Source organism: Lutjanus erythropterus, chromosome 19 (genome assembly GCF_056507025.1).
Source record: "Lutjanus erythropterus isolate fLutEry1 chromosome 19, fLutEry1.hap2, whole genome shotgun sequence".
Lineage (NCBI taxonomy): Eukaryota > Metazoa > Chordata > Actinopteri > Lutjaniformes > Lutjanidae > Lutjanus > Lutjanus erythropterus.
Window position 1 is genome coordinate 17,892,193 of NC_139335.1, and position 144,179 is coordinate 18,036,371.

The 144,179-nt window shown below is 38.9% G+C and overlaps 7 protein-coding genes across 7 annotated transcripts in view; 6 read left to right on the forward strand and 1 right to left on the reverse strand.

Moving 5' to 3' along the window:
- cacng1b (calcium channel, voltage-dependent, gamma subunit 1b) overlaps positions 1 to 4,522 on the forward strand; it is a 17,777-nt gene extending 13,255 nt beyond the window's left edge. Inside the window, exons 2-4 of the mRNA XM_084744460.1 lie at positions 1,109 to 1,183; positions 2,655 to 2,792; positions 4,058 to 4,522. Of these exons, the coding sequence (XP_084600586.1) occupies positions 1,109 to 1,183; positions 2,655 to 2,792; positions 4,058 to 4,290 (446 nt within the window). The 3' untranslated portion in view covers positions 4,291 to 4,522. The remainder of the gene's footprint in view (positions 1 to 1,108; positions 1,184 to 2,654; positions 2,793 to 4,057) is intronic.
- A 34,654-nt stretch (positions 4,523 to 39,176) lies between these two features.
- pitpnc1a (phosphatidylinositol transfer protein cytoplasmic 1a) lies at positions 39,177 to 91,894 on the forward strand. The gene is made up of 9 exons (XM_084744747.1): positions 39,177 to 39,373; positions 69,663 to 69,811; positions 75,023 to 75,111; positions 77,806 to 77,813; positions 82,181 to 82,252; positions 85,996 to 86,091; positions 89,257 to 89,412; positions 90,065 to 90,128; positions 90,878 to 91,894. The coding sequence occupies exons 1-9, from the start codon at positions 39,326 to 39,328 to the stop codon at positions 91,186 to 91,188; spliced, it is 993 nt and encodes a 330-aa protein (XP_084600873.1). The 5' UTR covers positions 39,177 to 39,325; the 3' UTR covers positions 91,189 to 91,894.
- On the forward strand, positions 55,078 to 56,475 carry LOC146309615 (rano class II histocompatibility antigen, A beta chain-like). The gene is made up of 4 exons (XM_084744049.1): positions 55,078 to 55,123; positions 55,822 to 56,100; positions 56,188 to 56,323; positions 56,415 to 56,475. The coding sequence occupies exons 1-4, from the start codon at positions 55,078 to 55,080 to the stop codon at positions 56,473 to 56,475; spliced, it is 522 nt and encodes a 173-aa protein (XP_084600175.1).
- A 2,388-nt stretch (positions 91,895 to 94,282) lies between the features above and the next one.
- Positions 94,283 to 96,666, forward strand: rpain (RPA interacting protein). The gene is made up of 7 exons (XM_084744039.1): positions 94,283 to 94,461; positions 94,574 to 94,765; positions 95,222 to 95,294; positions 95,509 to 95,620; positions 95,741 to 95,804; positions 96,187 to 96,327; positions 96,548 to 96,666. The coding sequence occupies exons 1-7, from the start codon at positions 94,390 to 94,392 to the stop codon at positions 96,575 to 96,577; spliced, it is 684 nt and encodes a 227-aa protein (XP_084600165.1). The 5' UTR covers positions 94,283 to 94,389; the 3' UTR covers positions 96,578 to 96,666.
- A 1,966-nt stretch (positions 96,667 to 98,632) lies between these two features.
- LOC146309617 (26S proteasome non-ATPase regulatory subunit 11A) lies at positions 98,633 to 107,850 on the forward strand. The gene is made up of 13 exons (XM_084744325.1): positions 98,633 to 98,792; positions 99,497 to 99,598; positions 100,920 to 101,116; positions 102,329 to 102,386; positions 102,611 to 102,805; positions 102,959 to 103,103; positions 103,265 to 103,325; positions 104,270 to 104,332; positions 104,504 to 104,629; positions 104,766 to 104,801; positions 104,930 to 104,981; positions 105,156 to 105,299; positions 106,600 to 107,850. Exons 1-12 carry the CDS (start codon positions 98,702 to 98,704, stop codon positions 105,296 to 105,298), a joined length of 1,269 nt encoding a protein of 422 aa, XP_084600451.1. The 5' UTR covers positions 98,633 to 98,701; the 3' UTR covers position 105,299; positions 106,600 to 107,850.
- A 1,683-nt stretch (positions 107,851 to 109,533) lies between these two features.
- On the forward strand, positions 109,534 to 118,174 carry LOC146309618 (homeobox protein Dlx3b-like). The gene is made up of 3 exons (XM_084744876.1): positions 109,534 to 110,535; positions 114,558 to 114,742; positions 117,550 to 118,174. Exons 1-3 carry the CDS (start codon positions 110,181 to 110,183, stop codon positions 117,991 to 117,993), a joined length of 984 nt encoding a protein of 327 aa, XP_084601002.1. The 5' UTR covers positions 109,534 to 110,180; the 3' UTR covers positions 117,994 to 118,174.
- Positions 118,175 to 139,800: 21,626 nt separating this feature from the next.
- Positions 139,801 to 144,179, reverse strand: part of LOC146309619 (homeobox protein Dlx4a-like) — a 16,536-nt gene continuing 12,157 nt past the window's right edge. The window contains exon 3 of the mRNA XM_084743973.1: positions 139,801 to 140,432. Coding sequence (XP_084600099.1) covers positions 140,190 to 140,432 — 243 coding nt within the window. The 3' untranslated portion in view covers positions 139,801 to 140,189. The remainder of the gene's footprint in view (positions 140,433 to 144,179) is intronic.

The following is a 144,179-nucleotide window of genomic DNA, read 5'->3' on the forward strand; positions in this document are numbered from 1 at the left end:
CTGAGTGGGTTTGTTTCCTTTGAATATCTTTGTAATGAAAACAAGTTTTTTTTTTTTTTAATTTATGGACTAGTACAGATTACAGAAGAGGAATGTACAGTTTCTAGAGATGTAAGACATAAGATTTATAAACATCTGCCTGGTTGAATAACACCACTTATCCTAAAAATTCCCTTAAATATTCATCTAAGGATGCCTTAGAAAAAATTAGTTACATAAAATCAACATAAGGATTTCCTGAGCTTCTCTAGGCTACTTAAATACACCCTTATGCGTTGCTAGGTTCTTGGTGATCATTTCCCTCTGAGGATTTTAAGGGATCCATAACATAAAACTCTAAAAGTTGCATAATTTGTGGAACATGATACAAAAAAAATGAGAGATACCAAGACATTTTTTGGGACAGGGAAAACCTGCTGCACAGTATGACCTAACAACTTGTTAGAGAGTATAAATCTGACATTAGGACTAACAAGTTAGCCAAATGTTAACATAACTCTGTCTCATACAGCCTGTTTACATTGGCTATATCGTTTCATTGACCAGTTTTTCTTGACTGTTGATGTCTGGCAGAATCTCCTATCTTGCAGTCACAGTAATATGTTCATCATTCTTCATTACTTCATCTACGGTTCATTTCACAGAGGATTTCTCTCATTGATCTTGTCAGTTAACTTCCTTCTTGCAACATCATCTGCTTGTGTGCATTTGTTATGGCTTTGTTAAATTTATATGTTTTATATGCTTGTGCTTTCTATGTTCTCCAAAAGAAAAAAAAACTCTTCACTGTCCATTTTGGAGAAGCTAACCAACACAGGCTAAATAAGTACCTTGTACCTTGTAAGTACCTCTACAAGGTATAATAATCAAATATCTAAGATACAAAATTATAAAGTATAATGATCAAATAACTGTGACACTAAATGAATGCAGTTCATAGCATTAATTTACAGTATGTGTATTTGTTAGCTACATTTAGAGATTTAACATTTACATCATTTGGTAGTGCAGACACAGTTTACAGATACAACCTGAGCCGCCTGCTGTCTCCCCTGCCGTGAATCACTCTCTCACCCCCTCTTCTTACTCTTCCTGTTTTCTTCTGCAGCAAAAAACTGTTCTTACTTCAAACACTTTACCTCGGGGGAAGAAGCTGAGGTTTTTGAAGTGAAGACCCAGAAAGGTGGGTGCGTCCTCACTGCCACCCCGACTTCATGTTACAACAGAACCTGTTTTTTTCAGACCCAACTGTTTGTCTGCCATGAGGAAGATGTACAATATATATATTCAGACATCACATACCTATAACATGTCAAGAAATACCTGTATGACACCTGTAAGACCCCTACAGCACATAAACACTATACATCCTTTACTTACACAATGAGAGCAAGCCTAGTATACTTTTTTCTTAATATTCAAGAAAAGGCTGGGACACAAATTCAGTAACAAGCACACTGTCCCTCATATCAGATAAGAAAGAAATCTGCTCCAATATCCTCTGATTTCCATCTTCTCATCTTCTCCTGCTTTAGCAAGACTGCAATTTTCAAAATAAACATATTTCCAGGAAACAGCTCCTTTGTTAGCGAGTTCACCCTTTCAGCTTCTGACCAGACACAGAGGTAAACACACAGTTAGATACTGCAAGCAGACAATTACAGATCATTGTCGGAGTTTTAGATAAACTGCAGTAGAAGTACAGTGCATAGGTATGTCTTGGTGAAATTGGCAAAGGCACGTATTAAAAATTATATGACACATGCACAGGCACACATCACACACACCTAGTTCAGATGGTGTGCACACACATGTAAACAAGACTACTAGTGTTGGGGTTTTGGGAGACTTGGATTATGCCATAAAAGGAGTATGAAGGCATTTTATGTTTTTACCATTTGAAAACTGATGTTCAATCAGCATGAGGGTGAGTAGGTGATGACTGAATTTTCATTTTTGGGTGAACTATCCCTTTAAGTAAAAGATCTAAGAATTTCTTCCACTGCTGACCTTCTGACCAGCATAAAGCACTACATAGAATAAAATACTAGAACATAACACACAGTGCAAAAGTGAACAGGGTAGAGTAAAAACATTCACACTCACACAGATCAACAGCCCTCAGACAGACACAGAATGAAGTCGACCTGCGGTGGGTGTATGGTTATTTTACACCTGGTGTTAGTCCATAGTCAGGATGCTGAGATGGAATAGGATGCTCCGAGGATCATTTCTATCACAGTTGGAGCGTTAGATACAGGGAAAGACTAGATTATCTGACAAACAGACAGCAGGGGAGGCAGGGAGGAAGAGAGGGAGATGTTCGAATCATCTTACAGCATCTTATCTGTCATGCAAACAGCGTTATTGCCAGCTAGGATAAATGAGTGTTGTTTTTAAAGTGAGGCTAATTTAAAGGCTAATTATCTGTGTCATAACTCGCCTGAGTGCAATATTGAAACAATTATTATGTAAATGATATTGCAACCTCCTCTTCTGTTCCTACCCACTCTCTCTTTCTTTTTAATCACTACCACTTTGCCAACTCTCCTCCTTCCATCACGTTCTCTCTCCCTCTTTGTCTCCTTTTGTCTCTTTCATATCCTATCTCATTTCTTTCCTCTTGTTTTTTTTAATCTCTCCTCTCTCCTCAGAGTACAATATCTCAGCAGCAGCCATTGCCATCTTCAGTTTATTCTTCATGATCCTGGGCACCCTCTGTGTCATCTTCTCTTTCGGGAAGGGGCGGGACTACCTGCTTCGGCCTGCTGGGATGTTCTTCGCCTTTGCAGGTCAGATATGGCAGATAATCACAGACCAGGCTTTGTACTGGTGTTACTCTTGTCGCTGCGTTACAGCCCAGCTTAAAATGAGGTGTGTGTCAGTGTCATCATCACACACGACTTTCTTTTTGTGATGAATGTTACTTATGTAGCTAATTTAACAGAGATGGCAAAGCTGATTTTTCACTAGTGTTTTTTGGAGGTGGCAAATGCTGAATGGGGCTCTGTTGGGTGACAACTCAATATCTCAAAATATTAGATTAACTTTAACAGGAGCAAACTCCTGTCTGTCATCACATTTACAGGTTAAAGGTCAAATAAAATACGGAAGCCCATTTCCACCAAAGAACAAAGATCTTCTAAGTCATGAGAAACTCTCTCAAAATAATGACTTACTTATCTTGAAATAATGACATAGTTTCTTGAAATAAAGACTCATACGGTGACCTTGATAAAGCCACACTGAAGCGTCTGTTTATGTCGGCTCCATATTGCCCGTACACTTGAAAGCATTTCTGTGCAGTTTGCAGATTTCCTTCAATATGTGTGAATATTCTTGATCTATTTTTTCATCAGTACAATGAATATGATTGTGGCATCAACACAACAGTGTGTATGTGGGTGTTGATGAGCAAAAGAGAGAAAAGAAAAAAGAGAGGGCAGATGGCTGCTCTCAAAGCTGACAGGTCCTGACGATCAGTTTAGCATTAACATTCAGCAGATAAGTTGTCTAGTGGCAGTAAATGTACAGTTTGCACACAAATAAACACTGCAGAAAAGTTAAAGTAGTCCTCTCGTGTTGCTTCTCAGCTGCTGGGCAGTGAAGCGAGTGTTAAATTAAAAACCAGAGCAAAGTGGGCTGCTCTCTGGCTCAGCAGCACACTCTGCCTCCAGGTTTCAAAACACAAATAAAATATGTTTTCAGTGCCTTTTTACTGGGCACCAGCCTTACTATTACACATGTATTGTTGAAAAAATAAAATTGAAGTCTAAAGAAAGACTTCAAGAAGCATTTACGCATGTCAGAGGCAGCTGAGACACGAGACGCACAGAGCTGATGCAGGCAGCTGCATGGATTAAAATGAGAACATCTCTGTTACTTGCGAGTGAAAATCGTGTTTGATTTTCTTGGGGCCGAGATAAGGGGTAAATCATTATTTTGAGAAAGTTTCTCTCTTCACATTGGCAGAGCTGGGCTTCCATATAAAACTGCAGTGCGAATGTGAAACATGTTTTTTTTTCCAGCAACCTGCTTTTTCTGTTTTGGCACGCAGGCCTTTGCATCATCATTTCTGTTGAGGTAATGCGCCAGTCTGTCAAACGTATGATCGACAGCGATGAGACCATCTGGATTGAATACCACTACTCCTGGTCCTTTACCTGCGCCTGTGCCTCCTTCACACTGCTGATCCTCAGTGGAGTCGCCCTGCTCCTCATCTCCATGCCCCACATGCCACGTAACCCCTGGGAGACCTGCATGGACGCTGAGCCCGACACCTTAGATTAGCCACAGGTGACGCAACAGACATGTCTTAAAGCTTGGTTAACATGACAAGAAATTATAAGTGGTTTTGCATCTTTTAGCCCTTTAACTACCTATCCTGTCCCACATATTTATCATTACTGCAAGCTATTTTCCAAAGCATTAAACAGTTTTTAGCCTGACTTCCCTCCTTCCATGTCCACTGATTTCAGTTCATGTTAGTAAAATATTAAAGTCAAATTTGAGTAACTTAGATAACCAGCCACAGCAAACATAATGGTCCCACACTCCTTAGTTAGAATCACACCTATATTGTTATTGTGTAATGGGTTTGATTTTCTCATAAGGGGTTTTCCACGAGCACTTGAACACTACAACACATCAAGTGCGCCCTGCATGTAACTGCATCACCAAATGACCAGAAAAAAAGAAAAGACAACAAAAATGTCCACTGTGATGGATCACGTTTGAAGCAAATTTTTGAAAACTTTTCATACTTTACTAAAATTAACTGGAACCAGTGAATGCCTGGAAGTCAAGACAGGATCAATCTATAGATGTATGGTATACTTTGGAAAATATTTTGTGTAACCACAGTAAATGAGGGCAAACTTGCACATATGCCTGAATCATGGACAAAGTATTACGGTGCAACAAATGCATGTTGAACTATTACCTTTGAACAGGGTTGATAATGGATAATCTCACATCTGAACTGTCCCAGTACAGTTAATCTTAGTATATCTGCCACTCTAATGAAAGTAAAATTACTTTTTAGAAGCTGTTTTATGGGGTACTGACTACAGTAGACTACAGTATGATACCAACAGGCAAGACATTATCAAACCTTTAGATTTAGACGAGACAGGAAAACAAAAGATCAGACAAGATTTAAAAAAAAGAAAAAAGACTGTCCTAAAACTGTAACGTACTGCACCAAACCAGATAAATACCACGAGCAATTGCACTGTAATGCTTTGTTTAAAGTGAAGCAGTGAATCATTATAATGGGGTACTGTCACAGCAGTCTTCTCTTTTCTTCAAGGACCTTCTACAATCAATTTGTGCCATTGATTGTCTAGAGAGAGGCCACTTGCCTGATACTCCCTTGTCGACATCTTTCATTTATTTCAGGTCAATGTTCAAGACCCCAGGTCACGTAAATCCAAGAATTCTGATCCATAATGTCCATAGTATTTGCTGGGCCTCAGGATTATATGTTAGCAAAGGCAATTTGCTTTTAGCGGGCATTTAAAAATAGAACTATAGAGAGAATTTAGAGAAGAACTGACTGTTTGCTAAATCCCTGTCTGTCAAGAAAAAGATTTCTCTGTTTAGGTGGCGTATAGGGTAGGGTGATATTATCCTTAAGTGTAATGTGCGCACATATATGTGCTTATACATGCCCCGCAGCTGTTTTCATCAGGACAGGGGACAACTGTTTCAGTGCACACACCTTTCAGCACCATGGATGCAGCATTTTCATTGCCAGATACTTTATGAAGTAAGGAGTAAACCTCCTGGAGCTCTTTACAGATATTTGTTTGGACTCTGGACACCGAGCTTGAAAACAGCGGTCCTAGACAAAGTGTGTATTAGCAGTGTTGTGCAGGTTCACACTTCATAAGAGCAGGCTGAAAGTTCGGTTCACAGAGATTAAAATGAAATTTCATTATGGTATGATCCTATACTAAAAAGGATGGGTGACACCTCCATTTTCTCTGTATTACTAACCAGCTTCACACTGCACTTCAAGAGTATTACTATTTCTTTATGTTCATGTCTCCTGCATTATGTTAGATTCTACATTAGCTTAATTTGCCAGCCAATTACAGATGCTAAAATCAGTGGAAGTTTTTCTTTGTCTTGGAAACCAAGAAGCGAACCATTGTTGCGACAGTGACTTTGCATTTCAGGTAAATCTGGTAAATCTGAATGTTTTCATTGTAAAGTATTTGCTGTGTGAAAATGGAGAGCTTGACAGACGCATCAACAACAACTAAAGGTGGACTTAGCAAATGGTCAAATGAAGTTTTGCCTCATAGTGTGAGTTATGAAGCACACCTTCACAGAAAATACATTTTAAACATCCAGAGAATTTAGGCTAGAAAAAAATAGATGTTTGTCGCACTTTCATTAGAAATATTTTCAGTTTGTAATGCTTTATTAAATTACTTTTCTTTTGGGGCTAAAGTATTAGGATAAGTATGACACAGATTACTTTTCATGTAAGTATTGGCTATGATTGTAAATGGTATCTTTAAGCTTAAAGATTTTTTCTTTTCTGTAGACAACTATATTGTTGCTTTCAGATGAAAACCTCATTCAGGTGGACAGACTTTCTTTTAAGTGGCTTATTTTCATGTTCAAAATATAGATGACCTTTTTAATTCTAGCACAGTCAATAAAGACACAAAAACTGGGTTTTACCTGACAGCAGTCATTTTTATCTGGCTCTTTTTCCTGTAGAGTTGACACAAGGGTCGTATATTGTTAGAAAAACAGCCATCTACGTCTAACATGTTATTTTTCAGTGAGTCACCCTGGCCCCGAAGTCATTCAGCTGGTGCAGGTGCAGCGAAATTAAAGTTCCATAAATGACGCTGTTTCACAGGGGAACACAAGAAGAAATGATTACATTTAGCTCGGAGGTCCTTCTGAGAGAACATTTCCATTTTTCTTACTGCAATCACAGAAGTTACTTGGTCATTGTACAGGATTGTATTTTAGAAAGTTTCAATACATATATGTTTTGTTTTGTTTTTCATTTTACTGACAATTTTATATATATCTGCAATGATTACATGCATCTTGCCATCCTATTCAGCTGGACAGGAACCAGCTGCAACCTGTAATTTAAATTTACAGCTGAAAAATAAAAGATCTGTAATATATATACATGTCCATGTACAACAAAGGAGGAGGAGTTTCATATACAAACTGCCCGCATTTTTGTGAAAAAGACCTGGTATTTCTTGTAACAATATACCTGATCTGTTTTTTTTATTTTAGAAATATAAATGCTCAAGTATAAGTAAATGTCCATGATTGTCTTTTTTTCAAGGGAACTATAATAAAAAAAATATCGCTAAAAAGGTCAGTAATGCTGTTTGATGTTGGTATGACTTCTTGTGCACAGTGCAAAGCAATATTTCATTTTGGTATGGCATCTGTTTTTTGTTTGTTTATTTTTGGTACAGGTATTTATACTTATCATGAAACATAAGACATCAGTCTTCTACCATTTTATACTGGTCAGGGACAGATTTTATCATTTTGGGGCCTAAGGCAAACAGAGGTATGGGGCCCTAAACATCCACTTTTCTCTCCCTTTTCAATAATCTGAATAAATAATAAATAAATGAATAAATAATAAGTCATAAAAATAAAATGGAGTGCAGTGGACGAGTTGAGGAGTCTCACTGGTACATCAGTGGATTCTTCTGTATCTCTTGCCAGACGGCAAGTGGGTGGATATTGTCCTTAAGTACCCTCCCACTTTTTTTTTTTACCACCTCTGGGGTAGCTTCACTTAATTTTTCAGCAGTCTGCACACTGAGCTGTTTGTTTACACGAGTTGGCTACTGTCCTCCTAAATCATTTCCAAAAATGCACAGTAAGATCATTCAGTAGTCAAAGTTAGCGGTGAGGTCCTTTAAGCATTCTGATGCCATTTTAGCATCTGGATTTTTAGATAGACGTAATTAATAAGAGAAAAGTAAAAAACAAACTTTCTTAACCATACGTTTGTGTGGCGTTTTATCTGGCCCTTGGCAGCTGGGGCCCTAAGGCAATCGCTGACCTTTATCTAATGGTAGTCTCCCCTGACACTGATGCATAATCATGTTAGTTTCCCTCTGCTTCTACTACTGTGTAATCCTATGAACACATAAAATAAAGCAGGGTTAGAGCCTTATTATGTTTTTTTATCTTTACATATAGGAAGAGGAGGTGTCCATGGATGGATATTTATTCAGGGAATAAAAATGACATTTCAACAATCCGGGCCATCGCTCACAGATTCACAGTGTTGCTTTGGTCCATGAATCTCTCAGCTAGAAAATGCGGCTGAATTGAGCGACAAACCTATTGGAAATGCTCCACGGACCTTATAACACTGCAGGTCAGGGCTTTTCAGGAGTGGATGTAATAGATGCACAACGCTCCCTAAATCATTCATGAGACCTTTACCTTAGAGGAATTTGGATGGGCAGACTGTATATGACACACAGCCGTTTGTATTCTCTGCCGCCTACGTTGGTTTTGATCCCTGGGAAGCCCTCATGGATTTGTTTCATGTTGTCTGCTGAAGCGCTGTTTTTTTTCCATACAATGTGTTTAATGTTATGCTAATTAAAATACCACACACACAAATGTGTTGAGCCTATGGCCTTTTGTTAACTTGTGCTCAGTCCAAAGCTGGAGCACAAAATAGTTGGTATGGAAATGTGCAGTGGAGTCATGTATTAATGCTGGAGGCTTGCACGTAATTTTAGTGAATGCTGACTATACACACCAACCTGGAAAGTCGTGATTTAAATTTTTTCCACAGACAAATGTGGGTCCATAAATTATTTAAACTTGCTTAACAGACCAAGAAACAGACAAAAAATTACCAATTTTCGGTTTAATTAACTTCAATTCAATGTGACTATTGTTTCAGATTTTATGCTGTTAGATTTGCAATTGTTTTTCTTGTGGAAAAGGTCAAGAAATGCTTGTAATATTGCTTTCATATGCAAAACAGCCATGTAGCGCACGCCTGCTACATTTTCATCTCTTATTCACAGGTTATACTATTTCATTATTAACTGAAAGTATTATTTTAAATATTACATTCCCACTTCATATTTATTAGGTTATTAGATTAAATAACAATAGATTGCATTATACATCACATATTGATCTCAAACAATATAAGACTTATTAGTTATGAAAAAGGTATAAAATTAAGATTATGCAACATGTTTATAATGAGTAGAATATAAGGTTGTACCTTATTTTCATTTATTCATTTACTACTTATTTCTAGCACCACTTATAAAATATGCATTAAAATGAGTGCTGAATACAACTGAAGCAGAAGAAGATGTTTTATAGTTCTAAACCAAGAAATCTGATTGGTAAACTGGACATTTACAATATGCTCAAAACAGCATGACAGGACAGTGTCCTCATCATTAAAAATATTACTCCACCCGGAGAGAGGAAGTTTTGAAACATTTCCATTCATGAAAATGGTGTTACACTATTGGCTTAAAAATAAATGCTAAGTTTATGGACGTAGTAGCTAAATCTGTCCATGGAAAAAAAAAAATATCTTAGTTACAACAAGACTGAGTTAGCAAAGCAGTTTTGTGTTTATATGTGTGTTATTTCCAATCCCACGTTCTCTAGAAAGCATCAATGTTTGCTCAAGCTGGCAAAACGTCTGTTGCTGGGTCATTACTAAGGGTCGGCCTACTTGCTGGACTAGAAAACTAGTTTTCATTTGATAGGAGTTCTAATGATGTGACTGACTGTTTTCCAGTTATCAGCAGGCTTGGAACAGGATTATGTAAGGTGGATTCCACAGTTACAGATAAAAAGATGTATCAGACTACAGATACATTTAGTAAAAATGGGTATTATTAGTAGGTTTACACTTCTTTGGTCTTTAAATCAATCAATAAATTACTCACAACAAAAGAAGGAACAGCTGGTCACGCTACACCAAACAAGTAACATAAAACACTTACAACTGGAGTGATTAATTTATTTTTAATCAACTGCTAAATTAAACTGCATCTCTTTTGATAATCAATTAACTGTTTTGAGTCAAATTTTCAAGAAAAAAAAAGTCTCTGATTTCAACTTATTAATTGTGAATACTGTCTGATTTCTTCAAACTCCTCTCTGACAGTAAACTGAATATATTTGAGTTGTGAACTAACCAAGACATTTGAGGGCATCATCTTGGGCTTTATGAAACAATGATCAGCATTTCTATGTGATTTTGTGTAATATTGCTTAATTAAAATCTTAAAATCAGAAAAGCATCTGAACATATGACCACAGCTAGGTGTCGTCTCAGTAATGCCGCTGGTTTGTCTCACCTTTGTGTCACTGTCCATGAGGAAAGCTGACGTTTGCAGGAGTCATCCGGTCCTTTGAGTCACTGCCATGAATGTAAAGCTGTCAGTCGTTTTCCTGACCTCTGACTGAGTGCTGTCAAAGCTGTTACTATTCTCCACACACAGCAGTACAGTACTAGCATTTTCCATTCAGCGGTGTCCCTTGGAGGGTGTATGAGCTGGCAAAAATGTTTAAAATCACAGGGTTAGATTTCTGTTTAGAAGTCTGGTGGACAGGGAAGAAAAAGAACATGAAATGAAATTGACATGATCGGGCACGGTGTGGAGCGGGAGTGATGTCAGCAACAGACAGACGCAGAGGAGCACTACAGTACATTTCACTTTGCAGAAGTACAGATGGACACAAGCTGGCCACGGAGACAGAAGACAGAAGAGGACTTGATCCTCTGAAGAGCTGTGAAGCTCTGCAGCAGCACCAAGGGAACAATGACAGGAAAGCACAGAGACTGAACCCAAACACTTTTAGACAAAGTGAAATATTTTAACAAATCAAGAATGAAAAAACTAAAATTGCAGCTAAAATTGAAACTGATGCTGCTGTTTTCTTCGGACCCATTCCAATACTCACACTTGCAGTACTTGTAGTGAAACGCTAACTTGTGTGTACCTTGTTGTAAGATGTAAACACAATCTGTGTGTTTACTTAGATCTAAGGTCTATTTTTTCGAAAACACCTACACAAACACAAAGCTGATGTCCAGTAAAGAGGCACAGAATTTTAGTGTAGTTTGTTTATTGCTTAACATTAGCTTTTTATTTCTAGTGATTGCATTTGTACTTCAAAAATCATAAAAATGGTGTTATCTTGCTGAGTAAAATGCCTAAGTTGTTATGCCGAGTTCACTGAAGATGTCCACAGAGTAACAGCTTTTTAAACAAATGGGTAATTTATGAAAGATAACTCAACATAAGGAAATGGTTAAGTAGCCAATCAGTGGTGTGCTGAGGGTGTCTGCTAACATAAACCATGTGTAAAAGGGAACCGAGGCTAAACGAAACAAAATCAAACCGAGTAAAACCAGGATGGGTGCCTGAAAGTACCAGGCTTCAAAAAGGGGAAAGGGAGAGGGGGCCATCTTGGATTCCCCAACCTCTGGGAGAGGATCTGGAGCTGGAAGAGACAGCAGAGGTAGGAACACAGGAAAACTGATACTGACCTAAGACCTGTGGCCGTCACACAGTATCAAACTTTTGTTTGCCTCAGAGCTTATTTTCTGCACTAATGCAAAACCCAATGGAAACATCCCCTTGGCTTTTTGGACCAGAGCAATGCTCACTTTCAGGTTTTTAGCCGACAAAAATGCATCATCCCTGCAGCACTCTACCAGCAGAATTTTCTTTACACAACACACGTTTGTTCTCACTTATTGTAAATGACAAGTTGCTGTTGAGTATTCTTTGGGGATGCAACAATAGATTGAATATTGTGACTACTCTGACATTAAATTGTTAATTAATGGTTAATGGTTAATTATTTTATTTGATTATTTTTATTTTATTTTATAAAATGACTACTACTGATGGCTGCATTACACACATGCATAATTCAAACATTTGCAGCCAAAACAACTCCTGACAAATTTTTTCCACATGTTTAGGTCATGGCTGGCAGCTTTTATTTTATTATTATTTTTTTTTTTATTAAAGAGGGTGAGCAGAAACACTTTATTACTTTAATAAAGACCATTTTTCAAGTTGTCATATTTTGTATTGTTGACTTTATCATTGTATTATTGTACCTCAAGTTTCTGGTATTTTTACATCCCTATTATTTGTGAAAATATTAGTTTACTGATTATTTTGTCTTATATCTTTTTGGGTCAAAAAGGTGTCACTGAAGTCAATCTTAAAAGAGAGTTTGCCAAGACAGCTGATAAACTACTGAACTAAGCTCTTCACCTCAGGGAGACAGCGGCACCAACACTCAAGCTAGCCTGAAGTACTTCTTCCACCCAAAGTCTGCTAATGTATGACTGTATTTCTTTTTCCTTGTGTCACTCTGCCAGTTTCTATCTTTTTGTCTTCATATCACTCTTTACTCTGCATCCCCAATTCTCTCTTCAGCCAGATTTTTCTTTTCTACCCCTTTCTTTCTCTGTCACACATCTTTGTTTTCTGATCTTTTTCTCTGTTTTCTTCATCTTTATCTCTTTTTGTCTCTTTATTGCCTGGCAGAAGAATATGCCCCCACTCTTTTTCTCCTCTGTGTTTTCTTCATTAATCACTGTTTCTTTGTTTTCCCTCTTTGGAGTTGGCTTCAATCTTCTCCTCTTTTTTTTTATCCCTCTCTCCTTTTCCTCTATTTCTTTTCCCCTCTTTGATACTTCCCTCTGCAGGCAGTGACAGTGAGCCATTGGTTCATCTCCACCTTCTTTTTATCAGCCTTTTCTCTCCCTCCCTCCCCCCTCCCTCCCTCTTTCTATCTTTCTGCTCCAGTGCTCTCTCAAGCAGGCACTCTGCTGCCTAATGACTTGGATCGGTAGTGACTGTTGAGAGGAGATAGACCTGTAATAAGGCAATACAACCCAGTGCAAGAGTGCAGTGTTCATCTGTACATACTATACGCTGCATACTGCACTCTGGCCTGGAAGCAGAGGAGCTGACGGAGCATAGATGTGGAAATGAAATGTCCTCTGGGTTGAGAGTTCTTGACTTAATTGCATATACGTTTAAACTGCTTAGGTATCAGGAATAAAAGAGGACAAGTGGTATGATTTTAGCAAAGAACGGGGGATTTCAACAAATCGGTGTTTTGAAGAGGGTGGATATAGAAGTGTCTCTACATGTGATGTAAAATATGGCTGTAAACTTGGACAGAAGTCTCCAGCAATGTGGTTTTAAGGTACATGTATGTGCAGGTTGTCACTTTATCCAAATCTTGCAGCAGCACGTCCTACTAATGTAACTGGAGAGCCTTTTATGTGTTTGTGCATTTGTGTGTCCCACCATTCCTCCAATCCACATTCCTCCTGTCGCCCCCAAACTTGCACAAAAAACGTTCAGATTTTGCAAATGATGTTTGTTATTGGTGTGTTTTCATCATTTCATTTGATTTCTAATGTTAAATAAATACTATACAGTTTTATCTTTTACTTTCAGATCCATTATTTTAAAATCCAGAATCCCTGGAAATACACAGTACCGCACACAGCATTGAATCCTCCGGAAATGTAACAGAAGAAGAAGAGGAACAGTTATGCTAATGTTTTTTTCATGTCAAAAAAAGATGCATAAATCTCTGTCGGCAAGTTGTGATGCTGCCAAAATGCAAGAGACTGGTGCACAGTAGTGAAGTATATTACTGCTGATAGATATATGATTTTAGCATGCTATTTAAATTCCTAGCTAGCTGTCGACTGGCATGGCCTACATTGTGCAGACTGAGACGAATTTTTTTTCACAGTGAGTTAGATGTAGTAATCGGAGGAACGATTGAACCCTTGAGCAAATTTTAAAAAGAAATCTACTTTCATGCCTCCTGGCGCCCCCCAAACCCACATTTGCTACATTTAGTAAACTAGTGGAAAAAGATATTGAAGAGGTTTTTCAATGTAAAAACAGAGTGAAGAACTACAATATCAGTGTGTTAGAAAGAAAAGCTCTGAACAAACTGCGAGATAATCCTAAAATTGTGATCAAACCCGCTGACAGAGGAGGGGCTGTGGTAATATAAAACACAAAGGATGATGTGGCTGAGGCCTTAAGACAGTTCAGTAATAACACATTTTACACACCATTGCTACAAGACCCTGTGGACACATATATGGAAGAGAGAGATAAAATTCTTAATACAGCTTTGGAGAATAAGTGGGTGACTAAGAGTCAGTATGAATTTTTGAAAACAGAACATCCTGTTACTCCTGTTTTCTACTTATTGTCCAAGATAGATAAAAGTCTGGAATCCTCTTGGTAGACTGACTGTGGCAAGTAACAATTCACTGTCAGAGCCTTTAAGCCTATTTGTGGACCATTTCATTAGAGACATTGTAAAGACATTACCATCATATGTGACGGACACGAGAGATGTTTTGAAATTGGTGGCGGACATCACTATGCCTGAAAACTCCTTTTTTTGGGTATCTTTTGATGTGGAGAGTTTGTATAATAATATTCCACATGAAGGAGGATTAGAAGCTATGAATTTTTATCTTGAACCCTGGGAAGCTTATGTCGCTTATTAAGTTCATTCTAAAATCTAATTATTTCATGCTTGATAATAAGTATTACCTGTAATCTCAAGGAACAAGTATGGGGTCACAATTTGCTCCTAACTATGCAAATTTATTCATGGGTTTACGGAAAGACAGATATATATTTAACAACAACCCCTTCGCTAAGAAGATTTTGTTTTTCAGAAGATACATTGATGACATCCTTGTGGGCTTTACAGGCTCCAAGAATGAACTTAAAATGTTTTTGAAACATGTTATAGAAAAAAATGTTGAAAAAGAAAAGTGAAATAAATGTGATAATTAGTCATGTGACCCATGTATATTTAGCACACCTGTGGGTGCTCATGTGATTTTGTTGAGCGAACATGAGGAAGCCACAGGCGAAACGCGTTGTTCACTCCTAATGAAATCACAGTAACTCAATTCAGTGTGTGGTGGTTTATCTTGATTTTACAAATAATTTTTTGCTCCTGTTTGCACTGAAATACACATCAATACACATATATGATGTCTGTCGATTTCACAGATAATTTTACAAGTCAAAAAAGTGCTCAGTGAACTTTATGTCTTGTTTCATCAATTAACGTCTGGTCTAAGGTAAATTAAGCAGTTAAATCAACAGCTTTAGTCTCTGATTTCAATTCTTAATTGAACACTGAGACATTTCTGCGAATCATCAGCTTCGTCATATATACTTTGATCAAAAGGCTTGCATAACTTTGATTGGATTTTTTTGTTTGTTTATTTTTTTTCTTCAGACCCGTGCAGGAAGCTATAAGTAGGCGGAGTGTAGAGAAAAAAAAAAACAATGGGAGAATTGCTGACTCTGCCATTGATTTTGATTATTGAAACTGAAAGCTCATTTCAATCGATTTTCAATTTAATATTAAAATAGTCACACCCCTAGTATCTATAGAACTGTAGGAGCTGAGGATGAGTCAGTGCATCTGATGACTTTTTATATGTATAGTTTAAAAACAGTATTTTGACTAATGCTTCTGTACACTGATGACTGACTGTACAGGAATCTGACACTACTCTAAATCCACTCTAAGCTGGCCGTATCTGAAAACTTTTCCTCTTTAAAAACACTAAACCTGTGTTCTTCACACTCCAAAAAATGAGAACCCTCATGCTTTAGTGTGGCTGGAAAAAAACTGAGCCTTTGGAAAGCTATGAGGTGAGTATGCTCTGACTGTAAGATACATTTCTGCTGCCTCTCGGTATGCTTGACTCAACTTATTTGTGCAAAGTGACATTCCAACATGACTAAAGGCAAAGTGTTTATAATGGCCACACTTAGTCACAGATGAGATGAATCATACAAATGGGGATAATGGTGCACAATATTTGGACAGTTGCTCCTCAAAGGCCTTGTTTATACTAAGTGAAATAATGGAAGTCCTTGTTTAAAGAATGCAAAAAGAGAGCTTGAGAAAAAAGTTCAAATCTGTCACGCGCTGGTGACCCTGTGGCTCAGGGGCTACAAGCCACGAGGCTGCAGTTCAAAGTCCTGAACTGGTCCAGTTTTGCAAACCTGCGCACCTAAATCAAATCCACACCCAACCAGAACTGTTAATCTAAGTCCCTCTAGGCCAAGTAACTTGTGCAAAATACAAAATGTAAAAGACCCTATCCAGAGCCAGTGTTTGGTTTGTCCATTTTAGGCTACTGTAGACACATGATAGTTCGACATGGCAGCCTCTGTGGAAGAGGACCCGGCCCCCTGTAGATACAAACGACTCATTTCAAACTAACACAGACACAATTCTTATATTTAGGTGATTGTACACTAATGAAAATATACTTATGAATATTAGATTCCATTTCTCCCAACAAGTCCCAATAAATCCTACACAAGATTGATAATTTGCCATTTGATGGGTTAGGTAATCTTCTGGAGTGTTCACTGGTTACCTGGCATTTGGTCCTGGCCAAGAAATAGATATAGATCCTGGCAACAGATAGCAATGACTGCTCACACTGGCTCATATTATAATGTCCATTTGCTCTCGCAGTATTCAAAGGGAAAACTGGACAAACAGCAATGGAGAGAATGGAAGTCAGTCTTATCAGCAGCCTTAATTCCAAAGCTTTGATTTTTGCATGCATTATTAATTTCTCCTTGCTATATGGGATTAGTAGGACCTGATAAGTATAAAACCTAAACATTGTCTTTGAAAAAAAAAATGATGTCCTGATATGGGGACAATGGGTTTATTGTATAGTGTAACACAATCAGGTCAGTGATGTGCAACACAGTATGAAACATGTTCTTTCAATGAATGAATGTGGCTTTGCCAAAACAAAATGGTAAACAATGCTTTGCAAACAAAGCAATGATTTCTGATGATTTCTTGACAAATCTATATTTCCTTTCTTTGACACCTCCACTTTTCTACAAGGAAGTTATTTTCTAGTTCCAATATCCTCAAACAAGAAACAAGTTCTCCTCTCTTTCTCAATATTGGGTGTGCAGATATGTCTTTTTTCTTCTCTTAAGTAACTTTACAACTTTATAACTTTATTAAACAAAGGGAACAGCAGCTTTTTCGAAGGTTAATTATTTATTTACAAAACTGTGTCGCACTTGATGTGAATAGTGGGGCAAAAGGCCTTTGGAGTTAAGGGAGTCTGAGTTGGTGTAAAATATACATTTCAAGAATGGCTGCAGGTACACAGTAATGCTCACAACACAAACACTAGCAAACAAATAGACATACACACTCTCACACGCACACACAAACATGCGAACACGTGCTCTGGTCTTGCTGCCATGGGCAACAGGAGTAGTCAAAACTCCCACTGTTTTTTGTGAATTATTAATCCAAGTATGTTTTCACAATCAATAGGGAGGAAAGGTGGACAAAAAGGTCAGGCAATAATTGCCCAAAACACACAGCCAAACACACATACACACACGCACAGGAAACAATTGTTACGAATGATGAGCATGGAGGCGTTATTCAGCCCGGCCCTTGTGGAATAATAGATTTGAGCACTGCCATAATGTGTTTTCTATTATGTAAGAGAGGAGCAGAGACAGGAAGAGAAGAAATGAATAGTACTCACACTGACACAGCCAGCAATGGGTAATCACGGAGACGACAACCTATTTTGGAAAAGTGTTTTTTAGGAGCTTTTGGCAAACAGCAATATTGTGACAGTAATTTCTTTGTTTCCCCATGTCTAAGTTTTTAGTTTTTCATTTTTGTTGTTGTACCTGTCGTCGTTTACTTTATGCCGGGCTCAGACTACACAATATTTTTGTCTGTTAGGATGGTCATTATGTCAGATAAGGTGATTGTAGAGCCGCAAATTCTTGCAGTGTCTACGAGACTGTGCCTTGCTCCCTGACCAATCATTGCTTGCTATCTTTCATGTCACTGGGAAGGAGTCGCTATGGACAGACTTCCAGGAACAACAATGTAAACTGTGATATAAACTGTGTCATATTCTGAAAAGGACTAAAAAAGACATTAAAAGCATCAGTGACCATTACTCTGTGTTTACAGCTGTGCATGATTGTTCTTTGCTCTTTTTGATCAGCGTTGAATTCACTGTGGAAGTAAAAAATTCTAACATACAGTCTTTTTGTCAGGACATCATGAGGCGGCCCAGATGCAGCATGGGTCGTCATCCTCTATGACACACTACACAGGATTGAACAATCAGTTAACCCTTCTTAAAACACACTCCTTTTTGCGCTGTTCTCCATCAGCAGGAGAACAAGCGCGGTACCCGGCAGAACCTCGGTCAGTTTTCTGGTTTCTTGTACTTAGATATGCTTTGTGCTTGGGTCATCTCTATATTGAAAAGAAAGCCAGTATAGTTACATCATAAATTAGATAATGTTACCAAAATACTTGATAACAAACCAGCTAATAATTGATATAGATTAGCTAGCCAGTTATCTTACATTTTGCTAACATTAGCTAACAGGTGTAATAAGCCAGCTAAGGATCGATGTATGAATGTAATAAAACACAAATTGTTGGTATTTATGAGGGAACTAGCATTGCAAGTATATAAAAAAGAAAACAGCAAAGAACTTATTTAATTTATTTATTTTCTGTTCTTTTTAGGTTTGATTTTTGTTTTCTTTGTGTGGTCCCTTTTGTCCTGTAAGGAGTCTGGTACTGATTGCCACAAACTTTATTACAAATCTTCTTCAATTAAAAAACAATAAAAGAAAAAGTTAGCAAGTGCTTTTTTTTTTTTTTTTTTTTTTTTTAACATTTGCTAACTAAAGATGTGACCGTATGTATATGTTACCTTCCCCAGCAACATATTCTGACCATCTGCAGAAAAAGTGGGTACGTGGGTCAGTTGTCATGCCTGGTGCCTGTTGTCATTCCTGACCAGAGCCGACACCCTTCGTCTGCTGGATCAGGCTGACATATTGAGTCTGAACCCAGCATTACTTTTACCTCTGAAGAAAATGAAACAGTATCAGTTAATGTCTTGGAAGAAGTGGACAATAACAGGAGCAAGAACAGGAAATTAAAATGAATTGTGTAATCAGAGAAAAAACAAAACTACCCAGGCTTATTCTGTTCACCCTTTAAATTTGGAGATTGCTATTTGTGTCACTGCCATTATCTAACATCAGTTACACTAGGTGGTACTGGAAGAGGAAATAATATAAAGTGAGTGAGGGCTTAACATTGCGTGACAAAATTCTTGAGAATAAACCAGGGTTTATTTTAACTTTGAGCAAAGGCCAGCGCTGAAGTGAAGAGAAATCTGTACTTGAGTTCTCAATGGGAAAATCTCACAGAGAAATTTCCCTGTGAGCTCCTTCATCTGCAGTCAAGTTTAATTTGGTTTTGATAACCGAAGGGGGCTCAACTTATGAGTAACTGTCATTTGTGCTCTTGAATTTTGTCACAGAGGTAAGAATGAGACATAATCAAGCATACTACAATTGTGCCATCCATTCAGGTTAGAAAAAAAAAAAAGAAAAAATGCATCGCCTCACTGCTCGTGTGCTAATTGTACCTTTGAATGACGCTTGCAGAACGACCGTTTTTCTCACTTGCTCAGTAAAAGCTCTCATTTCCATCATGCAGGCCGGTGACTCACTCATGGGCGACGTGGGAGGAAAGCACATAAGTATGACCAAAGTTTTCTCAATCTTAATTTCAATTTTTCTCATTATACAGTATATGCTTGCTTTCTAGTCTGAGCTTCGTAGTCGCCATGGTGACCGTGAAAGAAGGAGACTGAAAGACAGAAAGGGAGAGGAAGATGGAGGGGGAGAGATCACACTGGTGCGTTGGGTGGACAAAAGGGCACGACGGTTTGTTTCCCTTAAGAGGGTGTCGGAAGCGTTAAAGTCGTTGGCGCCTGTGGAATTTTTAAAATAAAATACTGAGTGTCATTCATTTATATGTTTGTGTGCCAGTGAACAGAAGGAGAGAGTAGGAGAGATACTCCCCCAACACACAGATGTTCACCTGAAGACTCCCACAGATCTAAACTCTCTTCAGGGTCAAACACAACACACCGGTTTCTCTGCGTGCTACTGCACTCTTAGAAATAAAGGTGCTGACTAGAGCCATAAAGGGTTCTTTAGCTTGTCCCCATAGAAGAACGCTGTTTGGTTCCTGGTTGAACCCTTTCAGTGTTCTACTTATATCCCAACATAAAGGGTTACACCCAGAATCATTTATGGGAAGTTTCACCCAGAACCCCCTCAAAGGCTCTACAGAGAACCCTTCTATGCTGTAATGGTTTCACTCAGAACACTAAGTGGGGGTTTTATCCAGAATGGTTCCATCTTCTAAGGAGCTAACAAGAACCCACCCAGGGGTCTCGACTGACAAACTTTTTATATTCTAAGGGTTTTATCTAGAACCCACCCAGGGAGTTCTACTGAGAACCCTTTTATAGGCCAAAGGTTTTATATAGAATGCACCCAGGGGGTTCTACCAAGAACCCTTTAATATTATGGTACAAAGAACCTTTGATGAAAAAGGTTAAGAATTCTTTCTTCCAAGGGTTCTTTGGATGAAAAAAAGTTCTTCATGCAGCCCTTAGTCTTAAAGAACCCTTGACAAACCCTTTCTTCAGTAAGTTAATGGTTCTAAGTAGAACCTCAGCCCTTCAGGAAGAACCCTTACTTCTAAGAGTGCGGCGCTGACACAGCCAGTCTCTCAGTGCTCTGGCATGATTCAGCTTGACGTGCTCCCCTCATGTCCATCAGCTGGTCCACAGTCTCTGCTGGTTCCGGACCGTAGCAACCATGGCTAAAGGGCATTTCCTTGGTAACATGCGTAGCTGTTTCAGGGTTGACAAAAGTTGTTAAATATCCAATAGAGAAAATGTGAATGGGATTAATGCTGGCTCATTTTTCCATCACGTTGCTTTATCCAGCTTGGTTGTCCACCCACGTATGATTGGTCCTGTTTTGGCACTGGTTTTTATTTTTACTTTCTCCTGATTTGCATCAAGTTTGTGCGTCACAGTTATGAGTACTGTATGTGTCCAGCTGTACTCGATTCCATCTGTCTGCCTGCCTCATCAAGGTGTTTATTTTTTGGTATGTCATTCTGTTTTTTGTCAACGCACTTACTCTATTTTCTACTTACATTCATTCTCCCACAGTCCTAACTCTAACACTGAACAGAGACAACCGTGACATATTGTGATTGAAAATGTTGGCTTTTAAAGAATAGTTATTCTAAACCGTGGCTGTTGCATGGTCTTTCTATTTACAGAGCTTTGACATTTACACAAAATGTACCAAGCTGAAAGATGCATTTTTAAAGCAACATTATATAACTACCTTAAAATAACAGCTTCAAAATTTTTTTGATGTTACACTGACTTGTAATAAGGGATGTTGTTGCACTGTGTAACTTAGGTTGAGTGGGTGCAACCTCCTGTGAGATGTGTATTAAAGCAAAATCACACAAGCAGGAGTGCTGTTGTACTGAATATCAGCACAGCTATGATTCGGTTGTAGGCGTGAGGCTGCAGACCAAGTGCCGTAGATAATTCAGAACAACAGCATAGCCTTGAGTGTGATATTTCTTTTATACAACAGTTCTTGTTTATATAGCACCATTCAGACACAAGGCAATACAGCACTTTACATCTAAACAGAATGTTAAAATAACATTAAAATTGCATTTGTGATCATAAAAGCAAAAACTAAAAGCAGGTGAACAGATTATTAAAACATGACAGAAATTACATTTAAAAGACATAAAGACAAAAGTGAAAGCAAACAAATAGAAAAAAATATCCAGAGATGATCTTAATGAGAAGTTATGTATCTACTTTACTGGAAACCTGCAGTAAACAGTAATATTTTAAGCTCTGATTTAAATGAGCTGACAGTTTCAGCCAACCTCAGGTATTCAGGAAGTTTGTTCCACAAGTGGGGAGCATAGAAACTAAACGCTACTTCACCTTTAGTTGCTTTTGATCTTGGGAGCACTGAGTAAACCTGTTCTAGATGATCTGAGGGGTCTGGCTGCTTCATAACGTGCAAGCAAATCAGAGATGTATTTGGGCTCTAGACCATTTAGTGCTTTATAAACAAGTAATATGATTTTAATCCTTTGACACACAGGAAGCCAGTGCAGTGATTTAAGCACTGGTGTAATGTGCTCCACTTTTTTTGGTGTTGGTGAGGACAGAATTTTGGATGAGCTGCAGCTGTCTCATTGATTTTTTTATTCAGACCTGTGAAGACACTAACTACAAGTGCCATTTAGTCAACAATGGGCAACTGGGACTGGACTGTTTCAGAGCAACAAATAAACATTTCCTGCAGACTAACTGATTTTTGTAGGTCGCAGTAAAACTCACCTTTAGTTGTCCAGATGGATCCATAAAACCGCAGTATACCACCGTATTCAAGTCAGTCTTCTTAATGGACTGAATGTCCATGTTTACATTTTTGAGAGTAGCCAAGTCTGAAAGCAGTGAGTCACAGGCAAAACAAGATGGTGGGCTTTTTTGTTTTGGGATTGTGTCTTCAGTTTTTGGACCCTATACAGCACTGTGAAACTTATTCAGAAAGTTTGTGTAATATGGGTAAGTAACCATCTACATCCTATAGCCATGTAATGTTATGAAACAACTACCAGGTGGTTCTGGCAAAATTAATGACAGTCAGAATGATCACCAGGGAGTTAATGTTAGGTCAGCGCTGACCACGCTTTTTAAAAATTTACTGTTATCATTTTCCTGTCATTCAGACAGCTATTACAATATGTCTTGTCAGATATTATCAAAGAAAACAGGTATACCTGTTTCACTGTATGAAATACACCAGGCTTTTCACATAGTATGAAGACAGACAAGTCTGTGTCTGCAGAAGGTGGATGGATGGCCCAAACAAACAAGCAGAGCAGGCTGTTGCGACTAGTCTAAATTAACATTTGCATTGACAGGGAGAGTAGTTGCCAGGAGCAACCCTAGTTAAAAGTGGTTTTCTGGCAGCATCTCATACAGTCATTAAAGGGTACCGTGTGCTTTAGTATGAGAAGCAGAGGGGCGGTGACAAAACATTGGTATGTGGTATGTATCCATTGGTATATGGATGTGATAAGGATAGGTTGTTATCACATCTCGATAACAACTTGATTCTGATTGGTCAGTTATAGCATTCTAGGGTCTTAGCCGAACCAATAATTTTTAAATAGATAAAATTATTTTGAAATCTATTTAATCTAACAAGTATGCATGTAAGTATATTTATTATTGGTGGAAATTTCTGTAGAATGATCATGAGAAGGGTGATGAATGGGGACATGTGGAACAAAGACCATTATTTACTGTCTGGATTTAGACAAATCATGAGCATATCAATGAAGAAACAGTCACATTTGCATGTGTCTGAGTGTCATGTGTGCTAAGTCCATGTTTCCAAATTTGACATGCATGTAAGTTCATCTGTCTATGTGTGTGTGTGTGTGTGTGTGTGTGTGTGTGTGTTTGGTTAATTGGAGCAACACAGGAGAGGCGTAGCACATCAAGCGACAGCCAGACTTCCTTCCAATCATTGGTGATCCTCAGAGGAGCAAGGCGCCTACATTATTAATGCGCTGCATTCAGGGCTGATGCAGGTGAGTGAGCCTGGCTATCAAAGACAACAAACTGTTTACAATCAGGTGATGCTTGCAGTGAACCCCACCTCTGCCATCATCGTCTCCGCTGCCCGCCCGCCACCTCAGCTCCATCCGTGCAAATGTAATTTCAGAGCCAATTTGGAAAGCGCAGGGTAAATAAATAGTGTCTATTATTAAAAAAAGAATTTCCTAATTTGAAAATCCTTTGTTTGAAACACTTGAGAATATGTCATTCTCTCAGGGTTTCTTTGTAAATCAATTTCAGAGTGGAAAATTAATACAAGGTGAAGCAACTGAGATTCGGGTAAAATGTAAAGAAATTGAGGTGCACTGGTCTACCGCTCAAAAACACAGAAGCAAGATAACAGAGGTGGAACAAAGCATACAAGGGGTCAAAGCTGTATTTTTTTTTACAATTATTTTTAAACGTTTATTTACCTCGAAAGACCACTGAAGAGGTATCATCATTTACAATGGTGCTGAGATGTCAAACAGCACATGTAACAGCTGACAATAAAATGATAGCTAAGAGTTAAAATACAGTGACAGTGATAATTTTCTAGGACTTTTCTGGGACATTTTCAGTAATGATCTAGCAGCTGGTATGATTAACAGGCATTGCGCTACACATGTTCCTCTCTGTGGAATCTAATTTAAAAAGATGTACAGTCTAACTTATCTATGAAATCATCTATTACAAGCTTAGAAATGTTGACAAATTGATCATAGAATGCAAACACTATCTAATAATAATCTCCTCTGTTGTAATTCTCGCCTTGTTTTAATATTATTATATTTTTATAGAAACTGCAGCCAATATCTGAATAGCTGGAACAATAACACAAATAGTTGCCTGCTGCTGAATTTTATATTTCAAACTTAGAATCAAGTTTTCTAGGATTATTAAAGGTGGGATGTGCTATTCAAATCCAGTACACTTTTTATCAAATTCAGTCAGTATCTCCTTATGGTCCTCTAGCTCCCCATTCTGTGTGTGTGCTGAAAAAAGATGTTTCTACACAGCCTTGGCTCTGTAAATAGGATATAATTCACTGGAGTAGTGTTGCGTCTATTCCAGGCTATCAGCAACAGGTGATGTAGGACAGGAGGAGGATGAGAGGCGATGAGGGAAGCGAGACAGACTGTAAATTGACTGGCATGTTCCTTCACACCAAAAACAAAGCAAATATTTGCCTCGCGTTACTCACACAAGTTCGATCGCTGCATCATTTAGGGAACATATGTCGTTATTCGTGTTACTTTGCGCGAGTGTGTTTGTTCACCCCAAACAGCCAGCTGTAAGTTAATAGCAAACAGTTAATTAGCACTGGCTGGCAGGCACCAGCTGTGTGCGCTTGTTTGTGTGTGAGCCTTTCACAGCACTCACCAGAGAAGCCGGAACTTCCTGTTTTGTCCTTGCTGTCAGTGCGACTCCAGCCATTCTTTCTCCAAAAGTTTCAGTCGGTCTCCAGCTCTCTCCACCAGAGCTCTCTGGCTCTCAACAGCTGTCTGTCGGCTCTGTGCCTCAGCTCCGCCCTTTTCATAGTGTTAAAAATATTACTCTCCCTCATTGAGATCACCGGTAACTTACCTTTTAGGTGTGGATGTGTTGGTATTGCTCAGGTGTTACTGTTGTTTCCTTGGTAATGTGCATTCAAGAATTTGTGGGGCACAGCCTCAGAAAGAGCACTAAAAGGAAGGGGTGTGCTTGTTTGGCTTTTGTGTTCAAATATCAACTGTCTTTCTCCAGCATGACTCATCCCACCTTTAACTGCTCCATCTTGGCCCCCATCTTGAAGTTTGTGGGAGCATAAAACCCAATGCCTCCGTTTAGATAGCACCTATGATCATCATAGAATACATTTATTTTCTCATACTGACATTAAACAGTGACAAAGGGGTTCTTGTCACACCTGAGTTTTAACCTTTGACCTTTTATTCTGTTAATAAGAAGCAGTAGTTATCTGTGCCCAAGCTTGAACAGCAGGAGATGAGCTGCTAACATCAGTAATACTGGAGGAAGGAACTCATCAATTCATGGTGTGCTTTGTTCACACTCCACAGGTGAGACAGAAGAGGAGGGGTGTGGGGAGCCATGTGTGTGTATGTGTGAGTGTGTCTAACTTTCATCCCAGTCTAGACAGCACCTTAGAGCCCCTCAGATGAACTCATTAGCCTCCATCTGAAGGATCATTAACTCACCTTTCCCATCCCTTTCTCTCTCACACCTTCATACTTTTTTTTTTAACTCTTCCACGTCCTCCTTTTTCACCCTGTTTCTCTTCCCCCAGAAATCCCCACCGAAATCCTCCTAATGGTCAGTTTAAGATAAAGTCTGTTTCTGGGTGCTCTTATTTTTGCATTTTTGCTTATCCATCTGTTTCATTACAATAACAGTTTACTAAGTTATCCGCTGAGATCCAGTGAACTAGATCCAGAGGCTCCAGAGCAGGCTGGCAGGGCACACCGGGTCACACTAGTGTTTTGTTTATTTTCTATTACTACTTTTTAAGATTGTTGCTATGAATATAATTACTGTGCTGCTTTGTTTTTATTTATTGCATTCTATGCTGTCCCACTTAGAGGTGTAGGCCGGCCCATTTGGGTGTGATCCCTTCCTAAACTGCAGCCCAAAATGGCTAATTCTGTGCCTGAACATGAAACAAACTCAGGAACAATGGAAGATATCGGAGGGATGGCTGTTTGTCACATCAAGGAGACAAACTTAGTTTCATAAAAGGCTGAAGGCAGAAAGACAAAAGACTGCTAAAAACAGGGTTTGGGAAATCCCATATCGGAAAGTAGACAAGACAGTGATGATTCAAGAGACAATTCTCTCTGACCAATGATGGTCTGCAGTGTTTTAACTCTGCCTTTTAGTATCAGTTCCCCAGTGAGCACCAATCTACATTTCAGTGTCGATTTTTAATTGAAAACTGGCTGATATTTGGTCTGAATATGTAAAACCTCTTTGAGATCGTTCAGGATGTTCTTTCCTCGTGTGATCTGAGTTCAGAGTTCAAATAATTTGAACTTTGAGGACAGACCGGTCAGCGGCAGATCCGAGCGGTGCACCATGCCGCTTGGTCGGGCGACACCGCTCTCTCCATAGGAAAACAATGGGACAACCACCGCTGATCATGTGTTGGGGCCTTAAGAGGTGCAGAATCATGATGCAGGAGCAAAGGGTGGCTCTCATCCACTGAGCAGGGCTCATTATGTCAGCTGCTCTGGTGGAGCTGCTCAATGACCGGCAGATCAAACACTGGTTGTACTGGGCAGCTTCCAAATTTGAATGTGCAACCCCTTGATTCAACTGTGCACATCACATCTTTGCCACAGTTTTGATCCATCCTTCAAACAGTGTCATGTTCCACCAGCAGTGTTTTGCCCACATGATTATGTTGATTTTGCTCAGATTTTGTTGATCAGGTCATCTTTTTCTTGCTTTTTTGTGCTTCTACTATTGATAAGTAGACTTACCCATGGTAGATACTAAATAGTTTTTCTAATTTTTAACTTTTTTTTATCATTGCAAGTCTGCACAGGTCTGGTGGAATCATAAGCACCGTGTTGAATAGGTGTGATCAGCTCCAGAGGCCGTGACTCAGCTGTAACACGGTTGTCAGTGAAATCAAGCCATAGCTGTGTAAATGTGATCAGGGTGTTCCTGAAAAAGAGAGCATTGCTCCCAGTCAAACTTCCCTGAGTAACAAAAGGTGGAAAGAAAGAGATGGAGATAGAAAGAGAAGCTATCATCCAACCATCAGGTGAATATTAACTTCTAACAAAACTCTGCAAAGCCAGTCATTATTTATTCAACAGAATGTGGCATACTGCACTTTTTCAAAAAGATTCCTTCATCAATAAAACAACTTCAAAACTTTTTCACAACAATGAGACTATTGTGTTGAATTTTGCCATGTCCATTCTGCTTTTCTGTGTCTATACATCACCATATTACAAGAGAATAACATAGACCCATCAATTGACACTAAAAGACAGAGATATGCAGAGACTGAGCATATGCCAAACAAGATAGAGAATATTTACACTGACAACTTTTTAATATCTCCTACTCTGCCCTGATTGGCTGATGTATAGCAACCAGTGTCTCCATAGTGACATGAAGGCAGCAGCTTGGCTGTGAGCAGGGGATGATCAGCAGCCCTAAAATGCGCCGTGGCCACTGTGACAAAGCAAAACCATTACATTTGAAATTCTAGCACACACAGTCATGTGCACAAACACATATAGCATGTGCACATACATGCAAGGATCCACGCGTGCACTGGAGACAAACACATTTGCACATACATATACACTTCTCCCCTCTAACATCACACTCTAATAGCTGTGATATTGAGCGGTTGTCGTTTAATCTTGGAGGAGAAATGCAAGCTGAGCCCCAAGATGAGAAAAGATGCCACATCTCTCACAGCAATATCTCTCCACTGGCAATAAGTTCAGATTTCATTATACATTATGCAAGAGACAATCTTCTGCTCTAAATGAAATGTGCATGACACCTTGATGGCTGTCTGACCCACTAGATTGGGAAATGGGAAGTTTGAAATTACCTGTATAAAAAGACACATTATGGGTGCCTCGTTTATAGAATTGGTGCGTTTTTTTTCTTGGTAATACTGTTCCTGAAGCATTACCACTCCCTACTGTACATGTTTGGGTTTTAGACCAACATTAAGGAAGTGGATTGGATCTCAGTGTATCCATGGAAACAGTCTTGACATGGAAGCGTCAATCTCCGCTCTAAAAGGTTGCATGTGCATGATTGATAAGGTTGCGTGCAGATGTGGCAAAAGAAGAAGAGCGTTTGTGAATGATGTGTTAAGTCTCCTCTTCTTCATTGTGTAAATTTTACAGTTTTAAAAGCAAGGAAAATGCAACTTGATGTTGGAGTAAAACAGCCATATAAATACTGACTTCCATCAGTAGGAGTTTCCTCTGTCCTGTCTGTTTATAACTACAGATTTTAGTTTTTCTGCTTAATTACAAACATTTGCCACAGTGGCATTATGTGCACACAGAAATGAAACTGAAGCCTGTTTCTGAATGATGTCATTGTGATTTCTTTACTGTGTGTTGTATTGTCTAACAATTTACTCAATCAGAGAGGCTACCTTCGGTAATTAAGCTACTGTAGTAATGTATCCATGTGCCCTATAATAATCACAGCAGTCAGCCTTATGTGCCTCAGATCGTGCACAATGCCCACACACACAGTTAGGACGGGGGGACATGCTCCATCCTATTGTAATTTTAATGACATCACTCCCAGTGGGTCATTTCAGCATCTCTGGTTGCTTATCTAACTTGCTTAATCCGTCATTTAAATAACAATGCACCACAGACGGGTGCAACCTGACTCTTAAAGGAAATGGGAGATGATCTGATTGGTTTCATGAATGTTACGCCCAAAAAACACTTCTGATTAATTAGGAGACTAAATACAACCTCTTTGTGCCTTACTTTGTGCCCAGCGCTGTTTCAAAACCAAAGTAGAGTTGGACATGCCCTAAATGCCCGTGCTCATGTCATTGATCAGGTGACAAACAGGCGGTTGAAGTTGGTCGAGAGCAGCTGCGGCGCCTGGCTCTAAAGACTGTAGCCGCTTTGATCTCATGAGGTTGTTGTTGCCCATGTGTGCATGACATCAGAGGGATCAGGTCGGCCACAAATCTAACCAGCATGCATTCTGTGCCAATCACCGGTGATCGATTCTGTGCAGGCCTGGCTCATCTCAAACAAGTCTTGCTTCCATAAATAGCCATAAGTACCACATGCCCCTTTAGGTGAAAACAAACATCTTTAGTTTTAATTTATTCACAGTTCATTGGTGCATAAAGGTATGCAGCATCAATTCTGTCCAACTAAACTCTACCCATTTCTCAGCAGAAAGAGCACAGACAAAAACAGAGATACAGAAATCTGTTCTGTGAAATTACTGCACTGAAACTGTTCTTACTTTGGCACTCTTACTCTTACTTTTTTTTTCTTAACTTGTTCTTGTTCAACCCCCACACTCATAATAAGTGAAGAAAACATATTTTTCGGGGCCTCTAAATGTGTGTTCCCGCAGCTGGTCAGGTTTTTCAGGCTCCTTTAATGTCTTCTCAGCAAGAGCAGAGTAAGATGAAAAGCAGAACAACCCACTGACAAATTTTCCACCGAGCAAAAGGAGGATCAAAGAAGTCATAGTTTTGAGCAAAAGATGTGCACGCTGAATAGCCCAATTTTGAAAAGCAACTGCTCCATACTGAACTTTGGCTTAAATCATGCCCTTAAAGAGTGGCAAGAAATTCACTGTTAGCACAAATTAAGCCCAAAAAGACGCTAATCCCCAACCTCCCAGTCTGTTCACCTGAATGCCTGCGACACTCATCTAACACCAGTGTTTTTATCCTGCCGACCAATGGCTTCAATAAACCCCTGATTAATTTTGGCTCCGACCCAGCACCCCCGATTGAACAAGCTGAGAAACAAGCTCCTTTCTCCACAGTAACAGTGGACTGACTGGGATGAGAGGTTAGAAAAGTGACAGTAAAGGCCAACTAATGATGCTGAGCGGCAAGAGGCGAGGGAGCCAGGTCTCTTAGCAACAGTTTCTCTTCTCTGCCGACACTCTGATACCGGCTGGAATAAACAGAGTTCTGTGTGTGTGTGTGTGTGTGTGTCTGTGTGTGTGTGTGTGTGTGTGTGTGCGTGAACAGATATATGTGTCTACTGTAGCAGGTGTCTTCAGTTTGACACTACAAACAGCTTAGCATAATGTCTCGTGGCAAGTTGGACCAAAAATTGCTTTTGTTTTCTTGTGTGAGTGTGTGTGTTTTAGTGTTTGCCTTGTGTAGGGGTTTATAATGAATTCAGTCGGAGAATAGTATGTTGAAGTGAATTCAGACTGTAACTTTAACACTGGTGAAAACAAACGTATGTGCTGAAGTTGAGCTGAAATAATCCAACATGTATATTTAATTTTGTAGATATATTAAAGATAATATAAGGAGTTTTTAACTGGTTATGAAGCAGTCTCAATTTAATACTGATGTCTCATATGACCTACTTAAGATAACAAGACCATCCGTGAGAAAATCTGTATTGTTATTCTTAACGCCTGCCTCCGGGTGGGATTCTTCTTGAAATCAGATGAAGCGAGGATGTAGTTGTAGAGAGGACTTGTACCTTAGCCAGTTAAAAGGCAGAAGGAAGAGATTTTTATTTAGATAATCTTTATTTTTGACATTATATTTTGTGGAGGACCTCCAAAATCAACAAAATATCAAAGTTCCATGTAGTAGCTTTAATTACTAGGGATGGTATGATCCAATACTCAACATTGGTATTGGTCTAATTATGGCCAAAATAACTAGATAGGATATCAGGCTTTTCAAACACTGCTGTGGCACACTAAACACCAAAAAACAAGCCAAAATCTCAAGGCACACCTGTATTCCTGTTTGTGCAAAATAACCTTATAACGTATTGTCACTCTGAAAATGTTTATTTTTATTTAGAAATAATAAAATTAGACAAATAAAAATACTACTCTTTAAACATTTGTTTAGCAAAATAATTCAAGAACCCAATTTGAAACGTTTGAAAAGGAAGCAACATGCCGAAGAGCATTAATTTAGGTAGGGACGGTAAGGACATACCTACCAATGTCCAGGGACTACTGAATTGTCCCCAGCAATAATTTTGATCAACAAAATTAAAAAATATAACACTGTTGTTAAATTGTTGACACTGTTATGTCCAGTTAATTTTAGTTAGTGAGATTCAGTATTGTGACAAAGCACCTGCAAGAGAATTTATGCTCCCCCTCATTATGTCTCACATTGGTTTAGTCCATTACCTACCTATAGCCATTGGTTTCTTTTTACTGCTAAAATATTAAATATTCTATATGCGTACAATAAATGTACATCATATAATTTATTCCCATGTGTGCTGTAATCTCAGTCAGCAGTCCTCTGGCAGCAGACTCATTTAGTTGCTCACTACCGCCTCCCCTCTCCCTCCTCTCTGTTATCATAGCTCCAGGTGGGACATGATGATTGTCCCAAACAACCGTGGCATGAAATATCTGCCCTTGAACAAACCCATTTAAACCAGACAGGTCACAAAATCAAAAATGAGGTACATGAAGAGACGCTAATAATTTCCACCATCTGGCAAATGCATGAATGGCAAACACTGGGGGATTTTTTGGGTAGAGAATTTGGCTCTTTACTGGGAAATGAGTGCGTACAAAGTCCTGATGTAGGAAATTAAAAAATCAGTTATAACTTTTTGTGTAGTTGTATATTACAATAATAATTTTGTCACAATTTCCCACAGTACATCAGCATGCCAGAAACCCTTTGGTCTAACCTATCACAAACTTTGAAGGACATGCTATCAAGAGAGATGTGTCTCAAGTATCACAGAGAACTCAAAGGAGCAGCATGTGTCACGAGAACAGGAGCTAGAACATGAGTGAGGCCTGTCAGCAGAGCTGTCATCATGTCAGCTATGTGGCGTTATTTTAAGCACAATACAGAAAAGAAAAAAGCATAACAGCCGAGTGCAGTTTATGCATGTATACAGTTAATTTAAATTTAATTTTGAATGTTTGAACGGTGCTGTCCAATCAAAAATGCTGCTAAAAGTTCTCTGTGTAAGTTTGTTTAAAAAGAAGCAGCAGTATTGATAACTGAGTCATGTTGTGAGTTGTACATTTTTTTCACCATGGGAAGACAATATTTGTTCCACAGTTTGAGCATGCTGTTTTTTTTTTGTTGTTGTTTTTTTAAAGGCTAGGTTAAGCAATGTAGCTGTAACTGTAATGGAATGCAGTTACTTTTTTTGTATCCAGATTAGAGAATCCTGTTACATGTAATCTGTTACTCCCCATGACAAATCATTAGCTGTTTTCAGATGCTTCGCCCAATTTTGACTTGTGAATTATTTTTACTTCAAACCTAAAAATGCTCCTCTAACTAACCTCTCAGGATCTCTGAGCTGCTGCATGTGTAAAAGGTTCTGCAGTGTGTGCATGCTGTTAATAATAGTGATAGAGTTTATATTCTGGCACATTCAGACATTCATATTTGTGGGAGTGTGTATGCTCAGATATTTGTGATGTACATAAATCTGATTCTACACTGTCCTGTGACACTGACAGTGTAAGAAATGTCTTTCAGATGCACAACATCTGTGAGTGTATTGCGCCCCCTTGAGTTGAGACATAAGAACTTTTCTCTGTACAGCACAGAAGGGACAATTTATCATTTCACCTCCAGCTGCAACGCTGACAGTCCACTGCTGCTTGACTTCTAGCTAATGAAGGGTGGTTTGAACAATTCTTAATCCAGCTGTTATGACTTGAAATGAAGAACAGGAAGCCGTTCAAACAACTGCTAATAATTTGATTCATTAATTTCATTATGTGATTTAATGTTTCATTGTCTTGGCAAATAACACTGTATAAATGTATACACTACCATAAGATTAATGTGCATAATACCAGAAAACAACAAAGATTTTTCTAGGTTTTTGGTAAACACACTAAATATTAGTATACATAATCACAGTCCAATTTATTAGTTATACTTGTGCCCTTTTTAATATATAAATATTATATAAAGAGATTTTCTTTAGCACACAGAAAGAGAAAAAATGATTTTAGTGGTCCATGCAGGATAGTCATTTTTTTTTTCAAGAAATAACATGTGGATGCAGGATGAAAGAAAATGTTTCTCGCTAAATAATTTCACTCCAGTTTTATGAAGGTATAATCATATAGCCTATACGCCCTCTTCAAATTCACCACATGGTGTTATACTTATTTGTATTGTAGAATGTATGTTCAAATCTTCAGGATTAAAAAAAAAAATCATTATTTAGTCAATTTTCTCACAGGCTCAGCAGCTGTCCTTCAGTGTACCTAATGAAATTCAGCAGAATATGAAAGCAGAGCAAAATCAAACATAGAACCAGGCAGCTTTAGACACTTAGTGCAGTAAATGACACATTTTAAGTTTCTAAAGTTACTGTTGGCTGTAATGTGTTCTCAGTTACCAAAGAACCACAAAGCCTTATATTAATGTGTGTAAAAGAAAAACTAAAGTACTCATTTCTTATATTAAAAGGGGCTCAAATATTTAAAATTGCCCCTTCCACCCCTGACAAGTGTGATGCAAGTGCTTTTCCTCCCTAAACTCTGATCTCTGAAGATCTCTGGTGACATCTGTCGTTTGAAAATAGGACTGCATGTTATATTTGTCTGCTCCGTTTATGATGCTGAAGAAGTCTTTGAATTTACCTCACAAAAACAATGTTCAATATGAAAGTTTTAAACTAGTCTTCATTCACTTAAATTACTTGGGAGATTCTTCAACAGTTTCCCGTGAAACTCCAGCAGTGTTTTGTGGCCTAAAACTGACCTTCAGTTGGCATGAGGCTGAGTAGATTATGACTGAATTCTCTTTTTTTAACTACTTACAGAACAGAAAACACTCTACTAAAACAACAATTAATATATATTTAAAGACAAAATGGAAAACGAAACATAGGCCAGATATATATTTGCTTTTAACTATGTGCATCTCCATGCATCTTGGCTGTCTTGCATACCCTGCATCCATTTGGAGTGATGGTTGTGCAAGTCTTAAGAAATTAACACTACGCATACATGAAGGAAAACATGCACCATTTCTTCCCTCTGCCTTAAAAATTAAGAAAAAAAATAAAGGGACAACTCAAATAACAAAAATAATACATTTTTATCTGACTTGGTCAGCTGCAGCAAGTCTTAACATTATGCCAAATTAAAGTGCACCACTTATCTAAAGCATTTAGTGACCAACAACAAATGCATTTGTTACAACTTATATATCCGATATATCGATGATTGATTAAAAAGTGGCACTGAAATATATTTAAGACATAAGTTGGAAAAGTATCTTTAGTTTTGTCTTTTTTTTCTTGCTGGCTATGGCTATTTCAACAACTTTTATCCAAGCAGCAAGCTTTTAATTGTGGCCAAATTTCAGGACCATGGTCAGCTCCAGTTCAGAACCAAGGTCAGCTCCCAGATCAGAATCAGAGACTGTATATAGTCCATGATCAGAACCAGTGACATATAAGAAGTGGACAACATGGAAGTCAAGTCAAAGCATCTTAATTGCCCTCTGGTGGCTGGCTGCAGTGTAGGTCGTAAACACTCCCTGCCCACTGTTATGTAATAGATTGGATATGGGCCAAACAAAAACAGTGAAGTAATAATAATATATAAACATTTCCAAAAGATGGATTCTGTTATTTAAGGTAGGTCTTATTCCACTGATGTTTGTTGCAGTGTTCCGTTTTCTGATCAGTTTGATTTTCATTAGTTGTTTGATGACATGATTGACAGCTGACCTCAGTGGCTTTATGGAAAGGTAATCAAGGCTCCGATGCTGATCATGACTGCGCAGACTCTGACTCCAAAAGATGTCACCAGTGCAAGATGGCAGTGCTCGTATCCAGGATATTTTGGGTTCAGTTTTGTACAGTGGGGGTAAGAGGAGATGCATCATCCATCTTTATTGACAGTCAGTGGTCAGAACCATGGAACTGAGGAGAGGATCATGGGCAAAAGACCTAATTATGTATTATAAAATACCCTTTATCTGATGTTGATTATATTATAGACCGGGGTGGGCAATCATTTTTCATGCAGGCCCAAACAATGTCTAAATAAGTGTGATATAAGGTCCAAATAGTGGCTAAATCTTTAATAATGAAATAGTCAAAAACAAACATTATAAAACAGAAGCAAAAAATCAGCACATAAACCTTAAAATCGATAAGTCGTTCATATAATAATTTAAGAGCACGAGTAAGTTATAAGGTCATGTTTTTGGTTCAACTCATGGGTACTCATGTTGTGATCACATCATAAGCATAACTGTAAAATCAGAAGCATAAACTCTAAAAATAAATAAAAGAGATTTCATGTCATTTAGTGGTCAAAACTGCCATGTGAGGGAATGTTGGGTTAATTAATTTTGTAGGCAGGGTCTAAAACTTAAAACTAGTTTTATAATACATGCTGGATACAGGGTGCACTGAGACAGCTGACTGTTTAATATAAAAGACAGAGTTCACTGTCATTACCAATTAACACAGCACTTTGTTAGATTTTAATTGCAATATTTACATGTACTTGTAATGGCCTTGCGGGGCTGTGTGGTTTTCATAATCCAAATAAAGGGATTCTGTTTAATTACTAATATGAAAAAGAGAGAAACAAAATAATGACAAATAATTCAGATGTGCAAACACAGTTATGTAATGCTACATTTCATTACTTCTAGGTTCTACAGTATCACTGGTTAAAATGCAGGTTATCGTCCTGCTCTTATGAATTTAAATCCTTGAAGTCTTTGCCTTTGCTGCCTATGGAGAGGACAAACTTGTGCTCAACTAGCCAGAAAACACACAGGACTTCCGATTACATAAAAATAAGATGTCATTGAAGGTTTGATGCAAATCAAATACCAATGTTGAATTGAATCAATCTGTGGCAATCGGACTAATGAGATATAATACTGCCCCACAAAGACAGACTGCAGTAACTACAGAGGCAGTGAGACTGAAGAAGTTGTAAAATAGATAAAACGATCGAAATCCTTTTATTTTGTTTTTGTAAGCTGACTATTTTACCCTCCATAGACTCAAAAAATACATAATAACTGCAGATACTCTGGTTACTCTGCAGTACCCTCTAAGAAAGTTTGCTCTCTCAGCTTTCTGATCCAACTGTGTAGTTTGTTTAAGAATTTGATTATTTTCCATAATTTATAGAAAATTAGTTTTTCTGTCCTTCTAGTCTCTTAATATTTATACTGAAATCAATATAATAGCTTACAGTCATGTGCACTTAAATACATTTAGGTATATGATTTAAAGGGAGCCCAACCACTGAATCATCTGAAATTTTCTTGAGTCAAAAAATGAGAAAAATATTTGAGACAAATATTTTTCCTTGTTCTTTACATCCAACCAAGGGCTAACATGGATAAAACATCAGAGTCTATTCTGCATGTAACCCAAAGACTGCAATCAATATCTCCAGACGCTCCAGTTTTAATCTTTGGTGATTTTAACCACTGTTGTCTGAAAAAGACTCTGAGAGACTTTCATCAGTATGCCACATACTGGACCTGTGTCCTGTCGTACCGCAGGAGGGAAAAGCCCCTCATCAAATGGACTAAATACTGGACTTATCCTGAGACTTCAGGGCTGTAATGACTGTACAGACAGAGATGTGTTTAAGGAGTCTTGTTCTGACACTGATGATTTTACTGATGTCAGCTGTTATTTTTCCTACTGTGAGGACAATACAATCCCTGTTAAGGTTGTGAAAGTGTACCCAAATATTAATCCATGGGTGTCAAATCACTTTAGGTGTTGTTAAATAGAAAGAGGAGCGCCTTTAGAGAGGGCAACCTCTCAGAACTGACTGGCTGAACAGACTGAAAAGGGAAGTGAAATGTGAAATTAGGAGAGCAAAACACAGTTATAAATTTAAGATAGAGAGGGAGCTTGGGAACAACAATTCAGGTTCTGCCTGGGACTGAATAAAAAACCATTGTTGGCACAAGGAGCAAGAGAAACAGCTGGCTGAAGATTTTATGTTTGGCCTTAGGTTTGAAACCCCTGATTTCAGGAATGTCATTCTAGACCAGAAAAAACTATCTAACTGACAGTGTTTTCATCCCCCTTGCAGAACATGCTGTGGTAAATATGTTTAAACTCTCCAGAGCTAAAAAAAACCCACTGGCCTGACAGTATAGTCAGCCATGTGTTCATCTCCTGTGCAGTGCAACTAGCTCACATTTTTCACTACATTTTCCAGCTGTAACTCAGTCAGCACAAAGTGGCAAAAATTTGGAAACAGCCCACAGTCAATCCAGTGACCAAACATAATGACCCCAAGGTGTTTAATGACTTCAGGCCTGTTGCCCTGACCTCTTCGGTCATGAAGTGTTTTGAAAAGTTGCTAAAGAAAGAGCTCCTTACAAAAACTGAGCATCTTCTTGAACTGCTACAGTTCGCCTGCAGGGCTCAGCGAGGTGTAGAGGATGCTGCTGCCACTCTGCTTAACCTGCAGGGCAGCAAGACACATGCTAGGATTTTATTTGTTGATTTTTCATCTGCATTTTATGCAATCAACCCGCACATTGTAGTTGACAAGCTCTTTACATTTTAACCTTGATTTTAACAGTGGGCTGGATTCTTGATTTTTTTTTTTTAACTGACAGAACTCAGGGAGTAAGGGGGAACGGTTGCGTGTCTTAGGAGATGTGATCATCTGCAGGTGCATTCTGATTTGATAACAGACACATTTTAAAATTTGCAGATGTTTCAGCTATTGTCAGTCTCCCACACACTGACCACAGTGATCGTGGTCCTGATGTAGATGATTTTGTACTCTGGTGTGACTGAGCATTCCTGCAACTGAATGTGACAAAAACTAAGGACATGGTCATTGATTTTAAGTGCAAGCTCTCTGCTCCCCAGTGCACCACCACCAAGGGTCAGGTGGTAGAGATTGTGGAGACTTACAGCTACCTCGGTACCATGATTGATGAAAGTTCCACTCTGAGAAGCATTTTTTCACTAGAAACCATGATAATGAATTGGCAGCTGTGTGCACTGTGCATGGTAGTATATCGTTCTTCATTTTAAAACAGTAATAATAATCACCATTTTTTTCTAAAGGTCTCTGTAATCTGACTACACCTTTCTTTAACTGTACCTGTAATGGAATTCAGTTACCTTTTTTGCATTCATATTACGTAATCCCATTACACGTAATGTGTTAAACCCTAAGGTGTCTAATTATGGTATAGTTTGTTTAATGTCTAATAAAAACAGATTAGTCTCAGAGTATCGGTGTAATGTAAAACAAAGTGTGACAGAGTTAAAGCTTTAAGATAATGTTTGCATGTTTTTTTATGTTACGCTTTTACAGTGGGGGTTAAATCCTCTACACTGCTGCCGTCTCTCTCTCTCTCTGTCTCTCTCTGTCTCTCTCTCTCTCTCTCTCTCTCTGGCTCACTTTACGCACGCTGCTCCACACGGCTGCGCATCCCTGCACGGAGAAACTCACTCCCAGGAGCAGGAGGAGGCACGCTGACAGATTTGGCGAACTGCTTTCAGGTTCAACCGAGAGCTGAAGAGCTGGGAGACGAAAGAAGGAAGGTTCAGTCTCTTGTCCGGGACCCGAGCCGCTACAGTACAAGAAGCGCTTGGAGCTGCGGTTGTTTGTGTTTAAAGAGACTTGTTTTGGAGTTTGGTGTGATTCCATTTACACTTTGCACACTGCACGCGTTAAACAGGGACAAATCTAATGCTGGTGGAGTTGTTCACTTTATAAAACTGGCTGCGGGTTTTTTGCAGCCCTTGGAAGACTCTCTTGTACTCCGGATCCGGTGTGTGAAGAGACTGACGTAGACATAGCGGGACCGCTGCAGGAGGTGTTACTGATGAGGACGGATTTGGTGAATTTGCGGATCTCAGTGGCCTCTTTTCTCTGGACAAATTATTTTCAAGTAAAGAACTGATTTTGCAAGATCATCATCTTTCTCCGCGCTGCCATCAACATCCTGCAGGGACTATGTTGATGAAGGAGTACCGCATCTGCATGCCTCTCACAGTGGAGGAGGTGGGTGAAGTTCAGCTCTGTTTCGGTGATGTTGTACATCCTGTTCTTGTCTTCTCTTCCGCCACAGATCCGCGGCTGACAGCCGAAGAGCCGCACGTCAGCGCGTTTTGTTTTGTTCACTGTAGTTTTACTGTGCAGCAGATTATTGCAAAGTTAGCAGTGATGCAGCAAAGGACATGATGAGCTCCTACAACCGCGGGGTGGAGCTGCTGCTGCTGTTGTCGTTTCTCTTCAGCCTGCTGGTTTGTGTTTCGTGCAATGAGAGAGATTGTGTCCAGCAGCAGCAGCAGCAGAGGGAATCCTGTGATTATTATAGGTAGCGAAGGACAAATCGTGCATATTTTACTTTGAAAGCTCGGGTTGTGATTGTGTGCTTTGTGAGTGGTTAAGAGTAATGTGTGTAGATAAAAAAAAAGGCTTTTACTTCTGCTTCCTCTACTGCTACTTCTATTCTGTTTATTCTCTTCCAAACACCACTTTGCATTTTTATTATCATTTCATGGTCATACACTATAAAGACTCAAGAACTGTTACCCTATTATTTTTGCTCTCAGGAACTGATGCTTTTACAGTCACTGCATGCACCATCACTCTGTCTCAGTGCTAAATGACTAAAAATGCAATTTTAATGCACATTTCTGATCATCTGTATGGACACACTCACAGGCAGTGTTTGTGTTTGTGTTTGGAGATGCGCAGGGTGAAAGAGGGGATGAGGGAGAGAAGCATCTGCTGGCTGTGGTTCCCCTCAGGTCACAGTGACACAGAAACAGCCTCACGATTGAGCACTACTGCTGCTGTGTGTTGACAGTTTATGATGCAAATAAGACACAATATTTCTTGAACATTCAGTGCTCTGCTCAGTTGTGACTGTGTTTATTAGATTTTTTTTCTTGGTCCTGCTCTTGTCTCTAGTTTTGCCTTTCTGTGGAGTGCAAGTTAACAAGACCATAATACCTGCCACCGGTCTTATTCTTCTTAAAATCAGTGGAAAGGTACATGTGTTTATATTTTTCCACCAAAGTTACAGTGAGTACTATGTTTGCCAGAGATTTTTATTGTTGGCATATTTTGTGGTTATTAGTGGAAATGCTTTTGTCCACCGGGACTCCAAAATCAACAAAATCTGAAAGTTCCTTGTAGTGCCTCTAACAGGGACAGTGCACATTAATAAACATTACTGTAAATGTGCCAGAATTAGTTAGCCAAGAGGCTATTATTCATCTGGGGTCCCTGGACAGATCAGTCACCATTAAAACAGAAAATTAGTTATTCATCATTTATCATTTATAAGCACGCAAAACAATAATAAAAAGAAAAGAGAATATTAATGTGAATAGAAAAAAACATTCAGGACACCCTTATATTACAGACTCCTAAAACAACACATGCAAAACAATTAAATGAGAGGTATTAATGCTAATAGAAACATGGACTAAAGACAACATTTTTGGACACTAACTAAAACATGTAAAACAAATTTGATGCTGATGCACATCCAGTCAGTGTTTTCACCATCTGGAAAGCTTGTGTAGTTAGTAATGTAAGTAGTAATGTAACTTGTGTAACGGTGTCCTTCAACCGTTGTGGTGCACTGTAGGATTGTGGCCTGTTGCATCCTCATGTGCTGCAGATCAGAATAGAGACAGCCCTCACTTCCCATGATGCATTGCTGAAATCTAAGTCAGCTATTTTAGGTTCCAAAATACAAATACAACGCATACAATACACATTTTCCTTGTATTATATGCTGATGTGAAGCTGATGTGAAAAGCAACGTTTATTTCTCATTTTGCACAGTTTAGTGTAGTAATTACAAATTGATGATTGGTCATGTGAGTCTGATATCAAACAAATTATTTCTGTCAATATTTGGTCCCGATACCAGCACTGGATCAGATCAGTCCCATCTCTATAACACTTTATTATTTTTTTTAACTGTGTGTGTTTACCTGCACACACTCTGGTGTAAAGGCAGATCATTCCAGTGTTACCTGAACCTAAAGAACAGGTGTTCCAGCTGACGTGTTTTATTGAATTTAACTGTCATAAAGGTTTTACACACAGTGTAACCCAGTTTATGGTGTGACATAAGTTGCCACTTACAGGGAGTCCGTGTGCTTCTAAATAAGTGTGTTACCATAGTGGTTCATGGAGTCACTACCATTAAAGGGATAGTATGGATTATTTGATGTAGGGTTGTATGAGGTAGTTCCTGATTGTCAGTGTTATTACCTACAGTAGATACTGTTCAAGTTACGAGAAACAGAGCAGAGTACCATCACAGAAGCTAAGCAATGAACTGCTGTGGACGGGGTCTACAACAAAAGGTGTTTCACCAACTTGAAAAAGGTCTCTCAAAACTCTACAGGAGTCGCTGGTCTACCGCCGCCTCATTGTGTTAGTTTTTGTCATTGTGTGACTTTGATGAATCTAAACTATCCTTTTAAAACACACACGTGACAAAATAATGTGAACACACTAACAGATCGAGGCAGCCACATACCGCCAACTTCTGTGTTTTGCGAGGTAAGATTACTGATTTCACCTGCGGAATATGTTGGTTTGGAACGAGTAATGTTTGGCTCATGTAATGGTAGTTTCCCATCAGAAAACGCTCTCTGACACCAAGGTAAAGTGGTGAAAATATTCTAAATATAGTACGCACTTAAACTGATGTTGATTTTTTTAGGCAGAGTTTTTATTAAGTGGCTAAAATACCATTTGTTGCTGACCCGGTCCACAGCAGTTCATCCCTTACACTGTATTCCATGCTGGTGCTGCTTCCACTTACTCAGGGCAGGTTGATGGGCATTTACCCTAAGTAATACACTGACTATCAATAAATATCTCATGTAACCCCGTTCCAAATAATCTGTACTATCCCTTTAGATTTTATCATAGTCATTTATGCTGTTTGTGACAATAGAATTCTTAACTACAGTCAAGTGTATTGCTGTGTTTTAGGGTGGGTCACGGAAACTAAAAAAGAAGGAAGGGACATTTCAAACATAAAAATATAATAAAACATTCTGTGCTCCAGACTCTGGTGCCAGCTCTATTCAAGCTTATGGGGGATGCAATGTTAATGTGCATCTCCCATGAGCTGCACCAAAGTCTGACTGAGTCTGAGTGTTGCAACGTTGCAACCCTTCTTTTTAGTTTCCTTGCATTGGGTGAAGATGAAATTGGAGTCATCTTTACACTTTTAATCAGAGAGCCAACTTGAACAGCCTCTCATGAAGTCAGTTGATACCTATCTTGCTCGATTGTCCCTGCTTTGGACCCTAAAGCAGCTTCTGTGAGCTTCATGTTTATAATTACCAGGATGCTGCTTTATCACCTCTTGTCCTTAGGCTGAGTGGCTCTTGCTTCGCTCCAGTGGTGATGGAAGACACTGTTTTCCTCTGTGGCCAGCTAAAGGCTATTACATCTGTTGTTGTAAATAATGATGATAATGGGGTCCAACATAATCTATTAACCTGTCATTTACCTGACAAATAAGCATTTGCAATCTATTAATTTTTGTAGCATGCGAATACACCCACCCAACACACATACAAGACTCATAAATCTTCAGTACAACTCTTCCTCCCTCCCCTCGCCCCTCCTCCAAAAAGCAACTGTCCAATCATTGATTAGGAACCGGAACACTGCAAGCCTGCCAAGCTTTTTCTGTATTTATGTGGTGCTGGCATAATTTGAAAATTTTGTTCCTGACTGGGAAAATTCACATGAATGCCCCTTGAAGTCAGAACAACTCGGAAAGTTGGGGAAGATTTTGTTACAAGACTTGCCGAGTTGTTGCCGTAAACACAGAAACGTAGCACACGAAAACAAATATTTGGTTGATAACTTTTTATTGATAGCAGATTTTTGCTCACGTAATTTGCAATATGATAGAAAGTTGTAATTGTTGCTGTCCACACAGAGTGACATAGATTAGCTAGAAGAGTTATTTATTAGCATTAACTCTGATAACAGGTAAAGGAACATTTAATTAATTTATGCCTTTCCTATCATATTGTGTAACACTATCAAATGGTACTGTTAGCTAGAAGTGGCTCATTGTTGATGTTAGCTGTCCTGTATCGGGCTATTAAATATTTCATTGTGAAATATGGTTGGATGTCACTCCAGATTTTCGCTGTCCATTGTCTTTTCAGTGGATGATGAAACAACATCTTCATCTCACAGAGTCAGTATATTGTATTTTCCCTTGGATTCACGATGAGTAATGATTCATCTTGTGCTTTGGTGTCCTCCTGGTTATACTGTACGCATCGCTTACACAACCCTATCATAAGAGTCACGAATCAGAATCTCCTCAAATGGCACTGCAGCATGAGGGCAACATGCTCCTCCTGAGTCTGTCAGTGAAGTGGACTGCTTTGTTGCACAAAGACATGACTCGACAGTTCAACTCAAAAGTTAAATTTTATCACCAGCAATCTTCAATAGATTGAAGTGCTGAATGATGCTTAGAAAACTTGGAAACACTGACACACAATCTCCTCATGGTAGAAGAGGATTTTTTTTTCTAACAAAAATGGCTTCAATATTTGCTTTTATGCAAATTATATATGATGATGAGTACTCTGTTGCCCAGATGCTTTTGTTCATATCGTGTATGTTTGCATGATTTATGATGCATGTTGGAATGACATGTTGTATTTGTTGCATTTTAATATGTTTTGATTTTGTATATTTAAAGGATCCCCATCAACTGATGCCAAGTCAGCTAATCTTCCTGAGGTCCACATCTCACACATACACATTACATGAGTAAATATTTATGGAATTAATTTACATACAAATTACATCAATATAGTCATTACATTAGCCAGTCGATACTGTACATATGTTTAGGTAAAAATTGTATTACAAGGTATTTATGGGCATCTGCATGCCCATAAATCTCTGCATATTCTTTTTAAAGGTTATTAGGTGCATAATAATAGGTAAATTATTCCAATTTATTATGGCTCTGTAAATAATAGTTTTTCTCAATATATTAGTCCTTGTACAGCTCCTACCTTGGTCAAGTCTCTCTTGTAAAAGAAAATTTGAATGGCTGTGGGATTTCCTGGTAAAATAAAGGTAAAATAAAATAAAAGATCTACTCAACATTCGTACTAAATATGAATGCTATCTTTTTAACAGACGTATGACTTCATATGTTCAGGTAATTAGGCTTTCACTTTAGCATCTTTAAAAAATTGAATAAGGTTATTGATGTCGATGTTTCTCCTGTAATTATAGTCTAGTGTGTGTGTGTGTGTGTGTGTGTGTGTGTGTGTGTGTGTGTGTGTGTGTGTACACTGCACTGCATAGCAGACCATTCATTGGACTGATATAAGGTTTTAATAGTCAGGGCAGGTACTGTATGTTCTCACAGTTACATTATCTATCACAGTTAAAATAAAACATATTTTGTCAGTGTCTCTGTACAGTTAATACACTGTGCAAACATTTAAGTCTTTCTAATAAGATGAGAGAAAGGCCAGAGAATTTATCTGTCACTATGTAAACATACAATCTAATACTAGAGTTCTACTGCAACATGAAAGACAAACACCTGTTCTGATGAAGGTGATATCAGGCAGTCAGCGTAAGCTCAGTCTCTGGGGGTTTCCATATGTTTGTTTGTGTCCCTGCACGCTGAGATGCCCCACAGCACATCTCGGCCCAGACCCAAGATCTTGTTTACGTCCCCAGAGTGGAGACTCTGCGCCCTGACTAACGAGAAGCGTGTTCCTTCGTTGTTCCCTGAGGAGCTCGTAGCTCAGCCAGACAGTGACCCGGCTCACACACACCAGATGGAGAGAAACATGCTTACTCAGATGATCTGCCAGACGGACGCAGGGAGAGATTGAGCAAGAGAAAGAGAATGCATGTGTGTTGAAAAGGTGATTGATTGCTTTGGTAATCAGTTACATGAGTCAGCATGATTTTGTTTTGGTCACTGTCATTGTTTTGCAGGTCGATGATTCTCTGAAGCATCTATATACAGGTTTTAATACACTGAGCATAAAACAATCATTATGTGCTTGCACTTATCTTAGCTTAGCATAAAGACAGGAAACAAGGGAAAACAGCTAATCTGGCTCTAACATGAACAAAATTGTCCTACCAGCATCATTGTACACTAGCTCACTAATAAATACCTTATATCTCACTTTTTTTTTATCTGTATAAAAAACAATATGCAAAACTGACAATTCACAGTTTTATGGAGGTTACATGTGTGAAAAATATATTACTATAAAACCTCAAGGTTTATCATTTTTGTATTAGTTATATACCACTGTATGCTTTGTAACTACTGATCCAAATGCCACATGAGTATCACATGCTGTTAGGAGAACATGAAGAACACAAAGGCAGTCTGTCTTTGAGACTAAGCTTGTGACCAGCTCATGGCTTTGTGTTTACCATAAAGTTTAATATTGAGGAGGAACTTGGCACTTATAGTAAAAAATAGAAAATTCTGCAGAAAATCTGCAAAAAGCCACCCAGGTATTGTTTCTGTAGTTTGGAATGCTATAGAAAATGACTGTACTTCCTATTTTGTTCAGAACGTCTGACTTCTGGCCATGATAAGGTTTGTATGTCTCCTATTACAGGTTACAGGTAGATTCCACTACATATGAAGGACTATTTTGTGGCTGAGTCATAGCAAAAAATCTGTCTGGTACTTATCCCACTAGTTAAAACTAGTTTTCCTATTGGGACACCATATAGTACTATGCCAGATTACTCACACAGACTACACTGAGCTTTTCTGCCTCTTCAATCACCATGCAGTTTCCTTTGCAATTAATTAACCAGTCACTGGTTAAAGAACAGAGAGTATCTTTTCTTCACCTGAACTACTGCATCTGAATTACTCTTGAACACTTGCTTGATTAGCTCCTGAGTAATGAGCTCTGGATCATGGGTTCAGGGAACAAGACCATCATCTTTGCTCTCATAAAGGACAGGAAGTGTCTGTTTGCCCTCACCACTTACCAAAGGCACTAGTCTAAATTAGCTCCCATGGTCATTAAAACAGAGCTCGGTTCCACTTTCTGTCAGTGCTGGCTCTTAAACTTCTTATCAGACTGACCTTGGATCTTCATTAAAGAAACTCTTGAAGACCTCTGATGCTGCCACTTAATAGAGGAAGTTCACAGCTAAACTATCAAATCAATAGACCCATCAGTCCAGACCAAGTGTGAAACTGACATGTCACCCATTTTAAACCCTCAAGTTTGGCATTATGGGAGTCACCATCTTGGTTATGTACAACCACAGCATGTGCAGTACTGACAAGAGTGTGAATCTGGTGGGTGATGTACTGCTACTTGGGCAGTGCTTGGTTTTGCTCATCTGTTCAGCAGGAAATATCCCTCTTGTCTTTCTTGTATTACAGCTAAACAGTACACTAAAATATGTGTCTAAAAACATTTTAAGTGAGAAATAGGACATGTAGTAACAGAATCTTGATCCATATTTATCAGCTCTGCCTAGTTTGAATGATCTGATCTGAGTTTTAATTACCCCAGTGTGTTCAGTGGTCAGTGGTCTGTAGATCAGTTTACATACAGTCCATTCAACATTCACGACAACAGTCCATTCTATATGGCTTTGGTTCATTACACTACTGGTTGTAAAGGATGACTTCTCTACCTGCAGTCTTTATTTGAGTTGCATCCTTTTCCCTGAGTTCTATGGTTTTCCAGCTGCCAGCCTGCTGGCTCATAGGACGGCACCAACTGTGCGAATAATTGAAACCCTGGTGGTATTTTCAAGGTTGCACTCAAGCTTTGTTTCAATTTATGGTTCCTCCATTAAAGCTAATTTTCCATGACTCTCCAGCTGAGAAACTTTCCCTCTGCATCTGGCTGTAGCTGTTTTTTCTGTTATACTTTATTCTGGGATCTTGCACCATTGGCATTGCATTCACCAGTGTATTAAATTGTGTTTGTCTTTTGGAGAACAATAGACAGTTGAAGGTAATGTATGCAGAATTTGTCTTCAAGCTAAATAATGATTTTAATGTGTTGGCATTGTTTTATGACCCTTCTGTAGTAGCTAACTCTGTCCATGGAAAAATCACTTTAATATTTGTGTGGTTTTTATTCAGTTTGAGAAATTTCACAATCTCAAGAAAGCATTAACATTCAACAAAAAGTTTTTTGAGATTGAATCGAACCAAATTTTGATTATATCTTTTATTTTGAAGATAACTATTGTATAATACTTTAACATCATCATTGGCACTTAAGTGATGCTTCTTTTTGTCTGCTTGCAAGAAATGACAAAAGATAAAGCAAGTCACAGAAAGCTTACCAGACTCACCCACCTCCATGAAGATGCTCCCAGTTAAAGAAATACTTGCCTCAAGGACTTAATACCTCTTTTTCACATGTAGACAAGGCAGACAGAGTTTTTTTAGGCATTTTACTGCAAAGGTATGGCAAGGTTATATACAGGAATAGATGCTGACAGAAATGGCTGCAATGGCCACATATAGCAGCATTAATGAGCTGATAAACATCTAGGGTCAACAGTTTTCTATTTATAGTTAAACGCTAAGGACAAAAATTAGATCAGTTGTGTAGGAACAGTTGGTCAGATGACTGCAGGTTGTGGGGACCAGGGTGACGCAGTGAGAAATAATAGTGTCCTAAGGGGGAGAGAGAGAGTCCCGTGTCAGTGCCACCATGACACAAGTTGTTGGCTTGGAGTAATCTTAGCAGCTAGTAACAGAAGCATCATTCTGAGTTGAAAACAGTCCAATTTTGGCAATGTTCCTTAAATTTAAAAATAATATATTTGCAACCTTGTTAAAATGGCTGATAAAATTAAGATTCAAGCCTACAACCACAGCCAGGTCTTTCACATATGGTTTGATCTGCCTGGACAGGCCAACAAACACAAACTCTAGTCTCTGCCTCCCTGCCTTTGGCATAAAGAAAAAAGGACCCAGAATACTTCCTTGGGGAACACCATATTCAGTGTCAAATGTCTGTGACACAGAATCATCTAAATTACCAAGAAAAATCTTCTTTCAGACAGGCATGAGCAAAACCTGTCACAGTACGTGTGTCAGAGAGATGAACCAATTACTCAGGTCGATTGATTTACACATTATTACACATTATTTGAATCAAGTCAGTTACTGCCTTTAATGAAATAGTTTCGGTGCTATTATCCATTATGCCCAGTGCTAAAGGAGGAATATATGTTTAAGGCATTGTATTAATCTTATTATTTCTAAATCTTTGCATCGCTTAGATCTCAGGTCGACAGTTTAGAGAGGAAGACCCAGATAGAGACAAAGGGGATGATAACATAAAAGGATGCTGATCCATCTGTTAGCTTCAGGTTGCTTATCCTTTAACAGAGAACTAAGGACGAGATGATGATACGTTGAGAAATAGACGAAACAAAAACTGTTTGATTTCTACATTGCAAACTATGCAGTCACTTGTTTAATGAATTAACCCTTCTGTTGGTGTTCTCGTAAGACAGCAACCACATTACTCAGCAAACCTAGTGCTGTGGCTGTACAGTTGTTGCACGTTATGCCAGCAATGTTAACATGAGTTAAAGCTGGGATCTTTTTGATCTAGTAAAAATAAAGGTCATAAAAGATAGGAGAAATTGTCAATAAGCCTGCAGCAGTTGGTCTAAACAATAAAACATTTGTTTCAGAGTCATCAATAGCAATTAGAGTTTCACAATTAATTTAAATATTATCGAAAATGCAATATGGCCAAGTGCACGATCCAAATCGCAGAAGCTGCAGCTTTTTGATAAAGGAAAACTGTGTGATAAAACAGCATTATAATAAAGTACTGTGGTGCTGCAGAGATGTCCTGGCATACAAATATTTTGAAAATAAAGATATTTTTTAATTTTTTCCACCATATCATTCAGCCCTAATGTTGGCCTCTAGCACACTCTTGTAAGCCACAGCAAAGTGCAATTTATGCAGCCAATAAAAGACAGCCCTTTCTTATCTCATGTCAATGAATCAATGATACATTTACTTGAAAATGAACTTGAATCTCAGCTAGTAACTCTTCCCACAGCCCATGTCATATCAAAGCTTGACATCTGTTGTGCCCTGTTGCTCCTGCCTCTGGCACTGTCTTTGAAACGCCACACATTGCAGCATGGAGCTTCAAACAGAGGCCTCATGGGGTTAGAGGAGGCAGTGACACATTTTTAACAGTCCCTTGCGCGCACACTCACACACACTACAGATGCACATACAGCACACATTGTACTGACACTTCAGAAGAACCCAGGTACATTGCTTTAATTCCAGGGAAATGCAGGCTGAGTAATATATTATTTATTTTGCAGCATCTAGTGGAATGTGCACCAGCAGAATGCTGCTGAAACAGAGGCAACATCAGATCAGAGCAGAGCAGTTCTGCTCGCCTTGCTTTTACCTTGATAAGCTCAACACATTTTTTTCACTAATATTTCACTCATAAACAAGAGTGTCAAGTCCTGCTGCACACTTATACTAACACATTTCTAAAGCCTCTTTTACACTGGACAAAAAAACCCATTTGTCAAGGTTTTGGTATTGGCTCCAACTCTGACTGACAGTGATGGAAACATGACAACTGGATAGATGTGCTATTTTTTTTACTTTTCTGGTGGAGGCGATGAAAGCTCAATGCCTCTATTGCTAACTATTGTGACTCTTTTGCTCCTTTTCCACACACGTGCTGTTTGGCTTGAGTTGGTTTGACCAGGCACATCTGCCCAGCACAGCAGAGTTTGCTCCCACTTGAGGGTGTGTATTGAACAGATGCTGAGTTTGTCTTAAGTGGAGCGCTGTAAAATGTTGAAAAAACATTTTATTTCCCTGTAAATTCTTCACAATAAAAGTCCCCAGTTATTTTGTTATCTAAAGGTGTTTTATTATGAAGCTGCAAAATCAGGAAATGTTGGGTTTCCACCAGCAGTAACTTAACACCGATCTTCTATAGCTGAAACTAAACATGACACAGTAAAATATGGCAGATGAAAGTAAAAACAGTGACTGACTCTAAACCACAGAGATTCAGTTAGAAGCTACAAAACAAGTGAGCGCTGACGGCTTAGGCATGATTAAAAATCTGCATATATTGGTCCTACTTTTGGTGTACAACTTACACATCACCCCATTGTACAAACAATAGTAAAACCACCACAAAATTCGATTAAACAGCAGAATATATTGTTTGTGTGTGCCCTCTAGAACAACACACAGAAGTGTTTTCTCATCTCATGTGATTTCCCAAAGGGCAGCATCATTAGCCTGCAAGCACTCACTGTGGCTCTAGTCCTAGTGACCTGCACAGACGTGATCCAAGGTCCATAGCTCTTCAGCGTGCTTCAGCACCCGGACAGTGAGACATGTTGAGTACAGTGTTGAGATTAGTGATGATGCCCACATGTTCTGAGAGGAATCTTTTTTGATAGATTTAGTTACGTCTGTGAAGTAATCTGTTTGACAGGATTGGGATCACCGGTGTTTTAATCTGTCAAAATGACAGATGGCCTTTAGATTTTTCTGTCATTGATGGAAAATATGTGGTTAAGGTAGTCTCTGGTGAGAAATGCATGCACGTGTTTGTGCGAGCAGACCAGTTTAATGGGCAGCTACCATCATTCACCTTATCAGAACCGGAAACTCTTAATCGCCTGTCCCTCTGTTTCTACCCGTACCCCACCTCCTCTCTTCCTGTCTCCCTAAACCTTACTTACTGTCAACATCCTGTCTAAACAAGGAGAAACAATAGCTACTGAGAATAGAAGCTGTGCTGACACATTGTGAATGTGTCAGCAGAGTTATGGGACAGGTGTTAGGAAAGATGCAGCTTGAGAAGGGGAGCAGCTGGGCATGCAACACTATAATGTGATCACAATCTATCAGGAAGCATTGTGCCATCTGATTGGTGATGGATTGTATATGTGATCAGACTAATTTTATGATAATGGAGAGTGACATGGATCAGTCATTTGCTGTTTAAAATTATACTGATTCCCCCGAGGTGGTTTCTATAGGACTAAAAAAAAATGCAAGTTCTAACTGATCACTCCTAGAAAACACAATCTTAAGAAAGTATTTCAGCCTCATATTCAGCCTTTGACTTTAAGATAAAACAGGGATCAAATCTTCCAAGTGTTTGTGTCTAATCCCTTGTCTTGACCACAGGAAAGTCAGGTTTTTCACTTTCACGTCTCATGCAGGAGAAAGGCACCTGTGTTAGTCTGTGCACCTCTGTGCATCTCAGCTGCATCTCATGGGTGCAAACATAACCTGAAGCATTTATTTAGGCTTCAAGTCCATGAAACATAAAGTCCCAATTAAAAAGGCACTGAATACATATATTTATGTACACTTTGCAAGCTAGGTGGCCCTCTTCTCTTCTCCAGACTCTCCTTCACTTAACTCACACCATAGATTTAAAATTAGGCCACTGATATTTCAGAGCCATGGTCAGGGCCAAAGATTCTAACTTACATACAAATGATGAATGAGTCAAGGAAACTAGACTGAGTGTATTCAATTAAGCAACATCATCTACTGCTACAAGGGGATGCAGAGTTGCAGGTTAAAAAGAAGGTTTAATTTTCAGCATTTTGCAAACATCACCCCTCAACATTATGAGATGCATAAAGTTTGGAAAAGCTTGAGGTTGAAATGTTTACTTTGTCCTTGACCAAGCCCTAGTTACTGGTTCTGCCCCCAATCTGCACAAGAAACAGACATACAAAGGTGTCCTACACTTGTAATACGCTTACATGCAGCCTGAAGAAGCATAATTTCAATGTGAAATCTCAGATCTGCATTTGCACATTGTTCTTTCCCTCCACATACATTCACACAGATACAGACGTTAATCATTGTCACACTCTTATCCTGGTCCGGGTGGGTAACAAGTGCTTGTGCCACCAATTAAAATGTTTCCTTCAGCAAATCAAAGCAAGAGATTCAACAGTTTCAGCCAATGAGCTGCATAATTATCTACTGATCCTCTGAAAGGGTTCACTTTAAAAGGGTAATTAAGATGTTCGCTTCACACTTCACTGGCATAAAGCCAATCAGCTCCAGTCCTGGTCATCACCAAGACACAGTTATAGTAACATGTGTAACATATGGCTGCCTCTGCATGTGCCATTTACCTTCTCGGCATGTCAAAGGACTGCTTCTCTGTAAAATGGCCAAGTGCAATTTGTGAAGCCTGCATGGTAGATGCAGCACATCTGGACTTTTACGTATTGACCGTGACACACATACACACTCAAATGTACAGTATGTCCCTAACCTTTCACAGTATGTGGGTGTAAGTACAGACACACCATGTGCATACAGGAACAACTGGTACAAGTGTCCCTGGTTGCCATAGAAACATCAGCAGCTCCTGACTAATTAGAAATCCCTTTGATGATGAAGTGGCTTTCTGTACTGTATGTGCGTCACCCTTTGTGTGTGTATAGATTTGAACTCAATTGACCCAGGCAGACATTTGGTTTCCCTGAGAAAGAGCGGAGGGGGGAGAGTTTACCAGAGGCCACACAATTAATAGCATTAATTGTCATCTCACATGAAGATGTTTTAATTAAAATGTCCACACAACTTAAATATTTTTTAATTTGTTTTGAAAGACCTGAAAACTGAGTTGTGATTATATAGATATATAATTGAAGGAGAAATATTTTATAAACATTTTATAAATCATAAAATGACCATGATAAGTCATCAAAGATTAAGGAAACATGGTTAGTTGAAATGCCAGCTTTATGTTAATGGAGTCTGACAGGCAGTAAGGCAGGCAGTCACTGAGCTCCAACTCCAGAGTCAGTATTTTCAGAGCAGTGGACTTTTTCTCAGGATAACAGGCTTAGCTTTACATCGACAGACATGCCTGAGCTTTGAGTCTGGGGAGGAGTGGATAAGGGAAACAACTTGCTCCAGCCATATATTAAATAGGGCTTCAACCTATTTAGCATACTGTCTGTGGCTCCAGCTCACTGTATGGACGGCAGTACTCGTTTCTAAATACCAGGATCTTACATACTGCTCATTTCAACACTTCAGCGTCGTAGTGACACCTGATCCAATACACTGGTCACACACTTGTTGACTCTGATTACAGTGACTTTCTAAGTCCTGGTGTGTGTGTTTGTGTGGTATCTGTCATGGTTTTGCACTGAAGCAACAGAAAACAATAATAGACTACCACTGAAGTTATTGTACAAAAAGCAACCCTTCTGTTAATCTCCATAAACTAGTAAATGTCACCTATTCAAAGACGGTTCCTGTGGCAATGATGCATCACTCATCACACAATTGTCAGAGAGTGCTTGTGAATAACAAACACTCTTGCTTTTGTATTGCCACAAACACTTGTCACAATATTTTCCTCTTGTATATTTGTTCCTGCCTGGTTTCTCTGACTCAGTGTTCCTGCACAGATAGTTAGTGCCATGAATGCAGGTGGCCAGCAGCATGGATCCTCTCCCCTCTCTGGCGTCTGTTGCTTTTGTCAGCACACACTGGAGTTTTTCTCTGCTGTTCAGTTTGCTGTTTAACTGCAGTGATGTGGTTTCTCCATCAGCGCTATTTTGTTGTTATATTTTTTCCCTCATCTCAAAATGATCTCTGCCACAATGTTCATGTATGAATATAATTTCTTACTAGACAAACATTAGAGATGGTGACCTTGTGTCCAAAAACATTCTGTGCTTACAAGGTGAAATTAAATGTGTAATGTTATTTGTATTCACACACACATGCACATTTTTATTGATGTACAACGTTCTTGTTTGACACCTACTGTTGGCACAGAGGCCATGGACGCTGCTCTCATTGTAAATTATCATTTCCTTGGCTGCCTGTGAAAGTCATGAGTCTGGTTTTATGTATGTGTGTCAGGCGGCTGTAAAACTTTCCACAGCTGTTGTGATGTCAAACCATCCACAAGGTTGCTTTGCTGCTGTTTATTTTAATAATTTTCTAAAGTCGAGATGAAATGAAGAATGCCTTTAAACCCCTTTAGATCACATCCCCAGTCTCGTTGTGCACTTATTTAACAATATATGCCAAAAAATCCCCTGAAAAATCTTTGTATTTCTATATCAAAATCATCATATCAAATCTGTTGATTTTTTTCTTCCTGTAATCAAAATGTGATGTGCACTCAACCAGTGATGTGGCATCCATCTGTCAGTCAATGTTCTAGCCTCCTAGCAACAATATGTCACTGTGTTCCAAGATGTTTGCCACTTCAAACTTTGTTCTGCTTCAGCAAAATACTCTTTACGGCCTGCTGGCTAGAGTTTATTCACTTTGAGAAACATGGTATCTGTGATAGCTGATTACACACAAGGCATTTTACAGTGAACTGCTTCAGCAGCAAGCTAACTTTACATGGAGCATATGATGGGCTGTTTGATAGGCCTCACTGAACATTACTGTACAAAAGCACAACTTTAACCACAAAAACACAACGCAAAGACTTTATTTACTGATTTTGGTGAATCGTATTTTATTGAGAAAATGCTTTCTGGTTTTCTCTTCAACTTGGGGTCAGAGTTTCTGATAAGCCTCGTTCTGTTGCCAGAACAAGGCTTAGCAGCCTCCCAGTGGACAGTGACTGGGACCAAACACAACCTCTGACACAGATATAGGATACAGTACCAATGTTATGACCCAGTTTCCTATTGGAGATGAGCAGTGCAATGCCTTCACAGGTACGCACAGCCCCGTGTGTTTCAGCCATAAATACTGTACATAAAGTGTATCCATCCCATGTTTCTCTCATGTACTTTACAGTTGACAGACAGAAATGTCTGTCTGTCGATCAAAGTGACTTTTCAAAAGCAGATTCTCACTGTTATTTTTTCTAAACACCCCTGCTTACTTGCAGTGTTTGATGTGTATCAGGAAAGAAATTACACTTCAAAGATGATACGCCGTAGCTTACCAGCCATTATATCAAACACCTTGTAGGCTATTTTTAAAAAAATATGTTTAAATTGAAAAATTTAATCGATTCAACTCAAATCGTGACCTTAAAATTGGAGGTCAGATTGAATCATGGATTTGGAGAATACTTAAAATACTGGTGCGCTGTGTTTGTCTGTTGGTAGACTGGAAGAATCAGTTGTACTAAATAGATTTTGAGGTGCTGTGGACCCCTTCTGTAGACATTTTGATTTGTTGAAGGAAGAAAAGCACAGATGAATTAACAACGATTAGTAACACTGATGATGGCTGCATACTCATTCACTAACATACAGTAACCTACTGGGACACTTAATGTAATTAATCCCTCACTTTATCTTATTTAAATATATATTAATATATTAAATTTACCATCTGCTTCTGTATGAGCCGCTGGGAAGTAACTGAGTTGTGAAAATCCAAAACGATTAACTTGTTTTTTTAGGTAATCTTACAGCTGTACCCACCATCAAGCTGAATTCAGTGAATCACCCACCCATGCTTGTGTGCAGTGCCTATAACTTCTATCCAAAACAAATCAAAGTGACGTGGTTGCGGAATGGCCAGGAAGTGACCTCAGCTGTCAGTTTTACTGAAGTGATGCCTGATGGGGACTGGTACTACCAGGTACATTCCTACCTGGAGCACACCCCGACTTCAAGAGAAACAATTACCTGCATGGTCGAACACTTCAGCCTGTCTGAACCAGTGCTTCATGTCTGGGGTAACTATCCTTCTGCAATGCAAATTGTATTTTAGATACGAATATGTAAGATATGTGAAGTAATTTTTTTTCTTCTAAATTTTGTAGATTCCTCTCTTCCAGAGTCGGAGCGGAATAAAGTTATTATGGGGACAGTTTTACTGGTACTTGGTTTTATCTCAATGAGCACTGGATTAATCTACTACAAGAAAAAGTCTGGTGCACACATCATGTCCTGCCAAGGTGAAGACATTGGATAAAAGATTAGTTTTAATATTACTTGTTGTCACTATTTTATGTATTTGCAACTGCAATAAGTAACTGCTCTTATGCAAATTTTTGACAGGGAGAGTTTTGGTTCCTGTGGATGACCTCCCTGCAGCTGGAACAACTTAGCAGTCAGAACAAGCAGGAGTATTGTTGGCACATGCCATCCAAGATGGCCTGAATACAAAATATATTCTTGACTTTTGCAATTCTGTGCATCTTAGGTCATAATCACTGGTTGGGGTATGGTGCTTATCATCTTCTACATGATCTCTGCTGGCTATTTAATCTTCAGTGTTTTTGTTTTTCATGAATATACACTCATTTTGAATTTAATGCTTCTAAAAAAAGCTTGACATGAGCATGTTTACTGCTGTTACATTGCTGTGTCTTTTAACAACACTCAGTGAGCATAACTAAACAACACTAATAACTGAAGTTTTGAAAGTAAAATTCTTTCACATTCCTGTTTGATATACGACTTCTGGCGCTCAGCAGTCCAGCTGGACTCATCAGCACACTTTCCCACTTTGCATCAGTCCACCTCGGATGAGTTTGGGCCCCAGAGAAGTTGGCAGCATTTTCTGGATGTCGCTGATACACGACTTCCTGTTTGCATGGTACAGCCTTATTTGCATTTGTAGATGCAGCAATGAACTGCGGTTTTCCGAAGTGTTACCAAGCCCATGTAATAATATCGTTTGTACAGTCATGTCAGTTTTTAATCCAGTGCTGTCTTTGGGATCATAATAGGAGCATAATAGGTTAATTGGTGACTCTAAATTGCCCATAGGTGTAAATGTGAGAGTGAGTGGTTGTCCGTCTTTATGTGTCAGCCCTGCAACGAACTGGCGATTTGTCCAGGGTGTACCCCACCTCTTGCCCAGTGTCAGCTATGACAGGCTCCAGTCCCTTGCAACCCATTATGGATAAGCAGTTACAGGCAATGAATGAATTCAAGTCTTAGTCTTAGACTCTTAAATGATCCATCAACTCTCCTCTGCTTTTTTGTTTACCAGCCACTGTTGGTATGGTGTCAGACATGAGCAAAGTATCGCAAAAACCAAAGCCACTTCCTGACATGTGAGCTAACTGATCTTTATTTATGATTATTGTCATGCCAACTAAACAGGCTTCCTTTTTATGCAGTTGGTTCCTCGTCTATGTCGAACAGTTGCCACCAAGGCAGAGAAATATGAGGTACTAGAGGAGGTAGACAGAGAGGCTGATACTGTATGCAAGGCCATACCAAGATAACATTTGTGGTCAATCCTTTTCTCTCTCGTTTTTTCCTCCCCTTCTCTCCTTTTCGTGTTTCCTTTTTCTCATATCTCAGCAGGGCTGTAAGAAGCACACTGTGCTCTCTCTCTATGCATAATAAATGAGATGGTTTTCCCCAAGCAACCAGAAATTCAAGTTATACCAAAACCACTCCAGAGTGAAACACAGAGGGGACAAAAGGCTTATGTAAGATGGAGGGGAAACTTGTTTATCATCACCGACTGAATGAGCCCTGTGAAAAACAGCACCTGAATCTCAGGTTGTTGCTCTAGGCTTGGTTCTGTGAAAAAGTAGAGGTGAAGAATTGACTGAGAATATTGTGCTGGTAGAGTAAATGATTCTTGGGCTGCAGTCTGCTGCACATCAGTACAGCTCTGAAATGAGTTGAAACACAGCGCTAGTGTACATGCATATTATGTTTGGGACACAAATGACATCAATCAAAAATCAGCATTGCTGCTAATGTATATCACACCTGAGCATCCACCTGCGGGCTCTGCGTCTTCTTTGTCCTCCACAGGGTATTTGATTGATCTTGCCCTGCTCCTGTTTTTCACTGACTTTAAATTAAGATTTGCTGGGTGTGATATTAAGCAGAGCCTTTCCATATGAAAATTGACTTACAGCATGTTTATCATGTTGCAGTCACCTGAATATCTCAACAGTTCTAAAATGTGTGCTCATGTGTTTACTGTACCTGAATGACTTGTATGAGGAAATGGATCTGATCCAGCATTGTCATCTGACAGTAAACCAAAAGCTTTTGGCAGCATTCGTTTATTCGTGTTATAACTCACTTTTATTTAGCTCTGCTCGTGTCTTTCTCTGACTGCTCTCCCTCTTGCAAGATCACAGTGAGCAGCCTCAGAGGCTTCAGAGTTTCTGGGATGTGGAAATCTCAGCCTCTTCTCGCATTGGACAAAAATCGATGCCATCTAACAGGCCCGTCTCATCAGTAGAACACTCCCTGCACTTCAGGATAGTGTATTAAGTGAATCAGCATCGTGGGGTGTTCAGTTCAAAAGTTAAATGCTAAAAAATGTACTTGCATTTGCACTTGCACACTAAAGGAATAAGTAATCTTTAAGCTTTAGAGGACACAAAAAGAGTCAGTAATCATACAGTAATGAGGGACTATAGTAACTACTCAGTATCATGTATTATTTCACATTAGGGGACAAGGACTAATGTTTAAGTAATCAGTAATTAATGAGTAGTTACTAGTTTTGTGCCATTCCCGGGCCAATAATGTAGAATCTCCCAGTCATAATTATCTACTATTAAGATTTATTAGACAAGTATTTATTAACGATTCATCAATTTTCAAGTCATTCCTGATTCGTTCCTCACTCATTTCTTCATTGACTAACCATCAACAAATTAACAACTTTACAAAAAATGAATAGGAGTTACCATTAACTAATGGTTCACTAGAAGTTTGTTCCTCATTTTGACATATTTCTATCCTTACAGCCAAACCACCAGCACGGCTAAAAGAAAACACAGCCATAATATTGCTTTATAACAAAAACTGTGTTTACACTCAACAGCAAATTCCTTTAATAAATGACATCTGACAGATATAAATATACACACAACAACATGCACAACACTCACAGCAGGGAGTATTACCAAAAAAAGGAAGCAGGTATGAAAGTAGATCAGATCAGCAGACGTGACTTCAATTGTAATATAAACATACACATAATCCATTATTCAATAATATAGCATTGTCTAATTTTACAGGCATTTGTCCTTACGTCCTTAAAAGCAATTGTATACTGCTGTCACTGCCAGCTCTGTCAAGGTCTAACGTGTTGTCAGTTGTGACATATTGTCAACGGTATTATTGTAGGGTTTGAAATAAAGAGTTGTGTTGTGGTAAAAGAGGCGCAGTGCTTTCAGTCACAGACATAATGGTGCTCTCAAACCTGGCTTATAGATACAAGACAGAGAATGGAGGAAATGAGAAAAATAGCAAAAGAGTAAAATAATCTGTTAAGAGAAAAAGCTGTAGGAGAAAGTGACAGGCATCATATAAATGGGAAGAGGGACAGGAGCAGTGGGAAGGGCAAGAGAGAGACAGCTGTCCTCAATCAAAATCCTCTTATGTAATTGCTCAACAGTCTGTCAGTTTCCTGAACATCTTTCCTCTGCAGCGCGGCCTTCTTCTCACGCTCCTGCTCATCAGCTCTACCTCTCCTTCACACACTTAGAAATAAAGATGCTAACCATAAAGAGTTCTTCAGCTGGTCCTCACACGAGAACCATTTTTCTCTCCTGGTAGAACCTTTTCCACTTGGAACCCTTTCAGGGAGTTCTACATGCACCATAAAGGGTTATACCAATAAGCATCTGTGAAAGGTTTTGCCCAGAACCCTGTATGAGTGGTTCTACATAGAACTCTTCTGTGGTGTAATGGTTCCACCTAGAACACTGTCTGGAGGATCCCCAGAACCTATCCACCCTTGGGGGGCTATCTACTGAGAACCTTTTTTATATTCTAAGAGTTTTGTGTAGAACACAATCAGGGCCCTTTTCCACCAAATAAGCTCTGGTTCTTGCACGAATTCCATCCAAGATTCTTGGAACCTTGGTACTATACTATCTAGTGAACCAGCCCACATTTACACTAGTTTTGGGTGGAACCAGCACAGAACGTTTCAAAATACGGTGTTTGAACAGGGCCAGTACCATGTTGGTACCATGGGTTATATCTAGAACCTACTCGGAGGGGTTCTACCAAGAACCCTTTTAAATTCCAATGGTTTTATCTAGAACCCACTCAAGGAGTTCTACCAAGAACCCTTGACAAAAGAGCTCAACAATCCTTGAAGAACTTTTTCTTCCAAAAAGGGTTCTTAATGGTAACCTTAGTTTTACAAAGAACCCTTGACAAACGCTTTCTTCAAAAAAGGTTATTAAGAAGTGAAAGATTCTGGGTGGACCCTTAGCCCTTCAGGAAGAACCTGTTATTTTTTCAGAGCGTACTGCAATCCAGTCCCTCTCTCCTCTCCCTTGTTCTCTCCTGTTACATGCATCCATGTGAACACATCTCTCCAGCAGACCACCCAGTGTGCTGCCAGGCAGGGAGTCTAGATGATGCATGGTGGAGTGATCCGTAGTGAGTGATCTTGACGTTATGTAATCTTTGGTTCAGTGACCTCGGACACTGCGGAGACACAGGATGAGAAGAGACGGGTAGAAAGGGAAGCACAACAGGAGAGTGCTCTCTGCCACCTGCAGCGATCAGAATTAATAAATTACATCTCTCCGCACGTCTTTTATGTAATCTTTTTCTCCTGGCAAGTGGCTCCAAGAAGACCTCCCCATGCGTGTCAGGGCTGGTGTCATTTCTACTTCGATCCATTTGTATTAGTGGTACATTTAACTTATTTCCTCTACTAAAGTGCAAACGATGCTCATTTGAGCAAAACAAACTAAATTCCGTTTACCTTATTTGTACTGAGGTGCGGACAGAAAACTGAAGTCTGTACAGATTTCTAATTTTTTATGCAACAAACAAGTGATAGTTATATGGTGTGTGGTATGAATATGGCCCTGCAATATTCCCTTAAAGATGCTCAAAACATGATCAAACAAAATATTTTGTGGTTTGTTTAGAGCTGCAATGATTTATCAATTAACTGATTAGTTGATTAACAGACAAATTATTGCCATTTTGATCATCTATTTTTCCACCATTTTTCAGTCTTTCAAATATGGAGATTTCCTATTTTTCTCTGCCTTATATTTCATTAAACTGAATATTTTGGAGTGACAAAACAAGAACCCTGGGCTTGGAAACTATGATGGATATTTTTCACTGGCATTTTATAGACCGAACAATTAATCGATTAATCTTAAAATTGCAATCCTAGGTTTGTCCCATCCATGTTTTTGGAGTTACACGTACATAGCAAGTATTTTTTTTCAAGTTTCACAAGACTCTTTTCTGTTTAGGTTGAATGAAGGGAGCAAGAAGACAAAATGTAAAATGCGTACTCTAAATCAGAACCTCCTGTTCTTCCTGTAGGAAAGGCACTGACACTAGTTTATCTTGCTCTTGGACCTGTCACGCTCCATCTCTCATGGCTGCTGGACTCTAACTGAGGCCATGAAATTAAAAGCAGTAGTCCACTGGTGAGGCACGGAGTACGCTAATGTTGAGCTACTTCAACACTGAGCCGGCTGCCATCTCTGGTATCCTCATACTTCACCTACTAACTGACCAACACTGATATGGCACAACAATTTCTCAAACCGTTTCAGGGAGGTGACACTCACCTTCACATTTTGATGAATCAGCATGAAATGGAGCAAATGCAGGCAGTCACACTATATGCCCTCGCCCTCAACAGCATTTCTGCTGAAACAGCAGTGTGTGATGCGTGTGTGTGTGTTGCGCTTCAGTCCTTGTGAAAAAAGTCACAGTATTAGGGCTGAAGACTGAAGGAAAACCCATTAATCTCATTAAGGTTTAAATTACTGTTACGTGGTAAGAAAGTACTCAGTTTAGACGTGTAGTCAGGAGGGTTAGAGGCACGGTTAGGAAGCTGATTACAGAGTCGCCATAAGTACAAGAACGTGCATTTGTTTGTGAGCCTCTCTGACGGGCTGCTAGTCTTGATTCACCTGAGGATATTAGCAGTGTGTTATTTGGAAACTAAGAAAGTACTACTCAACATCCGACACACCTGACATACAGTCAGGTACATAGCTACCACTGAGGACACTGAGGTCAAGTTGTGCACGTGCAGTAGTGTTGTCATGATACTAGAATTATGACTTTGGTGTGATACCTGCCTAAAACATTTCTGGCAAACAACCCAGGATTACTAGCCTGCACACTGCAGCAGTGCATCAAGGTAGACTCAACACAAATCACAAAATACACTTCCTTATGAACGGAGATCTCTGCTCTGTATGTACAAAATCACCATTACCACTACTGATTGTGTATAATTTGATTATTTACTAATATTGCTGATTTGCATATGGTTAAGTTAACATATCAAGCGTGAACATTAACATCAGAGATGTTTGCCACATTGGTAAACTAACTAAAAAGCTAAAGCCAAACCCTTAATTAGTCAAACTGCGATGGTTTTCTCATCACCAAGTTTGGCATGTATTCAGGGGGCATGTAATTGTCTTTCACATTTGCTAACCAACCTGTCGCATTCTGAATTCCTTGCACACATCAGCATGCCTGTCTGCAAGATGTGTTGCCAGATTGGACATGTTGTCTCCTTTGGTCTGCAGGGTTTAAAACTTACATACTTTACTTACTTTACAGACGGGTTTTGTGGTGTCTGTGGGTTTATCCTGACTGTCAGATACGTTAGTGAAATAATGCCATTGGCAAGAGTAGCATTTGTAATGTTAGCAGGCATGCCTCTCGTTCTGCTTCTCACCATGAAAGTGAAAATGTTTGGCCCTCAGTACCCGGAGGGAAAAAATGGCCTTGCGTGATGTTTGTGTAGATGAAGGATTCCATTAGGGCACATATCTTCAAAATAAATATGTTTGGATGCACGAGAGATAAGTCAGTCTCTTTTGGGTCATAGTGCTGCTCAAGATTTTGGAGATTTCTTCATTCTTCCTGATCTCTAACGCTGCACCTTAATATATCAGAATATTTCTGGACAGGAAATTAGGCAGAGAAACCCCCTACTGGGGCTATGTCCCGGCTACATCCCTCGACTCTCACACCCCGAAACACAATGTCATTTATAGCAGTGTATGAGCTTGTGGCCTCCCGGTTGTATTTTTAATGGAGTTCTGTGATCTCTGTGTTTGATATTTGGCAGCTTTCTGTTTACCATGATGCTGGTTGGTTTCAATAAGTCTGTGAGATGAAGAAGTAAATGGAGGTTGCTCTCTCACACTGCCTGAAGGCAAACTGCAGTGTTGCTGTATGTGTTTTTTCCTTTTGCTTCATCTGCTAGAAGATTTTGAATCAGTTTGCTGCAGCTGAATTTAAACACTAGATGTGATGTGTCTATATGTATTATATCCTTCACTATGAGTTTAGATAAGATTGAATGTTTTAGATTATGGTGATTATGGTTAGAACACTGCTCACAGTGTACAATGTGCATATTTTTAAAGACTCATTTGCTGTTGCAGTGTTATTCATTCCAAGTATTGAATGTAGGTCCAATTTGAATATCTGGAATGCATTTGTTAGCATATGGTTTGATAAATTAGGATCCATATTTGCCAGTGCTGTGGGTGGGTGTTTATATCTGTGCGCGCCCTCTGATGTTAACATAATTCATCCACCATATGGTTAGATGAACTCGAGAATACTTCATGTCCTTCTAGTATAACTGGAGAGTGGTTTGTGTGTTTGTGTGTCCCGCCATTCTTCCATTCCCCTCCAAAGTTGCTCTAAAAAATGTTCGCCAGGGAAATTTTGAAATCCAGAACTACTGTCACAAGGAACTACTAAAAACACAGGAAGAAGAAATACAGTTACACTAATGTTTACACCATAGATGTAGAAAGGACATTACTGCTCAGCCTTGCCTCCAGTTTTTCCCAGTGACCATTCATGGTATTGCAGCAAAAAATTTGCCTACGGCTTGAAAAGCCATTCCCCATAATCCACCATTACAAAGAAGTGTCTGTAAAACTGTTGACAGGACACAGGACCCTTTTTATCGCAAAGTTTTGATCCATGGAGGTGGTCTGTGTTTTTTATGTTTGTAAAACTTTCTTTGAGCCAAGAAGAGTGGGAACGTGAAGTGGGCAAGGGGAGGAACACTACTGTGTATTTTCAGTGCAGCGTCTATGTAGGAAGTAAACCTGGAAGCTAGAAAACTTTTTTCTTTTATGCACCGGGCGAACAATTCTTACTGGACAGAATGGGCACCATCTTCGCAGGCTGTATGTAGTATAAATAACTACACAAGGACAGCCAAATGAGCTGGACCAATAATTGTGACAATAATGTGATATTTGATTGATCTGCTTTGCGTGAGTACTGAGTCAGATTAATGAGGACGATCTGCCTACGCAGACAGGCACGTGTGCAGATCTCTGTCTCTCATTCACACGCTCACAGTCCTCAAATGGACACCTAAATGCAGAAGCTATTTATTTCTCAACAGGAGCGCAGTCATTTATCCCAGAATACAGAGCACTCACAGTAGTAATTACACTGTCGGTGGTTGAATTTTAATTACATGTTACATTGTGTCCGGTGTTGTTGTATGTGTGTGTGTGCTCTGTCAGGATTCTTATCTCGCGCTCACACTAACACACTCCTTGGCTGTAGCACAATGACCACAACTCCCTGCCACCTGCTGTTGTGTTAGAACAGAGAGCCAGAAAGGCAGTACGAGACACAAAGAATTTGATCCCAGTATGAGCTCGATTCTTTCATCTTTTAATTGTATTTCACATTTCATGCATATTAAGCTGTGATGACTCAGTTGCATGTGTTACTGGCAACCAGCATGTTTAACTGTTACATTGCTTTTCCCCCACAACTTTATTTGGAACAAAAATAGGTACAGAGACTGAGTTTGTGCAAATCAACCAAACATTTCTGTTAAGAATCGAGTTATGATAAGTGTCCAGATAAGCTAAGGGTTGCAAATAGCATTAAGACTGTGAATTGTGTTTGCTGTTGAAGAGAAGAATAAAGTCCCTTTTATTTTAATGACACTTGAATGTCTCCCTCGTCTGTCTCTGCAGAGTGGTCTGGACCACTAAAGATAGTTACCAGCTAAGTTATAAGCCAAGCTAAGAGTAAATTAGTGCACTGCCAACTACAGTTTGGCAGCAACAAGCTGGAGGAGGTAACATTGGGACTTTGTCCAGGATTTACTCTGTAAGAGTGAGAAAAAAAAGTTAATAAGTGCGCCAAACAATATAAAATTGTATTTGTGATTCCCATTATTTATAATTCCATTTATTTATGTTCTCATGGTGTATTTTTGTAAGCTTTTATCCGTTTTATCCTGGTATTGTAACACGCACTGACTGACAAAAAAACAAAACAAAACAAAAACTACTGCTCGACTTGAAGAGTCTCAATCAGCTGAGGGGGTCTCCGACTGATGTTCTGGCTCATTGACTTTCAGGGGGCAGCCTTAGTAATTAGCGAGGCTAGCTGGCTCTATCCGCTCTTTGCAGTCTTTATGCTAAGCAAAGCTTATCGACTGCATGCTGTAGTTTCATATTTGACAAATATGAGTGGGATCAGTCTTCTCGTCTAATTCTTCTAAGTGTATTTCCCAAAATGTCAAACTATTCCATAAAATTTCTGCTGTTTTGCTTCCACACCGGCAACAGTCATAGCTGGTGTTGTTTCCATGTTGCTAGTACTAATGTCCGTCCCAATCTTGTGGGTGTGATATCTCAAGAACGCCTTGAGGGAATGTCATCAAATTTGGCACAAACGTCCACATGCATAGGATAAAATAATGAGACAATGACATTTTATGTCCAAAACCTCACTGTGTTCAGCTCTTTACCAGCCCTCTGTACTCCTCTGTAAAAATAATCTGTGAAAAGTGAGGACATCATGTTTCTTATTCACTGGAATCATAAATATAGCATAATACAACTTCAATTTTGCCCAATAAAACAATTTCTTCGCTTTTCTTTCTCCACCATTTCCCAATGTTATTGCAGCTCTCGTTATGCACTTTCGAAAAGAAGGAAGGAGAGGGATCAAAATCTAGACATGTTTTTTGTTGTCATTATTTTTCTTGGGTCAGCTCGCCCTTCAGTCTCCCTCCTAGAAGTGCTCTTGTAGCTCCCAAATCCCTGTAGTAACTGGCATTAAGATGCTATGCAATTACTCAATTTCCAGTGGTCTACTGATAATATGCACAGTTGCATAAAGAGGGAATGGTGGAGAACAGAACGACACCCGAGCTTATGATAGAGCATCTCTTCTTCTTGCTGTCAGCTCTCGATCCTGCCCGATGGCTTTGCTGTCTTTAAAGAGAAAGAGAGATAATGAGAGATTATTCATGGCCACTCAAAGCCATTAGTGCAAGAAAAAAACAACAACAATGAAAGGAGCCTCTCATTCATCAGCTGCAGTCCTCTGGTAGCCAGCAGACAGGAGTACAAAGGCAGGTAGGGAGAACATTACAACAGCTGCCGTGTTTACACAATATGTCTGAACCCTGAATGAGCCGAGGGAAACAGGAAAGATGGTGCTTAATGCTAATACATTAATGTTGCCAGTCATCAGTGTGATCCAAGTGGCACTCAGGGGTCCTCTTGAGTGGGTACTCTGCCCCGATGCTTTTCATCCAGCGGGGAGATTGATGTACGCTGCTCGGCCGTCTCTCATCTTTGTTTTGTCCAAACAGGAATCTCTGTAAATGTAATTATTGATCAACCTCCACCTCCTTTTGAATGTCATGAACAAACCCTCTCTCCGTGGCTCTCACCGTAATGACACTCACAGTGTATATTAAATACAGAGTGCTGCAAATGTTCAACAAATGATACTGTAACGCTGTAGTTCATCGGAAAGGATGGACAAGATAATGTAAACCAATTAAAACAATTACTTCACCTTTTGCTATAACTAACTCACTTTTGCAGAAACAGTGACAAATGTGGGTCTCACTTGTTTTTGGGTCAGTAGCTGTTTTTGTGAATATGCGATATACTGTACTGCTATGTCTTTATAGTAATTCTATAGGGATTGATTGATTGTCAATATTTTACAACTATCACTTAAGGAAAATGCACAAAGTTTGCAGCCCTGAGAATATCACTGGCGGTTTGTTTCGCCTTGTGCAGATCCTGGGCATGTAATCCTTGGAGACAACTGTCCCTGTCAAAGTGTGTCCACTTAAAGGGCTTGTTTTGCCGATGACAGGTTCAACTGTCTGACAACATTATGGAAAGGATCCCTACAGAGACAGACCATTTCCATTTAAAAATTCATTTCAGTTGCTGGTCTCGCTCATTTGTTTGACTTTGGTACTTTTAAGAGTTGGTCTGTATGTGTCCAATGCTTTTTTTTTTGCAGTACACCACAGCCCCCCTGTGTTGTACTGAGATCTGTGCCCTTTAATGATTATACGGTATGTGTTTTGCAGCATGTGTTAGAAGGATGTCAGGACTATTCCTCTTGTATGCCTCCTCATACATATTAAATATGTTGCAGTTTTACACAGATGACTGACAGATTATACTGTCATTGAACCCAACATGACCCATCGGCTTACAGCAGTTTCTGTTTAAGCATTCATCAATAAATTATAGTGCCCAACTTGGGTCAGTATAAACTCTGAACAATGACATATGACCAACTTATGAAGTTGATATGGAGACTGTGTTAGCAAACATGGACTTATTTACACATCCAGTAGAAATGGTGCAACATTATTATTACATTAGTGAATCCAGTGTTCCCTCATTTATTTTGTTTTGGTCTTTTAAACTGTTAAATGCACCATGTTCAAAAGCTAATTACTTTGTCTACCTGCTGTTTGGTGTTGGGAAGATAGCATAGAGTTTGTTTGTTTTTTTTTTTGCTTGACTGAACCAAACATGGTAGTCACTTGATCCATTAATAGTACAAAAATAATGATTTACTGTTAAATTCTGTTTAAAGTCTCTCCTGTTGTTCTATGCACAAATCATTCTGGGAGATTCACTGCCAGCGTGCTTTGTTTATCTGTCACGTGTGTTTGTGTGCAACTAAATACAGCTTCCTCTTTCAGTATGTTTGCCCCGTGACTTTGTCATTGTGGGAGAAAAATTATGCCAGACTCCGACAGCTGTTCAGTCAGAAACACACCGCCATCTACATTCCAGCTAGGAATACTCTCTCTCCACCCCTTGCTTTTCTGTCATGGTCGGCAGATGGAAAAAAATGTCATTGTGATATAAGATATATAAGAACAACCTGGCTCTGCATCACATGTCTCTTCTCTCCATTCGTGGCTGGATGTAGAGTCACAAGTCAAGACCCCAAGCAGCTATCCTTGGTTGGACCTCTGTGTGTGTGTGTGTGTGTGTGTGTGTGTGTGTGCGTGTGTGTGTGTGTGTGTGTGGCAGTTGAGTCCTACATGAACCCTTGGCATTCCAGCAGAGTGGTATAAGTCACCATCCAGGCCGGATCAGTTTCTCTGGCCCGGAAATAGGTCTACGAGCAGTCGGAAATCTCCGTCCTGGAGCGGTATCACTCCGATGCTTGTCGTTTTCCAAATGTATGGAAAATAGTTTCCGTGTGACGCCCTGGTCCAGCCTATCTAGGCGACCAAAAGTGACATTGTCATTGGGCCAAATGGGTCAGTCGGTGATGAGTGAAAGATGTGTGGGTTGACTGATGTTTCACAAGGGGCCGTGGGATAGGGTCACCTGACTGGCTACTCCTGCTGCTGTTACTATTGTTGTGCTGCTCAGTCCTGACCCCACATGAGGTCGTTGTCACCATATTGCAGAGAGCTCCTGTTCCTCCAGCTTTCTTTTACTATGGCATGACTTTTTGAGACGTCCTTATGTACTGTTTGTAAGACTAAGGGTTCCATTAAGAACCATTTTCATCCAATTAACTCTTTTTAAGAGAGAGAGGGTCCTTAAAGGATTGTTGAGATCCTTGAAGAACTCTTTTTGGGATACATTAAAGTTGTAATATACAAAGTGCTTTACTTTTCTAGTTCTGTTTGTATATTTATTTTGCATATTAACTTTTTTGTCCCTCTTGTATGCACCTGTCCCATCAAATAGCTGTTGGGAGTATTCTTTTGCGCTATGTCCCCTGGTATCAGGGCAGTGCAGTAATCCTGGTGTTTTCCCTTCTGCATTTATATTTATGGCTGTTCTAAAATTATACTGTTGAGTCAATTCTTGAACTTCAAGCAAGAGCTTATTGTTTCCATTCAAACAGCAGCTTCATCAGAATTGTACCTTAGATGTTTGCGACTATAACAATGTTTGTAATGTCAGGTTGACCTCCCCCTACCTTAATTGTCCCACTAGATTTAATAACACAATCGATCTAATATCAAGATTCTTTGTTTGTCTGTCTCCTGTCTGTCTTTCAGTACCGGATTGGCCAGCTGTACATGATCAGTAAACACAGTCATGAACAGAGTGAACGCGGGGAGGGGGTCGAGGTGGTCCAGAATGAGCCGTATGAAGACCCCGAGCACGGATCAGGCCAGTTCACCGAGAAACGAATCTACCTCAACAAGTGAGTGTCTTCCTCTTGCCATGTAACATTCTGTATGTTAAATGTCCAAACTCCAATTCCAAAAAAAATAAAACAAATAAAAGCAGAATGCAAAGATTCACAAATCTACTGTTTGGACCTATATTCAACTGATTATAGGACAACGACAAGATAATTCATGTTCAAACTCATAAACTTGACTGTTTTTTGTGATTTTTTTTCTGAACACATTCCAAAAAGGTGGGGCAGGAGCATGTTTACTACTGTGATACATCAGCTGTCCTTTGAACAACACTGAGTAGGCGTTTGGGAACTGAGGACATTAATTGTTGAAATTTAGAGAGTGAAATTCCTTCCCATTCTTGATTAATACATGACTCAGTGAAGCCACACTGTTGTAGCACGGGCAGAATGTGTCTTTACATTGTCTTGCTGAAATAAGTGGGGACATCTCTGAAAAAGACATCGTCTGGATGGAAACACGTTGGTCCAAAACCTGTGTATACCTTTCAGCATTAATGGTGCCTTCACAGATTACCCATGATGCCATGGGCACGAACACACCCTCATACCATTGCAGATTCTGGCTTTTCAACTGTGTGGTCCTTAACTCATTAGCCCACAGGGCACAATGTCCATGGTTTCCACAAACAATCAATGAAATGCAGTCCTGTCAGACCACAGCAAACTTTTCCACAGAGAAGTCTGCAGCATTTCTGGATGTTGTTATGTGGCTTTCTCTTAACTAACTGGAGTGGCCAGTTGTGTTTACTGACAACGGTTGTTCAAGGTGTTCCTGAGCCCGTGCAGTAGTATCCTTTATACGATTGTGGGTTTTTAATGCAGTGACACCTGAGGGATCAAATGTCACAGGCATTCAAATGTTAGTTTTTGGCCTTGCCTCTTATGTTTAGAGATTTGTTTATATTTTCTGAATCTTTTAATGATATTATGGATCGTAAAAAGGTGAGAAAAATTCTTAAATTGTTAGAATATTTGCCCACACAGTTTTTACAAAATAGTGAACGTCACTCTTTATCAGTTTGTACATTAAATATCTTGTTTTTTACTGCACTCAATTGAATATACGTCAAAAAAAAGGATGTGCAAAACATTACATTTGGGAATTAGAGTTTGTAATTATTTTAATTATTTAAAATGTGTATAAATATAGGTTTCCAAAAGAATCCCACATATTCTGTAGAATTTTCATTCATTTCACAGTAATTATCCTTAAGCATCTATCACAAGTCACCGTACATTAGGCTGCTGCTGATAAAGCTTTCAGGAGAGATTTGGTAAAGAAAAGATGATGTGACATTTTTCACTTCATAGCTGTCACTGACGCTCATTGCTGCTGTAATCCTCAGTGTTAAGACAAAGATTAGTCATTGGTTAAGATGTCTAATGATGTGTTCATGTCTTCACATGTAGGCTGTCCTGTTGATGTAAATAGCTGAGTATATATAGCCACATAAAGGACATCATAAGTATTACACGGCTTTGCAAGCTGAACTAAGCATTGCTGTTGTGTTCTAAGAATGAGCAGGAAGATAAATGTGGTCAGGTGTCCGTTTTCATCTCTCTCCATGTCTATTTTCCAGTGCAGAGCTGGTCCTGTACTTTGTTCAAGTGTTTAAGTGTTAAAGTGTGAAATTGAGTATATGATTTTTCATGATGTACTACAATTGAATTAGCTGCTGTGTGTAGTCTAAAGTGTGATCTCATTTGTCACTTCGTTCTGAATGTGACCCCATCATCACGCACCTGCAACATTTTTTTTTGCAGCCAAAAAAACAAACAAAAAAAACCCTTATGTCTGTCTGTCAAAATTGTACGCATGGACTTTTCATTGATATTGATTGACTGGCACTGATGAGGTCAGGCCAGGTGAAAGCCTGGTTCAGCATGTTATTGATTTCTCTTGTTAAATCTATAACAATTACAAAGGCTGAGATGTGGTCAAACAGAGTGGAAAATAAACAAATCTAAAATTAAAAAAAGCCCTGTGTTGTATCTGTATAGACACACATTTCTACATACAAACATACACTCATATCAACATGTAAACACATAAGTACATGCAAATACATGCATGCTTATGCTCATCTATATACACAGACCCTCCCGTACTTATTTTATCAATGTTCAGACAAAAATAGATAAATAATTACATTAAAAAAAATATTTGAATTTTATCTACTTTGGAAATTAGTTTTAACCCCAGCCTTTACCCTAACTCAAAGTATCACACTTAGATGCAAAAATTAAATTCTGTTTCATTTTTCTATTAACATCGTTTTCAAGGAGTCACTCATGCTTCAAACACATTTTGAAATGTTCAGGATGCTGAAAGACAGTTAACTAAAGGTGATAATTAAAGTTTTTACAAAGCTGATAATGCACAGTTTTAGTGACATTGCTGCAAACGCTTACATTCAATTATATGTTAATAATTCATCATAGTTAGTGGTGGAGTTGCACTGGACTGCACCTTTCAATATAATGCAGTCCTGTACCTGAACTCCACTAACTATGACCTTGACAGTAAAACATAATTTAACATTTTGAACAACAAGAACTCAACATTAAAGGCATCAAAAAGATTTTGATGGCAGAACAGTTATATACTGCACCCCAGAGAGGGTGAGGTCTGTGTGGTCAGGAGTGACAAGTAAGTGGGCCTCTGGGAAATGTGAAGTGTCATTGACAAACTCAGAGGAGAGGAAGGTTTTGTGTGTGTGTGTCTGTGTGTGTGTGGGCGGAGAGAGATGAGGTCAGTGTAAGTGATGGATAATTTGAGCAGTCACTGTCGGACGTCGCGCCTGCTTCTCTCCACCCACAAACCACCTGTTACCATGTTATAGCTGCAGTCTGTGCGCGTGCGTGTGTGTGTGTGTGTGTGTGTGTGTGTGTGTGGCTTGTATGTATGGCAGTGTGAGGACATGTGACCAGTCTGCTGTGTGTGGACGCTCCTCTGGCTGCTTGACAGTCCATTGGATAGAGCCGTCTGTCTCATGTCCCAGTGGTCCACACAGTATGATTTCAGTATAATCTCCTCATTCAATTACAGCTGCTAGACACAGAGGAATGGAAGAGGGTGATAATGTGCGAGTTAAAACATTCGGTGACTGGTTTAGAAGGGAATTATCCCGAAAGCCAGATTTAGTACAACTTAATGATGGCTTTGTGTCTAATTATGATGCTATTTGCCTTGCTTGATTGGCTGATATTCACTTTGCAGAAATCAGGACCAGCTGAGATTTGGGTGGATTTGGGGAGATCTGCTTCTGATGAGACTCGATAATGACTCACAGTCACTTGTTCCTCATTATTGCCGGTTATCAGGACTAAGGGTCCATTCAGACAGATGAGGCCCACCATGCTGCCTTTTTTCTTGAAACTGTTGTTTAATGAAAAAGAGCAGTGTGGTGCATTTGATAACACTTAATAATAACTATCATTAATATGGTAAATTGATTGATTAATTAAAAATAGTTAATATTTTTTTCACACAAACGAGAGTTATGTTGACTAATTATTAGAAATGTTATACTTTATGTTACTTTACCATTAGTTTGTGAATATAAATGATTAGTTAACACTTGCATATTATGGGTTAATAATTAGAATTATTTGGATGGCTATTATAAAGTTGCAACAGATGAGTATAACTGTCTGCTCGACTATTGGGGCAGCTCTACCTACATGGTTGTTATTCCAAGCTACTGTAAACTGTCGTCACCACCGCAGAAAGACCAAGAAAAATTGGACAATGGGAAAAAAAATGTGAATGACACTGGGTGCTTTCCGCTCTGACTTTTAAGTTTTTACAACTCGGGGTGTTCAAAACTGCAAGGCGCTTCCAGTGTATCAAACTCAAGGCCACTCCGGGGGAGGGGGGGTGAACAGCATACAAAATGCTTGTTGTCTATAGAAAACAAGTGGAAAAAAAGATGCCTCTTGCTGCAAAACTGCACTCTGTCTGGGCCTCACTGTTCCATTATTCATACTTGCCAACCCTCACGATTTTCCTAAGAGACTCCCGATTTTCATTGCCCTCTCCTGGTTTCCTCCTGGCGTCACAGTTTTCACATATTTCTCCAGATTTATAACAAATATTAAAACCTTTTTGTTAATAAAACCTAATTCGTGCCACACTATGACTCTAAAGGTCCAGTGTTTCCACCCGAGCAACAATAAAGCTGCATGTGATAGAGAGGCACTTGTGTCCACTGTCTGATTTCCTTAACACATGCAGAAAAAGAAAATAGTTTCAAGTATCCCAGAAAGATTTGTTATACCAAGTTTAAAATAAAGGGTCACAATTTCTTAGAGCAGCCTAACTAACATATACATAGAAAAACCTTTGTAAATATAAATTTTCTGTGTCATTGTAATCAAATTTGAAATTGGACTCATTGAGGCTAAATGCTGTGGTTCCACTGTGTTTTTCAGCTAATAAATGTTAGTTACAGGTCGTCTGCAGACAGCTATTTGCAAAAAAAAATTTAGCTACTATCTTGTTATTTTCGTACTTTAAAGGTTACCAGAATGCAGCAAACAGAGCCTGTGAAACTCAAAGTTTTCTTACAGAGGACACCCTAGACCTTCCTCTTTTGTTCCCTGTTCTTGAGGCCTCAAGGTTGGCAAGGATGCATTGTTAAAGGTATCAAAGTTTCAAAAGGAAAATCTCCTCTATTCAACTCTGGATTCATGCATTTGATCTGTGGCTTGGCAATTTTCCCACCAGCTAACCAAGGTTTGGCCCCTGTTGTTCTCCTTCCCCAGTAATCATTTGCACTTTGATTGGACGCCCAATAAGGTGCTCGGCTACTTGGCTGCAACTGTCAGCATTTAGAATCCATTTGTGCTGAGTAATAGCTAGTTCTCTGTACTTTCCGCCCTCCGTGTCCCTCTCTGTATCTATAACGGTGCAAGGTCTGGTGAAACTCCACTGCTGGGTGCAGGGTGTAATCAATGTAATCAACTTCCCCAGGGGCCGTCATGGCTGCCTTGCATGGCCTCCATTACGGCTCCACGCAGCTGGATTCTTGTCATTGCCTTTTCTAGGTGATGGGGCAGAAGGAAAAGAGTGGAGCAACTTTCACAGACTGTACAGCACACAGGCTATTTGTCTCATCAGTCCTCTAACTTTTCTGCCTGTTTTTTTTTTCCTCTTCTGCTTCAGTTTACAAATCCACCCACTCTGATTCGTTCTTTGTGTTTCAGCAAGCTGCCCAGCTGGGCCAGAGCAGTGGTCCCAAAAATTTTCTATGTCACCGAGAAGGCTTGGAACTATTACCCGTACACTATCACAGGTAAAGCTTTGATTACACATCCTTCTGCTTTTATATATGATGTACACTAAAAAAGTATTCACAAATAGCGTGTGTTTTCTTGCACATTTGTCTGAACATTATAACATATAACAAAAATTAAGACTGGTTTTGAGAAAAATAGACAACCACTGTCTCTTTTAATAAGGATCTCCCTCTATAATAACCTACCTATTTTCTGCAGCCTTCTTGAAACTCTGTTCACCTGCCATTATATGGGATCATTGGGAGGGCAAAAGCACATAGAGGCAATATTCTGTCCACTGCAGTTTACTCCTGAGGAGCAGAGGAGAGGGAGAGATGGAGTGACAGAGGTCAGGAGGGATGGTGGAGGTTGGAGAAGAGAGGACAGGCAGGTTTAATTGACTGATTGAGAGTGAAGTGCAAGGTTAAACACAAGTTTAAAACATCCTCACAATGCGCTTTTTGACTGTAGTTTGTGTCCAACAAACTACCATGTTTTGACATGGAATTAAAGAAGAAATCTGTGATGTATTTACTGTAATAAATTGTAAAATGACCGTGTTGTGTCGTCAGAGATTAAGGAAACATGAAAAGTTGAGATACTCACTTCTCTGACAACACTACAGCCGCGATGTCCCCCTTTGAATTTTCTATTCTGGCCTGTACCTTTTTTTTAGGTTATTGTTGTCTGTTTCACATTAACAAGAGGTGAAATTAATGCCAAATGTTCACCGAATGATTAAGTCTCCGCTTATGTGTCATCATTGATAATCTTTCAGAAGGAGTAGATGTTTAATTTGTGTTAAATTGAGGAATATGTTGAGTCTGGCAGTAAGGCAGACACTCACTGAACTCCAAATTCAGGGTGTGTATTTTCAGAGCAGTGGACTTTCGTTTTCAGGATAGCAGGGGTAACAAGCTTAGCAGTCTGTCAAACAGCTGATCAACTTAAAATCTTGTGCTGCAGTACTCATTTTTGGATGAGCAGTTGCTACATTTGCATCTAAAACTGATAAAAAAAAAATAAAGTTTTTTCTTTGCATTTTATTGAACTAGTCATGTTTTGCAGCACCAACCACAAACGTTTGCGCGATGTGTTACATAAGATATGACTGAACCTGTTATCTGCAGCTCTTCACCTTACAGTTTAAGTGGTGTTTTCATCATCCAGCACTGCCAGGATGAAATACCCTTCAGGTTTGAAAGTTAAACAACAAACTTGACACAAACAAGGTGTCAGTATTTGTGAATGTGCTGGTTTAATTTAAAGTGTCATCAAACATACAGTCTGTTAACAGCTTTTGAAAGAATAACAAACTTTGAGCAGAAGCAGAAGTGCTATATAGTTAAACTTTTTTTTGAACTGATAACACACATTTCTCTGTGCTGAGTTCCCCTTTTCAAACGTCAGTTTTCTTTATTAATATGCAGCTCAGAACAGCAGTTAATCTAATCCAAATTGCTCTGATGCAACCAAAACTCTTGCACCAGAACAGTTTTTGGTGCATTTAAGGGGAATTATCGACCGTTGTCGCACCCCAACATGAAACTGGTCAGATATGCTTCATTTGTTTAGCTAATGTCACACAAAACAAATATGTACCCATTCACTATACATACATGTATAGGATAGCTACAGATATACTTATACAGAAACGTTTGTTAATCCTGTCCGCTGCATTTGGCCACAAGCTCTCATCTACATTACAGTTCTTTCTTACAACATACCTGGGAAATAGTCTTTTTGCATGCCTGATCCATCCCTGCCAATCCTCTGCAGATATGCCCATACATTCAGCATTCACTGAGTCGAAGACAGGCGTCTGATCATGTGGTTGGAGGTCAAACCTTCCACCTTCATGAGGAAAAAATATTCCTCTGTGTGGCTGAGGACTCTATAGACTCTCTTTACATCTAGAGAAAAACTTCTTCCAAAGATTTTCCCTTTTACAGTATATAAATTATGATTCCAATACATAATACATCCAATATGGGAATCAGCTGTGGTTGATCCTCTCTGTTTCTTTAGATATAGATGCAGCAGAATGTCGCAAATTGCAGTTTAATTTACCATAATATTGAGTTATGTTAGCTTTATGTTAGCTTTTTTTTTTACAACAGTATATAAACATGACTCACTGTAAGTGAGTTCAGTTCATGAATTGTAAAAGATGTGATGTTTGGTTTCATTGTGTGTCAAAGCAATGCAAGCTGATCCACAGTTTAGTCCACTTCTGTTGTTCTGACGCTGTGAACATATCAAAAAAGTGAACTCTGTATTAAGAAATGTGTGTTACCAACTGTAAGAAAGTAGAATTGCCACAAAGAAATACATGCTAAAGTGCAGAACATGCATTCATCTGCACAGGGACCCATACATACATTAAGTGCATGTAATGAACACGTGACTAAATATCTCTTCAGTAGAACCATGCACATATAAAAACGATCAGTGTCACACAGATTTAAAAAATGAGGCTGTGTCAAAACAAAATAGGCTCCTCTCAGGCGCTTTCACTGAGGCTGAAGTGCTATTGCTGAAGCTTAATGGTCCTGTTTCCATTTTGAACTAAATTATTTTCTCTCCTCTATTCTTTTCTTGTCTCTCTTATGTGGTTTCATTCCTCTGTTGTCTTCTACCTGTCTGCACCCCATCACTCGCCTCCCATCTCTGTCCATTACACTGATGGCGTCTGCTGGAAATATGGTCAGAGTACACGGTGAGTAGTTTCAATGTGTCTGCACCCATGCACATGCTCACACAAAATCACACACTGATAATAAAAAAACACTTTGATCCAAAAGCTGACATGTGAATGCTTGTGGCAGAGGTTAAAGGTGAGAGCGGTGAGACTTGGAGGATGGTCAATGTGTGTGAGGAGCCTCTCTGATAAAATCCAGTCTCCAGCAGGAATTCATGGTCACTTGAATCGTGACATGCAAATGCCTTTCTGCACCATCTGTCACACTGTGCACATGTGTATTTCAATCAGATCCTCTTTGTACCATAATATGAAGGAGTTCTCAGTTAAACCCTCTGTGTGGTTTCTAGATAAAACCCTTGGAATATAAAATGTTCTTTGTAGAACCCACAGTGAGGGGTCTGGCTGGACCTGTGATACCATAGAAAGGTTCTCTGTAGAGCCTTAAATAGATGACTGCCTTTTGAAGAAAATATATATATTTTTTAAATATTGTGATACATGATATAAAAGTGCATTGCATGCTCATCTTGTTTGCTGTCTGCTATCATGGGTAACAGGTTGTGAAAGTATTGTTTCATTATTTACAGTGTGATTTCCCCCCCTAATGTGTGTGTGTGTGTGTGTGTGTGTGTGTGTGTGTGTGTGTGTGTGTGTGTGTGTGTGTGTGTGTGTGTGTGTGTGTGTGAGTGTGTGTGAGAGAGAGTGTGTGACAATGTATTTGTGACATTCAGCTCATTCTTCTGACCTTCATTCATCAGATTGTGCTCAAAGCAAATGAAGTATAATCCAAACAGAAAAAAAAACATCTCGTCTCAGGTTTTAGCATTTTCCATGCAGTGACCTTTAACTATAACCATCTCTGAAACATGTAATTTCACATCCGTTAAAACCCAGTGTGATCTGGAACCTTGATTATATTTTCTTGTATTTCTTGTTTACTCCCAACTTGCATTTGGTTTCGTTTTCTCTTGACTTTCTAGGTTTTTATCCCCTTCAGGCATAAGTCACATTTCTTATGTGCGCAAGAGCACCTTGAGGGAATATCTTCAAACCTTGTGGCAACTTGGACTCAATGATGAAATTATTAAATTTTGGGGGTTAAAGGTCAGAGGTCACTGTAACCTCACATCCATCCCATTCTTGTGAATGCAATATCTCGCACTTGGAGGGATTTTTTCTTTTTTTCAAATTTGGCACAAATGTTCACTTAGGATGAAGTGGTCAGATTTTGGTGGCCAAATGTCACTGCAACTTCACGTCCACCCGCCTCTTAGGAACGTGATTTCTCCGGAAGGTTAGGAGGGAATTATTTTCAAATTTGGTACAAACATCCACTCGAGGATGAAATTAGATTTTGGTCAAACATCACTGCAATCTCACATTCACCCCACTCTTGTGAATGAAATATCTCAGGGCAAACTTGGCACAAATGTCAACTTGGACTCAATGATGAAGTGATTCAATTTTGGTGGTTGGTGGCTGCGACCTCATTTAAATGCACTCTCATTAATTCAATATCTCAAGAATGCTTGGAGAGACTTTCTTTAAATTTGGAAGAAGCGTTCACTTGTGGTCAAGAATGAACAGATTAGATTTTGGTGCCCAAAGTTCACTTACAATCAAAGAAGACAGAAGACAATATGCAAGAATCTGCTTGTACAGTCAGTCTAAAACTGTAACCAAGTGTAGTAATCATTCATATTCCATGGTGAAAGCAGGCTAAGTAAGGTAATCTGCTCTTCCTTGGGAATCTCGAGGTGTTCCCAGGCCAAGTGGTATATGTAGTCCCTGCAGTGTGTTGTGGGTCAGCCATGGGGTCACCTCCCAGTTAGATGTGCATGAGATAACTCTGCAGGGAGGCAACTAGGACAAATCCTGATCAGAATCCTGATCAACTGACTCTTTTCATGCAAAGGAGCACCCCTTCTACACTAAGCTCTTTACAGATATCCCAAAGGTGATTCCTGCGAAGGAATCTTATTTCAGCCTTGCATCTGAAATCAAATTCTTTCATTTCCCTCTATTGAGCTCCTGACTATAGATGAAAGTTGAAATGTAAAATCGATTTGTAGGAGCTTCACCTTCCGGCCCACATCTTGCTTCATCAGTTGTCTGATGCAACACCTGCATCCCTGCTGCACCAATCTGCCTGTCAATACCAACTAATCAAGCACATTTCCCACAGCTCTCAACAGGAATAACTGGTCAATTGACTGTCGCTGAGAAAAAGCACTAATGATTTGCTCTGGGATGTTAGAGGAACATTAGCCTGCCCACCTTATGTCTAAAGCAGCAAGGAAACATCAATGAAGCACAAATAAAAGCAGCAGCAGGCTGATCTTTTCCCTCGAGACTGTACAGATGCATGGAACATCTGGATGTTTGAGGAAGGTCACACCAACTGATGTGAAAGTAACTTTTTCTGACTGTAGATCCAGAATATGAAAACGAGTCTCCAGTACTCGGAGAAATATGCTCTTGCTGTACAAAACCACTCAAATCATTATTCTCACATCAGCAATCATCATGATTTCCATAAGAGCCTCTAACAAGACAGCGGTCCACTTACAAATTTAATATTTATAGTCTGTCTAATTCACCACATTCCTAAAAAAGTAGTAGGCGTCATGTATGAGAGACAGAAAGCAGTTTTCAACAATGTCAACCCTTTGTCAAATTGTTTACTCAGAGTACATATTCATAGAAGGTGAAGGTGAAATCCGAGAATTTAGATTTTTTTTTTTCTTTAAAAAAATACTCAAAATGATTAATCTATCATCAAAATAGTTGGCAATTAATTTAATAGTAGACAATCTAATGATTAATTGATCATAGTTATCTCTAGATACTATAAAAGCCTGTGGCTGCTGGGAAGGGCTCTTTTCAACATGTATATATCAGCAGGGATGTTCTCTGGTGCACCTTTTTTTTATAGGCAAGTTTACCAAGAAAACAGCATGACAGTTACTGTAAATCAGGTGGGTGAGAAAGTCTCAGGCTAAAATCTACTAGCAGACACTGACCAAGCTAAGTCTCACCAGAAATGACGAGGTGCAGCATGCAGAAAGCAAACACAACAGCCTCCTAACCGAACAACCACGCAAAGAAGAAGTTGGCAAGTGTAGCTTAATGTTGTTTAATTTAATTAAACACATCTTGGTAAAGTAACCACTACATAGAAGGTTGCATCAGTCCATGAAAATGCTTTTTACTTTTATGTTTTATAACTTTTATTTTATGCTCCTGGAGATGTCTGAACAATAAGTAATATGATGAGGAATTAAATAAGACAGAGCGGTTGCACTTTATTTCACAGCACTTTTCATCAAATTAGACAAAAGCAGGAAATCATGTGATATTTATAAGATAATGTGTGAACCAGATCTACCAGATCTGAGGAATATTTTGTCTATGAGTGACACACTTATTGTAATACCACTGGTATGTGATTTGATCAAGGAGATAGACTGGCTGCTCTGTCAATTGTATGGCATGGCTGCAAAAAAGGGATTTCTCAGGTAGCAGATATGTGATTTCACTTTAGTTTGTTGTACAGGTCTGTTGTAATGTGTCCCTCATTACCCTCAAATAAAGTCTGATAAGGACAAATAAATGATGACATGAAAAGCTCAGTCAGTTATCTGTGATATCTGTGATATTATCTTCCCCAGCATGAAGGTTGATGTTTATCCTCTGCAGAAGCACACACACTTTTCTTGTTGTGTTAAGAAAAGACTCTCAAGGCCTTTATGACACTGACTTATTGTACTGTACCTACAATTACAATGCATGTCTTCACACACACACACACACACACACACACACACACACACACACACACACACACACACACACACACACACACACACACACACTCAAGGATTCATCATGAGCTCCTAGCAATAAGCCCTACAGTTTTTTTCCTCATCTGTCGGGCTGTCTCTGTCCTGCTGTGCCACACATAAACACACACACACACACACACACACACACACACACACACACACACACACACACACTGTGGCTTGCACACAAACAGCTTATGTAACCAGTATTCCACTCTTTGGTTGTATAATAATTGCAAGTGTTAAGCTTTAATCTAATCAAACTGTTGTGTTCGAGAGCTGATGAACGGCAGTCAGTGGCAATGAAGTGTGAGTGTGTAGAAAGGGAGTGTGTGTGGTGCAGTTGTAAATCTACGCAGTCAGAGAAAAATCATTATTGCTCATCTGGTTTAGGCAATAAAATGCAGACACTGAGACACTCAGTCTCATATCTCATCCTGTGGATCAGTTAACAGAAATCTACCACTTTCTTAAACCTAAACTTTGTAATATTATCTCTGTGCATATCAGTTTCTCTCTTTCTTCTCTCCCCTCCAGTGCTCCTTCCTGCCCAAGTTTTCCATCCACATAGAGACCAAATACGAGGACAACAAAGGGAGCAATGATAATGTGAGTAGAGCTCAGGGTGTCATGTGGTTGGGAGCGTATGTGGGTGGATCTGACAGAAGAAGAGATCTCAGCTTGGCTTTTTAACATAGAGCCGAGCCCGTTCAAAACACACCTGATTGGAACGATTGAACGATTTCTTGGCCTATGCTCTCGCTGCTTGCATCCTTCTCAAGAACTGTGCATTATCAAAACATTATCATTAAACCTCAAATTAGCTGACACCTCGTTAGTTTTTATTGCATGTGTGGGCAGTCTAAAATAAACGATTTACAGTCTGTAACAATAGTCTGCAATGTTAGTTTAAGCCATTTTCTCTCACATATGTGGTTGTTAAAGTAAACAGAAAATATAAAACTGCTGAATGAATGTTAGATGATGCGTGGTGTAACATTACAATACCATGATAGCAGCAGAGCAGAAATTACTTTTAACAATCGGGTGATGAAGAAACATTTAGAAATCCAATTATAAGTGACAACTACTAGCAGAAACATGTTCTGCCTGTTGATAATCCTAATATATCAGGTTTGGAGGAGACAAAAAGGACACGGCACACTGTTGTCTTTGTGTCACAGCATCTTGACAAAGCAATCCAGCTTCAATGTTTTCACTTCAAGTGTTGATGCAGAGCGTTTTTTTTTTTTATTGGGGTTGAGAGGGTTACTTTAAAAACGTATTGTGATACTGTTGATACAGCTGAAAGTAATGATTGTTTTTTATCATTGATTAATTGGTTGATTACCTTCTTAATTAATCAATTAGTTGTTTGGTCCATAAAACGTCAGAAAATGGTGAAAAAGCTTGATCAAACTCCAAGCTGACGTCTTAACAACTGGTTTCATCCACAACTCAAAGATATTCAGTTTACTGTCAGAGAGGAGTCTCAAAACGATAAATAGGTTATTGAATGATTGATTGATTGACTGATTGAGACATAAAATGGCTAAATTTCCAATCAGTGAAGCATTGTTTGTGAGCGCACTGTGCATGGTAGTATATTATAAACCTTCTATTTAGTATCCAGATTACATAATCCTGTTTCATGTAATCCATTACTGTCCTAAACCTGGTTGCTATCCTGCGATGAGACATTTACAATTTGCAGATCTTACAGAGTAACACATCGTTCGGTGTCTTTCTAAAGTACTCTCACACTTAAGACGACCATAGACATTTTCTAGCTGGAGCTTCTCCTCCAGTAGCAGCCATCTTTGATACACGCCATCGTCGTAATCAGTGACATCAGTAATGTTGATGAGTCCCATCTCCTGCTGCTACAGAGCATCTGTTTGCCTGTTTATTTAAAACATGTTAATTCAACATGTCCAAACGACACCACATTCAACACTGAACTTCCTTGGGTTCCCAGGAATACACTTTTAACAGTGTTCCACACAAGCTCCTGTCTTCTATGTTTGTCAGTCCCGCTGTTGCACACCTGTCTGTCCATTTTATTGCCTCTTTTTTTTCTTCCCATATTCCCACAGATCTTCTCGCTTCAAAGCCTCCAAATCAGAACTGGTGAATTCTCTTTGTCCGAGGGTTATTGCATCATTGTGCCATCATTTAATTGCCAACATTGTGAGATTTTACTCATAATTCAGTCTTTTTTATGTGAAGGATATGAATTAGCATACATTCTACTATGTTCTCAATCCCTCTAGAGATTTTCTTTATACACAGTGTGATCATGTCTCGGTAGTATTGTTATTTTTGATCATATTCATTTGCCGTCATTGATATCACACACAGTTGTGACCTTGCTGGAGAAAGTATCTAATTTTCATTCACATACACAAGATGTAGCCCCTCGTATACAAATATTTGAATTAGAATAGAATAAAATACAATGAATCAGTGCATACAGCCACTAAAGTTCAATGTGATTTATCAATGGAGAAATGCTGAGGATGCTTTAGGGCATCTCACAGCCTGAGGGAAGAAGTTGCTCTGTATTTTTAGTTTATGACTTTTAGTTTGTGACGTTTCCAGTGACAATGCTTTCTATTGTTCCTTTGTGAAAGTTAATAAGAGCTTGACACAGGGATTTTGCCGTTTCTGGCTTTTCTTTACCAGGGTGGACTGAAATGGAGATCCTTGTGGAAAGTTATGGCAATTATCTGCCATTCAAGCAGAATATCAATAGCAAAAATTTAAAAATAAATTAATAAACACCTCACCACCTGCTTTTGTTTCTATAATTACACCACCATCAACAGCTGAAAGACACAGGCATCACAGAACCTTTCATTCAGTTTCAATTTCATGACCACATTTTCTTTGCCTTTTGTGTAATTTGTTTGTGTGTGTATATATTTAAAAAAAACATTTGAAATGAAAATACAAGAAAAGTCGGGCAAAAGAAGGTCTATATTTTCTGATCAAAATGACCACCTTTTTTTCAGTCATGATTCCTTTGGGATTGTAATTTTGGAACAGATTCTTATTTGGAATCGTTTTTGATGCCCATCCCTACAACAAAACATTATTAATAATTACCTACAATTTTTTTTTTGAAGAAAATTAAGGCAAAGACGCAAATAAATGTTGACTTTCTTCTACAGCAACATGACAAGTTTCTCTTGGTTTTGTTCAGTCTCTCATCACAGTTTAAAGCACTCAGCTTGCTATAAAACTCTTCTTAGTACTTAACACTTTGGTGGCAGTAGGGGAAAATCTGAAGGTTATGCAATACTGCCTCGATCCATGGTGTAACTGAAAACAAAAGACCGCAGCTCCACTTACTGGTGAGTCATGGGAGTTGCACTATGATGGGTTCACAGACGGTCACAATTTCACAAACTGGTCGTAACAAGCGGGGGTGTTTTAGAACTGAGCAAAATATCCTTCCACTCTCAAGCTGACACTTTCTCCCACCGCCTTCACCATTTGTCTTTCTTTATCTTCTCCCTCATCTCTTTTATTAACCCTCTCACTGCCCTCTCTATCCTCTGCCACACCTGTATAAAAGTTTGAAGGATGAAGGAAGTGTGATCAGCTCTCTGTGACGCAGGAGCAGTGAAACTGTTCAAAAAGGAGCCGATAACAAGCTGACATTGCCTTACTGTTCCTGTGTGAGTCAGACGCAGGAAGAAATCACTGACCACACTGACTGTGTGTCACCGACTGTGTGAGTCACAGAGTTTGTTTAGTGTAGCGTCTAAAGACAGAAGGAGGGAAGGTGCTCATCATCTCATCAGGAAATCATCGTACTGTCAAACCCCCAAGCATCTTAGCATAGTAGTCTTAGAAATGAAGAGTTCTGAAAAGGTTCTGTTCCTGAAAAGCTTCTGAAGAACCCTGCTTTGAGGAAAGGGTTCTTTGAAAGACGAGAAGTAAGACTAGAAGTTCCATTAAGAACCCTTTTCATTCAAAGACCCATTTTTGGAAGAAATAATTCCCTTAAGTTTTTTCAGTTTTAACACTGGCAATTGTAACATAGATGTTAAATTTATGGATTATGTTTTTTGCCTCATCTGGTTCAGAGGACAAAAGGATTATAAGTGATCAGTCTTTTTAGACTCCCCTTGGAAGGATTTTGGGATTCTGGGCTGAACACCAAGGGTGAGTCTCCTTGGAAGAAGGGAATAAAGTAAAGAATAAAAAAGTGGTCTGGATAGAAGCCCTGGGTGGATTCTAGATTAAAGCAGGAATCACAGCACATCATCCCACAACATTCATCAATCCCTGAAGTGCGTTATCGATTACGCTCCTCACATGTCGAACTGTTCCATGTTCCTCAGATCTTTGGCAGCGAGGCCAGAGAAGAGGACACAGAGGTGTGGTTCGTGGACATCGCCTATGATGAGATCCCCGAGCGCCACTACAAGGAGTCAGAGGTGAGGCAAGTCGAGTCACTGAGCTCAGGACACAGGGTGAATGAATACATGCACACATGGCAGAGACAGAGGAGAGGCGGAAAGAAGGATGAGGACAGAGGAGAGAGTCTGTAGATTAACAGAAGAACAAAGGGGGGGGGGCTGTTAAACACAATAGTGTGTTATCTTTCTCTAGCAGCACCAGCTGGCCATCTGCCTCCTCGGAGTGATGGAAAGGCGTGTTTGTGCGTGGGGGAGGTGATGGACATTAGCTGTGGTGATTTGACATTTGTATGCGTGTGTGTTCGCCCGTCTATCAGGGTGTGATGGTGATAAAAAGCTGGCTATTAATAACCAGCAGGGGTCATGATGTCACTGCAGTGGAGTTGTATTATTGACACCCCCACTCACTCACACACACACACACACACACACACACACACACACACACACACACACACACACACACACACATACACACCTCCCACCAGGCTTTATGGTCTTCTGCTTTTATCCGCTCAGAGCTAAGAATAGCACAGAGATGTCGTCCAGAGCTAAAAGTGGATGTCACATGTGATGGCTGCTGTAAATATCATTGGATTTTAAAGACAGATGCATTTTGGATACACCAGAGTCACACCTGACAACACACCACAGAGCAGGGTCACACATGAACGAACCACAGTGTACCAGCATGTTCACACACCTCAAAAACATCAATGCACTTATATGCTAATGCATGTTTTTTTAGCTGTATGTGATGGACACTGACACCACCAAGTTTCCTCAATCAAATAAAAGATAAAGGTCGCAGACATTTGTGTTTCTTACTCTTTCTGGGCTCATTTATTAAAAAAAACAAAAAAGATGGGTAATAATAATAATTAACACTATTAATGTAGCAACTTTCATTAACAAGACACACCTGAAAGTGCTTTACAAAGTCAAAAGAAAAGGCATCTCTATTTATTGTCTATGGATATTAAAGCAGTCTCTTCAGCATTTCACAGCCTTTTTAAACACTGCTGCAGCCTGAAATGCCTGATTTCACAGTAGCTTTTCTAAAGAAAAAAAATGCTAAGATTCTTTTTTTGTAGAATTCATTTAAAATATGCAACTTGTTCCAGGGAGAATAAAACAGCACTCTGTACTGAGTCTTTCAAGTAACCTTACCAAATAGTCTCAGGTTTACAAAAAATCTAATAAAATATGGTTTATTTTAAGAAGCTAAATCTTTTTGCAGCTGAAAACAACAAACATAAAACTGTAACATACAGTAAGTAAGTGAGTGCATGGAGCAATGGAAAATATTAAAGGAGAAATATGTATTTACTGAACTAAATCATAAAATGACCATGACTAAGGAAACATGCCAAGTTGAAAGTTATTTTATGAAATTTCTGTTCCAGTCCCAACTTTTTTCTTTCTGTTTTACATTAGTTAAAGTTTGCCAAATGAGTAAGTGTCTGTTTATGAATCATAGGAAATCATTAATAATATAATAAACAGTTCAACTGAGCAATATGTTGATGGAGTATGGCCGGCACTAAGACAGGCAGTCAGTGAACTGCAATTTTAGAGTATGTATCGTCAGAGCTCCATAGATTGTATATTAAAGGGGTATTCAACACCGTCTATGGTTCCAACTAGCGATTTGGACTGCAGTGCTCTTTTTTGAAGCCTGTGGTCTTGCATATTGCTCCTTTAGGGTAAAACAGTAGTTAGCATGTTATGTTAAAAAAATCTTTTAAAGAATGTCAAGCTTTCATTAGCATTTCTCATCTTCTGCATCTTTGTCTGCCGAGAAAATCTGTGACACATTTTATACAAAGACAAATGCAGCAACACTCTTTCACCTCCACTGCAAGAGCTTTCCCTGCGGGGTTGTGTATCACCCCCGCACGCCGTCACAGTCAGACTCATGACCCCGAGACAAATGAGCACTACAGCATAATAAGTCTATAGGGAGCAGTGATTAATGCACGGAAAGCTTGTGATTAGGGACTCCTACTGTGCAGCCTGGCTGTGCTCTGCAGGAAGCTCGTAATGAATGCAGGTGATCGTGTCCTATAGACAGGTGTGCATGTGTGTGTGTGTGTGTGTGTGTGTGTGTGTGTGTGTGTGTGTGTGTGTGTCTGAGGTAGAGTCATAGAGATACATACAGGGGAAACAACATTTTAATGAGGTAAGAGTTAACATTATCATCTAAGAGGATTTTTGATATTGCTGTTTTGCAGGCACATTAATTCAAATGTTAAGAGAAATAATGACAGATCTTTGTACTTTAGTTTTAACCACATTTTAGTCATCTAAATATCACAAAATTTTCAACTAGACCTACAGTAGAAAACAGGTTTAGTCAAAGTGTACTGCATTTTTTGTAACATTTAATTAGAAACTCACTAAACCTGTTATTAACATTAACTACGTATCAGCCCCTTTTTCCCACCGTGTATCTAGTATATCAAATTTCTTCAAACACACATTTTTCTTTTTGTTACACTTTTTTGTTTTACAATTTAAGGACAGTGAACCTTTGCACTTTTTATCTTTAGCATGTCATCAATCTTTCAAATAACGACATAAGATTAGTAACTCTGGGTCATTCACTTCTGTACAGGACAGCAGTGGTTTTTATTAGCTTGTACTGTATTTCAAGTTTAGCAAAAACCCAACAGCTCCAGTGAGCTGATAATGTTATGTTGAAAACTTGACAAATGAAGCAATTTAAATGTTTTCCTATGCATACATTTGGGGATGACTTGTCTGCAAATGCGTCAGGTTTGTTGTGTTTTTACCAGTGATTGTCACTCCACACGGTTTACAGTGGGCTTTGTTTGCCTTGACATCAAACATAAGATTCATCCATATGTCGACTGTTCCTTTATTTCTCACAATCATGGAGATTTCTGTGCATTTTATGTCATGAGACATGCAGCAATTGAATGCTAGTTGACTTCCTGGATTGATCATTACTATCTAATTGACCCTTCCTAAGTTGTGCACCTTTTTGCTTTAGTGGAGCCTCAGTCAACTTTATCCTTTCCTGTTTCCCCAACTTAGATATAGGATAGGAAGGGTCAATTGTGTCCCTATAACCTCCCTACCACAGAAACTGATCAGTTCTGATTGGATCTCCTCCCAAATCAAACCTCCCAAATATGTTTTTTTTTCATGGCTTTGTAGGATCTGAGGTATTTTAAGTCAAAGAAGACCAACCGAGGCCTCCTGCAAGAAGGATGGATCAACACCCAGGACCCCATCATGTGCTCCTACAAACTGGTCACAGTCAAGTTTGAAGTCTGGGGCCTGCAAACACGAGTGGAGCAGTTTGTACACAAGGTCAGGATTAAAAAAAAGTTCTTGTTTGGTTATTTTTTCTTTGTGGGGACAAGTTGCAGACTCTGAGAAATACCCTTTCCTTACTCAAGACAAACTTTTTGACCCGTATAGATGGGTGTCAGTGCCAGGGGCTTTTCATTTTCTACTCTGAAAACACAACAAGTTGGCCATGAACCAAATCAGATATTCTATTATCGCCTTCTACAATATCTGCCGTGTTCACACCCTACAGATTGCCTTGCACAACCTCCCTTTACCTTGGCTGCACAGGTTAAACTTCATATCTCCTATTTCCCAAATCCATTTCACCCAGCCCTCTACAGCATCTGTCCCTGAGGTGAACTGTCCCTGTCGTCTCCTTGCCAGAGGCAGATACACAAACACACACACACACACACACACACACACAGGCAGGGTCATTACTCACATGGTACCACCGGGAGTGACTCATATTAACACACATTCTCATTCCTCCAGGGGTGAACAGAAACATTTAGAAGTTTAAAAATGTTATGAAACTCACTGCAGCCTTCAGAGTTAACTCAGTCTGAGTCACATCCTCTCTCCTTTAACCTCCTTCTTTCCCTTTCTCCCTCTGTTATCTTGCATCTTTTGTTTCCTTTTCTCTCTCCTGTCTTCTAATTCTGCACAGGTGATTCGTGATGTACTGCTTTTAGGACACAGACAGGCCTTTGCCTGGGTGGATGAGTGGATCGGTAAGTCTGCTCATGAGACATGGCTTAGTTTTGTGCGTAGACACTCATTCATCTCAAAAGTTTTAGCAAATATGGTAAATGTTTGATAATGTGGTAAAGCCCTGATCATTTTTGTTAACGGCCTCTAGAGACAAATGGATGTTTAGGCAAGCGGCCAATTTGTATGACTCAAATTTGAAGTATACCTCAAAGAAATGATTATAAAAGGGTTACAGCAAATGAGTTGTCTTTAAACAGACATTTTTCTGTTGTGAAGCATAAATCAAAGTATCAAATTTGATTTGTTATTGTCTCTCAAATAAATAATAGATTGGTTTTATTGCCAAAGTGTGGTCCGCTGCCCACTCTTAGGCATTGAGGCCTGCATGTGGGCCATGAGAAAACAAATTTCCACATTTCAACCGTTAATACTTTACTTTTATCTAATCATGTCAACTCTTTATTCATATTTTTAATTAACTATTTCAAGTTTTTATCCATACTTTTAGCAAACTATTCATTTTTGCATTCCTATTTGTATTGATTTTAGCTAACTATTCCCACTGTTCATTGATTACTATTAGCTAACTATTGTTTATTAGACTACTTTCTATCAATTTGTTATTCTTTGGCTGCTCCTCAACACATACATAATAAATACAAGTACCCCTGGTTGGGATTCACAGTAACCAAGTAATTAATTAAGTATAACTTTATCATGCTCACAGATTAAACAGTCCTCTCAGTGTGTAATACTTCCATCCCCACAGACATGACCATGGAGGAAGTCAGAGAGTACGAGCGTGCCACACAAGAAGCCACCAACCTAAAGATCGGAACCTTCCCCCCTACCATCTCCATCTCAGAGAACCCCCTGCCATCCAGCACCCGCAGCGGCCCTAACAGCGCCCCATCCACTCCCCTCTCCACAGAGGCCCCTGAGTTCCTGTCGGTGCCAAAGGAGCGTCCCAGGAAGAAGTCAGCCCCAGAGACCTTGACTCTGCCGGATCCGGGCCGCAGGGATTCAATCTTCAAACTGCCCAACTTTTTCTCCTGGAACTCCAGTCCGCAGCCAGAATGAGAGCGGGGCTGTGCCACTGGTGAACACCCTCGACCCGTGGATCAGTGGAGGATGCCTGCCCAGCACATCCCACAATGCCCCCTCAGCCGGCTGAAGTGAAGGAGACTTTTCGCTGTCCTGGTGATCCCAGCCCCTTCAGCAGACTCGCCGGTGTCACAGCAAAAGTTAACAGCTCTCAGACTGCCTTTACAGGTACAGACAGGCAGCCTGATCTCCACAGCAAAAAGTCCTGTGAGGTGTAAAGGTATAGTGCGTCCCCATTGAGCGTCAATCAAAAGCAGCTGGAGGCTCCTCATTCGTCTCAGAAAACAGACAGTCAGCACCATACACCAGACAGTATGGAGTCCAATTAGTCCGACTGAGTGTAGCGTACATTCCTGAAAATGTTTTATCCCACAGAGCATCACCTTACTTACATCCGAGCTCAGGGTGTGTTGAGAGTCAGTCCCTGCACATAAACTTTCGTGTACAGAGTTGGTTTTTCATTTGGCTTTACCTTTAAAGCATCCGAGTCCCTGGCTTTGTTAACTGGAGCTTGTGGTTTGACGTATCTATTTGTGTGGTTGGGACTTTTTGACAGATCCTTGATGGCCACTGTATCAGTTGAGTATTATGGTTTTCATAGTCAGGTGTAAGGCGATTGTGTATTCTTGTATATACAGCGGTATGAGCATTATTTAACCAATAAAATGTCTTCAAGTACTTTGAAATGTGATAGTGACAGTGATAATGCTGCTATGAAATTGCTCTTGTGTATTTTAAATGGCGGGACTCTCTATCCTCTTTAAGTGTTTGTTAATTATAGTGAGTTCTGTCAGCCACGATGTCTGTAAATGACTTCTGTAACTGCATGATTTTGACTCCAGAAGCTGAAATATTTGTGAATTCAATGTTCTCTATGCTTTCTTTGTAATCTGGTCCTCATACTTGATGTTGTGTTTTGACAGGCTGGTCATGTGGTTTGCATGTGTTGCTGCTTTATTCATTTCAATTGTATTCATTTTTTAGTCATACTGTTGATGAGTTTTGTATTCAGTAAATGAAATTAAATCCAACTATATCTATAACTGTGTGGAGAGTCTTTGTTAATGTCATATATCCAATTGAATTTTACATAACCTTTCTTAGCAAATAAACTCATAACCTAAAGTAGTTCAGAGGCCAAAAATATTTACCAAACTTTATACAGATATGTTAAAAGCACAAGACTCCATTTTAACTTCATATTTATACTGATCTTCAATAAATGCAAAATTACATTACATGAGTGTAATGCCAACATTAAGTCCTTTTTATTTCTCTAACCTCAGATATTTGCTTTCATTCTGAACGCATGTCAAACCCCAGGCCCATTTAATGTGGCCCGTGAGAGCTTGCAAAGAATATAATTTTTGTGCACTTAAATTTTATGCTGCTTTATGGAAGCACGGTATCCATAAACCACATACCCCAGAATGCATCCAGATTTTATTATCCGCAGGTGTTCATGTGCTAGATGTGAATACACACAAGACAGAATCTCACAATGGTATAGCCAAGCAAAATGTCCAAGAAAAGAAAAGTTGAGGGAAGAGGAAAGGCAATTTAAAAAGAGTGAATACATCTGTGTCCTTAATAGGAACAAGCCAGTATGGCTTCTTTGTAACAAAGCAGCAGCAGTGCCTTAGGAATAAAATGAACGGCGGCACTTTGACATCAAACATGGAGCCAATTATGCTAACCTTAGCCACCAAGAAAAGCAAAAGAAAATCCAATAATGACAAGGCAGCCTGTGTTCCTAACAGAATATGCTTGCAAAAGCTGAAAAAAATGAATGCAATGAAAGGAAGGTTTATTGTGGCTGAAGAATTCGACTAATCATGAAAGTGTTTTTTAGAACTGGTCCTGACCTCCATGGGGCCCTAAGCAAAATTCTGCTATGGGGCCCTTCTAACTGACCAGCGAGCCTCGTAAACCATTTGCCACACAGCCACACCCCAGTGCTTCCACTACAGTCGTCCCTCCGCAGTTTGTTCCATCTGTCGATCAAAGAATAAGATCTAAGAATAAGATCTATATCGAACAGAATGAGGTACAACAAAAACAGTATTTATTGAATAGATTTTTTTTGTGTAGAATCTTCAGATAAGTGAATACTGACATTAATATGAATCAGAAATTTTAGAATATCTAAAATATAGAAAATACCAAAACATTGCACTGCTGCCTGGTAATTAGCCAGTTAATTGATTTTAAATTCTATATATAATCAATAATCACTGAATGTCAGTCCATTAATTTCTCTCTTGCATTAGTTCAGAGTTGTAATCAGTGGTGGACAGTGGTGGAATACATGTACATCAAGTACTTAACTTATTTTGTACATTATTTGAGTTCCATTTTATCCAACTTTATGATTCTACACTACATCCCAGAGGCAAATACTGTACTTTTAATCCACAAAGCTGAAAAAAGGTTGTTTTCTGACTTTTCAAAAATGCATGGTTCTCACAGGACAGTGATGTTACAGATATTTGATGGTCTTATAGATCATGATGCATTGCTGTAAATTAAGCCATTTAGTGACCTATAAAGTAGTTAAAATGAGCTCAACCTCAAACATCTACATTAGTAAACAGCAGCAACATGAAAGCAATAATATTGAGCCAAAAACATGAGACATAATAACACTGTTAGGGAACATTTTACTGCAACATGACTACTTTTACTTTAAGTATATTTATCTGATAATATTTCCATACTTTTACTTCATAAAGAATTTAATTTGTAGTGAAGTATTTTTACAGTGTGATATTAGTACTTTTGCATTAGGAAATTATCTGAATAGTTCCACCTCGGAGGAGTAACATCATGTCTATATATTGTCTGGACAGACAGACTGGTCTCCACAGGGGCTGACACCGACACCCGCTTGGACACGAGGGAGAGGCGGGGCCCTTGTGTACCTAGCGGGGTCCTACGCAACTTGCGTAGTGTGCGTGCTCTGCGCTGGTGTAAAATAGGGCCCCTGTCTCTGGATTATTTCTTCTTTAGTGGCTGGTGGCAGTTTTGGCAGCACTGCACTACAGTACCCATCATGCAGTCCGTGGTAGCGCACATTAACTTCCGGGGCGCGAGGTTAAAAGCTGAAATGTTTATCACTTTTAGGTTGTTTGAACAAGTCACTGAATATAGCACGTAACACTCTTTGTAACACTACAGATGGACGCTTTGCACAGACACCGTTCACTTTATAAAGGAACAACTCCGCCATGGAAAGAAACGTACCGCAAGGTGACAAATCAAATGCTAACTCCTCGTTTTTGCTGGTAGCTAGCTTGTCCCGCGCCGTTAGCAGCTGTAGTTTAACATGACGCTGTTTTGTCTGTTCTCATGTCTTCTGCAGCGATGTGTGGACAGACTGAAAAACAGCCGGTCGAGGCTGCTGGAGAGATACCGACAGATGGGGGAGATCCACCAGTGCAGCGGCTCCGGGGCGTCCATCATCGTCCAGGAGGTGATGGAGGAGGAGTGGAGTGCCCTGCAGTCAGAGGACCACAGACTGCCCTCGCTGTGGGGGCCAGAGGGAATGGCAGAGGTCGGTCTCTGTCACCTTTTCTGTCCCTTCTCCTTCCTTACTTCGTATACTTGTCTATTCCTGGGTCTCCGTGTCCTTTTCTAGGATTAAACTAGGACTAACTAACCTAGAATGAGCCTTTTATCTACAGAGGTTGCAAGTTGTCTTCCATTGAGTTCACCATGCTGATGTTTCTTGAGCCTTGCATGGACCTATAGACCTCTACATGTTTCTACAGTAGCCCAGAACTGACAAAACAAACACTGCCTTTAAACAGGACTTAACACTGGTTTCACAGCCATTGCTACTACCTGTCTGACTGTCCTACACATTGGGAAGGGGAGGGTGAGGCGATCTGCAAGCTCACCAAGAGATGCCACTAAATCCTACACACTGGTCCTTTTAATGAGAAAGCAAAAACCTGACAGCTAAAGCTCTGTAAGTAAGCAAAGGTCTGCTTTCTTTCCCTCCACACAGATGTTCAGTGTCATGAGGGAGTATGATGAACTGGCAGTACTTGAAGAAATCCAACAGGAGCTCCTGTCTCAAGGTAATGCACTTATATGTGTGAAACCAAAAACTTCTCACTGAATACACTAAAACAAATGTCCAGTATAATAATGAAAATGTTTGTGAAAACACACCTGAAAATGATTTATGTAGCGATAATATCAGCAGGATTGAAATATTTCACCAGAAGCACTGGAAACAAGGATGTATGAGCCTGTTGAGTTAAGTTGTGTATTCTTTTCTCTGTGCTACAGAAATGTCTATTATTGAAGAGTACGAGAGGAACCTGCAGTTTGAGCAGCAGTACATATCATCTGTTGTGGAAGGGATGGAAGATATGCATATCATTTGCCCTATATGTCACATGTGAGTCCAAGAAACAACTGATTCAACATAAGATATTGACAAAACTATTGGCAGTGAGTATGTCTTTAACACTTTTTTATGATTCAGCATTATGTATATCATGCTTCTTGTGTCTCGCAGGAACAACTTGAACATCAACAGTCATTTCATCTCCTGCGTCTGTGGACTGTACATTAACACGCAGGTCTGTTTGTTAAACTCTATCTTACTAAAAATCAGATGATGAACACTTTTTACCTCCTATTACCTCAGCCAGTTGTCTGTTGTGGATAAATGTCCATAAAGTTATTTGTCCTATGTTGAAACCTGGTGAACATACAATACAACAGCATGGTTTCTGCACATTACAACAGTGTGGTTACATAGTAAAAGAGTTCGGGTACTGGACTGGCCCACCTGCAGTTCAGACCTGTCTCCTATTGATGATGTGTGGTGTATTATAACTCTGCCAGAATCCTGCAATCAAATGAAGAGAAAACTAAAGAAAAAGCTCAAGATTCAGTGAACTAAGTAAGGAAGTAATGACTTCTCCTAAAATGCTGTAACATTGCACACCATGTCTTTAGAAACTGAACATCACCCCCGATGTCTTGCGGCATCTTCTGGAGTCCAGGGTGTCTGAGCACATGGAGGACTGTCTCCACAACCCGGTTTTCTCTGTGGCTCCCAACACAGAAAGCTCTCCCAACCTGCTGATAAGCTGCAAGGTATGACAACTCACTGCTGAGTCATTTTAAACCTGGTACTGCTAAAACACAAATGCCCCATAAGAGGTCTTTCTATAGGTCTTAAGGCCCACAGATATTCTCTGCTACTTGATTGACACAGTTCCTTCAAAGTAAAAACAATCAGTATACCACACAATAACTGCATTATCAGTTGTTACAGACAGATTCTCTGCCATCACATTGTTTTCTCTGCTTTCAGGTGTGTGACTACCTGTCCATTGTCCTGTGAAAGCAGATGTGCCTGTCATGATTTGAGTTCGACTTTATATGCTCTTATGTATGTTTTCTGAAAATAAAGGCTATTTTTTTTATATTTAATATGTCAGTGTTGTTTAATGTACTGTTTTCACCCCCTCTCTGACTACAGTTTCACACCTATGGTTATATTGTTTGTAACATTAATGTTAACAAATGTAACATTAGTGCCCCTGACTCTTCATCTTCAAACGAGTCCAGTGACTGATTAGTCCAGGGGTGAGCGTGTATGAACTTCAGAGTCAGGACTTTGTATGACTCCTGGTAATTTGTAATTTTTAAAAAATTATTTCACTAGGTGTTGCTATACCTTATTCCAATTAAACATTCTTCCTAAAATGTAAAATATTCAATGCAGTTTGGTACATTGTCTTCAGCAAATTGGAGCTGAATGATCTGTCAAAATAACAAATGCCTAGAGGAGACAGAGACAGGGTATATCTTACTGCCCAGTATATCACGGCATGCTTCATCTTGAGGGACAGTGAGTGACTTCGACCAGTGGATTTCAAACTGGGGCCCCTGAGTGGGTTGTAGGGGGTCCCCAGTTAACAGATGAATAGAATATTTGACCTTTTATCATCCTTTTTGGAACAAAGAAATAGTGTTTGCTGTTTTGCTTGACAAAATTGTCTCAAATTGGAGGGTTGTAGTCTGAGCATCTACTGTGAGGGTCCTTGACCTCACACACATTATCATTTAGTAGTATTAGTATTTTTTTTAACCACAAGTCTACATTTTTCCTTTTTATTTTAAGTTAATTATCTGAATGTAGCGAGCTAGCAAAACCAAAATCTTTTGTACATTATGCTTTTTATTTCACAATTTCTCTTGCAAATATAAACCCGTTTCCCATTCCAATAAAGAAAATTTTCATTTGATCACTCTAAACGACAGTAAGCTATTAACCACCATGTATATCTACCAGCATTAACCAGATATTCAATATTATGTTCTTGTCAAACAGTAATTCACCTTGGAAATGATTTAAAATTCTGAAAAAGTTTGAATCACCTGTTACACCCAGAAAATGTGTATTTGTGTTTGATGTTATTTCAAAACGTGCTTTACAGGGTTTGAAAAATTCTAATGACACAACTCTGTCACCATATTGGAGAAGGAATATGAGTTAGACATCATATATAAAGAATATAGCAATTAAAAAAACAGGGATACCCTTATAGAGAATAGTATTTCCACTGGACTACTCTGCTGGTCTTCCATTTATGGTGACTTGGATTGGATAAAAGCAGGTAAAATATCAGACAAATATTGTAGTAACAATAAAATGAAAGAGGTGTCATTTAAAATTTTACTTAAAGTAATTCCTGTCAAAAACATTCTAGAGAGGTTTAAACTGAATGTTAATTATTGCTGCTCTGATTTAAACACAGTTTCTCACTTTTACGTATTTTGTGTCAAGTAAAACAGGTTGGATGGTCAGGCTGTATGACAGTTATTTATTTTGAAAATAACTCAGTGGACAAAGATGTCTTTTATAAATCCATTTGTTTAGTATTTGTTCTGGTTCTCTTTATTTCTATTTGATATCAACATATATTACAATTCATTAGTCAAATCGAAAAATTTGGAAAAATAAAAGCAAAAAAGAGACAAACAATTTTTGAAAAATATAAGGTTATTGAATAATCTCATTTTGAACATTGAACAGTCTCATTTTGTAATCTGTTGTTCATTTCTTTTCTCTTTCTTTTTTCCTCCTATGTAATAATTATTTTACAAAATGTCTCTTTCTACTATTATTTTGAATAATACTAATGCTACTACTACTACTAATAATAATAATAATAATAATAATAATAATAATAATAATAATAATAATAACTGAATCAGCTGGCATTTTGTCTCCTCTTTTTTTCCCTTAAAATAATCTATACGTTCTTGTCATCTTGGAAACAAAAACAAACAGCAAAAAAAAAAAAAAAAAACACACACACACAATGAAAGTGTTTGATTTCTGTTTGGGAATGTCTGCACTTCTCGGTCCCACCGGTAGGGGTCGGCATTGTTCCGAGGATGTGAACGACCTGACCGGAAAACAGGCAGGCAGAGCGGAGCGGAGGCAGGCAGAGGAAAGATGGCAGCCGCGGCAGTGGCTGAGTTTCAGAGAGCACAGTCTCTTCTTGGAACAGACCGGAATGCCTCTATCGATATCTTACATTCAATAGGTAAATATAACCCTCACAGTACGACAGTAGAAAGAAAATCATTTTTTCGCTCAGACACTGGAGATAAACACCTCTACATCAGATGTGGAGCAGTTGAGTTAGCCATGTTTGCTGTTAGCCAGCTAGCAGCTAAGCTAAGTTAGCTAGCCCAGTGCTGGCCGTCTCTTTTTTCTCCTAGCTTGCACAGTGAGTCAGCAGCAGTGGGCTAGCCGGCTAGCAGGATACCGGCTAGCTTATCAGACAAGCTAACGTTAGCTACCCTGGCTCATTCATTTGACAGCAACTTGGGTGACAGCTGGCTAGTTCACGTTAGCATGCAGCCAGCGTTGTTAGCAGCGTCTTGTCAGATGTCAGGCCGACAAGGAAATTAATGTGAAACCGAGTTGACTCTCTTAACATCATATACTTTGTCACAGCGCCCAGTTTTTGTTTATGTACAATGTGATACTTTATATTGATAATTAAATCGTAGCTATGTGGCTGTCATTATGGTTTATTGTTTAAATTGTCAGGTCCGATATTTCGTTAGCCACTTGGCTGCTCGCCATCCAACCCAAGCTATCCTGATATAACTTGACTTACTGTTAGTCTCTAGAGACATGAGGAAGCAGTGTAATATCAGCATTTTTACTGTTTGTATATCGCAGTGATTCTTGTCAATACAGATCAGATTACATCATTAGCTATATGTGTGTGTGTTGTAGTGAAACGGGACATCCAGGAGAGTGATGAGGAGGCGGTGCGTGTTAAAGAGCAGAGCATCCTGGAGCTGGGTGGGCTGCTGGCCAAGACAGGACAGGCTGCAGGTAACAGAACATGGTGTACATACAAAGCTTATATCATACTGTTTAAATGGATTTTTATTTTTCACACGATGCTACAGTTTCCAAAGCCCAGTCGTGCCACACGAGTAAGAATCCTGACTCAGTGTCCACATTGCTGAGGAACTGTAGTTTGATTATTTCACACAAAAGATTCACAGAATTGTGTGTGGGGTTTTTTTTTCATATGGGAGCACCACTTCACATTTCAGAAAGACTACGTCTGCTGTCACTTTATCTGCCAATTTTTCAAATTGTGAGTGTTCAGCAGCAAGACACTCCAGAGTGCCTGTCAGATGTAAATGTTAACTGTTCACCTCATCTGCCCTCCTTGCTGAATGCATTACCTGAGTATCTACCAATTCCAATACCTTCTTTTTCCTTAAACAGTCATATGTTTGAATGGATGCACTTCACTCAGCCTAGCCATTTAAAAAACATCATGCTCAAATTGTGACATAAATATTCCCACAACATGACTCAGTTATGCAACACTCCTGCTTCCTTTTATTTGAACTTTTTCACATGGAAAACTCTTATCTACATCTTTGATTGGTCAGCATGTTTATAGTGAATGCATGAGATTTATAGCATAGGGCTTGAAGCTAACTTTTTCCACAGCAGCCACATCGACTAGGCTGCCTACAGATGTGTCTGCAGACATTTTTTATTTATCGGCCTAGTGAGCCTAGGCATTGGCCGATGCAGATTATCTCAAAATGCCAGAAAATTGGCAATTTTTTTGCATGTGGCAGATTTCCATTAAGTCATATTCTGCCTCACTAAGCCTTATTAACAAGGAGTTCTGATGTCATTTGCTACTATATGCATTCTGATGAAAAGTTATCAAAAACAAAAGTTGTTTTACACATGCTTTTTGAGCAGGTTCAAGCACTACAGCATACTGTAAGTGTTTGTATTGCTGTATTTGTAGCAAAATGTTTTAAACCATTTGATATAGAAGGAGGTAACATAATTCTGTGGTTTAGACATTGTCTTGTCAGCAACCCTACAATAAGATATCCAAGGCCTTGTAATGAAAAATCAGCCTACCTTAAAAACATTTTGCAAAGAAGGTAGTAGCTGGTAGGAGCTTGAGTGGCCTATGGATAAAATGTTTGTTCCTGCTTCACATTTGGAGCGATGGAAGCACTATGATTCATCAAAACAATAATCTGACTTACTTTCAATAGCATTTTTACATTCACTGATCACTGTGGCATATTGCTCATAAGCTCATGTCCAGCTGTTGTTTTAATATATTTTAATACATTACATTATTTATTTCCTTCCACCCTCTTCTTAGAGCTTGGGGGTCTGCTGAAATATGTACGACCTTTCCTCAACTCCATCTCCAAGGCCAAGGCAGCCCGGCTGGTCCGCTCCTTGCTGGATATGTTCCTAGACATGGAAGCCGCCACAGGTCAGGAGGTGGAGCTCTGTCTAGAGTGCATAGAATGGGCCAAGGCTGAGAAGAGGACCTTCCTCAGACAGGCACTAGAGGTGAGTTTCAATCTAATCTACTGGTCAAAGTGAAATGTTGAAAGAAGCCCTGGGTAGGCGAAATCTCTGGAATACTGCTCCACCTGAGCAGGCGTCTCCAGCAGCTGGACTAGATGTAGTGAACAAACAGATCTCGATTTAACCCAAACATGTAGCCAAAAGTTAATTAGTCAGGGATCTCTCAGTTCATTTTGGATTTCCAAGGGGTGTCAAACCAAGTTGGCCCTGCAATGAACTGGCCAGTTGTCCAGGGTGTACCCCACCTTTCAATGAATGAATGAAAAAATGCAAACCAAAATGCATCTGGACACAACTGGGTAGGCAACAAAATGTGTGACACAGCAAGAAGGGAAAAAGTGTTGCCCTGGTCACAAACTCTCAAATTACAACTAAACACTAAACTGTGTTTCTGAAAAAATTTGAAGGTAGCATCAGTAGAATTTGTCTGAGCTTTTTGTTAACACACTAGAGAGACAGTCGATTGTTGAATCTCATTCTCGGGATGTCAAATACTGATGTTTTGGGTTGGCGAAGCATCCTAAGTGCAGAAAAAAATAAGGATATACAAACAGAGGACAGGGTCTCTGCAGATACCAACATCACTACACAATTCTAGTGGGCCATAAGTGATAATTGAAAGGGATAATGATGATATGAGTCTTTACAGTGTTTTGTAGGAAAATGTTGCATATGCCTTTAAGATGAGAAATAAGCAACACAGTAACAGAAAAGTGATTCATGTTTGATCAACACTGCCCAGTTTGGCAGTTTGGTCTGAATGTTGTGAGCCTGATGCGTTGTGCTCGAATCATGTGACATGATCTTCTGAATCCTCTGTCAGTTATTCTATCAAACCCACCCTTATTAAATAATGGTTGTGATTGGCCCGAAGAGATCTAGGACAGGTGGAAATCTTTCTGAACAGGGGACGGCCAGATATATCTCCCAGAGCAAATGAAACATGCTTGCAGATTTGTCTTGCTCCTAGGCTACCAACCATTTAGATATAAGAAGAAAACGGACTGAACTATCTATGAAGAGCTAGCTCTGCCAAAAATGCATAATATCATCTAGTAATATATGTTTATTTGACTTCTCCTGGTCAATCAGTGGTTGATTGATTTTTATTATGTACAGTTGTTATTGATGGCAGACCCTTAAACAGACAAGTGTTAGACCATGGCTCTAACATGGTTGCTCTTCTCTCCCCAGGCTCGTCTCATCTCACTGTATTTCGACACAAAGTGCTACCAGGAGGCATTACAACTTGGTAAGTGTTGAATCTCCCAGAGTTGTTGTTTATAATGAACTTGGCAATTACAGAATATGTTTAGAGAACAAAAGAAACCTTTTGTATAAAACATAAAATGTTGTAAGCTTGAGATGCTTCATCTCAGAAATGAAGTGTTTCTTATTGAAATTACTAATTGGGGGAATGGGGGAAATTTTTTCAGTAAGCATAGTGAAAACATGTTGACTTCCTTTCCTATTCAGGCTCCCAGTTGCTGCAGGAGCTGAAGAAGATGGATGACAAGGCCTTGCTGGTGGAGGTCCAGCTGCTGGAGAGTAAGACATACCACGCACTCAGTAACCTGCCCAAGGCCCGCGCCGCACTTACATCTGCCAGGACAACCGCCAATGCCATCTACTGCCCCCCTAAACTACAAGCAGCTTTAGACATGCAGTCAGGTACAAACTCTTGACCAAATCACTGCTGTTGAAGTCACTGAACACTGAACACAAACACAAAGTGGCAGGTGAAGAAACCTGAAGTTGCTGTTTTCTGTTGAAGTTAACCTGACATGTGTTAACTTGTATGTGTGTGTCTGGTCATGTTTCCAGGGATCATTCACGCAGCGGAGGAGAAAGACTGGAAGACGGCATACTCCTACTTCTATGAGGCCTTTGAGGGCTACGACTCCATTGACAGCCCCCGAGCCATCACAGCCCTCAAATACATGCTGCTCTGCAAAATCATGCTCAATGCGTAAGTGGTAGACCACTCAGATACACAAGGACCATATCACCTTACACAGACCTGCACAATTTATTCATTTATATCATTTTATTTCTGCAATGATAATATATTGGGTTTTTGAGTTCTAGTTTCTGTCCTGCTGTGTCTAATGCATATTGTTTCTGTTTCAGGCCAGAGGATGTCCAGGCCCTCATCAGTGGCAAGCTGGCTCTGCGGTACGCTGGCAGACAGGTACCACACTTCATTCCTAAGAGTTTTAATTCTAATTTAAACATATGTGACTGTTTGCTAATCCCGTCCTCTGAAAAGCAATTGTTGAATCATAGCTTAGTGATCATAACTATGCCCAGCGGGTGTGTCGAGCTCTGCAGTGCTCTACATGTGCATGGTGCTGTAAAGAGAGAGATTATGCATTGAAAGAGTGTGATGGGTTGTGTCTTTTTAGCTTTTCCAGAACTGAAAGGCCAGGAGCGCATCATTAAAGAACTACATTAGTTTATGAAGTCATATGTTATGTTATGTTTTGTTTTGTTTTTTTAAAAAGGCTCATTCATGATGAGCACATCAGCTGTGATGTATTTGCCTACTCTGGAATCCAGTCTTGGATGCTCTGAAAGTTTGTGCGGCTCTGTACCAAACAAAGATGTTTTCTGAAGTCTGTAGAATATTGATGTGTATGCCAGGACATCTCTGCAGCACCACAATATTTAATTTAAAATAATATTTTGACACACATCTTGCCTTAAACCTCCGCCTCCTGCGAGTTGAAAATTGCATTAGGCCATATTGCAGCTTTGATAAAAATTCAATTAATTGTTCAGCCCTATTTTGAAAGACTTTATACAACATTACACATAACTGGAACCTCTTCCATCATTCAGTCATTGAAATGCTGCAGTGATTCTTAAACATAACCTTAACCTGCTCCTACAAGGGATAGAATGAAGAGCATATTTAAGCATTTAACTTGGCTTTGTATGAAAGTTACTAAATTTTGAATATGCCACTCTTGCCACAGTAAACTGCACAGTGTGCTTTGAGAAAACAAAAGAAATTTTGGTTAAATGTTATTACATGGATGGTCTTTGCAGCTATTGCCTTGTGACCATATTTATGCTGCGTATAGGACAGGATTCTTGATCCACTGTCATAACCTTTTGTTTATTTTTCTATAGACAGACTCACTGAAATGTGTGGCACAAGCCAGCAAGAACCGGTCACTGGCAGACTTTGAAAAGGTTTGTGTCTTGAGTTTGATGCTGTATGTTGACTCTGTAGTTTATTACGTGTTCTTTAACAACATTATGAATGAAACTGAAGTGATTTTCCTTTCTGTTTGTTGGATCCTTTGATGCTTCAGACTGTCTCATCATTTGTGATGAAAATGTCTCGTTCCCATCCTCCCCCAGGCACTAACAGAGTATAAAGCTGAGCTGAGGGATGACCCCATCATCAGCACCCATCTGACCAAGCTGTATGACAACCTGCTGGAGCAGAACCTCATCAGGGTCATCGAGCCTTTCTCCAGGGTCCAGGTAAGATTACGGACAACCAGTCAGTTCAGACAGATGCTGAACCTTATCCTGGATATGTGCCTTTAATAATATCCTTCAAGTGTACTTATTTATTTGTCTGAAATAATAATGTGTTTTGTTCCTCTTTCTCTAACAGATAGCACACATTTCCTCCCTCATCAAACTCCCCAAGGTAAGACTGTACTCTTCTTCCTTGATGTCCTTTTTTAGTCTTTCACTTTCATATGAGTTGTCATTTTTAAGTAATTCTGTAGGTCATCACAGTAAGATGCCTATGATCTGATTGTGTCTGCCTTGCAGGGAGATGTAGAGAGGAAATTATCACAGATGATTCTGGACAAGAAGTTTCACGGTATGTGTTTGCCACACACTACATGAAGAGACTGCTAAATATTAGTGACTCCTTGTTGTAAATATTAGTGTTTTGCAGATGTTTCCTGCAGATGGATCCAGTTTGCACTCACTCTAAACAAATTGGGTATGTTTCATTTTTCACTTTATCATTCTACCCCACCTGTCCCGACAGGTATTTTGGACCAAGGTGAAGGCGTGTTGATTGTCTTTGACGAACCAGTGGTGGACAAGACATACGAGGCGGCCCTGGAGACCATTCAGAACATGAGCAAAGTGGTTGACTCTCTCTACAACAAAGCCAAGAAGCTAACATAAGGTCAGCCCTGATAGAACATAATAGAATAAATGACACAGTGAAGCAACCTAAATTAGGAGAGATAACTTTTGGTCCATTATAACTGCCTTGTGCAGAGATGAAAAGAGAACTTGTACATTGTGCTGGATTACATATATTACATATGGATCAGGATTATGAGACTTATTTGTTCACTGATTCATTTAGTAGTTGTAAAGCTGTTTCCTGCAGGGCATTGGTATCCACAGTCATTTGAACATTGTGTGCCAGTATAATAATTGGTTTCTAATTAAAAATAACAATGTATTCTAGGGATAAGGCTGGTGATGATGGAAGCCAATTTCTGCCAATGTGATGGGGAAAAAAAATCCTGTAAGTCGTTATGAGAAGGTCATGTTTTGAGAAAGTTTCTCAGTATAATAACACACAGGTTCTTTTTTTTCCATCACAATGGCCGAATAGATCTCCATAGGTGATGCTATATAGACCCTTTTAGTGTCGATGTCATGATTAGGTCACGCTGTTAGCTGGAGGCAAAACACTGAGGCAAGCACGAATCACCACAGAGTCGTAGGCCACATAGCCACAAATAAGAGCAAATGCCATCTTTCTGTGTTGTTTGGTGCCAGAATCGAAGTAGTAATGGGTCAGAATTTAAGTTTTATTGCAAACCAGCTACCAGTCAAAAGACCGAAGACCACTATGGTTAAATGCAACAAGCTGAAAGCTGGAAGATATGTGGAAGCACGACAAAATAACAAAGTAAAGTAAAAAAAATTGTGAAAAATGTCCAGACTAACTGTTCAAACTCAGACAAGCTTTAATTGCTTTGTTCACTCAGTAAAACACGCTTAATTTAAACTCCACAAAGAGAAACAAAATAAAACTCACCAAAGAAACCGTGAAAATAGGCTGTTTTTCTCTCTCTCTTCCTCCCATTTCATTGCACAGCCTCTGGCCGGTGGGTGTGTCCACTGCTGCTGAATGAGAGTGTGTTGTGGAGCAGTCTGGTCTGGTGCCATTTGTTAATGTGAACTTTTTCAAGTAACACTTGCGGCTCTGGAGAATTAGTGACCGTGCATATTCAGAGGAACTCATACTTTCTTCATCCATTGTTAAGAAACAAACCAACAAAACCTGCTAGCTAGTGTTAGCTAAGGTGTTTCCAAAATTGTTTTGCCACCAACTAAGCCCTGCCCCCCAAAAGCAGTCTTAGTGTTTACCACTAGAAAATTGATTTTTTTTTAGTGGATGTCGCTAAAAAAATCCATTGTTGAATGTCATTAAATTCTTCTCAACCTGCCTCTGTCTCCCCTCTCAGAGAGAATGAAACCATCGGTCCTCCTGTCCGGAGCGACGCGGGCCAGTCAGACCTCCGTTGATCGATCACTTCAACCCGGGAGGGACGAGGGGAGGAGGACGAGGAGATCACAAACACTTTAACAACCCAGCAAGCAAACAAACCAGCTGACCACGTGAAGACGACCCGACAGAATAACAGACTGACTGGGTGGACGGACTCGCCGCTCCTCCTGGTCCTCCCTCAGCCCTCTGCTCTCCCGCCTTACTGTCTCTTCCTTCCAATCTGACTGGGGTTGATCTGACGCGACGTGCTCCTCCCTATGGACAAATCCAGGCACTGTGCCCCTCTTCTCTTCTCCCACCACTGGTGTCTACTGTATGTAACATTGGACAAGCCTTCCTTTCCCCCTTTTTTCCCTCTGTTTCTCTCTGCACTGGCCATCAGGGAAATCTTGTAATATAACAATAAAAAAATACATATACAGTACTTATACATACATGTATTATATATGAAAAAAAACATGCTCGGTCTGTTCTCAGAGTGTAACCGAGGGTAAACATGGGTTGGTTGGTCTGTGTCTCCCGCGGGATTCTACCTGTTTTGTTGCCAACCAGCCCTGAAACTGAATGTGTGAATTTCTCCCGCGGTTCTGAAGACTCGCCCCACAGTTTCACTAGATCACCTGAAGAATGGTTTTGAAAACAGAGGCCGTCAGAACAACCTCTCCCTTCCCCTCACATCCGTACCCACCACCTCCCCCTCACCCGTTTCACCCTGAGTGGTCTCACTCACTCACAAAGCATTCTGGGATTCGTGGACCATACAGGGAATTTGCTCTCCTGTCCACTCGGGACCATGCCACAAGGAGAGGAGGACATTCATCACAACAGTGGGGTCTCTTGTGCCCCCATTCCTCCCCCCCTGCACTCCTACTTCCTGTTTGTATATAACATTGCCAAGCGCCTCTGTTCATCCAAGGCCTGATGTATTCACACTGTCCCCTTTTTTTATAATGCGTAAGAACAGAATAAACCTCGCCACCGAGAGCTTGGTCAGTCACACGAAGTGCTTTTGATGCTCGACACGTGGCTGGAGAGGGAACTCTTCGTTCTGAGATGTGATGGTTTTGTTGTGCAGAAAAGGGCGGGTTTCGCTGAAGAAAATCAAGCTGTACATTTCTGGGAACTTAATTTTGCAAGGACTCGAGGGTTTACCATATATGACATAGAGAAAGACAAATGCTAATAAAAAAAAAATTTAAACCTGCAACTTGTGTGATTATAGGATCCTGGAAATGAACATGTGTTTAAAGTTTTGTCCTATTTGGCTTAATAGTTTCTCCTTGTTCCTTTTGTGTGCCTGTTATGCAAAGTTACATTTTTCCAGTGAAACTGCGCTTAAATGTATTCAATTAACTGTGTACTCTGTTGTGCACTGAAAACCAGTTATTCCCCACCAGGGGTATTAATGCAGTTGCCACGAGGTCTGTGGAAATATTGTAAAGTAGCTCAACTCTACAATTGTAGCTCATTTGAAAAAAACAACAGCTACCTTTTAATGATGCAAACTTAAAAAAAGCAGTTTGAGCTGAACGATTTACATTACAAGTGAGAGTGCATAAAAAGTACAATAATAAACAATATAAATGTTGCAGCCTTAGATTAAACATAAATGTAGTCCCTGTTAATTGATAACGGATAATAAATTGAACAGTTTGCACAGGGGCATGTTAAAATTGACTTTGGACCAGTAGATGTCTGCCTCCCTTGCCTAACCAGGCAAGTGGAAAAAAAAAAGTTGAACCCTGATTGATGAATGATGGCTAAAACTAATGGATACATTAGGTAGATTAGCTTAAAGTAATGAATGACTGGCTGACATTAATAGATAAATGGTTTAAATAGCTAAAAGTAATGAATAATTGGCTAACATTAATGGATAGCTTGTTTCAAATAGCTAAATGTATTGGATAAATATTCAATAAATAGCTGGATTAATGACAATGGTTAAAGTAGGTAATGAATAAATTGGTTAATAAGCTATAACTAGAGTTGCTTGTAGATAAGTAGTTGTATAAATGCAAACTTGACCAGAATGACCTAAACATTCAAATGCATGACAAATGCAATATTAGTCAATTTTTTTCCACGGCAGACATTTTGATATAGTGGGGTAAACACGGGTGTTAGCAATAATACTAATTAAGAATTCAATTTATTCAGGTCAAACAGATTCTGGGTGCTATTTTGCATATTGGCTCACTAGAGAGGCTCTGCTGTGTTAAATGGAACAGGATCTTAATTAGTATTATTGCTAACACCTGTGTTTACATTATAAATAAATATCGTGAAAAAGGTCTACTAATCCCTTTAACTACTTTTAGCTCTATTTGAATCAGCTCAAAACCATCTTATTTTCCTCTCAAATTCACAATTTGCTTCCAAAAGTAGTTTTTAATCAGTGACTATGATGCACCTGTTGGTTAAATAGGTCACCTGAAATCAGATTTTGTTGCCATTACTGTCAGACCTGTGGTCTCAACAGTGACATCTGGTGGTGAGATTGTGTTACTTGCCTTAATTAAATGTTTGAGTGACTTTCACATCTCACATAAGCTTCCTTTTTATATGTATAAAATTTATTTTTATTGCAGTTATTTGTATTAGTGTTTAAAAGGGAAAGTTTGTCTCTTTCCAAATGGAAATGGAAAATTGTCTAACGTAGTGTATAACACATTTAGTGTAAGTGCAGTCAGATTTTACATGACACTGAAGTAAAGTATTATCTTTTTTTTTTTTACAGATATATACAGATTTAGCCTCATTACAATGAGGTGCTGAATGGTAGCTCTCCTTTAGGAATGTTGTAGACACCTAAAGTTTATTGTAGCTTTATGGTGGCTGTTTCTCTTCCCTGGGGCATGGGAGAAGCCCGGGGCCCAAGTCAACACATGTAAAGCAGGAAAAGCCTTTTTTAAAATAGGCCTTGATTAACTGTAAATAACTCCCAACATGGGTCGACAGCAGCACTTGGCTCTGGATCTGCATTTGAATGGGAGGCAGCGGCGTAAAGCTAATGCGTAAACACTCCTTATCACAACACCATTATGCGCGGTTTGGCTGATAAATCTTCCTCTCCTCCGCTGCCTGAGAATCTTGCACGTTGTTAAGTCTTCAGGATATGTCGAGAAGTAAATGTGAGTTAGTTAGTTAGAGGACTTTTACGGGCTTGCCAACTGTTTATGCGCTCTGGTGCATAAAGGCCCGAGGAGAGGCTTACTGGAGGTTTCTGTGGGGAGAAGAAGGGAGCCAGACAGGCGACAGTCAGCGCTGTCTTGGCCTCAGGGCTGAGGCAGGGAGCGAGCAGGCGAGCCAATGAGAAGGAGACATCCACTCCCCTCTGTCCTGCCCGGCTTGGCTCAGCTCGGCGCGCCCTGTAATTACGAGCTCTAGTTGGGTTGGGCGCCGCCACGGTGGACAGCCCGGCTGCTGCGTCAAGGGAGTTTGGGAACGCCAGCTCCAGACTGTGAGGACTTCTCAATCTGAACACTCCTGCTTCACAGTTTAGAGCAAAAACACCCCCCAAAAAAAGTTCTGAGAATGAACGGGCAATCCTCACCTGTCTTCGAGGAGAAGAAACCTTCCCTCCCCGTGGCTGGCAGCTCCATCTCGGCCACTAAGGATTCCCCGACGCTGCCGGAGTCCTCATCCACAGACATGGGCTTCTACAGCGGCCAGAGTGCGCTCCACGGCTCGCAGGATTTCTACCCGGCGCAGCAGCCCTACTCGGCTCAGCACATGAACCCGTACGCGTACCATCACTACAACCTGAACGGGATGGGTCCCGGCGGTGCGTACCCAGTTGGCAAGGCAGAATACCCATACCCCCACGCGGCAGCGTACAGAGAGCACGGTGCATTCAGCAGGGACGTGCAGTCAACGCTGCAGGACGCTGGTAAGTTTGAAGAGTAATGAAAGAGCCAGAAGTAACTGTTAAGATATTCATTCTGGATCAGTTCAAAACTACTACAAGGATCTTTCATACTTTGTTTTCTCTATTATAACCCCGACATGTAACACCAAAGATAAAATTCTCAAAATAAAAAAAACTCCCCCTGCTTTTTAAACTGACAGAAACTTTATTTAAGGTAACTTTGCCTGGGAAGCGTAAACACAGGCTCGTTTCATCTGATTTCAAGGAAAATCAGACAAGTTGCAGACAGAGACACTGAAGATCTTTACGCGGATGGTCTCCTTAACTTATGTAGGTCATATAGAGGCATCAGTAATACATTCAGATTGTTTCATGACGAGTTCCTTGTAGTAGCTTTAAAAAAAAGGACGTAAATGTAATGTCTCCTCCACACAGCTCTGTGAGACATCCTCTCCACCTTTGTCCAAGAACGAGAAAAGCCACACTGACCACCTGAGGCTGATGTATGGCAAGTGCTCATGTCTAGCCATATAAACCCAGTAATTGCGCGTGAGATTCACGCGCGGGGGAAAAAAATGTAAAGTTATTTTTATTCATGGCTTTTCCACTGTGTCTTAAACTCTTTGTACTTTGTGTTTTATGATATTTTGGAGCATTTAGCTTTTACCTTCAGAGTCTTGAACTTCTAAATCTCCATTATAGCAAGATGATAAGTAAGGAGTAAGAATTACACATAGTAGGGGAGACTTGGGACTTGACCTGTATACCTCAAATATACAAGTGACAGTGTTCTCCTATACATACATATAAACACACACATATAAAAAAAATAGTAGTTTTTCAGAAATAAAAGTAATGTCTGTACCAAAGGTATTTCTTCAACTTATAGCTAAATTAATAACAACTTAATCATGTTAAATTGCATCTCTTGACGTAACATTTATTGACATTTGTATTTTCAGTTGCTGATATTTTTGCTTGTTACTTTTCAAACTGTAAAGATTGGGGAGGTGGTGGGAATTCTGGGCGTCTCAGTAAATCTGGGGTGTTAGATGTAGTTCTTACACCTATTTGCTCCATCTAGTATAATAGTTCAAAAATAGAATCTTAATTTTACTTGACTGGAGGCAGGACTCGGTAATGTATCAATATTATATTGATATTGTGATCTGAGAGTAGATATTGTCGATTTTGGATATCGTTTAATCGTGATATGAGATAAATGTTGTCTTTTCCTGTTTTTAAAGGCTAAATTACAGTGAAATGATTAGGGCCGCAACTAACAACCTTTTTCATTGTCAATTAATCTTAATTATTTTCTCAGTCAATCGATTAGTTGTTTTATCTATAAAATGTAAGAACATGCTGAAAAATATTGATCAGTGTTTCCCAAAGCCCAAAGTAGCGTCTGCAAATATCTTGTTTTGCCTGCAACCCAAAGATATTCAGTTTACTGTCATACAGGAGTAAAAAAAACAGAAAATATTCACATTTAAACAAACGGAATCGGAGAATTTAGATTTTTTATTCTTGAAAAATTACTCAAACCAGTTAATCAGCTGTCAAAATAATTGCTGATAAATTTAATATTTGACTATTAATCAATTAATTGATTAATTGCAGCTTTAGTCATTATGTTGTCTTTGTTTAATCAATATCATTCAGCCCTACATTGTTGCGTAGTTTAATTGACAGTAAATCATTGTATTCTACAAGATCATCATAAGTTTCAAAATTAATGATTTGTCATTTTCGAGAAAATGTATATGTTGAGATTTAGGGTGTATATCGTGGAATAGCGTAAAATATCAATATATTATTAATAATTCATATCGTCCAGCCCCAGCTGGTGGAAGAACTCACACATAAACTCAGTGTGTCCTTTAATGTTAGTGGAGCAGCTTCTGGTTTTACGTGTCAGAGATGTCACAGATTACAGTCAATTTCTATAAATTCAAATGGGATTTTGTGTAAGTATTCATCAACTTTGCCACACAGCGTCACAAGTTTGATGGTCTAAATTTTAGTGACTCAAGACAGAGAGGGTTGTAGGAGAGGGGGAGGTGTCTGTGGGGTGAAAGCAAGCAAGACAAAGATAAAGGTTCAACCTGGAGAATAGCAGGTTCGGAGGAAAAGACCTTTGAGTTTGACGGAGGTAAACTTAGGAAGCTGGCCTGTTTATCATCTCTGACCATCTTTTAGATTTTATTTTGATAAGGAAATAAGGATCAACCTAAAAGCATTTATTTGGATGGACGCCGTGGCCTTGTTCTAGCCACTAACTTTTCAACGTCAGCTATGTCAGGAATCAAAACCTAATTTGTTAACACACACCTGGTTTGTGTGCAATAAACAGGCTAATAAACAGTCTCAGTTTGCAAACTGTACAAGAGGATGTAAAACAAGGTGAAAATATTGCATAAACTTGTAAACTTCCTTCAGGCAGTGTCATTAGATAATAGAATGATGCCATAAAGTCACTATGAACTTAAATTACAAGAATGTAAAAGACAACATTTGGCACAACAAACATCATTTTGGTTCTCTGACTTTAACTTAAATTCCCCTGCAACCAGGCTGTGTTTAAAAAACGTTTTCTTTTGGCTCTTTTTTCATACTTGGACTGTTCCTCTGTGCAAACTACAGAGGAAAAACAAACTCGACAAACTGGTGTACTGTTTTTGACATTCCAGTTGGGAGTTGACTCCTGGAAATGGCCCCAGGGGACTTTGGCCCACAGCCACGCACATCAGGTGTCACGACATGTCAGTCAGCCTTGGCCTTTGAATCATCCAACGGGGACGGTTCCTTATCGTGCAAGGCCCGTGGTCACGCCCAAACTAATAAATAAATAAAGACACAAACAGGTGACAAAATAAATTCATGCATAGGTATAAATTCAAATAACGAATAAAATGATAAATAGATTAAAAAAATACCCAAATTAACTTCAGGGAGTCATATATAAATGGACCACCACCCGCCTCAGAAAATTTGGACATGACACTAAAAAGAAGTTTTTGATTATTAAGAGAAAAAAATAGTTTGGATTTTTCATAATTTATTTATTTTCTTTCTGAAGATGAAAAGCTGTTTCAAAGCCAAGCCCCAAAATGAAATATTTGGATGTGGATTTCTTGATTTTGTTGGGTCCAAAAATAGTAAAATTTAAAAATATTAAGTCTAAAAAAAAGCCCCAAAGCACTTAAATCAACACCCACTAGGTGTACGTTCTTAATTGTCATGTAGTGTAAACAATAAATCAAAAATTATTATATAATTTGTGTAACAACATCTTTATAGTCTCTTTTGAAATAAATATTTTCATTAGTAATCAATACTGGCAAACAATATAAAAAATTTGGACTAATGATCTTTTTAATGAATTATGATCATTTAAAAATAGCTTTAGTTAAATGTGTTTAATAAAAAAAAAATAAACAGAAACATGTAAGTTCATTGCAATTTGTAAATAGGTATAAAATGCATAAATACATTAACTACTATAAAGCTGAATTACATTTACTATACAAATTGGGTATAAAGTTTTGTTTATGTTTTGTTTCCCATCCTAAGATAAATTGTTGCACAAAAGTGTTTGAGTAAGGTTGATTGTGTATCTAAAAGAAGATTTTAAAAAAATTGGATACAAGAATAACAGCACAAACAGAGAGCGATATATACAAGCAGGCCTCAAGGCTACATGAAAAGCACCTATAAATCTCTGTCTCCCTCCCCGGCTGTGGGAGACACTCAGACCAAAATTATAAGTTCAGAGTGCTGGCGGAATTTCTTTGAAATTTCGGGGTTGTAGGCCTAACAGCCGAGGCTATTTTTGTGCTACAACTTCTCTGCACAAACTGCCCTGTAGAGACCTGATACAAGTTCAACAAAAAAGTTTTCTGTTAAAAAAGTCTCATGCAGGGTTTTTTTTTTTATATAAAATCAGAGAAGAAGAAGGTAACAGTACCAAGACGGTTCCACAAGCACAGAAAAAGTTTCCATAGAAATATGACATGGATTTTTACTGTTTCCTCCTGCAGTGAAAGAGGAACCAGACGTGGAGGTTCGGATGGTCAACGGGAAATCAAAGAAGGTGCGCAAGCCGCGGACCATCTACTCCAGCTACCAGCTCGCCGTCCTGCAGAGGAGGTTCCAGTCGGCGCAGTACCTGGCCCTGCCGGAGCGCGCCGAGCTGGCCGCACAGCTTGGCCTCACACAGACACAGGTGAGGCTGCAGGGAACAACATGCAGTGCAGTTCAGCACAGTGAGAGAAATATAATACAGTGCAGAATACATGAAAGAAGGCACGTTTTAAATTTTTCTGCAAAAATCTAAAGGTCCAGTGTGTTTTCATTAGTGTATAAACACCTAAAAACAAGAATTGTGTTTTCATTGCCTACGGAGGGCATGGGTCCCCTAGAACAGTCCAGTCCACCATGTTGCACCGCCATGTTTGTACAGTAGCCCAGAATGGACAAGCCAAACACTGTCTCTAGATATGGACTCTGTTATTTTTCATGACTTTCATGGCCCCTGTAGGTTCTCTGAAATGCTTGGAAGGAGAAGGTGAGACAAGGTTTTTTGTGAGATGTGAGATTAAGTGGGAGTTGCAGTTCATGTTGAAGCATTTGAATCAGTCAAAGTGTCATTTGAAGCTGAAGAACTGAAACGGCTTGAAATATCTTTTGAAGTGTAAGAGCCAAAAGCAACTGAAATCAGTCAAAGTGTAAATGCTGAAAGGATTTTCAAATTTCAGCCCTGATTGTACGTGTAAGCACCGAACATAAACTAAGATTAGAAGAATCAGCGCTCAAAGCAGCTGAACTGTCATTAGAAGTGTGAAATCTGAAAGCAGTTGAACTGTCATGTAAAGATTTAGCGATGAGAGCAGAAAACAGTTGAAGTGTCAGATGAAAGGTGAGGTTTGACAGCAGTTGACATGTCAGCTGACAGAGAAAAAGTGACATTAGTAAGTGTCAGTATGTATAGAGGCTGAAATCAGACCTTTCTGCTGAAGCTGAAAAACCAGACAGTTAAAGTGTATGCAATGTAAATAGTGGAAGTGTCAGTATGTTGACTCACTATACTGAACGTTTTGTGCGATACACATCAAATAAAATTTTACTGAGAACTGAGATTAATGAAAAACTGTATAAGGTGTGAAAAACTAATATATTTAGAAGATGAAGAGGCCAGAATGGCTCTATAAAGCTAGTTATCTTGTGTTGCATCTAAATGTATGCAAGAGCAAATAAAAAACTTTAAATTATACAGCATAACTTCAAAGAACAGTTATGTTTGAATATCACCTTGCCAATCACAGTATATCACCAGGTAGAAACAAACATGATGTGCCTATTATGTTTGGATTCATAATGGCATAATTGTTTTTATGTTTTGTTATTTTCTCATTTCTTTGGGACGGTGTTCCTCAATTTTTTTTCACAAACAGAAGTGGGATTTAAGTTATAATAATTTAGGACTCCTGCGAATATTTTTTTAGAATATACATATTCATATACAACAATACACAATACCATACTACACTACTAAGATAACATTTAAGAAACGGGCTTAAGAATACAATAGAAGAGAATCAGTGCAATACGATACTATAGAAACATAGATCATAGGCAGTTCTCTGAGTTGTTACTGTCATGTCAGTCTGGTTTATGCAGTCATACCCTTTCTGCCCTAATGATTGACTACAATATGAATTATCTTTGCTTGAGTGATAAAAGACAACACTTGTGGCACGGGCTGTTTTATCACAGCTGCTGTAAATCATTGCTGAATATTATGCTTGGGTTACATGCATAAGCTTAGAGAAAACAAAGGCATGAGGATAATCCACCGCAACTTGAAACGTGTGATTGTCATGCCCACATGGTTTCAGTGTTGTTTATACAAATAACAGCATCACCATTACAATAGTTGTCATAGTACAGTTATAAGTATTACATTTTAATTATGTTTCATAATTGTATTACATTTAAAGGAGTTTCAAATAATCAGTGGCATTTCCTCTGCTGACCAAGAATTCTTAGATGTCATGTCTTTTATGGAAGTATTTATTATATATAGTATTTATATAGTACTTTATTATATACAGTATATATATGGTATTAGTATTATTTTATATATACTATGTTAATTAAATCATTAAATATCATTAAAAAATAAAAAATCATAAAATATTATAGATCATATTTTTGCTTTATTTATTTATTTATTTATTTATCTATTTATTTATTTAGTGCATTGTTTTAGCAAGCAAAATGACTATTTACACATCCAGCAGTCATGGAGCAACTGTAAGAGTTGTGTTTGTGGTTTGACTATGTTCACCAGCTAGTTGCTAACTTTGCTTGTTTGCTATTTTGGGGAGTTTACAGAGAAAAAAAACAAAACAATTAATTCGGAGAGGCTAAAAGAAGCTTAAGATGCTAAAAAAAAAAAAGCTCGGGCAGCTTAAAAGTTGTTCTAATCAATTGTCTTATATTAACAGTGGAACGAATGACAATGTAACTTTCAAAACAATCAAATTCACAAAAACTTGTAGCTCATTGTTTTTGTTATGAGCCACAACTTTACTGTCTTGGCTCCAGTCATTGTTTTGCAAGTTACAACTAGTCTCAGATCTTCACATTCAAGTACCAAGTCAAGACTGTCCCTTGTCCTAAACTTTGAGATTCGACTCCTAAACAAGCCATAACGTAACAGTCAGTTTCCAGCCTCACTGATTTACAGAGTTACTTAGCTGTTAAGTGAATGTTAGCTAAGCATTAGTTCTCTAACTATTTTAATATTAGCCTTGACTTATTGTTGTTTCTGCAACTTAAAATGTCAAACAAAGTTGACAGCTGTTGTGTCTGTTGACCAGCACCTCTTAATACAATTTGTTTTTGTTGACCAACAAAAAACAAGACCAAACCAGAGCAGGAAATTGGAAATTCAGCTGATATTGCTTGAAGTTTTTCAGTACTTTCATTTCTGTACTTCACCTCAACATTTGATGCTCTTCATTTCAGGTCAAAATTTGGTTCCAGAACCGTCGCTCCAAGTTTAAGAAGCTCTACAAGAACGGAGAGTTTCCACTCGGGGATATTCCTCTTGAACACAGTCCAGACGCCAGCGATTCCATGGCCTGCAACTCTCCTCCTTCCCCAGCTGTGTGGGAAAACAACAACAGCAACAGTAATAGCAACAACAACAACAACAACAACAACAACGGCAGCAACAACACGAGCAGCAGCAGCAACATGAAGAGTAATGCAATGATGGATCCTACCAGCAGGGGGCAGGGTCCCTATCAGCCACCAGTTGATTCCTCGCCCGCCTGCATGGGAGATTACACACACCAGAACTGGTACCAGCAGCAGGGTGCACATTTAGGTCTGCCACAGTCGGGCCCGACGCACCACACATCATCAGCAGCACCATCAGCCGCACAGAGTATGGGAGCCGTCTACTGACGCTGCACAACAGTTTGACTGGAGCCCTGCGCTTAAACACCTCCGGGGATATTTCTGGATGATTTGCGCTCCTGTGACGAGAAACACCTGACAGTGATCATCAGGCACAAATCATGACTGTAAAACCTGACACACATGTTGTAAAACAGGCTCCCCTACAGTAAATGTGGATTGAAAGCAAGTGCTGGACTCACTTACCCTGTTGTCCTCAGCTCTGAGGTTTATGAACTCATAACACTGAGGTTATGATGGAGATTGGGGTTTTCAGTGCTGACACTATCAGTGCAGAGACCGATAGTGACATTTTAATTTGAAATCACTGAGAAATGATGATATTTTTAATATGACCATATTTATACAAAAAAACTTACATTCATTCAGTCTTTCCCTTGAAATCTTCTCTTGGAAAGGCTCTCTGACACAGCATTTTCACTCTAAAATAAATACTACTGAAATAATTCCAGGCTTTGCAGCAAATTAAAGCCCACCACACCAGCATGAGGAACTTTAAAGGTATACAAGGCTTCAAATTTACAGAAAACAAGACTGTTTTGATGTAGCTGTGGTCAGATCCCATGTTAAAGGTGAACAACACTGAAAGGTTGATAACCTTTTAAAATAAAAATCAATATCAGCCAAACCCAGGCAACAAACTGTGCAGAGACACTGAAATGATCCCTGAGAGGGTTTTTTTTTATTTTGTTTTCCACATCATGGACATCATCATCATCACGGATTAAGCAGATGATTTGCTTCTGTAGCTGCAGCACATTTTACCAGCTCTTCACAAAGTACTGTCTAAACAATGCTTGTGTCCATGTATTTTTTGTCTAAAGGGTTTTATTTCCTATAAAACACACCTGGTGCAGATAAAAGCAGAACTGTGTGTGTGCATTTTGCAGGTGAAAAGATCAAGTCTGTGCTCGTGATGTAAAGGTAAGGTCAGGATTACAAATTTACACACAACGATGGGCCAGAACGTTGTTGTGTGAAGCTCCAGAGCTGTGTGAAGTCTGAAATAACTGCCTTGAGTGATGGTTGGGGCTGTATGAAAGTTTGAAAATGAAAAAAAAAGCTTACCAGACCTCTGTGGCTGCTCATCTCTTCATGCTTCATTAGCCACTGCTAGCGTAACACATCTGAACCTCTGACTGAACTGTGGCAGTCAAGTTGTATTGTGGTTAATGTAGTCGCCAACATGCCTCTGGTTCTGCTGGATCAATTTTAATCCCTTTTTTAAAACTGTTTTCAGTTGTTTTGTTTTTTTTGAACAGTCTGTCATGAAAAATATTGCCAAATTGCATCCACAATACATACTATGGATTACTTTTCTTGGCTATTTCAGGAATTGCTGTGATACTAGGCTGCGATTTCACATGTCAGAGCGGCTCAGACGCGTTCATATCGCACACATTACGTCCCCTTTTAAAATTTCTTCCTCCCACCTGAACCGGTGCAGATGCCTTCTATCAGTGTGAACAGGACAAAGCTTTATTAAGTCAAATTTTTTTCAAGTTGGACCACACGGGTGCCTGGATCCCGAAACTGGTAACTGATGTGCATTTAAAGACTTGTGCGTCATTTGTCAGGGTTGCTATGACAGTATGTCAAAATATTATCATAATGCCGGCATCCACAGCGGCTTTGGTGAGCCAGTTTTGGCAACGAGGACAATGATGCAGTGATTGAAAGAGAGAAAAAGAGCCAACATGTTGGTTTTTATACAGATGATTTTGCCAAAAACTCATATAGGTTACATCCTTTAATATTATGTCATTAGTCACAGAATTGTCACGTATGAGGAGAAGTTGAGAAATGAGTCTTTTAGCCCGTAGTGCTCAAAAATGCTGCATCCTTTGATTCCCATAATGCATCTCACTTGTGTCTTTCATTAGACTCTTCTTCCTTGATGAATGCCCACTTCTATCAAACTCCACGCTGACTGTTTAACATAGGCTTTCTGTCATAAACTTGAAATCTGCCACCCTAAACCAAGATGATAACGCCATCAGGGTAATTTTCTCAGACTTGACAAAGCTCCTCCAGAGCCACAGACGACAAAACACAAGCTGAGGAGTAAAGTGATTCCCTTGGGTGAAATTGTCAGAGTGGCCCTTCAGCCCCTGCTCACAAACACCACAAGACCCTGACCTCTGAAAAAACACTATCAAGAGCACATTTAATGGCGAGCTGGTGCTAAAACATTTGAAAAAGAAGTTGTATATATTCTATTAACACGTGCTGTACTCAGGTTTTTTATTTATAGTGTCAACTGTAGATTATAAGTGGCACAACAGTTTGTGCCTTATAGAAGCATTTTTATTGCCAGAAATGAATAAAAAATAAAAAAGTCAATATTTGAATCAGCTTCTTGTGTGTTATTTTCTGTGTTGATGTAGCACACACACACACAAAGGAGTTGAAAGTGTGCTGACGGTGCTTTCCTGGTGTGCCTGTCAGAGTGAGTCAGACAACAGATACAGGTTGCACCCATCTATATATTATACACACACACGCACACACACACACACACAGAGTGCGTGTAAAGAAGGTTGTGGGAGGTGACAGTGCTGCAGACACTCTGGAGTCTCTGGATACTAATAACACACCGCTGACACAGAAAGAGACGGGTGTACACTGCTTTCATGTGGCACACAGTTGGAAAGGGGCGGAGAGATGTGTGTGTGCGCATGTGCGTGTGTGTGTGCGTGTGTGTGTGTGTGCATGTGTGTGACAAACAAAATGCTCTCCACTCTCTTAACCAACCAAACCCACAGGTTATCCAACAAAAAGAGGGCGTGACGAAGAAGAAAAACAGACACTTTGACTCTGAAACAATGTTACAGACCCAACTATCTAATACTTAGAGTATTTCTCTTTATGACCTTCTGGGGGATGTTGTGGTAATTTAAAGAAATTAAGCATATTGTTAAATACTTTTAATCACTTTCTTGCCCGGAGTTAGATTAGAATATTGATACCATTCTCATATCTGTATGTCAAATATGACACTACAGCCAGCTGCTGGTTAGCTTAGCATAACATAAAGACCGAAAACAGAAGAAAACAGCTCGCCTGGCTCTGTAGTAAAATCCACCTACTAGCTCCATTTTACACTTCGTTTAGAAGTCACCCCTCTAGCACAAAACTGTTGTAGTAACATAGTTGTCATGGTAACCTTCCACGTGAAATTAGAGTGCCATCCCCAGCACATTATTTTTAACATCACCGGTGTGTTGCCCAACGTCTCCCATCACTTTTTATGCTGAGACAGCATCACTTTATATTGCTGGGATGTTGCATGCAACGCCCCTAGACTGACAGGGTTTTTGCTGTAACGTCCCTGAAAAGTAACATTTTAAGTGCAATGTTGCAGTAATTTCGTTGCTAAGTAACATGTTAAGTCTAATGGTGCTGCAAAATACTGTTACATTAAGTGTAATGTTACAGGAACGTCACTGCAAAGTAATGTGTTAAGTGCAATGTCATAGAACGTAGCTGCAAAGTAACATCTTAAATGTAATGTTGCAGTAATGTCACTGCAAAGTAAAGTTTTAAGTGTAATGTCGCATCATAAATGTATGAACGTCACATGAACATTGCCACAACACACTGATTTCATGGCTAATTAATGTCACAATTCAAATGGGAACTAAATTTATTTGTCTCTCGCCATTAACTACCATTCATATTTTTTGTGAAGTGAGGTCCGATGGGCCACACTCGATAGAGAGAGACTTCCCCTCTAAATTTCTAAAAACATTTCCATTTAAATTATGAAGACATCTCCCTGGCTAAGCACAAACGCTAGAGGCAGGGCGAAGCAGCAAGCCTGTCTCTGTCCACGGGTCAAAAACAATTACCTGTTGCTAGTGGCGCTGTTTCTTGACAAACAACAGTTTAACAATCATCCCAGCACTTTCTGTGCCATGTATGCGGCTCTTTGGGTTGCCAAATGGGTCAGTGAGCACAAGTTGGTTTTGGCCTCTGCACAGGCATGATTGTGCCAAATCTCATTGTGATGTCAAGACTTTGGGAAGCTGCGCACAGTCATTACACCTGGCTGTTGTTTGCCAACAAAGAGTTCCAGCGTGTAAATCCTTCTAAGACCTCAAATTAATAATTTCTCTTTAAGAGTTGCATTTTACAAGCTCAGCAGTCAGCCTCATCTTTATCTGGTGTTGAATCCAAAATGTTTCCTCACATTACTTCTCATTACTTTCCTGTTGGTACTTCAAGGTTCGGGCAACTTGTTATGCTTTTACAGTAAGAATTTGGAATTTAAAGATAATTTTTAGCCTGACCCATAGTATCTTTCCCTAAAGCACTTGCATCTTGGGAATGGCAACATAGGTCTGACAGTCACTTTGGTCAAGACTGAAATATCTCAACAACAATTGGACAGATTGCCAGGACATTTTTACAGACATTCGTGTTCCTCAGAGGACAAATTCTACTGTTGGATAGATAGATATAAAATTTGTACACATATTCAAACTTCCCTCAGCGTGAATTACAAAGCTCCAATTTGTTCACTAAAAAATTAATTACATTCCTATCAGCCTCAGCTACTTTATGCTAATTTGCAAAAGTTATAAAACCAACATACTAAGCTAAGATGATTAACGTGGTGTAATCACTGAACTTGCTTGTAGTGGACAGACTCAATTTAAAAGATTATTTTACAAGTCATGAAAGCTGCAGTCTGTCGTAAAACCAGTCAGGTATCAGACTGTGAAGATACGTAATTAGAGAGACAACACACAGTAGTTGCTTAAGTGACGTCATGACTCTCTCTCTCCAAAAGCTAACTTTAGCTGCTGAAGCTAAGATAACTGTGTGTTTCATACTGGGATGCAGTCACACAACCAATGGATCTTGCACGATCTTTCGCCTCCTGCTGATAAAAGGACCAGGAGTTGTTGATGTATATTGTGCTGAGCTTCACGCAAAACATGGTATTACAGTTGACTACCATTAACATTTTTTCCAAAATAAAGTCTCAAGAGGTGCACTGGAAGGGGAGACACTTTGCTTCTCTTTTTGGAGCAAAAAGTAAGCTCTAGTGTATTGCTATATACAAATTCCCAGGTTTGTGTGTGGGCCTTTTGTCCATAAACAGGAATGTAGGGCCCATCAAAAAGGTTGTGTAGAGTGTAGCGCACAAAAAATTTGACTTACAGTAGGGAAAGGAAAACAGACATCCACGTTATCTTATCGTGTTTTCCTGAACCTGCAAGTGTGCAGGATGTGGAGCCTAAAACACAGATCCACCAGGACACCTTCCATGTTTGTTTAGGCTCTTACCTTCCTGTGCTGAGCCCTCAGCTTCCAGGTGTCAGAGAGGAATGCATCTGAACATCACAGGGAGACAGACAGAGAGACTTGTAGCAACCTGTGACTGGTACGCCACAGGAAAAACAGTTTTCACCAAAGTCATTGTATGTTTATGGCTGACAGATTATGGTTTTAAAAAATAGTATCTTATATCCATACAAGTGACAACAATGTGAATCCAAAGACAAACATGCCAGGTGAGTTTGTGATCCCCTCTTTTTCATGAGCATTATTACGCCTCTTATGAATCTTATGACTTGTCCAGAGTGTTTTGTCACTTTCTGCCCAAGCATGTGGAGAAAATGACTTCCTGGTCATTTATTTTTATCGGCACACGAAGTTGGAAGGTGAGCTGAGGTGACAGTTTTGCACTCCTGCTCTTTGGCATTCACAGGGTGAGACGAGGTGATGACATCAGCTGCTGCGAGCTGAGCTGAGAGGAAAACTCAGCAGCGGAAGAAAAGTTTATAACAGTGTCATGAAAGATTTGGAGCTGACGTTACTTTCCTTTCCCTGCCTCCAGCTATGATCCGCACACTGCGCTTGGACTGATGTGTGTTTTTGAAAGTCGATAGTAAAACCAACACCTGTATTGTTTTTCTGCTCACAGAGGAATGCTGATAGGGGATACATGGTGCCAGTATAAAAACATCAGATTTTGTGAAATAATCTGAAGCAGCTTGTAGACCTTTACGAGGCCATTAAAAAAAACAGAAACCCACCACATTAGTCAAGTGACAGGAACACTTTGGGACATGTGAAGTACTCATTTTACACATGAAAGGTAACTCTTTGCACTCAGTAATACAATTTGGCTCCAAATAAATAAGTAAAATCAAACATTGAACACGAACAAACTTAGTTTTATCATTGCAATAGTAGTCTTAATTTACTGAACATAAATGATTAATATGGTTATTAGGTCAAGATTTTAGTGGCTGAAAAAGTAAGTGACTGCACTTCTACCATTTCTGTAGAATGACCCATATATGTAGTGACGCCTGTGAGCTAGTTCAGGCAGTCAACTCGAGCTGCACTGCAATCACATGTGACCTGCCTCACACTCTGTAGTACATACCAAACGCACCCTTCCAATCTGGCGGTGTATTTAAGCCGCTAAACCCTCCCATCTCCCCCTCTGCCTGTCAGTGCCATTGCTGCCTTGCATCAGCGTCACTGCCTGTTCATTGAGCCCCAGCATCCACCTGCAAGATCCATCAGGTGGTCCAAGATATGAGCCTAGGAGCCAAACTCTGACTATGTTCTGCTGCTGCAATAAACATTGTTAAACGTGAGCTGTCTGACCGAAACGCATTTGAATTTAGGATTATTTGTTAGTGTTGCAGGACTGGTCATTTTTGCATCTGTAAAATACAGTCAGGGAAGAAATCAGAGTAGAAATCAGCAAACAAAGCATTCTCACACCCTCACTTGTCATACATACATTTTTGTCAGTGAGCAACATGACTACCAATATCAGCCAGATATATCGGTCTAACTACATACATACATTCAAAGCCTCTCTCTCTCTCTCACACACACACACACCCAGCAGAGCTCTGTAGTGTCTCAGTTGTACTTAAAAACTAAGCGTGTGTGTGTTTTTGCGCAGCATGGGTCAAGTTTAACAAGCAAATATAAAGTGACCCCCACTGTTTACAACTTGTTTTAATTAATGTGTTTTTTTCTCCATGTCTCTCTCTCTCTCTCTCTCTCTCTCTCAATATGTCTCATTCTATGAATCTCTCTCTGCTTTCTACTCTCTAGGGGGTCACATGCTGTCATCTGCCCAGTAGCAAGTTGTGAAGTCTTCCATTTTATAGTTTTTACATTTTTGTCCTCACGCAAGCTCTTGAATTTTGCCCCTCCATTTCCTAGTTGTCTTCCACATGCTTGGTGTTTATTTTTCTACATAAAGAGTAATGCATGTACTTATCCCCAGTCCACAGTGGAAATCGTATTCCTCTCACCTCGGTCCTTTGATATTTTCTATATTAGAAAGCATAGGGGATAACTGCTTATAGTGAACACTATAACAGAACAAAACAAAAAAACAAACTCCAAATTTCAAGGCAACTTGCTTCCATAGATTTTTGAGTTTTGAGCTCAACTCTCACATCTTGAAAAAGTTCACTTTTCTTCTTTAAATAAACTTAAATCTTTTAGAAACGTAGAAATTGTTGAGTAAAAGTGAATAATGGCTCAACTTTTTACTTTTCAGTTGCAGCAATTTAATTTTCAAGCACCCAAATAATGAAAAATCATGCTCACAGCTCACAAAGATTGACGTTTATCCAAAGAAGAGAAGTAAATGATCTGAAAAGATTACAGGTCGGGTTAACTGGTTAATTTCAAAACTTAATAGTTTGAGTTTGATTCAAAACCTAAAAATCTAGTAAAGGTCGACGCCTTGGATTGATGTTTTCTCAAGAGTATTCTCTTGAGCAAAATCATTTCATTATGATACAAATAAAAGTCATTTTTATTCTTCCTACTGTTGCTCACAGGTCATGTTAAATTAAAGTCTGCCCTATTAAAGGGAATCTGCAGGTCTTGAAAAGTCTGGAAAATATTGTTCCCAGAGAGGCCTTGGCCTTCGCATTTTTCAAAAATCCATTCTCTTGCATTCTGTAGGCAGAAATGTCAGTTATTAATTATTAGTTATTAGTTGTTAGAAATGTTACAAAAGTTGGGTTGTTGTGACAATTGATTGGGCTGCAGGAGACTGTTGATCAGACAAACTACTGATACCTGCAGGAAGAGAAGATTTTAGCACATTTTAAATGGTTGAAGATAACAAAATCTGCCAATCAGCTCATCTATCCTTTACTAATTACCATGTTAGCCTGTATTTGTTCACTGTTGCACAAGGAATTATATTCAGATCTATTTCTTGACTTAAAATTGATATTTACCACTTGCAAGTATTAAAAATATATGATATGATAATTTAATGGCCACCTAGTCCAATAATATGATATATCAAAAGAGGTGATGGGGACCATCCAGGTGAAAATACACAATATACATACATACATAGATACATACATAGTGTATATTGCAAATGAGGTTTAAATGAAACAAGACAGATGTAGTTACTCATTAAGCACATGATATGCACACACTGTCCAGGTTAAATATCCATCTGGCCTCCATTTGTAAGAGGCAGTGATCCTCTGCTCGAGGACGTGAAGAGCTCCAAAAACTTGCAGTTCATGGAAAAATGTCCCTGTTGAGTGCAATATGTGGATCGGCAGTTTGATTCATCCCATCTGTTATTCTTTTATTTTATGTTTTAAAATATTTTGGGGGGCAATTTTTTTGCCTTTAATATAAAAATAGCCAAAGATAGACAGGAAATGGGGTAGGGAGTGAGGGGACGACGTGCAGAAAGCCGCAACCTGAACCGAGGCCGCAGCGGAGGGCCGAAAGCCTCAGTACATGGGGCGCTATCGGAGCGCTCCATGTTGTACTTTGATGTTCAATAATCCCACTGCAGAAGGTGTATTTAGTTTTACCACAGTACAATGTAAGACAGGAACACCTGCTGGCATAAATGTCAGGGTGAAGTAACCAATTTACCAGGACTCACCACATGTCCACATTTGGACACACACACACACACACACACACACACACTCACGGGTTAGATCGCAACCAAGTCTACAGTCTGGAGTGAATGAGCAGCCTTTTACCAAAGTGGTACAGACTTGATCAAAGATGGGCACTTTTTCAATTTTTAATTACTTTTGAGTATTTTGTACTTTGTATTTTGCCGGGCAGAAAAAAATAAAATGTAATTTGTAATAAAATACTTTAAGATCGTATTTCTGTCATTGAAATACTTAAAATACATTATTGAGGTCATTTTTTGTGAAGTAAGATACATTTTTAAACTTTAAACTATAGAAAAATACTTGTAAATAAATGAACATAACATGTCCTGCGGGGTCCAACAACACAGTCATTGTGATTTATCGTATTTTATTTGTGTTCCTCACAACCAGCAGCTTGAGGAAAGAAGCTGCTTTCATGTTTGATGCAAATTTCCCTTCAAATAAACATATGTAATCAAAACATAATCAGATATTGCAGCTAAGGCAAGTTTACTGAATGACACTAAAATACAACATCAGTAGAGTTTATCTTTTTAGTGTAAGGAGGTTAAGGTCAGGCTCATATTGAGGCTATATTGCTTTTAATGGATATAACAGTCACATTTTAAATATTCTAGGCTTTCTCGTATTTCCATTTAATCTCTGACCGTTGATTAGATAAAATTCAAGTTATAACAGCTTGGAAAAACACAGCCAGTAAACTTCATTAGGATTGTAATCAAACAGCGTACAGAGAGACTCAGAGAGTTTATTGTTGTGGCAGTTATCAGAGAATAATGTTTATCTCGTTGGTCCGGCCAGTTTAATGAATGAATGTGTTTCTATAACCCACTATCAAAGCTTTAATTTGATTTTTTAAATGCATTTTAATATCATTTTTGGATCAATAGTATAATCAAAGCAGTGATGATGATTTAATGAGATCATGTAAGTTATATTTTTTGCTGATTTTTCAGTTGGGTGTCATATATTGTTCTGGGGTTGGACTGTGGATTGTTTCAGTCTGGTGCTTGGTGTTGTTGAAGTTACTATTTTTTGTTTGCCTTCTCCACTCAAAAACACCTTAATTTAACATGGAAGTGTATATTTACAAGTTGTGATGCATTACAAAGAGATGAAAGAGAGGCTGATTGTAGTGATGGAGGTCGATTGTTCCTTAGAGATGGTCATCTAAGACAAAACATTTAAACAAACCACTAACTACAAAACATGTCAGTGTGGTGTCAACTAATAATAACCAAAGAAAATAAGACTACTGAAACAATAATATCAAAACAGTTGTCTAAGAAATACTATCTACAAACACTGTCCCTCCCCATGATGCAGGAGGAACATGGTGCAGTCCAGTTAGCACTCAGCATTACGTAAGCAGGTGTGGAGCAGCAATCCCCCAGGAACTGCAATTAAAAATGTATTAATTTATTAATACTATGAAAATGAAATAAGTTAAGTTAATGAAACAGCACAGCACAATTTAGAAAGAAGGTTGTGTTGTCAAAAATGCTATCTAAACTATGGGCGTGCTATGTGAAACCAAAATGTGTCCATTTATTTATCTCAGTGCACATCTATGTGAATTTTGAGTGTGGTGCTGAAAAAATAAATCCACAGTAAATGAAACAAAGTATTATCACATTGTTCAGATTGCAGGGGAGCGAAGGGGAGCTCAGCTCTCCTAAAAAAGGACCTGAGCTTCCCTGAAAGGCTAATATGAGTTATTCAGGGTTAGTTCTGAATTATCATCCAATTTTAAGTCTTTTTATTTCTCTGTAGTCAAAAACACAAGGTTTAGCAAATATTAACAATTCTTCATTTTTTTTGTATTGTGTGATGTATGATACTTGAAGGAGTGTGTATGAGAAGCAGATTTTGTGATTTTTTTTAAATTTATTTTAATTTTATCTGCTCTGATTAAGCCTGTTGTTTGATTTTGAAACAGTAGCCTCATGTTGCTGTTAAAGCCTCTATGAAGTGAATAAAATGTTATAGACAGTATTAACTATCTTTAGTATTAACAGTGGAACTTTTTTTGCAATAACCCTATAATTGACCACACTATCGCACACTTCCATGTATGCACATGCACGTGACATGTTTTGCGCACCAAAAAACGGGCTCCCCTGAAAGTCACTGTGTAATTCGAACTCTGATTACCATTACTGTTGTTGTTCAGTGTGTGTCTGCTGGTGTGGCCTTCACAATACTGTCCTCTGTCCCTTAAATAATCAAGCAACCATTTTAGAGCAACATCATGCAAACCATAATTTTGCAATTAGGACGTTGTGATCGACAGGGTCAAAGGCCTTTGACAAGTCTAAAAATATACTAAGCAAGACTTTTTTAAAAAAAATTTCATTGTTTTATTTTGTGACATCACAACTCACATACATGGAGATTTTAGTGAAGTCTGGGAAATCTTACATCTTATAATTTTTTACTTTCAGATTTTTAGTTTTCTTGCATATTGACAAAGTAGATTTACTTTTAAGAATATGTCAGGACTTTACTGATTTTTTTTTCCACAGAGAAAACTTACGAGAAAGGGAATATTCAAAGCAGAGTCTTTTGTTTTAAAATACGATTCTTACATTTATTGGTGGTGTAATAATTCCTCCTGTTCATACTGGTTCTCACACTACTACACTGTAGGAGATACGGGGAAATATCCACAGTCCATGTGTGTTCTTCTTTTGTTGTTGTTGTCCTCCTCTATTGCCCTATTTTCAGCAGACGGTGTTGTGTTGCCATGTTTACCTCTGCCCCCCGACAGGCTTCGCTCAGTTCATTAGGACAATACGACGTGTCTGAAGTCTGTGAAGCAAAGTATTCCATAAAACTCTACGGTGTGAACTTTGCCACGGGCAACAGGATGCTGCTCCAAGTAGCGGATTAAAAAAAGTCGGGGCCTTCCGAAAATTCCACTGTCTGGCTTTTGATCCTCTGAGAAAAAGAAAATAATAAAACCTGTGTGAAATGTAAATGATGAGGGCTACGAAGGATAGGAGAACAGTGTCCAAAAAGACAGCACTGTTTTAAAAAACAGTTATCCCAACACCATCAATGTGATTCCTCAAAGAATGAGGATTTCCCAAAAATGTACAGAAGTGATCTGTGTCTGTGGTTCACTGATATCTGCGCAAAATGTTCAGGTTCCCCAATGTGTGTTTCCCGTTAAAAAAAGATTGCAGTCAACTGTCCACTGGACTTAGAGGAAGAGGAAGTAAGTGTCCCATGCAAGGCCAACAGTGTTTCACCTGAGTCTGTCCCCGACAGTGAAGCCACTTCATGTTCAGGTACAGATGACTGATTCTTCACCTGACAGGGAATGCTGGTATGATTACAAAGGTAATAGTCGACTTTGTGGTTACATATATAATCATGAGGAGTACAACTACACAGTGAAATTCAGTTTTTGCATTAATCCTGTCTAGGGCTGCCTCCTGAAAGCTGAAGACTTGAATCATCAGTCAGGTAGTTGGGTTTTTTTTCTTGTCAGTCTGTGTGCATCACAATAACAGGATAAAACAAGAAAGTTTACAAGAATACACAGGGAGAACATTTCACTGAGGAACTGTAAATAAGGGGAATCATAAATATATTTTTAGATTAGTTTTTTAAAAAATCCTGGTGACAACATGCACTGGTGGTTAACTGATGAGAGAAGGGAAAACCAGTGGTTGGTAAACAATAGTCAGCTCTTATTTTTTAGCTGCGTCATTGTACCCAGTGCAGTGTAACCACATGACAGGCTGTAAACTCCACAAACCAAGTGTAAAAATGACCACTAAACTAACTATGATGGAAGTGGAGAAGAGTGATAGAAACGGAGCACAGGTGATGTGCTGTCAGCCAGTTCACCCCAATGCACTGTGGAGCATTCAGGGCACTTGCTTGTGCTTGGTTTTACCATTGACAGACTCAGATTGTTATTATAAGTATCTGACAGCATTGTGGAAAGGACTGCAACAATGAGAGACCTTTGTTTGTAGAGTAAGATAAGTTTTGTTTATCCAGAAACAGACTTTTTTTTGCTCTCGCCAAACTCACCAAACTCCCTTTGCAAAACTATAATTTTAACATCATTGTCAACTTCATTCAAACTTGACAGAAACAAAATAAAACTCAACAAAAATATCCTGGTTCATCTTGCCTTTGTTCCAACATTCATCATCTCTGGTTTAGTCTAAATAAATCCTTAATGTACAGCATGAAGGAGCGCAGAGCGTGCAGGGCAGGTGACCCCTGCAGCACGACTGTGGTCTGCTGAAAGAAGCTCCGCAGGTCTGCTGAATTTATAACTATAGGAGGACAGACATTTTTACTTTCTCCGACTGTGTGAAAATCTGATGTTTTCACATCACAGGTGAGAAAGAAAAGCATCAAAACCTGAGTCTTACTGGTAAAACATACTCATCTAGGCTGACTTAGAAACTTAGTGGAGCATTCTGAACTAAATGTTAAAGACCAAATTGTATTTTGTAGTAATATTTGTTTTGTACAGCTAAATCTGATTTGACTGAAAAAAAAAATGGCAACAGCCTTAAACCCATCCTGGTATCAGGAGCACTGGGCAGCTGCTATGCAGCACCCGGGGATCAACTCTCGTTGTTAACCAGCACCTTATTCAGGGGCACTGACAGGTGAAATAACCAAGGATACGGTGTCACAGGGTAAACATGCTATCTCCACAAAGAAAGGACCTCACTGAACTGTGATTCAAATCCATAACTGTCGTGATACACACTGCTCCACTTTGCTGTTCTACTCACTTCTCATATATCAACACAAAGTAGGTCATTTTAAGTGTTTATTGAAAGTATTTGTTGTCCATGTTAACAACTATAACTTCTTCTATGAGCATTCATAACTAGTGTTTGCTACTGTATTACTCATATGTATATATGTATAGATATATGCAGATAGTGTTTTAGTAAGCCATGTAACTTGCCACGTCTTTCTTTTGGCTTTCCTTTGTTTTTCACTTGCTAGCTAGTGGACTAGCAGCTAAAACATTTCTAGCCAAATGAAAGACATGACAGTCATTCTATGTTACTTGCTAACAAACAGTGCCTTGTGTTTAGAGCTGCATGGAGAGATTAAAACTCACCTGGAAGAAAACTTGACTGCCTTTATTCTTTTTTAGAACTTGGGGTATTGGTGGACTTCAGTCTCTTGTGGCTGAAGTGAGTATTACCACAAAAAACATGGGGAAAAAGTGATCCAGACAAAATTTTTCAATTGTTCTTAAGTCATAAACACAGGACAGAAAATAATTTAGATCAGACTTAGAAACTTGATCATCGCTTTTTTCTTACTTATCCTCTAAGAGCTTCCCCTCCAACAATATGTCCAGTTCAAGATATTGTTTAAGTAAGCAACTGTACTATTAGATACAGTCACTGCTTTTCTGTGAGCATCAGTAAAATGAGTAAATCTCACTTTCACTTTACTTCAAGTGGGTAATCTGTCTTATCTTAATGTTAATGGCTTAAGAGTTTTAATCAGTGGATGGACCAATATGATAAACACACTTGCATCAGTGGATGTTTCCACTGAAAATGCACACTGTAGACATAAAGAGTGCACACTTGAAACTCCTCTTCAGGGGAATCAATAGTTAACAACTGTGTTACCACAACATTAGTATGTATTTATTAGTGCATCAATCAGTTATGACATGGCTGAGTCATCCCCAGACCAGGTCTTTTTAAAGGTTTTCAGGTTTTATACAGCAAAGTCATGACAGACAACTCAGTAAACTGATTTTCTTGTATAAATAATGTTTAAAATCCTCTCCTGAAAAGTAATGTAGACTTGCAGGAGGTGAATAAATCAGCACTTCACTTTTTAAAAAACAGAAGGAAGAATTGATGGATGGATACACATGCTTGATTACAGTTTGAAATGTACTTAAATATGAAAATCTAAATTAAACATTCTTTATAATCAATTAACATTATATGTTTGTACCGTGTAGCAATTTTACAGTGTGCTGGAAAGCATTTATTAAATGTTTATGCACCGGTTATTAATTCCTTTAAAGGAGTTAAAAGTGTTAACAGAAACACAGATTAACTCTGAAAATGTCTTTATATTGTATCTGTTACATCTACACTATGTTGTCTTAGTCTTAAACATTTATTGATTGTTTATATAGTGTTTCTAAGTTTTAATTAATATTACATATACATGCTACAAAACAACTGAATAAACATACATCAGTTCACAAAAGGTTTCTGATTGATATTGGATGAGTTGCATCTGATTTAGGATTTTAATTTTGCTGACAAAATATATGAAAGGTGCATGTACCATATGTCAAACTGTAAACACTTTGGATTAAGCAATAAATCAATTTTAAATAAAATTGACGAGATCTCATAAATAACACATAAATCCTCTCAGAACAATTTCATCACCATTCATCATCGGCTTGATTTGACAAGACCTCCCATATGGTAACAGTTAAGGTCGTGTGTCACACAATTGGCCACACCCACAGAAATAAAGCTGCTAACTAGAAACATAAAGGGTTCTTTGGCTTGTATCCATAGGAGAACCCTTTTTGGTTCCTCGTAGAACCTTTTTATAAAGGTTTCAGTCGCAGCCCTTTGAACCCAACATAAAGGTTTATAACACAAGTGAAAGGTTTCACCCAGAACCTCCTCTACAGAGTGTGATGGTTCCACCCAGAACCCTCTCTGGAGCTTCTATCCAGAACTTTTAAGAGCCAATAAGATTGTATACAGACCACCTGCAAACTTCAGTTATTTTTTCACTAGCCTCATCTTTTTCATCTTTTTTCTGCCAGCTGCACTAATTCTATCAATATGTGTTACATTTGCAAACAAACCTTTTTGTCTAAACATGAAGCACCCTCAGACGATTATACGATGATGGTGATGCCTTCACATGCCTGGGTGTGGCCATAAGTGCAATAGACTTTTGATGTGGCAGTGCAATGTCTGTTTCTGCCAGGAAAAAATATTATATCAGCTTTTAAAAGACACACAAACACAAATTTACACAGATTCCCTCAGTGGATTCCATGACCCTTTCTTCTCATATTAAACCACACCTGAGGGTAATTTGCTGAGTTTTCGTTTTTTTTTGTCTATCTGACCAGTCAAAACAGTGACTTTTTTTGTCTTTGAAAAAAAAAACACAGTAGAAAAGGAACTAAAGATTCTTGCTCTGTTACATAATCTCCAAAAGGGGTATTAAAATTAACCCCGAGAAGAAGAAAAAAAACACAAGCAGCATAATACAGTAATATATGGATGCATTTCTAGTAATATTCATTTACCAGATCAATTTGTTGTGAAAGGATTAGCCTGCGGTAGTCCAGTTTGATGTAATCCACTACTTCCTAGACTTTTCCTTTGGGGCCTGAGGCAGAGGGATATTCCCTTGACTGACAATTACAGATAATTACAGCGTCAGAGTGAAAGCTTTATTTAACAAGCTGTGTCCTAAATTACCTATAATTGACATGGTCATTTTATAAAATCATTGACAATGTTTGACGACTCTTTTTGCGTTTCCAGATGTTTGCGGGGTGAAAGACGTGACCTGCCGCTTCTGATTTATGACTTAAGAGAAAATGGCTCCAGGCCACAGGGGCACTCAGAAACCTTACACCGAAAAAAGAGAATTATTGGACCGACTTAAAAAAAATACTTCAATTGTTAACGCACAAATGAATTAAGTTTTTACTTGTTAATCAAGTTAACAAGTTAGATTAATTCAATTGCTTTAAGTCCGATGTACTTAATAGTCGGATTGTTTTCAACACAACAGTTTGCATCAGTATAACTTAAACTTAATGCAAGTTGATTCAATTATTTACTTTTCCCAAAAGTAAAATACTATTTCTAAACAACCTGTAAATGTATTTATTGTAGTTTTATTTATTTTTTTTTTAGTTTAATATAGTTGCTAACAAAACTTAAACAACACAGTTTAACCAGTTCAGGCAGACCATGCATGGTACATTATTTGATCACAAAATCTAATTTTGTCTTGTTTTTGTCTTTCTTTCTACCTTCTGTCCAAGTCACCAAGAGAAAATGGCAGCCCAACTAAAGGAGGAAAAATTTGGAAAAGACATGGACGTCAGACACACACGAGAAATGTCAGGGTGACCAGATGTCGTGAAAAAATCAGGACAGTCCAAAATTACAAGCAGTTGTCCTGAATCCTAAAACCTGTCCCATTTGTTTCAGAAAAATTAAGCATTACTGTAAAAGATAAGATAAACAACAAATGAACCTGTAAAAATATTTTGATCAAATCACTCTTGCAGGCCATAAGTCCTGCTGTTAGATACTAAACATTCCCTGCTGGGTATTTTTTTGTAAAATATGTAAGAGTATTGTGAATGTGTTTTCACTTACACTGATCAGAAATAACAGATTGTTGATGTCATTTGACCTGTTTTAAACCAGATGACAGAGAGTGCAGCTGCCACTGCATGAGGGATTGTGATAAAAATATCTAAAATGTGTTTATAAACCACAACAGCTCCACCTAATCTGCTGAAAAGATGTTTAAAGTAACACCCTGAATGTAACACACCTGTCACCTGTGCATAACGATGCTTGTGACTTGTGAACGTGGTCAGGACACTGAGCTTCATATCATCCCTCAGAATCTGTCACTCATCTACATAATATTAATTGTTAAGATCAATTAATAAGAAATTATCACATTTCAAGTCTAATGTTGACACGCTCACCTCGAATGCCTCAGTCCTGAATTTCACCTGCTCTCAGGAGAAGGGAAGTGGGTATAATTTTAAATTAATCTACAAAAGTAGACTGCCGTCACTAAAGCAGAACACTGAGTGAGACTCATTAAAAACATTTAATAACTTCAACTACTAATGAAATACACTTTTTACAGTGTACACTGAGGAGGGGTGTTATTTTACTGAAGCCTTAATTTGATATTTGTTAAATATGCAAAAAAAAATCTTTCCACTGTTGGATGTATCTTAAACAACCAGAATCAAAAAGGGTGGCAGTCATTACTGGCTTTGATTTATTTCAAATAACAGAGTGCAACCTGACCCACAGCCAATATATTATCAGCAAAATATAAATTCAGTAGAGGTTGTTGAATGAATTCCAGCCAACTGATGATGGTTTATAAGTTTATAAGTGGCTGTAAACTGTAGATCATGAGGGGTTTCTCAGTTCAAGAGGTCTCAAGATGGGAGCAGAAACAGAGTTGACATTAAGACTAATGGCAGCCATCACTAAAATCCATCAGAGAACAAAAACAAAATAACAGTGAAATGTAGAACTGTCAGAAGTGTAGAACTACAGTGAACTAAACCCTCTCTCCCCTCTCTCTGTCTCTCTAACCCTGACTGGTTGAGGCAGATGGCCTGGTAGACGGGAGTTTTGCCTCACTACTGTTGCCAAGTGCTTGTTCATGGTGGGAATTAACGGGTCTCTGAAAATAATATTATGAAGAGTTAGGACTTTGACAGTATGGATTTTTTTTTCAAACCACGGTGACAAAGTACCATGTTCCCGCGGGATGGCGGTTTACCCCAACCGCCTCAATAATTATGCTTTATTGGACTTTATTGAACCATACTGTCCTAAGCGTGCAAGTGAGGAAGAGCGAGCAGCAGACTGAGCGATGGTGCTGCTCACAGAAGAGCAGAAACGTGCAGCAGTAAGATCTCAGTCTGGCAGTGAATGTACAGTTCAGTTATCCGTTTTTCAGAACAGCTGTTACTGTTGTTAACATGTTGTCAGCTGCCCACTGGCAATCCCATGATGCCCTGGGTTGAGTCTGTTGATGAAATTAAAGGCTATGTTTCTGACTTGCATGTGACAGCGCTGATCCCTAGATGTATTGATAGAGCCGTGCTCTTGATGTCAACACTGAGAGAGTGAAATTAGCTGAAAAATGCACTGTCATAATAAAATTTGTGGTGATGATGGTATGGAGTTCAACCCTATTTAGTTCCCTGCATCTGCCAGCTCATTACTTTCCACCAAAACCACAAAACTGACTAAAATACACTTTAATGGGAACAAAACTGAACAATGACTAGATGAAGTGATGGAACCGAATATTTAAAGCTATTGCAACTAGATTTTAACTGGTTAGGAAACAGTCTCAATTTATGACTGATGCCTCTACACGATTTACGCAAACAAGACTATCCAAGAGAAGACTGGTTATTTCTGTGTAGTTGTTGTTGACTCCTGCCTGCAGATTGGATTCACCTTGAAATCAAGCAAAACAAGCTTGTGTTTCCATTTTCCCTCGCAAAGGTGCAGTGAGTAGTGTGTTAAAATGAAGCAGGATGAGGTTTTTATTTAGCTATTTTTTTTTATTTTTGACACTATATCTTGTGGTTATCACGGTGGAAACACTGCCACTTTTGTCCACAGGGGCCTCCAAAATCAACAAAATATGAATGTTCCTTGTAGTTGCTTTAATTTCAGTCAGTGGGATCGAGAAGTTCATTTGCCAAAACAGACACAGTTCTTAAAATGAATAAACCGACACCAGTTTGACTGATTTTGCCCTGAGTGCACAAAAAAAAAAAAAAAAAAACATTATTTATGAAAATTTAAAAAAACAATTGCGATATCTTATTAAAATTGATTTCGGGAAATAAATAAAAACAGCGAATGAAGCAAATGTACCCTTCTATTAATTATGAGAATGACAAAATCAGCACATTAGTATGACTTTCAAATACATTTCTGGCATTTTCATTTTGGCTTGGTCTTTTAAGTATTTTAGATATTCTATTATTATGAAATATATATATATAAAAAAATGACTACAGTGTAGTAGCTGTGTCCATTCAGTGCCCTTTTTCCCAAATACTCTTAAAAAGGGGGATTAGAAGTACCATTATATGGCTGCTTGTTCCTCGACCTTATCAGAGCCCCTGTTGACTCTTTAAAGATCTACACAGAACCATTAGTGTTAAAACCTGTCAGAATTATAAAATACACACAATGGTCAGAATCAAAAGAACTTTTCTTTAGTTGTTTAATTTGATTTGTTTTAATGTTAGCAAATCAGTGGGGTCCTTTCAATCAGAACAGTTCCATAAAGAACAATTATGAAGAAACCCTGAAGAACCCTTTTTTTTTTTACATGTGTACCCGCCCCACTGTAACCAACTGAAAAGACAGAAGAAGAAAAAAACCCTGAAATGTCCAGAAACAAAGATGCAGGGCTGGCATTAGTTTTGAGTTGTAGCTTTATCAAAAATGTCTTGGCAGACAGACCGCCTCTGGAGACAGAAATAACTTGACTGGCTGTATAAAAGTGAGACTGTGTGAACTTTTGGAAAAATAAATAACACATTCTTTCTCTTACAAATGAAAAGTTGAATTCATGAGCAGCAGAACAAACCCTTGCTTAGTTTGCTCCACTACAGCCTCACATAGTCACAGTTGACCGGTAGCACGGCATGGTGGTTAATGTTAGCTAACCTTAAAAAACTTTGGCTCGATATTGATGTGTAAAGGATAATACTGAGTCTGTTCACTGACTTTCTTACTCTAATGTAGTGCTGCTGCTACAGTCCCCTCAGAAAGTTGCACAGAAAGTTGCAGTGTTGCGATTGCAACACTTAATGCAAATTCAACCAATGCCCTTGAATTCTGCACAACCTTGAAAATTTTCAGGTTTTACTGCTACTTAAATTTTACAACTTTTTTTTTTTTAATGGTGCAAGTACATCTGCAACATCTGCACATACATTTTTGGAGAAGATGCTGTAAAATCAGACATTTTAGGTGGCAAAAAATCCAAAAAGGGTTGCTAGGCTAACTATGCAAACTCTTATGGTGCGGATGTTTTTTTTAGTGTTGTTGTTGTTGATGTTTTTTTCACTGCAGAGTATTTCTGCCTCTGTGCGGTGCTCAGTTCTACAGGCTATCAGAACTGAGCATTCAATCAAATCAAATTGAACCACTGACCACTGTAGAACTATTCATATCTATCTAACCGCTCTGCCATCGAGATCTGAACCATTTTGCCGAGTTCTTACCAATATGTGCTGGGCATCACAGATACAAACACACAGGAACAAGATAATTTTTTGTGAGAGGTTTAGCCAACATCTGTTGACAGATAATTGGAATTTAATTAGAAGTTTTAGGCCAGCACAGTTATGGCAGTGAGAGGCGTATTTTTCCCATTGTTTTCAATGAGCAGGAAGTGTTTTGCACACTGCTAATGTTCTCTGGGCGCCTCACGTTTCAGAGGTGCAGGATAAACGCATCAAAAAAAAAATAAAAAATACTTCAAGTCAAAACAGAAAAGTGTCAGATGTCATTCACGTTTTTTAGCCTCATCCAATCGAATTATTAATTAAGAGATGAGCCTCTTGTTATGGTGAAGACAAAGCTTACAGATGCTGCAGAGCTACGTGACTTTAACAACAACATAGTTTCCATGGTTGGAACAGAAAAACAGCAGCCTGGGGGCAAATTACTTTAGAGTTTGGGTAAGTTGTTTTCATCCATTTAAACTGTACTAATACATGTTAACGTATAATTCACGGTTTGTGTTAAGGGAACGTTAACTCATTCACTGTGATCTCTGTTTTCACATAGCCATCGTAAAATTTGGAAACAGCCTCTCATCCTAAATCAGAACCAGTGCCAGTGTCCTCTGCCTGTCCATTTCTTTTTCCAGATGTTTAGGTCGCTAATTATCTACTAAAGAGGAAGATTTGAACTTCTACCTTACCAAAATATAAAGGCCCAGATCTGAGTTTACTTGACAAATCACGATTAGGCTAAGGAAGGCTGATTCGGTGCCTAGCTGCTGTTTTTCTTTCTTTAAAAAAAAAAAAAAAAAAAAAAAGAACAGCTTCAACAAAAAAGGCTGTACAGTGCGTTGTGATCGGCAACGGTGCTATTCTGTAGCCAGGTCTACCCATTTCTATGGTTACATCCCAGATTTGCATGCTAGAAACAGTAAATTCAAAGTAATACTCTTTAGAATTTTTTAAAAATGCATCTGAGTTCACTGTCTTTACTTTATGATTTCATGTTTTTTAGTTTTTCTCTAGACTTTTTTGTCCTGAAGCAACTCAGACATAAATCTGTTCACTCCAATTTATCTTTGCCAGTTGTATTATTTCTGCCTCCAGAGTGGCCCAGACTCTTAACAATGTTCCTAACAGCTCCAGTCAGCTTGCTGGTATAAATCCATTATTGTCCTGGAAGTGTTCCATCCTCCTGTCTGTCACATCATCTGAGTCCTCGGCATGGAGTCCTGCTGGTGTCCGGGGTACCAGTGAGCAAAATTGTTCATGTATCCTCCAGAGTGCACTGGCGCGCCTTTGGCGGCCATGCTGATGTCCCACAGGGAGCACGGAGAAGAGGAGGACGGCGGAGGGGGAGCGAGGTGGTCTCCCTCAGGTCCACAGGGCCCGTTCTTCATGATCTTCTTGTATTTGGATCGTTTGTTTTGGAACCATATTTTCACCTGGAAGGACAAGGAAAAGGGAAGAGTTAGATAAAGAAGCTGATCCACACAACAGTGCAGTTATCTAATATGTTTAATGTACAGTGAGTGAATCTCAGTGGGTCTTTTTCCACACAATGGGAGAAAATGCTTAAAATATGTGTGACTTTAGATGTAGCACCGCAAAAATGTTTTTGATTGTAAATTAAAATTAATGGGATGAAATAACATAAAACAAAGGACCTTGTCAGTGTCACCTAAACAGGATGCCCCTTATATTGATCAGTGATGTGTCCTTAAGTTTCTGATGAGTGAATGTTTTGTAAGCCTATAATAAAATCACCATGTGTTAATATGTCAGTAGAAACTATGGTAAGAAATGTGTTGACAACCTTTTTCCATGTTTAAAACAAGACTGAAACTAAATAAAATGTAACCCTTGATAATGAAAACTATGAACAAAATGTCATGTATATGGAAAATCAAGACATTGTAGTTACTGACTGATAAAATAAATCCTTCATCTTCATAAGAAGTTGATTTAGCTGCTTGAACTGTTGTATTAATAAACGGCACCTTGTGTTTTTACTACACGTCTGCTGTTATACCAGAATTGTTAGCTAACGTTACCAGATCTTATGTCTCTGCCACCATGCTGACATTAGTGGCTCATAAGTCTCTGCCAGTAATTAGACATGTTCAGATACTGTTTCTTCCTTCTCAATACCAATTGCAGCACCTCAACTTTGTGTTTCGCTAATACAGAGTTCCGATCCAAAATGACTTCTAACATTTTAGCATGGTTTAAACCCTTTGCAAAACATGAACAAATACAGGAAATGAATACCATCAAACATAATTTGAACATGACAATGACTCCCACACTCAATTTATATGAATTCTCTATTCTCTATGTATATATCTTAGTATACATATGTGTAAGCAACATCAAAAATGAAAATTACAAAGAAGTTTTAGTCACGTTGTGAGAAACAAGAACCTAAATGAATGCAATTAATATTAACATGACGAAGGACAAAAACTATTATAACTATTGTAAATGCTGAAAACACCTCCTAGGAAAGCAATTAAAGCTAATAATGAAAGTACAAAGCCTACAATTAGGTAATAATGAGTCATACAGATGAACCAGTGTTTTTAAAGCAAGGCAAGGCGAGTCAAGTTTATTTATATACCACCATTCAGGCACAAAGCAATTCAAGGTGCTTTACAAGAGCTTAGAAATACATTAAAATAAAACATTAAAATTGCATTTGAGATCACAAAAATAAAAGCTAAAAGCAAGACAATAAATGGTTAAAACACAACAAAAATTACATTAAAAAAACAAAAACAAAAGCAAACAAATATAAAATCAATAGCTACAGATGATCTTAATGAGAAGTTACGTATCTACTTTACTGCAAAGCTGCAGGAAACTAATATTCTAACCCTGATTTAAATTAGCTGACAGTTTCAGCAGACCTCAGGGATTCAAGATGAGCACTGACTTTTAATCTTTGTTATTTGGGTCCAGAAACAACTGTCTCAGTTTTTTTATGTTTATTTTTTTTATGTTTACATCCACTCATTGATTTCTTCAGTGCACTTATTTAGCAGATGTAGAGGACTGTAGGCATGTGGTGACACTTTTATGTAAAGTTGTGTGTCATCTGCAAAAAGTATGTTAAAAGCTGTTATGATATTCCATAATCTGAGCAAGAGGGAGCATGTAGATGTTATACAGAAGAGGCCCGAGGATGGACCCTTGAGGAACTGCACATGGCATTTTTGTTTGCAAAGATTCAAATGAATCCCTGTCTTATAAATACACATTTAAACTAATTTAGCACAGTGCCAGAAAGTCCCACCTACTTCCCCAGTCTGTCGAGCAGTATCTTAGGGTCAACTGTGTCGAATGCAGCACTGAGGTCCAGTAATACCAAAACCGAAATCTTTGATGCATCACTGCTCAGATGAAGACTTTCACAAGTGCAGTCTCAGTGCTGTGGTGTACTCGAAATCCAGACTAGGCTTTTTAAAAAGAGGTCTAATAACTGTGCTCTTCAGGGCTGTTGTAGCTTGACAATCTAACAGTAACGTAACAGACAAAAATAACATTACAGTAGGTGTGCCTACAATAACATACTTGTATTCACTGACTGCCATACATACATAAATTCAGTTTCTGGGGACGATTTAATCAGGTCTATTAACCTTCTGAGTAGTCACAGTTTACACTGGGACATCCAGGCTCTGGCCTATGAACAGGCAGCATCAAAATTATTTACAATTTCAGCTTTTGTGAGTTTCTCCAAAAATCTAGATTTATCTATCTATCTATCTATCTATCTGTCTACTGTTGTAAAGATGCCTGATTCAGTTGTTACTGTATTAACAATTACATCAGTTCATTAATAAAATAAAAAACAATTCTTTTTTTGTTCCTGAGACTCAAGTTAAGAGAAGAATATCTACTGTATGTGTATGCTTTATCTATTTGGAGCGACCCACCAAAGCTGAAATTGTGAATAATTGACACCTGATATTGTCTGTTCATAGATCAGAGCCTACATGTCCCAGAGGAAGTTGTAGCTATTCAGAAGATTAATGTTTTGGCTTTGAGCTGAGCAGATCACTCCCAGTCACTTAATTTAAGTCCAACAAGTAAACAGTATCATGTTCAATTTCTCACGTTTATAATAAACCAGATATCATGATAATCAGTTAAGGATTAAGGAAGTTACAGTAGATTTTATAATGAAATCTAAACTCTAAACTCTCAATGTATTGCTTACTAGTGGATCTTGACCTCAACAACATGGTGGATTGGCAGATACATGTCAAATCACACCTATCTACCTTTCTATATCTACGGACACAACTATCATCTCATTCAGTACAATAAGGTTATTGTAACATACCGTGTTTCCAATAGATTTATGGTTAGTTGGTGTAACAGGGTACAATTTCAGTATATGGAGATGTACAATTAAAGTAATGGATGTTAAATGCAATATTTCCAGGATACATTTCAATACTAATGCTCTGTTTCATGAAATGATGATGTTCAAATTATACAACATGTCTTTATTCCTTTGAATATATAATAAGACAGACATAACATTGTTACAATCTGAAAATATTGAGCTCAATATCCCTTCAATCATTTTTCTGTGGTTAGAAATGATTGAATTGTGATGATATAATTGGCACGGTCTCTGTTTCCAGCATGCTTGCAAATTGAGCATCAAATTACAAGAATATGCCTCTCGGCCAACCTGTCAGCTTAGCGGGAACAAATGAATCATAAATAATTACACACAGTCAAGTGAAAGATACTTTTGTCTCAAACAGGTTTTAACTGCGCCGTAAAGGAAAGGCGAACGCCCAAAGGACTTTTGCTGTGCGGAGAAAAACCTCTGGCCGGCAACAGAGGAGGGAAAGATAAAAGAGAAGGGAAAAGAAAAGAAAACAGTCTTGGCGCTAAAATTGTTTTCTCCTCCACACTGACAGTCCTGGGAATTATTACGCTGGGATTTTATGGGTATTTATGAAGATGGTTGAAGTGGTTTATAGAAGATATTTGATTCTATAAAAAATCTAATTTCAGACTGGTCTAATTGACTCTAAATATATGGAAAAAATTATCCATTTACCCGATAATCAAAAAGGCACCCAGCTTTCACACCCAGCTCTCAGCTTAAAGAGCCGAGAAGTCATGCAGAGTGAAATTTACATTTAATTTGATCTCTATTGTTCCAGTGT

What these genes read in the sequence shown, in the direction of transcription:
- LOC146309615 (XM_084744049.1), top strand. Translation starts at nt 55,078, where the DNA reads ATGACCCAGTTTCCTATTGGAGATGAGCAGTGCAATGCCTTCACAG. An exon ending in ACCAGTGCTTCATGTCTGGG is followed by an intron (nt 56,101 to 56,187) that starts GTAACTATCCTT and finishes TAAATTTTGTAG; the next exon opens with ATTCCTCTCTTCCAGAGTCG. An exon ending in CACATCATGTCCTGCCAAGG is followed by an intron (nt 56,324 to 56,414) that starts TGAAGACATTGG and finishes GCTCTTATGCAA; the next exon opens with ATTTTTGACAGGGAGAGTTT.
- LOC146309618 (XM_084744876.1), top strand. Translation starts at nt 110,181, where the DNA reads ATGAACGGGCAATCCTCACCTGTCTTCGAGGAGAAGAAACCTTCCCTC. An exon ending in GTCAACGCTGCAGGACGCTG is followed by an intron (nt 110,536 to 114,557) that starts GTAAGTTTGAAG and finishes TTCCTCCTGCAG; the next exon opens with TGAAAGAGGAACCAGACGTG. An exon ending in TTGGCCTCACACAGACACAG is followed by an intron (nt 114,743 to 117,549) that starts GTGAGGCTGCAG and finishes TCTTCATTTCAG; the next exon opens with GTCAAAATTTGGTTCCAGAA.
- LOC146309617 (XM_084744325.1), top strand. Translation starts at nt 98,702, where the DNA reads ATGGCAGCCGCGGCAGTGGCTGAGTTTCAGAGAGCACAGTCTCTTCTT. An exon ending in CCAGGAGGCATTACAACTTG is followed by an intron (nt 102,387 to 102,610) that starts GTAAGTGTTGAA and finishes TTTCCTATTCAG; the next exon opens with GCTCCCAGTTGCTGCAGGAG. An exon ending in AGCCTTTCTCCAGGGTCCAG is followed by an intron (nt 104,630 to 104,765) that starts GTAAGATTACGG and finishes TTTCTCTAACAG; the next exon opens with ATAGCACACATTTCCTCCCT.
- pitpnc1a (XM_084744747.1), top strand. Translation starts at nt 39,326, where the DNA reads ATGTTGATGAAGGAGTACCGCATCTGCATGCCTCTCACAGTGGAGGAG. An exon ending in TGCCTCTCACAGTGGAGGAG is followed by an intron (nt 39,374 to 69,662) that starts GTGGGTGAAGTT and finishes TCTGTCTTTCAG; the next exon opens with TACCGGATTGGCCAGCTGTA. An exon ending in GCCACTACAAGGAGTCAGAG is followed by an intron (nt 86,092 to 89,256) that starts GTGAGGCAAGTC and finishes ATGGCTTTGTAG; the next exon opens with GATCTGAGGTATTTTAAGTC.
- rpain (XM_084744039.1), top strand. Translation starts at nt 94,390, where the DNA reads ATGGACGCTTTGCACAGACACCGTTCACTTTATAAAGGAACAACTCCG. An exon ending in ATTTGCCCTATATGTCACAT is followed by an intron (nt 95,621 to 95,740) that starts GTGAGTCCAAGA and finishes TGTGTCTCGCAG; the next exon opens with GAACAACTTGAACATCAACA. An exon ending in ACCTGCTGATAAGCTGCAAG is followed by an intron (nt 96,328 to 96,547) that starts GTATGACAACTC and finishes CTCTGCTTTCAG; the next exon opens with GTGTGTGACTACCTGTCCAT.